Here is a 143,617-nt window from a genome sequence, read left to right as displayed (position 1 = left end):
TCGTTTAACAGCTGCCACTTTCTCAAATATTCTTAAAAGGGATATGGAAGATAACAGAAGTGCACTGAAGCGAATCTTTTCGAGTATACGATACTTGTGCTTGCAAGGCTTAGCAATTCGAGGCAAAACAGAAGAGACATCTAATCTTCGCCAACTACTTATCGAGAGATCTTTGGATTATCTTCCATTGCAAAAATGGTTGGAAAGGCCAGAAAAATTCAAATGGCTTTCACCCGAAATTTGTAATGAAATCATCACGGATTTTTCTCTTGCAACCCAAAGGGACATTGTTGCAACTTTGCAAAGTAGAGTTTACTTTGGTCTGATGCTTGATGAATCGTCAGATATATCAGCTAAGGAACAGGTACGAATTAATAGTAAATTTGAACTTAGAAAATTTTAATAAAAATGAAATATTTCAATGAATAGGTTTCCATATGCTTTCGAACAGTCGATGACGACTTTGAAATCTATGAAGATTTTTTAGGATTTTATGAAACGGCCACAACCAAAAACGCGGATCTCTTTAATATTGTGATGGACACCCTGAAAAGGTTTAACATTTCAATCAATAACTGTCGCAGTCAATGTTACGATGGCGCTAGTGCTATGGCTGGCGATATTTCGGGTTTAAAGACTCGTATCATGCAAACAGAACATCGTGCGCATTTTTGTTCATTGTAGATCTCATTCATTGAATCTTGTCGTGCAGGCTGAGGTTTCCAGGAATACCAATATTGCCAACACCATGTCTCTTGTGCAGAATTTCATTGCATTTGCCAGAGGATCTCCAAAGCGCTTAGCTTGGTTCCATAACTTCCAGGATCAAAATGATAATGCAGATGCCAATGGAACATCGTTTCGTCCCTTTTGTCCAACTCGGTTTATTATGCGCAAGATATCAATCATATCCATCACTAGTAATTATTCTTCCCTCATTGAATGGCTACAAGACCTTGAAACAAATGAAGATTTCGTCAAATGTAAAGCCGAAGCTGCAGGATTTTTAGCATCGTTCCAGAGATTTGACACATCTTTTAAACTCGAAATGCTGCGACAAATTTTTACAACGTTGGAGGATGCAAACACCCAGTTACAAGGAGCCCAGTTAAATTTCCAGCGAGCAGAAGCCGTTATTGAAGCATTGAAAAAGGTTTTCATAGATGCTAGATCCGAAGAACGTTTTGATGTCCTGTGGACGTCGGCTGAAGCTTCAGCAAAATTTTATGATTTGGATGAGCCGGAATTGCCCCGTCAAAGAAGACCTCCGGCGAGACGCACTGGATCGGCAGCAGCTTATTTCCCCTCTACGCCGAAAGAAATGTATCGCAAGATTTACTTCGCTGCTTACGACGGAGTCATTGTTGGGCTTTCGGACCGTTTCGAACCAAGTTCGACTACGACTCATTTGAAGAAAGTTGAAGAATTTCTCATTGGGAAAACTGGAGTTGAATATTTAGAGGAATTCTATCAGAATGATTTTGAAGATTATCAGCGACTCCTACTTCATCGAAATATTGCACTGGATGCAGCCAAGAGTGAAAAAAAGAGATTAAAGATTTTCAGGACTTTCTCGACTTCCTCAAGATGGATCATCATATGGGGTATTCGCTCTTTAGCATCCGAAGTTGTCAAGCTAGTCAAGATCGTTCTTACTATGGCAGTCACGACTTGCACCGCTGAGCGTTCATATTCCGGTTTAAGGCGACTCAAAAGTTACCTACGCTCAACAATGACTCAGAAAAGATTGAACGCCGTCGCTCTACTAAACACTCACCGTGATATCGTTAAAACTTTTGATTTGGACGTGCGTTTAGATAATTTCATTGCCAAAGTTCACTTGCGTATGCGAACATTTTCTATGTCAAATGCCACAAACGGCAAGTCAAATGTAAAGCCAATTGACTCTTAGGAATTAATGATTTTGTTAAGCTTAAGCAGGTGCAATATTCAATATTATTTATTAATCCAGTTATCTAAAATCCAGAACACTTCATTCCTTGAATCCTTGTCCTCCTCCTTATGAATCAATGCACCATGCGCTTGTTGTTTCAATACAGTTTCACTTTCAACAGTTTGAAAGTTGGTTGAAATTTTTTAATATCCTACGGGCAAATTTTTGGGGCCCTGGAGGGGGATGGTGAATTTTGTTTGGCCCCCGCCCCACCCGGGATTTAGAGAACTCTACGCCTATGTTCTAGCCTTGGCATATTTTCTAGTCTTGAACTTACGAAAATATCTTATAAATTTTTCTTACTCAAATTAGAAAATATTGTAAGTTCAATATTTCCGAAGAACCGAATTCCAGCATTTTTTTTCTTGTTTTTTTTTTTAACTTAAGCCAAGTTAAAAATATACGATCACATTTTTAAAGCATAGAATTTTTTTGTTCTAGGAGGGTGTAGCTTATCTCAACCAATAAGAATATTCATTTGATCACATTTTGTCATGAATAGTAATACTATTACTATAATACTATATATACTATATAATACTATATATACTATATAATACTAAATACTATTACAGAATTGGGCGGAGCGCGCTCTGAGCGAGAGCGAAAAAAGAGCTCGCTCGCGTTTTTCACTGAGCGACGAGCGAGAGCCGCTCAATTAGAAAAATTGCGAGCTTGAGCTTGAGCGAAGACCAACTGAGCGACTCGCTCGAACCCTAACGCCATCTATCAGTCAACAATAGAACCATTTGATTCAAACTTAACACGCAATCTATGAACAAAAAGTTTATTCAAAAACTATAGAAATGCGAAATGCGCAGACGTCCAGACGACACAGAAAATTTCGATTCACGTGGTTGCTGCATGTGAACGTCTGTTCAGCATTCCTGGACTCATTTTTGTTCCAAAACATTCGAATTTATCGGACAGTAATTTTGACAAACTTGTTTTCTTAAAACAGAATGGAATTTTGTCTCGAAACTGGCAACTTTGCCCATCAAAAACTTGCGTTTAACTTAAGAACAAGAAAATACAAGTTTTTGATCCAGATTTTTTTTTAGCAAAGAGCGAGAGCGAAAATTGAGCTAGAGGGCGCTCAATTATTTTTTTGGCGAGCTAGAGCGGAAATCCGCTCATTTTGAGGCACTGAGCGTAAAGCTCAGGGCACGCTCGTGTTTCATTGAGCTATGCCCTACTCGGAGTAATAGATACTGTTTAGTTTATTGCTAGAAAAATATACAAGGAATCTACTTGAATTGTTTGTTCAAGTTACAAGACTTTTTGAATCTGTACAAGTTATTATTGTAATTTTAATCTGTATTTGTATTTCATTGTTCTAGTCAACAAGTAACGTGAATATAATGGCCCCAGCAGCAGTTCAAGACAAAGCGTGGTACGCCCTTCAAAAAAACTTTAGATGATTAAGATATTGCAAGAAAGATATTTTTTCATAGTTATTGCAATGCACCTGACGTGCTTGCAGGCGCGTTGCAGAGAAAGATAAAAGAATTTACTTGGGGGGGGATTTAAGCACACTGTATTTTCTTGTGAGAAAAACGGGGGGACAAAACGTAGAAGACAAAACGTACGGACGAACTTTCTTTAAGACAGGGCAGGGAAAAATCAAAACGTAAAAATTGAATGGACGGACGAGGTAACTTGGTTACAAAAAAGACAAGACAAGACTGCCAAAAACAAAACGAAAAAACCCGACGACGACTTAGAAGGCCCTTGCCTCCCACAGCCCTGCCCGTTGAGGGCAGCACGGTAGGTGACAGCGGGCCCACCTGTCCACAGGTACAGAATACAACAAAAACGACGAAAAAAAATAGAAAATTAAAAGGAGGGAATCTTCTCCCGGCAGCTCGCATCTTTGTGACCTGTCTTTATTAGAAAATTTTTGCATTTATATAATTATAATAGTTGTTTTTTTTCTTCAATAATTTGCAAGCTAAAATAGTTGATAAAATTTTTGAACATTTGCCAACGTTCACGTGTCTTATTGGGGCAGCAGCTCTAGGTAAGTGTCACGAGGGCCGTACAGCAGCTGGTGATGTTTCCATGAGTTGAAAATCACACAATACCGGAGATGCTTGCAGTCTCTTAACTTGGAATGACCGGCTACCGCCACCGGCAAAAGAGCAGCCGTAACACAGGCGTTGTTTGAAGAACACCTTCAGCTGCATTGCATTTGAGAGACCCATGAATTCCCTACATTCCGATGCAAAAAGACCGCAACTGGATGATCCAAATTTCCCTAAATCGTGAGGCAGGAAACACTTCACCGATGGGGTGAACCTGGGTACCACGATCGGTGGTAAATCCATGTTGATAGGCTGACCGACGGGAATTCCATTCTCTTTTTTTTTCTTTTCACGTAAGAGCGACCCCACAAACTTATGCAATAAGGTTTCTCTTTCTTTCGAATAGTGTACGTGTAAGTTGACGAGATCTTGACCCACGTTGTCGATTTCCTACTCAAGACTCACTATCATCCTCTGATGGCGGTACACATGTTTTATGGCCTCTTCCCTGGCCCTCACGAGCAAATGTTGTTTGTCACGAAGGTTCTTCGTACACTCACTTTCCATGTCACTGGGTTCTTTAAGAGAAGCCTTCACTGATGGCACAGATAATGGGGAACACTGTTCAGATGAGGTGAAGGTTCACGTGTGAGTCGTGTGGTTCGTGGAAACTGTAATGCCGATCGTCTGCTAGCCTTGTGAGCGCTAAACGGTATCTGCGCAATTTAGCAGTAATTAATGGAAATTGCACAACCTGGCGGACGATTTACGCAATATTGTATGAAACTCAATATAGGTGACGACGAAAGTTTCCACACTACCTTTATCAACTCGAACAGCTGTTTTACCTAGACAATTGTTTGTAACATGTATAAAGTTAACGTTTCTCTACAAGTAAGTGACTTTTACACTATTTAATGATCAGTACAATCCATTTTAACGTTTACCCCTTTCTTTTTGGCCGTAGCTAAAACACAGAGCTTTGTCACAGGGCGTATAAACGAGGTTTTGTGGTTAACAAGCTTCACTTTAACCACTCTAACAACGTTGTCAGCGGCACTGGGCATTATTTCTATCCCTTTGCCTAATGGCCACTGCCCACGTAAGGTATTTGATTCAATAAAAAGCACTATATCCCCAACAGTAACATTTTGCCGACTTTCGGCCCACTTTCTTCTTTCAGTCAGCTGAGGAACGTATTCACGTAGCCATCGATTCTAAAAATGTTGAATGATGGCCTGGCTTTGCAGAAATTGCTTTGCGGTTACGTCTACGTTTTCTTTATCTGATAATTTTAGCGGTGTATAATGCAAAATTTAATCCGTCACGTCTTAAACCTGACGGATTTAACTGCTAAAGACAAACAAAGAAACAATTGTACAATGGGTGGTAACCAACGATCTGTCAACCAGTCACGTCGGCTGCACGGATGTGAAGTGAACGGGTTGTAGAAAAGGAATGAAGGATAGGTTGGAGAAGTACTTACGATTGAGTTGGCTCCATTCTGATACCAGGTGATTCGGTTTGAAGACGGCTTCACGGTGGGTATTCTGACGTTGGACGAAAGAAAAGGACGTAACGATGGAAGGGTGTGAATCGTTTATTCAACTCGTCCTCAACACTACTAAGTCGGTCACACAGCTACAAGAGAACTAATACACACACTAGCTCGGAGGAAACTGGCCAAAAGAAATCGTGTTTTTGGTTTTATGCCACTAGTTGGCTTGGGGACGCTAAGGTTGGCGTGGGGCAATAAAAGAAAACATAAGCAACCAGTTCATGAAGAAATGTGAACTGGTGCGAAAAAGGAAACAAGGTTGAGAGATAAGGGGAGGGCATTGACACCTTGGTCAGCGGAAGGGGGCAATAAAATATTAAAAGAGATAGCGTAAAAAGGAGGTTAAGGGTGGGGGGAGGAATATAAGGTTGCACACACTTAAACTAAATGCAGTTAACTTAATTCCAATTAAAGTCTTAACTCTAGTGGGAGTCCTTACAATAAGGACGTGCCCCACCGTGTAGAAAGTGATTCGGTGTAAGGGGATCAGGATCGTCAGGATCCATGCTGAGATGAGTTAGTGGTCTTGAATTGAGCAAGGCGGCTACCTCGGCAACGACGGTTCTTAGGACACGATCAGTGACGAGGCGAGTCCCAACACGGATTTTTATCGCACGTTTGCACGATTGAACCAATCTTTCCCATACTCCCCCGAAATGGGGCCCATTCGGAGGAGAAAAATTCCATTCTATCTGCTGACAGGACATCATGGTCTGGAGTTCGTTGCGTCTTTCGACGCGTTCTTCCAGAGCCTGGCGAAGTTCTTGCTTTGCTGCAACAAGGTTTGTTCCGTTGTCGCTGTAAATTACCTCCGGTTTTCCATACACACTGACGAACCGGGTGAAGCACAGCAAGAATTCTTCCAGACTGAGTCCATCTGAAGTTTCTAGATGAACAGCCCTGGTTGTTAGACACGTGAAAAGACTGATCCATCACTTTTCGTGCCTTACACCTCTTCCACCAACATGTACAGTAAGAGGACCGAAGTAATAGATCCCCGTGAAGGCAAAAGCAGGGCGATACGGGGTAAGCCGATCTAGTGGAAGCGATGCGGCATTGGCTTCGACGATCGGCGTTTACAGGGCCAGAAATTATTCAGGCCTGATTTGATGACTTTCCGACCAGAAAGTATCCAGTAACGTGAACGGATACTTGCTAACAGCGTCTCAGCTTTCACATGCAAATTTTTCACGTGATGATCCTACACTATCCGTTGTGTCAACAAGTGATCTCCTGGTAGCAGAATGGGATTTTTTGCTGAGTAGTCTACCGGGGCGTGGTGGATACGTCAGCCTACTCGTAACTGTCCGACGTCATCTAAAAATGGCTTGAAAGGACGAAGTTTAGACGTAATTGGTAGTTCCAGGTTTTTTCTCAAGGCATAGATTTCTTCATTGAAAGCTAACACTTGAGCACGTTTGACGCAAATCACTAACGACGTTGACATTTCTAACGCCGTTAACTCCCAACAGTCAGTTTGTCCCCACGTTATCTGGATTGTGTGTTTCTCACGAATCTCAAACACCAGGCTAGACTTCTCTGAATTCTAAGCAAACTCGAACAGTTTATACGCACTGATCTACGTGATGGTTCTCATTTTCTGTTTTTACTACCAAGATGCGAATCACATTCACGTCACTCTCTTCCGGCTCACCAATGTCAACACAATTGTTCCATTCAGATGGATTGAGTTGCAAGAACTGCGGTTCTTGATGAAACTGGAACAACTCGTTTACGTTCTGTGGGTCAATACCACGACTGCACAGGTCAGCAGAATTATCAACTCCAGCTACACGACGCCACTGCCGACGATTGGTGTTTCTTACCTGGCTTTCACCCAGGAGGCTCGGGTTCGATTCCCGGTATGGGAAAAGTTAGAATTGTTCATTGTTACAATGTCATATTTTTGTTGCTTGGTTGAATCAAAAATAGAAAAATTCTCTGTTTTGGAAAGTTATTGATAATCAGTCATCGGTGTACAGTCTTAGACGGAGATTTGACGAAGAATTGCGGTCACTGTTTGAGTTTTAGTTTGAGAACACTTTTGCGGCTTTGTTGCAGCCATAAGCCATAACTATTTAAATAGTTCACTAATAGGTGACCAACTTGAATGGTTGAAACGGCTGGGGATGCAGGGTATCGATCCCCATACTTCTCGCATGCTAAGCGAGCGCTCTACTACCATGTGAGCTACATCCCCGAGTACAATTCTCACTGTGGGCTCATCGAGGAATTGAACCCGGGAGCTCTCGCACCCTAAGCGAGAATCATACTACTAGACCAATGAGCCTTATTAGTGGTTAGTTTAATAAACATGTATGCGGTAGGTGCATTTTAAAATATTACTAAAATAACATAAATAAAATAAATAGGAAATAGTCTACTAATCTTCTGTGTAGGGAGTTCCTACGTGAAGAGGGGGGATATCCTCAGGTTTGGGGTTTGGTGCACCATGATGGAAATGGGCACACACCATATCCATTGATCCCCGGATCGCTGCCAATCGGGCCCTGATTCGGAAGGCAACCCAGGATCTTCCATTGATTCCAAGAATCGAACGGATTTCGTCGTTCCTGGGGTACCATGATCCAAGAGACCCGACAACCAGGGGGAGAATCCTCTCATGCGAAGAATATTTATCATATTTCCGCTGGTAGGCATTCTCCATACTCCCTGGCTGGTCATAGCAGACCACGACGTCGACCATCACCCGGGAACCGGAAAGTTAGAATGCAACATCCGGTCTTAACCTCTGCCCGGGGATGGCATTGTTGATCGTGACGTCGTGTCCTTGCTTGACTAGCAGCGACTCCAAGAGATCTTGGATGGTGTTGTGCCTCTTGGTGGCGAACTGGAGCCCTACTGGCACACGACATCCAAGTGACGTCCCATGTACGTACCGCGGGATGTATTTTTCTTCATACAAACGGTATGACCCATGTACATTCTTGGGATGAACAGACTTGGATAAAAATTCGAATATTTTTTTCATCCAAAATGTATATACTAAGGATGTACGAGATTTATACATTTTGTACATTCCCAGTATGTACGAAAGAGTTGTTTCTAGTATGTACGTATGTGTATATTACCAGTAAATGTTGGTTTAAAAGCTCCATTCATACTTGTATTATATTATATTTTGTTTAATTACTTTTTTACCATTATTATTTCTCCGTTTAGAACTTAACTTTCTTAAATATACGCTACAAATTAAAACATATACATATCGTTCAGGAAAACAACACAGGACAACACACAAATAAAAAATTAAATTTCAGTGTTTATTTTTACTCACAAATTAGTTTACTTTTAAGTTTAACAGACGAGAGACAAAAAACGTTCCTATTTCTGGGAAACTGGTTGGGATTCTGATACATTTATACCGGATAACATCAAATGGGTATAATTCCAATTCAGATAAACAAGACACAACAGCTTCAAACAGAATTGTTGACGACAGAGGATACGCAAACATAGATCCAACCTTGAGATACCTTTTACCAATAACATATGGCACGCCAGCTATATCAACGAAGTTCTCAATTAGGAAATATTGCAGCGTTTAATCCTGAATAATGACACAGCTATCACGCAAACAATTTGAAATAACCGAGTTTCCAAATATCAATTTGTTGTACTGTTTTGCATTACCTACCACAGGCAATGTAGGACCATTTGTGTGATTACCAACTAAAAACACAGCATTTTTCTACGCGCAATTTATCTGCATATACAGAGTCCTCTTTGCAGGAATTAATTTCTAATAGAAGTCTAATGGCAACATGGAGCAACATGATGTGGTGATAACGAGTTTTGCTCATAAATTTCTTGTAAATAACTGGGCACAGATATAGGAGATCAAGTCGTAGTTCAGCTGCTTTCCAGCGATTCAAATATTTTGCTTCTCTAGGCTTCCTTGCGAAATCGCTAGGAATGAATTTTTGAACATACACGCGAAACACTGAAATTTCTTCCAAAATTGCCGCACCTAGTCTAATGGTATCGAACGGATGGGAGAAATAGCAAGTCAAAACCTTCTTGTATGAGCCTATGCATACTAGGTGAATATAATCTAGTTGAACATCACAAATCGTGTCTTCTCTTACTGATTATCTCTTGACTTATCTCTTACCAGACTCATTTTGTTGATTGCCCAACACAATAGTTTCTTCCTCAACAAAGTCCTCCTCGTCAGTTTCTATTCTTAATGAGTCATTATCGTCAAAGTAATAATCACTATCTGGTTCACTGTCTAGTTGATTCACTTCATTGTGTTGTTCACTGTCGTAGTCTCTGACTGGTTCCCTTTCGTGGTCTGTGACTGATGGTTCTACTTGATTGACACTAACTTTTAGAAAATAAAGATACCATCAAGGAAATAGCTATAATTACCTTCCCCCGCTGACTCATTTGGAGAACTTTGGTGTGTGACTTGTCTCTGTGAGCAGCCCAGATGTTCATTACAGGTTTCAGGAATGTCATCAACATTCCTTATCTTCTCTTTACATGGCATATCTCTAGAAAGATAGAACAGAGAGTTTAAATTATTCTAAGACATCATCATGAAAGTAAATATAGTTACACTAAGTTTGACATATCTTCCTTTTCAACTTCTGCATAATATTCCTGTAATCTTGCATTCACCCGATTCCTCATTTGTCTAGGACCAACAAAAGACTTTTGTCGTCTTTTTCTTAACATTTTATATATATTTTGCTTTTTACTGTGATTACTGAAGTGTATAGTTCTAAAAAGTAAAAACCACAAAACCGACGAAATTTAGAAAAAACGGTAAACTAGGCTATACTCTTGGACTACTAAATCAAAATGGTCTCCGTGCTAAACTTCTCCCACGTCAGAGAGTTGTCCAACGTTGTCCCACTAGCTATTTGAACTTGGCAGACCAATACTTTTTAAAATTTCTGTTATGCTCCTAAATTAAGATTGAAATGACAAAAAAAAATTAATTTTAATTTACGGAATTTGATCACTTACCTAATTAAATAAACTGAACTCTTAGAAGTCTTAATTACAATAAAAATTATTTATTTTCTGTACTTTGAACTTGGCAACATACCACGCTGTCGGAAATCGTTCAAGTCTCCTGCTATCCTGTATGGTTGTGTCGAACTGTTTCGAAACTCGAAAACCACGCTTCCTTAAAACAGAGTTAATTTTTTTCAGAACTATTAACTCGCAAATTAAAATGTTTCAAGAACAAGATGGTTGCTACTGTAATACATCCCTTTGGGGATTGTAGTATTACAAAGAATTAAATGTTGTTTCGAATTGGAATTTAAGTGAACTCGGAGGCGAATTACCCACAATGATAGACATGTATTTTACTTGACTAAGGCCATAAGAATTACACGGGAAAGGACATACAATATGACAAGAAAGGGGATGTATAGACGGGAGCGCACGCTGGTAAAACGATAGGAAGCGGAGAAATTAACACTCAGCAATTCGACTACTAAATGTTTCAGAACTGTGAGAAGACTCTAGCAAATTCAAGAATTTGCACCGACATAGTTTCCGCGTCTAAACGTTGTGGAAGTTGCCGAACGACTCTGTTTGTCGGAAATGTGGGTTCATCACGAAACCTCGCATTTCGGGAGTGGTCACAGACGCTGATGGCCTGTCGCAACTCGGCACGAGCAACCAATCAAGGTGTTTTATTAATTGATTGATTTGTAAGCAACCAATCAATTGATTGTTTATTTATTGTGCGATATGCGCATCAGTTGCAGGTGTTCATCGAGGTCAGCTAAAAGCGTTGATGACTTCATCTCCGGATTGACAAACAACGTTTCAAGGAAGTAAACAGGAAATACGATACGAATTGTAAACGTTAACATAAGGAAAAAGGTGGATATCATAAGTGAAAAAGGGAGTAACATAAGATCATAAAATGTGGGCATGTTGAGTAAATATATGTGTAGGCCTTCGTTACATCGCTCCGGGCTGCGTAAGATTACGTCCCGTAATCAGACTTCATGTTTGTGATAAGAAGTTTTAACTTCTTTAATTGGAGGACAGCAAACACCGAAGAGGCCAAGACAGCAGAAAATGCGTAAGACGATGAGGACAAGGATGAAAATGACGGTGGCAACCAAGGAGATTAGGATGACCTCCCACCAGCTGGTATATCTCTCGACTCCTGCTGCTGTCCCGGATCGGGTTTAATACCGTCCGTTGAGATAACATGACCTAGATAATTTACTGAACGCTTAGCGAATTGACATTTATTAAGTTTTAGTTTTAAATTGGCTGCTTTCAAAAGGTTAAAAATTTCTCGAATGTCGTTTAAATGACTCTCAAATGTATCTGAAAAAATAATGACGTCATCCAGATAAACTAACGCTTTACTTCCTAAGACGTCTCTCAGTACATAATTCATTAGCCTTTGGAACGTGGCAGGTGCATTGCACAAACCAAACGCCATTCTCTCGAATTCATAAAGATTATTTTCTACAACAAAAGCCGTTTTCTCGATATCTGGATCATGAACTTGAATTTGCCAATAACCGGAAGCTAAATCAAGGGTTGTAAAGAACTTCTTTCCATATAATTTGTCTAAAGTTTCATCGATGCGTGGCATGGGAAAAGAGTCTTTCTTTGTAATGCTGTTTAATTTCCTATAATCTACGCAAAATCTTAATTCTCCATTCTTTTTCTCTACAAGCACCACGGGTGAAGCCCATGGAGATTGCGAGTATCTGATGACCTTTGCATCTAGCATCTCCTGCACTTTATCTTCCAATAATTTCCTTTGATTATTAGTAACTCTATATGGGGGTTGTCGAATGGGGCCTCTTCCTTCTGTATCAATGGTATGTTTAATGAGATTGGTATTCCCTAGTTCTGAATCTTTTGAAGCAAACAAGTCGTGAAAGTCATTTAATAATTGAGAGAGCGGTGCTTGAAATTGCGGGTCGACTTCCGAAATTACAATAGGCTCACGTGATTCTATGGGCTTAATTTCTGATGTATTTAACGCTACTTTTCCGATAATCTACTGTGCGATTTCAATAACGCCTAACTTGGTGTTTCGTGGAATTGTGACTTGCTGTAACGAATGATTCTCGACTATAATGTTATATGCTCCATCTCCCGATACCTTTCCTATAAATTCTTCAATATAAATTCCATCTGGCAAATTCCCACATGGTGTGAAGATAAATGCCGAATTCGGAGGTACATACGGAAATGAACCCTTCAATTGGCCTACAGTTACTAGCGACGTCTGACGAGGTAACGTCGTCTTTTTGACTGCTGTAACTGCCATTTCCGGCACCCTAAAAATAGAAGAGGGGCCTTGCCCATCTCTAGCTAAGTAAATACTCTTTGTTTCTCCATCAAGCTGAAAACCATGCTTCTGGATTGCGTCCCATCCAAGGATACAATCTTCAGAAACACCGTTTGTAACAATAAATTCTTGCTGTAAAATTGTCTCCCCGTATCCAACGGGCAGAGTCACTTTTCCCAGCGTATGTAACTTATTTTCTCCTACATCATATAAATCGAAGTCAAGCTGGCTGCAGATCGCCTGACCTCTAGAGGGTAACTTCTTAAATAAACGTTCATGTATAATGCTTTTAGACGCGCCTGTATCGAATAATGCTTGGAACGGGACCTGGAAAATCTTTAACGGAATTCTTGGAGTCGATTCATTCGTAATTGTTGTTAATTTTGCGACTTGTCGGGATTTGCGGGGAGGCTCTTCATCAACTGACCCGAAGCTACAGTTGATTCCTACTGGTTTTCCTGATGTTGAGGAGAACCGGGAATGTTAGGTCTATTATTGTTTCTGAACTTAGGACAATTGTTAGATCTATGCCCGATGTCACGGCAAGAATAACAAATAGGCGGCTGAGCTTTTTTTAGTCCTTGACGTTGATAACGGCGACAATCTGCCTGAATGTGACCTCGGTAACCACAAAAATTGCAAATAACCGACGACTGTAAAGGTCGATTATTGAAATAATTCGGAGGTCTGGGGGCTGGCGGACTACTGTTTTTAGAACTATTTTGGGAGTTTACAAATTGTCTATTTCCATTATTGTTATTAAAGCGCTGCGGTGGTGCTCTCACGTTACAAACTTGCTGATTAGCTAAAGTCGGTTGAAACGAGACCTGTTTCCTATACTGTGTGTTTGAAGGATATGAGACGTCTTTCCTATTGAGATGGAGTTTCTTTACGCTCTGCACGAGTTCACTAAGAACGTCCCTAATCTGCTCACTTTCAGTTTTCTTTTCCACAACAGGCTTGTCTTCATGGTGAACGTTAGCCACTGCCTACATCATCATTTCTTTCTGATCTACTATCATTTGTTTAAGCTCTGTCAATTCTGCGCTATTGGTGCCATGTGTGCCATCACTAGACCGAATAAACTTCTGCCTTTCACGATCTGTTTCTAACGCTTCTAGTCTACTAGCATACTTCCGTGTTGAAGTAACTAGTTCGCCAAAATCCTTAAAGTCCTTATATTTAACTTTTGTCTGTAGTTTGGGATCTAAGCCTTCAATAAATTTCTGCATTAAAATGATTGCAAAAGACTTCTCAGAGTGAGCTACAGGATATGCACGCTTGAAAATTTCCTGAAGTCGAAGGGCATAATCAACGATCTTTTCTCCTGGCTTACGCTTAGCTTTGTTAAATTTCTTAAGATATAAATCAACATTTTCGTCGCCGTGAAAATGATCGAGCAAAGCTTCTTTGACCGAATCATAATCATGCGGAAGATCTTTCAAAATGGCCTGAATGACGGAAAAAGCTCTGTCTGTTAACTTAGCACGAAGCATTTGGACAATTTTCTCTCCTGACCATCCTGATGTGTCTACTATAGCTTCGAAAGATTCTAGCCAAGAGTCGAAACGCGTAAGTGGACTTCCGGAAAACGAAGGAAGTAACTGCAAACGGGAAAAGGTATGCTGATTATTCTGGAGATCATCAAGATCTCTAGCTGTAGCTGCTCTACTAGGGGAAGGACATTGAGCCATGTTCTTAGGATTTGTTTCTTGCGCTCTTAAGCTCTCCTGTCTTGAATTGTGAGATTGTGTTGAAATGCTGCTCGTAGATGATCGAGATTCGCTGTAACGTCTGCGACGCTCCTGGGTGGCGTAATCAGTATGCGTGGGCGTCGGGTCGAACATCGACGACGGGAGAAGTGAATAGGGCGGTGGTCGGCGAATCGCACCTGTCGTGGACGGCGAACGGTCCTCTCCTCTTGATGGTGTGCTGGTTGTTGGGCCGCAGGTTGTTGAGGTACGTCCTCCGCCGTATGGGATGGTAGGAACCGTTGCAATCGGACCTTGATTTGGGAGAGTGTTTGTTTGATCTCCTCCGCCAACTGCACGTTGTTCGGGTTGACCGCTCCCGGGAAGTTGTCCAATTTCCTCAGCAACGAGTTGATTTCCGGAATTAGCGGTTCCAGCGGAGTCAGCAGGCGTAGCTCCCGCAGGTACAAGATTAGGTTGCGGATGTCTATCAGGAACGACTGTTGATGGGTCAGTAGCTGCACTTCCAAGTGGGAGGATAACTCTCTCACTTCGTTCGTTAGATGTAGGTAGCGTTCTTCTCGGTGTCTGATGGAAGTTCCAAAATTCTGAAACGAGGCTAAGATTGTCTCGTGTTTATGTGGTGTCACGCCTTGCAGTTCCGTGATGCAGTGAATTTGACTCAGCAGAAATATCAGGAATTGTCTCGCATGTGATATGAAGATCGATGTCAGCACGGACGCTTGGGCTTCCGATTGGGTTGTTTTCTTCGCCTGTGCGTGTAGTTTCACCTGTAGGATCGACGTCAGATGTCTCAGCAGAATCGTTGGTTCTGTCCACACCGTCGTTGGATTCGTTTCGGGTAAATAGTGGTTCGATAGACGGATGTCTTGAATCAACCAAATTAGCTGTACCCAGGTCTTCGGATCGGTCGACTGAAAGTCCGCTTCTCTCTCCTTCAGGCTCTTGATCGCAAGGATAAGGTACGGAAGCTGGCTCGTTTTGGGCTGGAATATCTTCTGTTGATTGTTCTTGATTTTGTTGAATAGATGTCGTAGGCTCAGGTTCAGTTGATTTTCCATTCGGGGAGTTCCTCGTGAAAAACCCTAACACAGTTTTTGCTACTGAACTAGACTTAGGGGAAACTTTTGGAGGAGACTTAGCTGGGGAAATACGCGCAGCAATTCTAGCAAAAATAGAGGGTGAACGCTTCTCTGAAACGGTTCCAGAGGCAAAACTACCTCTGGGTTTCCGTCTGGAAACAAGATCAAGACGAGCTACGGCTTCGTACGCACCGTTAGACCTAAGCTTACTTAACTGAGAACTAACTCTAGATGGTTGTGTACTTACAACGGAAGAAGCGGGTTTACTAGCCGGTTCAGAAATTGGTTTGGGAGTGGTACAAGCTGGACATGTATCAGGTGCAGTTTGGGGTTCAACATGCAACTTATCAAAATTAAGCGATCTAGCAACAGTTGGCTCACTGGGCAGGGGAACATTAATTTGGGGCACACTGGGTTGTATGGGAGTTCGTGGAATTCTAGACCCGCCAGTAATAACATCATCATTCATTGTGGTTGAGTTCAAAAAGCGCTGCCACCATTATGTAATACATCCCTTTGGGGATTGTAGTATTACAAAGAATTAAATGTTGTTTCGAATTGGAATTTAAGTGAACTCGGAGGCGAATTGCCCACAATGATAGACATGTATTTTACTTGACTAAGGCCATAAGAATTACACGGGAAAGGACATACAATATGACAAGAAAGGGGATAACGAGCCAAACCATAATGACCAACGAAATAAGGACAATTTGGAAGCTTACCGATGTAGCGCGAGCGTTACGGGAGCGCACGCTGGTAAAACGATAGGAAGCGGAGAAATTAACACTCAGCAATTCGACTACTAAACGTTTCAGAACTGTGAGAAGACTCTAGCAAATTCAAGAATTTGCACCGACAGAGTTTCCGCGTCTAAACGTTGTGGAAGTTGCCGAACGACTCTGTTTGTCGGAAATGTGGGTTCATCACGAAACCTCGCATTTCGGGAGTGGTCACAGACGCTGATGGCCTGTCGCAACTCGGCACGAGCAACCAATCAATTGATTGTTTATTTATTGTGCGATATGCGCATCAGTTGCAGGTGTTCATCGAGGTCAGCTAAAAGCGTTGATGACTTCATCTCCGGATTGACAAACAACGTTTCAAGGAAGTAAACAGGAAATACGATACGAATTGTAAACGTTAACATAAGGAAAAAGGTGGATATCATAAGTGAAAAAGGGAGTAACATAAGATCATAAAATGTGGGCATGTTGAGTAAATATATGTGTAGGCCTTCGTTACACTACGAAGATGTGAGTATCAAATGTTCTGTCATTTCCGATGTTTTTGAGAATTTTATGACTAACGTTTATGTCCATCTAAAATTAAGCATGGTACTTTCGCCATCGTTGATTTGCACTGTGATGGAACTTTACAAGTCGCGATTGTACCCGATTTCTGGTTGTTTGGTGACGAAGTGGAATTGTATTCTTCTTACCCACCTGGTAAGAGTACAATAACTCCAATAAAAATGAGGCATGATCCCGATACAGAAATTTGGCAAAGTTTCAGAGCAGATTTCAGGAAGTCTTACAGTACGTTTTGCACGTGTCTTTTTACCAATAGCATTATTTTGTATAACTAATATTGGTTTTGCTTGTTTGTTTAAGGTTCTTATGAATTGGCTAGGAAAAGTCTGTCTAGTGCTGTGCAGTATACTGACCTTTCAGAAGATGAAGACCTCGAACAACATTTAGAGACAAATGGACCTAATCTACGTAGATCTATGAGAAGAAAGAAAAAACCTTTTTCGTCAGATTATGAATTTGATGTTGACTTGCACGACAAACCATCACTTCCTTTTGGTAAGCATTAGAGTTATCTCATTATTGTGATATTTTGTAACAGCAACCAATATTATATATCTGTGGTTTACTATTATTTTATGAGGTTTGTGCTCACCAAAAGAATGTGATAAAGGTATTAAACTTGCAATTGTACTTTTACTTTGTTAATCTATCTAATCTAATTGTTCTATTAATCTAGGGAATGTGCCAAGTTCTGACGACGATCTACCAAACGATGACGATGAAGAACATGGACAGAGTCTAACTAAATATTTAAAGAGGAATAAGAGAATGCCTTTATCAGCTGATACAAGTAGTGATGGTAGTGATTTACTAGAAATGGAAGAAATAATACCTTCACTTCCTCTTTCTGTTGGCGAGAAGAGTTATTATCACTCAAATATTTTTTTTGTGTATTTTTCATATTATTGGTTAAATTTTGGGTAATTATATTATTTTCGTCAGGAGGATTCTATACATCCACACAAAAGGAACCAGGTGCGATACGTTTAAATTTAATCCGTTTTGAACTGAACTAAAGACAATTTTTATTCTAGGCCTGCCAAGTCCGGTTAAAGTAAATACACCTTTGCAATCAGAAGACGAGAGCAATAGTGGTACATTAAACCAATCTGCTAATGGTGAAAGCCAAAGTTATCAAGATGCTGTTCGCAATCGCCCGAAAAACAGTTATTTCAATCAAGCACCAATAGTCAACCATGTTAGTCGGCGTGTTTCTGTTGAAAAACCCAGCAGCGATGGTAACCGTTCGCACGGACAAATTGATTCTGCTCTTCTTGGCGGCAACTCATTTCGGCGGGCTCCTGTTGAACATTCTCCTGCAATTGGGAGACGTGTACGAGAAAACTCTATTCCCCTAGGTCAACCCGATGGTAAACGGCAAAATGCAGAACCCGTTGCAAGTGGAAGTCGTTATCGAGAAGATTCTTGGGATCAAGTTCTACCTGGCTGCAGCACAAATAAACATACCCCAGCCCCTTCTGCTAACGGAAATCGTTCTCGTCCGATTCATAAAGCATTTCATGGCAGACGTTCTACTGAACATTCAACCGATATCAAAAGGACTGCAAGTAAAGGTCATCCTCATCAACAAACCCCTGACGCCAATTCTAATCGACAAGCTCCGAGTAACAACCTGCTGCTAGCGGGAATAGCCACACTCCAAAAGTTAACGTCAACACAGCCTCTCCTCGTTATCCTGGTGTTCTTGTTACTGCCAAACAACCTATTTCAAGTGTTAATTATGCTAAAGAAGTTAGAAGAAAGGAAGCTCCACCAGTCGGCGAACCTCTTCGACGTCCTTCTGTTTCACAACTTATTCCTAATGGTAATCGACGTGCTGCAGTTGATCCCGCCACTACTCCTGTACGACGTGTCTCCACAGGATTAAATAATCATCCCTCCTCTGGTGTAAACGATTGTCGCCGTGAGGTACCTGCTGACGCTGTACTGCGGGCTGTTTACCAAATGAACGAAAATGTGAACAACATTCAACGTCAAGTTTCTCAAATTGCTGGCCTTTGATACGTATCGCCCTGAAGTAAGAGAAAATTTGGATCCTTTGAATGAGTTGCCCCTTAGCACATTCGAAGATTTAGTGGCATTCCAAAATGCGCTCACTGTCGACGAAAGGAAGCGTGAAGCGTTGGTAAATTGCCATAATTATCCATTTCGAAATCTACTTATGGATTTAATTGTTTATATTCTTTAGGCTCGTTTCGTGAAAAACATTGGTGGAGCAACGGAGTCCGAGAGTGTCAAGAAAGCATGGAAAGAAGTGGTTTCCGTTAATGTTCGGGCGCTATGCAACTGTTGCGGGGTGAAGAGAGGAACAATACAAAAACATAAACTGAAAAAATCCCCAATTGTGTTAGCTGTATGGGGTAAAGTTTTAATTTCTTAATTTACTTTAATTAACTTATTTTCATCTTTGTTTTGAATGTCAGATGGGCTTCGCAGAAACACGGCTTGAAGCCACTCCAACGATTCGGCATTGCAATGTGAAACAATCAAAGCATTTTCAAGATCAGCTGAAGAAACCACAAGAAACGCAGCGCGAGCAGCCGCTCTTACTAAAAGGGAAAACGCAGAAAACATAGAAGATAACTAGTATCTTTTATTGCCCTGTGATCATAACAATTAATTGATTTATCCGTTTGATCGCTCCAATACCATTATTGGAAAAACAATGCTTCTGCTGTGTTATTACTTTTCCTTTTAATGTTAAGCTTTGCGTTTTAAAAAAGAAAATTCTTCTGCGCTGGTACCAATAAATTTTATTCCGTATCTGTACCGATTAGGACAGATTTTGAATGTAATTGGTATATACTTAGCAGGACATACAGACGATATACCATATGCGACGTCCATGGGAAGGTAATTAGGAAGTTTCCAGTACATCCATTGTATGTACAAATGGGATATACTACATCCCAAAATGTACATACCATGGATATACCATGGACGTACATGTTCTAGTAGGGAGACCTTCTTCACAGGGGTTAAGCACATGAAACCCCGGTCTCATTTTTCTTTCCGCATCGGTGGCTAACTCGTATCTTGCTCCTGTGAGCAAAACCACGATTGCCCCCAAAGAGGAAGGATGTCGAGCCGGGCCCTGTGAAGATATCTCCAGTCTCGGAAGGAGAGGGGCGTACGGCAGGATACCAGGCGAGCCATGTCTTTCGACTTGTCTTCCAGGGAGAAGCCAGTGGCAACTACTCCCTGGTGGCTCTTGTCGGAAATTAGGTCCCTGGTATAGCGCTGCCGAGCTACTTTCCGAAGTCCGCAGACTGCCTTCACTGGGCTTAGGGAGACGTCATCGGCGACAATTTTTAGATTTTCGTCACCGGATACATCAATCCGCACTCCCAGTCGTTTGGCAGCTTAGCGGGCAAGAGTCCAAAGATTGGACCCTGCCTTCGCGTACCTCAGTCTGTAGAGCCCCCCATCCACGGATCCCGAAAGATATTCCCCAACTAGCAACACTCCTGGATGCTCGTTTCTGAACCCTCGCCGGATGGTGTCATGGAGCTGCTCTCGGCATATGTTCCTCACTGTAAAGTCTCTACAAGTGAGGAGCTGAGCAGCCCTGGCGATGGTCCAGATATCGGCATCATCAGTGAGGCGGCATGTTCCTACGCCCCCAACCCGCCGGTCCGCGTAGAAAAACGGGACCGTTGCGTGATTGGGAAGGTTGCAAATAAGACCTAGAAACTTCCTACACTCAGTGTCCTGTTGGGTAAGGCAGTCTTTTAGGACCCGACCCGAAGCGAGGTGATGGGAAAGGGAGGGAAGAAGGTGGCTACGGAAGATTTCAAGTTTTTCCATGGTGCGAGGTGGGAGGCGGCAATCTTGTCTAGGTTAGGGATAAGGTCAGTTGGTGGTCGGAACCGCAATTTTCCGCCGATCGGTGTACCAAGATATGTTTCTTGGTCGTCTGGACCAAAGCACCGAATTAATTGATCACCAATTCGGCTCTGGGCGTCAGACGGCTTGCCTTTGTCGAAGGCCAGGCAAGCACACTTCCCGGCATTAAATTGCAGCCCCAAGGTGTTTGCGGTGAGGGTAAAAGCGTTTAAAATGTTTTCGGAGCTCGGAGGGAGAATTTGTAACCACGGCAATGTCGTCAGCATATGCCGTTGTTTTCACGTGCGAGCCAAATAATAAAAATCCGGGGTTAATATTGGACTTTCCGGCCCTGTCGAGGGGATCGGAAGCCAGGTTAAAAATAGGGGAACTAAGAGCGTCACCCTGGCGAACACCTGCTGTCGGTAAAATGCGGATAGATTCTTTCCCAACGGCAAAATCCATCCGATTTCCCGAATATATGTCAACCAGGATGCGCCGGAGGTCCTCTGGTATTGGAAGTGATGTGAACAGCTCATTCAGAACGGCGTGAGACACAGATCCAAACGCGTTGCATATGTCCAGCCATGCTATAGACATTTCCTTTCGTTTGGTCTTTGTCTCCTTGACAACCGTCTGTAAGAGCTGTGTATGTTCCTGAATACCATGGACCCCCGAGAGGAAACCCTTTTGCTCGGGAGATAACCAGGCAAGATCGGAAGCGACTTCCGTTATTCTCTGGCTGATCACTCCCGAGAACAGTTTGTAAATGGTAGGAAGAAGGGATATTGGTCTAAAGTTGGAGGAGTCGCTAGTGTCCCCATTCTTGAAAATGGGGACAGTTCGCGATGTCTTCCAACAATTAGGAAACCCTAGCTTCCAAACCATTTTACAAACTGTTTCCAGCAGAATGCAGTTGGTGTCGATGGCTCTAAGATGACGGTATTCTAGGCCATCAACCCCTGGTGATGTGTTGGTAGTCCGGCGAAGATTAGCTTCAAGCTCTTGTTGGGTTGGCGCACGATTAAGGAAGTTCATCTGGTCCTCTGAAGGTTGGGACCAGTCGCAGGTGTCGTAGAGTTCCCTCGCCCTTTGGCACTGCTGCGGAGAAGGTCTCAATCGGTTGTAAGTCCTCTTGAGATATTCCTCCGCAGCTTGTACAGTACCATCGTAGGAGGGTGAACGGTCTTCGAGCACCTCTCGAACGGCTCTTCTTGGGTAAGTGTTGAAGAGCCGATGAATCTTCCTCGCCTCGTACGCCATTTGCTTGATATGTCGCCGAGCCTTCTGCATCTGCCGGTTTTGGTTTCTTTTTCTTTTGTCAGGGTTTCCTCGGGGTTGTTCAGGGCTAGGGTCTTGTAAAATTTGTGCTTTAGGGAGCCAGTCAGCTGTGCAACGTCCGAGGACGTCGTCCAGGTCATGTAAAGTCTCACAACTCAAGAAGGCAGGGACCCAGAGACTGACAAAATCGTCGTCTCTTTGGCTCTGCTTTTGTGAGAAATTGTGACTACGTCCTCGATTGCTTTGCTGACTGGGGATAAAGGTTAAGGTCTCGGGGTTAGGTGAAGGGTCTAAAATCTCTTGTGATAAAATTGTGGGGCTAGTATTTTCTTGTGGGGGGAGTTCATAAAGCCAACTAAAATTTTGTGTATTACAAGAGGAGGCGAACTCCCTCCCAAGATCTAAAATAGGGCTAGCGGTAAAAATTGCTGGATATCCCAGCAAATCGGATGGAGGGTGATGGGTTGTGATTTGAATGTAACCTTTGGTAATTTACTTTTAGTGTAGGGCCAACTCAAGCAAATCCACACACTCCGCATTTCCTATATTTAACTAGTCGGAGTGTGTTGGCTGTCTCTAGGTGTCTGTGGATACTACCCATGGCTCTGGTGTTAGTTGCCAAGGTAGTCCTCTCACACCTAGGACACTTCGTGGGTTTCCCAGGGTATTTTTAAATTATTTTGTCCCCTTCTATTCTGGAAGGGGAAAATGAGGTGAGAGTAGAGTGAGCGGGAATAGGAGACCCCTGCGAACCATCCATTGCAGATGCAATGGTAAGTTCGAGGGATTGGCGGAGAATACTGGAGGAAAGGGACTCAGTACAAGGTCTTGCATGTCTGCCGGTTGAAATAAATGAATTAAATTCATTTTTACAGCCAAGGCAGACATACTGGGTGGTGTACTGAACCCCTCTCCTAGAATGTATTTCTTTTATGTGTGTCTCCGCCAATTGTCTCTTGCGATCCCCAGACCAGGGACCGCTACCCGCTCACTTTGACAGGTTTTCTCCCCACATTTTAAAATGTTTGGCAGAGGAACTGGGATTTTAATGATTGTCCTATGGAGTCTTACTCTAGTGGCATTTCTACTAGATGCTCCTAACTCTGCCATTGCTACCCTGGGCCCACTTACATATGAAAGAATAAAACAGTAATTCTTATTGACTAAAAACAAACAAGTAAAGAAAAAATCGGTAAATTAAGGTTAGAAAAATAAAAAAAAAACATTAAAAATCTGAAGAGAAAATTCTAAATAAATATAGAAAGAAAGGATTTTTAAAAATTTAAGAAAGAAAAAAAATAGCAAAATTTATGTTTTTAGTACTAAAAATTAAAAATAAAATTATTTTGCGAAGAATAAAAAAAAAATAATAAAAATCGATGAAATTGTGGAATAAAAAAAATTTAGTGAAGACTAAAAAAAATTTTAAAACCGAAGAAATTGTGGAATAAAAAAAATTAGTGAAGAATAAAAAAAAATTTAAAAACCGAAGAAAGTGTTGAATCAAATGAAAAAAAATCAAGGATAAAAAGAATAAATAAATAAATTCTATGGAGTATTAAAATTAAAGAAATGTATGCATTAAAATTCAGTATTTGTTTTGGTTAAAGCATAAGAATTTTTTTCAAAGGGTTTTTTGGATGTCAATGGATAAAATGTAAAAATAATACAAGGAGCTAAAATACTTCATCAATGAAAACCGGAGCTCTTTAAAAACACGTCTGCTCTCCACGAAGTCTAGATGATAGATGAATGATACCTGGCTTTCACCCAGGAGGCTCAAGTTCGATTCCAGGTATGGGAACAGTTAGAATTGTTCATTGTTACGATGTCATATTTTTGTTGCTTGGTTGAATCAAAAATAGAAAATTCTCTGTTTTGGCAAGTTATTGATAATCAGTCATCGGTGTACAGTCTTAGACGGAGATTTGACGAAGGATTGCGGTCACTGTTTGAGTTTCAGTTTGAGAACACTTTTGCGGCTTTGTTGCAGCTATAAGCCATAACTATTTAAAAAGTTCACTAATGGATGCCCAACTTGAGTGGGTAAAACGGCTGCGCGGCAGCGTCTCGATCCACGTACTTCTCGCATGCTAAGCGAGCGCTCTACCATCTGAGCTACATCCCCGAGTACAACGCTCACTGTGGGCTCATCCGGGAATTGAAACCGGAACCTCTCGCACCCTAAGCGAGAATCATACTACTACACCAATGAGCCGCACACAAACCTACCACTTTAACAAATTGGAAGAAGAAAACCCCCCCGCTTGATGGATGTTCAAACTTTGTAAACTATGCTGAGGTAGTGAAGGGTCAGTCACTGCTACCGAGTGTACACAAAGCCTACCCATGCTGGAGGAAATAGATTAAAGAAAGGAGTGTGACAACAAAGACAATTATTTGACAGCTGTAAACGAGTGTAAAGAATCGAGATCTCTGACAACAGAAAAACGATGGCCTTCGACTTTCTAGAAAGTCGCCCCTCTGGCGCCCCAAGCAATACGGGAAGTTGACCGTTGCGGAAAAAGCCACCTTGTTTTCGAACAAAGAAGAAGGTCAAGTTGACCGTTGGAAAGGACGCTATCGCGACTTCCACGCCAACCAAGGAAAAAATGCTTCTACAAGAACTAATAAATAGAACTAGAATTAGCTGGCCCCTTCAGTCTTCTGTTAGCATTCTCGCTAGTTGTTCCTGCCTGTCCCGGCTGTCCCAGCCCTACTGTGCCTACAAATACAACAGGTGGGAAAGTCCAACAACGATTCTTTTTTACTTTAAAATCTTGTTATAGTTTACACGTTCCACGCGCGTGTAAACCATTACATTGGTGGCAGCGATCTATCGTACTCGTGTGTCTTATCCTTCAATTGCTGCATGAATTATTTTGGCTCCAGGACCCCCATGTGGTCATTTCCGGATGAGTTTTACATTATACGTTTAACGTCATTCCGAAGCGGCTGTCGAAAGATTTAGCGATCGTATGTACACGGCGTGGATCTTGTCAGTCGGGTTAGGGATTGATTCTTAGTATATTGCTTGCTTTCAGTGATATACGCGAGAGTAAATCAAACACTTTCTTAATGGCTATGCCGGCAAGAAAGCAACTTTCACCACCCTCCAATCGTGAAAAGGGGTATTATTCGCCACACACACACGTTGTATAGCAGTTCTGTTGGTCTTCAGCTAACTCTGCCATTTTTTGTATAACTTGTATAGCAGTTCTGTTGGTCTTCAGCCAACTCTGCCATTTTTTGTATAACTTATATAGCAGTTTTGTTGGTCTTCAGCTAACTCTATTTTTTTTTCTCCATCCATTTTTTTCTTTCTCTGAGAAGCATCGCCGCAATTATTTTTTTTTGTGATGCGCTTTACGACAACCGAAAACCCCTCGTCAACGAATGACCAATGCAAAGCCAGTAATTCTAAGGCGAAATCAGACAAGCCGGGAATTCTTTTTTTTCAACTCACCGAGAAGGTCTATTTAAAATTGTTCTCCAAAATCAGTTGGCTCGGCCAATTGTTAGGTCGAGTTTGATTTCCTCCTTACGTTAACTGTTTTTTTCCCCATCCATTTTTTTCTCTCTCTGCAAAGCATCGCCACCATTTTCTTTTTTCGGTGATGCGCTTTACTACCACCGAAAACCCCTCGTCAACGAATGACCAATGCAAAGCCAGTAATTCTAAAGCGAAATCAGACAATCCGGTAATTCTTTTTTTTTCAACTCACCGAGAAGGTCTATTTTAATTTGTTCTCCCAAAACAGTTGGCTCTACCAATTGTTAGGTCGAGTTTGATTCCGCCTCACGTTAACTGACTTTTTCCTCCATCCACATTTTTTTTCCACCACCGTTCTCTTTTTACGGTGATGCGATGCCAATGCAGCGTCAGTAACTTTAAACCGAAATCAGACAAGCCGGTTTCTTTCTGAAACCCAATTGAATTTTCCCCCCAAATCAGCTGGCCCCGCCAATTGTTAGTGCACAGTTTCATTACCTTCTGATCTTATCGTCACCCCACAGTTTTACAGCCTTGTTTCAGTATCACGGTCATTTTTTCCCTTTACGATATTTTTTGGGGTGATACAATTTGCACCATCTGGATCGAATGCGTGCACCGTCCCGACCGCAGACAACCACTTGTCAACGAACGGCCCAGGCAACGCCAGTAGCCCCTAAAGCAAAAATTAGGCAAGCCTAGCTTTTTTAACACACTCGGGAAGTCTATTTTGACCACTTTCTCTCCGAAATCAGCGGAACGACGCCAGCCCGCCGTTGACGACGACTGTTACTCAGTCGACGCCTATTACGAAGACGAGAACGACTACCTTGTCGAGCCTAAACCTCTGCCCGGAAATCCCTCGTTCGAAGAAGACCGTGCAGCATTTTTAAGTAAAGGAAAAGGTTTACATGGCACGTCCAATCCAATTCAAAACTTGATCGGGGAAACGTCCAGCCAGCGTCAAGACGATTGGGCCCACGCCGTCAGCAAATCCCTACCTAGGACACCTGTCACCCATACTCGCCTTTATCCCGAATTAAACGCTGACGTGGAAGACGTTGAACTTCGCACCGAAGAGGCACCTGAGCAGTCGGGTCCGGGTCTAACGGTGCGGAAAAATTGCAACAACCGAGTAAGTGCCACCGACCCGAGTCAGTGAACGTAATCGAAACAAAGCTTTCCAGCTCTTGTGCCAGAAACGATTAAACCTGTCGAGTCCACTCTGATTAACGACATCTATCTCAAACTCGAAAGCGATCCTCAGTCAGCAGATGAGAACGACGATTTCAGCAGCGTGAAGTCTCATAACGATTTAGAGGTCGAGCAAGACCTTGAACGCACCAGAGAACGTGTTGAGGCGGATTTAAGAGGGAAAGAGAAAGTAGAAACGCCGGCCGACGACCAGTCACTTCCACCCCTCAAATATTCTTCGACGCCCATTAGCAGATATCAGAATTTTTATACAGACCAATCACAACAAACGACAGAGAAACTAGCTCCTACTAATCAAGTAGGGACACAGACGACCTCCTCTTCAACCCGATTGGTGGAAACGCTGACGCCTAACCCGTGCACTCAACAAGAAAAACTCAAACGACCCTTCCCCCCTTCGAAAAACCCCAGCCGTCCTCGTCAAAACAAATAGAAACAAAGTTCACACCGTACAAAAGCGTAAATTTTAAATCGACCACTTCTCAGCAAACGGTCGACACGAACCCAGACCAACGATGGCGCATCCAAACCCATATGAGACTTTGTACAAATGTCTGCGGGAGACAGGGGCGTCAAGAGAAGATGCCGCAGCAGGAGCGAAAGCCGCCTTGGCGTTGACAAAAACAGCTTGTGGTGCGAGCGAGTTCCGCGCGGTAGATATAGTCGAAAAAGAGTTCAACTGCTCCACTGCTACGAACCAGAGCTATTATAATAGTCAAAAGTTATTGCAGAACCAGCAACAACAAACGATAGCGTTATTAGCTCAGGTACCCGCTTTCAATGGAATGGGGTCAACCAAATTTGAGGACTGGATACAACATTTTGAAAGGGTAGTCGACACCGCTGATTTTGAAGAAGGGAGAAAAATATAACTTTTAGGCTCAAAGCTTTTTGGGTCTGCAGGGGACTGTATTACAACTTTCCAGCTAAATTATCCAAGGGAAGAAAAAATCATTCGTTAAGGTTAAACAGAATCTCCATGAACACTTCCACGGAGGGGATAACAGAAAACTGTACTTTACAGAGTTTAAAAATTGCATCCGTAATTCTGGGGAATCTATCAGTGACTATGTTTGCCGGTTACAGAAGCTTTCTCGTTTGCCTACCCAATGAAGTAGGAAAGACAATTGATGCAGATGTCCTAAAATTAAGAGAGACTATGTTAATGGATGGCTTTCTGGGAGGGTTAAAACCCAACCTACGCGAAAGAATGAGTTTTAAAGACTATAGGAACTTAAATGACCTAGTAAAAGCAACAGAAAAATGTGCAGCTATCTTAAATGAAGCGAAACTAGAGAAACGGAGCGTCGAATTTGTCAACGCCGTTTCGGCAAATGCTAATGCCCAGGAATTGAGGGAAACAAAAAACGAGATTTCAGAACTAAAATCAGTCATTGAGCAGCTTTCGCAGAAAATGAGAGCCACCCAACTTGCAGATAAGAGTCACGAGTCAATCAATGCCGTCGCCACGAGCCATAACACCCAATTAGCGGAAAGCAAACAGGAAATAGAGGAATTGAAAAACCTTTTGAAAGCTAGTAATAAGAGTTATAGCGATATGATGAAACAGTCCAGAGACTCAGAGAAAATGATGAGAAATCTACAGCTTCAGGTCACCGGTATGAGCCAAGCGATCCCCCAGGCTCAACCAATGAGACAGTATCAACAAAATTACAGTGGTCTGGTTACAGACAATAGTACTCGGTTTCCTCATCAACCGCCAGTACATCGTAATCCACCACCATCTTACAAGGATAATCACAATAATCCGGTTAATAGACCCCCTCAGAGACGAGAGCGTTATTGTGCTTATTGCGCAAATAACGGCAGGAACCCAACAACTCACAACACTGACAAGCGTGGGTGGGGACCGAACGGGCCAACCTGCTTCAAATGCCGTCAAGGTGGGCACATTGCGCGTGATTGCCCATCCGCACCACTTCGTTCCGACGCCCAATATGCGTCGCCAGCTCAGAATCCTGGTCAGCTCAACCCCTGGAATCAGGAAAACTAGAAGCCACCAATTGTAACGTGATGGGGCAAAACGGTAGGCCTTGTCCTAAACCCCGGCAGATTATTAATCAAGTAATAGAAACCAGAAAAAATAAAATACCGCGGCTTCCCATCCAAGTTGGAAATGAGAAATTCAAGGGCCTTTTAGATAGTGGGGCGGGTAGAAGTTTAATTAAGACAGAAGTTTTTAACAGATTGAAGGAAGGTGTAATGAAGTTTATTGCTGACGTTCCGGTCGATTTATACGGTGTAGAGAACACCAGACTAGTTACAAGAGGGCTAGTGACCCTACAAGTTCAAGTTTTTGGCGATAATCTTCTGCAGGATTTTATCGTCGTTGATAGCATCAGCAAGGAGTGCATCTGAGGTTTAGATGCATTGTACGAGCACAAGTTCATCATTGATGGTAGCGAAAGGAGAATTTACCGAGTCAAACAAACCTTGAAACCGGACTCCTCGCCCACCATCGTAGCAAGAGGAGTAGATAGAACCAGCATTACAAATTTTTTAATCGTTAGAAAATCAATATTTGCATCCACTACAGGAGAATTATGGAAAACGGGGCTAGTAAAGCATCACATTAATACGGAAGGACAAAGATCCATTAGATTATGCCCCTATTGGATAGACCAAAACGTAAAACCAGAGCTTGGCAGTATTTTGCAGGAATTATTAGTTAACAAGATAATAAGGCCGTCCGTATCTCCATGGGCGGCCCCCGTAGTATTAGTAAAAAAGAAAAACGGAGGAATCCGACTCTGTATGGATTATAGAAAACTCAATGGTATAACAAAAAAAGATTCCTTTCCCTTGCCTAGAATAGACGATGTTCTAGACTTTCTCCACGGGCAAAAGTATTTCACTACCTTAGAATTAGCTTCAGGCTATTGGCAGATAGAAATGGACGACAGCTCCAAAGGAAAGACAGCGTTCATAGTGGACAACAATCTGTACGAATGGAAAAGGTTGTCGTTCGGGTTGACTAATGCGACTGGCACATTTCAACGTTTAATGAATTATATTTTACGTTCCGTCATCGGGAAAATATGTTTAGTTTATCTCGATGACATTATATGTCTTCTCAAAATCGAAAGAAGAACATTTAGTAAATTTATGACGCATCTTCAACCTCTTAGAAGAAGTCGATTTAAAACTTGGCGTCTCAAAATAAAAATTCATTTGTGAATCAGTGCAATACCTAGGGCATGGGATTTCAGCCAGTGGAATCGCTCCGGACCCAGAGAAAATTACAATGTTTAAAAATTATAAAAAGGCCGACAACAATTGTAGAAATTCAATCGTTCTTAGGGCTCGCATCCTACTATCGGTGTTTTATCAAAAATTTCGCGGATATCGCGCATCCGTTAATAGAATTGACCAAAAAGAAAAAGGACAGGGATAATCACAACAAGAAAGTTAAGAAAATTTTAAGAGAACAAGATGCTGGGGACGCCACCTTCACATGGAGAGAGGCCGAACAAAAGGCTTTCGAAACGTGGCACGAATGTCTCATTACGCCACCTGTCGTCGCCTTCCCTGATTTCGATAAAGAGTTCCTTATTTTCACCGACGCTAGTAACTATGGAATCGGCGCGGTGCTCAGTCAAATTCAGGATGGGAAGGAAGTCGTGATTGCGTATTCGAGTAGACACTTGAATGCGGCGGAACGTAACTACTCAGCTATAGAGCGCGAAGCTTTAGCCATCGTTTATGGAATAAAAAGATACCGTCACTATTTACAGGACGACCAATTTGAAATCATTAGCGATCATAGACCACTCCAGTGGTTGGAAACCCACAAGGATGAGAAAAGCAGAATAGGTAGATGGGCGATTGAATTGTCGGCAGTCAAGTATAAAATTACTCACAAACCAGGAAAGGAGCACGCAAATGCAGACTTCTTTTTCTCGTATTCGTGTCGTAACTGCCGAGGAATGAACGGATTTCACTGACAATATTATCGAGGAGCAACGAAAAGATGAAAGTTGTTCAAAAATCATTCGTTATCTCAACGAATGTACATTGTCCGAACAAGACGAATTGGAAAACCCAGACTGGATAAAGGAGATTGAGCTGTTCCACATTAAACAAGGGGTTTTGAGGAGGGATTTTCTCCTACCATCGAAAAAAAGAAGGCAATTCATTCAAGAGCAAACGGTCGTGCCGTATTCATTAAGGAAAAGTATTATTAAAGAATATCACGCTTCGCTATTAGCAGGGCACCTCGCCTTTTTACGAACGCATCTCCGGTTACGGGATAAATGCTATTGGCCTCACATTTTGCGTGATATTAAGGATTATTGTAAGTCGTGCGAAGCTTGTGCGTTGCAAAGAAGGGTAGTAACGAGAGCGTTCTTACACCCGTTAGAGATCGCGACGGCTCCATTCGAAGTTATAGGCATGGATTTTCTAGGGCTTATTAAACCCGAATCCTCTAAAGGAAATAAATATGTACTCGTCATGACTGATGCTTTCTCTAAATGGACCGAGGTCGTAGCCTTGTCCTAACAAACGGCAGAAACGACCTGCCGGGTGCTCATGGACAAAATCTTTTTGTATCATGGGCCCCCAAAAATTATCATAACAGATAGGGGGACGAATTTCACATCTCAATTATTCAACAGTTTATGTCAAGAGCTCAGGACTAAACATAAGACAACGATTGCGTATCATCCTCAATCGAATGGGATGACAGAACGCTTTAATAAAACAGTGGTGGACATGGTGCGAAAATATATTGCTAACGGCTTCGAGCAATGGGAACAAGTCCTCGGCCCAATGGCCTCGGCATATAGAAACTCAGTACACTCTTCCACGATGGAGAGTCTGTATTTTTTAATTACAGCTAGGGACCCAAACATGGTTGTCGACAGGTTTTTAAGACCGGAACCGGAGTTAATCACCCCTCGTGATTACAAAAGCCAAACGATGCAACGTTTAAGAGAAGGTTTTGCGCTAGCCAGAGAAAACCTATTAGAAGCTAGAAGGCAGCAGAAGATCCAGTATGATAAGAGAGCCAAGGAAGAGAACTGTGAAGTAGGTGATCGCGTCCTCCTGGACGTAAGTGTCACTCAATTAGGAACGAGCAAGAAATTAAACTCTCGATATCAAGCCCCCTTTCGAGTTGCAAAAGTCTTCCCTAACCATACGGTAGAAATCCGTGCGTACAATGGAAATGGTACCCAGCTTACGCACGTCAACCGCCTGAAGGTGTTGACAGCATGCATGATTTGGAGAGATGGGGAATGTGTCAATTTCGACGATTTACGAGAGTCTAAACTAAGAGCAATTCGGCTAAGAAAAGAGGACTCCGACAACGAAGAGGATTTTGCCTACGGAGAAGCAGGAGATAAATTCAATACCCCGGATCACGAAGGTGACAGGGAACTGATCGATTTGGACGCGCAGAATGATGAAAGAGACGCATACTTAATTGATTTCGACCCTCTCATCCACTTGAACCAGACGGCCACAGAAAAAACCAACGGCGCCAGATCGAACCAAATCTGGGTCATGAGCCAAGTCGAGATGACTGGTCAAACCTCCCCCCTCCGCTAACCCCCGTTAGAGTACCTCCAGCACCCCTGGAAGGTAACACGATTGTACGAAGTAACACAATTGCACACCCAAAAAGAGCTACTCGTCCTCCGGACAGGTTCCGAGGCTTCCTATTAGATTAGCTATAAACACCCAGCCCCACTTCCATCTTCCTCTACCGTTGTATACTAGTCTTGTTCCTTAAATTTTATTGTTGTTGTTTGCCCATTCAACATGTTAGTTCGGTATATCAGATTCAATTTGTCTTCTTCTCTAGTTATTTCGTGTTAGTTCTCCTCGCCAGTCTACACACGACAGGGGCCATCATGACCACTGTATGTTACTGTAGTAACGAGAGAAAGGATGGGTTCATCGCCTTCGACGATGAAGACTGCCTCCTTGGATCGGAAGATCCTGCCTCCCCCCCAAAAAAATGTTACGTACAGCCTGTACTCCCATTTAACAGAAGTTAAACGATTCCTAGCACGTTTGTCGCATGTGGGCGGTCACTCGATCTATGTTTACCGACTTCTTCGGTTGGCATTACACTACTGAAAGTAAATGGGCCGTTCCAGTATCCACTTCCGACTGTGAAGAGATGCGGGATCTAAGGAAATGCAAAAACGAGACAATGTACGCGAAAGGCAGTCACAAGTACACCTATGACGTGATGCCCTCGTTACAGCCAGTTTGGATGACAAAACGTTGGGCCGTCACATTCCATTGTAAAATCGCGGAGGTTTCGCTGAAAAGTGAGTGCGACAATTGCACTATCAACACTCCGTCGGTACAATCGAATTCCCCTATAACGGTTCCGTAACCAGAAACCCTCAAACGCTTATTTGGGAAGACGCGTACAAAGAAAAAAAACCCTGTGATCTCAAAGTTGCAGGCGAATCGGTAAACGACGGCCTGTTGTACAAGACTCACGATCCAAAAATGCGGCCCTTACAGGACCGGATCAGTCAAACAGACTACCTCGTTAATGTTACGAAGGAATTAGAACGGTGTGGCAAATCCGCCTTGTTCAGCATTATTGGAATGGAAAAAATCCGGATTATCATTAACATACCGACGCCGGAACTGTATACCTCATATGCCTCGGGTTTTACGAACGCTACAGAACCACTAGCCCCTCCGTTGTTAGTCGAAGTGCACACAAACGGGTCTTACGACAGCATCGATTCCCAGAATACCACAGAGCGTAAGATTCCTGCGTCATTAGCAGCAGAGATCAAGCAGGCGGTTCATCCTCAATATACCAGGTATCTGGCACTAGACCAAGTAAATCGACTGGCGAATGAAATTAGACGCCTCCTGCGAGAACCGAAAAGCAACACGCAATAGTATCCTCTTGAGTGCTAAGAACGACGGGTGGTACGTGGCTACCCAACTTCAACTGCCCAGTTGTTCAAGAGATACGGTGTATGGAGCGCAGGTTGAGGTAGCACGTTGCGCACCTTTTAATGTATCCTTCGGGGCCGAGCGGACGAAATGTGGAAATCAGCCCCATTTTATGAACTTCACAATAGCCCATAACGGATAGCAACTTGTTCCATACCACCCATGTTATTGGCGTGAACCTAACTACGTCAACTTTAATGGGAAAACTTACATCTACGCGGATGGTGGGTGGGATCGGTTTATCACAACAGTTCCAACAAACGGCAGACCCCTGGTCGGATTGGCAACGTATGAAGCTGATAATTCTCTACAAAATTTTTTGCAAATGAATCCCGCGATGCAAAACGGGCCGTTGAGTCACGCGTCGGTGATGGCCGACATCTTGGCTTCTATTCATGACCATTACGCAGAAGATAACTCACGCCAATTATTGACATAAAACGTACTCATTCATCACGGCGACGCACGATGAATTGAAGACATTGATTTCGTCGCTAAGATCGGTGGATGGGTAAAGAATTTCAGAGCAGTCTCGGGATTTGGTGCGTTGTCAGTATTGGCCGTGAGATTTTGCGGAATCGGTTCGCTACTACATTGCCGGTCCAGTTATAGAACCGCCTAGCTATGGAACCGGCTCGGTTATCGAAGCGATTTTTCTTTGCCGTGTTTCAGCGCCACCGTTGGCCGTATTATGAACTATATCGATTTTCTATGGCGGGAATGAATGGGTTTTGCCTTTTAAAACATGCAAAAAAATATTACTGTAATGGGTTTTATCTTTTGGCAATGTTGTACATCGGTTCAATGACCCAACTAATAATAATAGGCGTTAAAGTTATTCATACCAAATACAATAATAATAGGCGGTAAAGTTATTCATATCAAATACAATAAAATACAATAGCTTCTTTTATTCATTCTTATCTTGAAGCACCTTGTTCCATTACAGTCCTTCTACCAACTCTAATTTCTTTTGCCTGCTGGTATGACAACAGTTCTTCTATTTCATCAAACCACTTCCTCTGTGGATGGTCCCCCACCAATGAAGATACACTAGTATCTCACCATTCATAGCCATAGACTATATTACACATATATTAAAACCTTTTTAAGTTAATCATAGCAGCGGTTCGAACACGGGACTCTAGATCCATAGCGAACTGCATTACCACTCTGCTATGTGCCCTTACATCCTAAGACCGTCAAAGTTTAAGGGATGAAAGAACCGACGATAGTTGGCACTAAGATTGGGTGCTTGGTTATAGAACCATTCAGTTATAGAACCGCGCACAGGCCGATTTTATAACTGGACCGGCACTGTACTCAAGGCTTTCCCCCTCCTTTCCAAAATCCTCCAAATGACTTGTTCCAAAAAGCCTCCATTGGCCATCACCGTTGCAGATCTGTTGTTCATGTGTTGTCCGATCAGATCCGCTGTTTCATTTCCCTCCACTTATTCTACGTATAATTTAGTCACAGTGTGCCTTATTAATTCTTATCGTAATGCTTTTCACCCTCACTCTTCCAGCAGTAATCATCGCTCTTTTCCGTTTTTTTCTTATTTATAGTGTTTCCATTGTTTGCGCTATTCATTTTTTACATAATTTTGCCATAATGTCTTTTCTATGTGCGCGTTTGCTGTCTCTACTTCCGTATCCATAAAATTGCCAGAGTTACTTCGCTGTTACTTTCTATTTTTCATTCTTATAGTGCCTCCTCCTGTTCTATCTTGCTCTTCCGTCGCATTCCCTTGCTATTTGCGTTCAGAAGGTGAGAATGATTGTTCCGGGGCGCAACAATTGAGGAGGGGGCTCGATGTAAAGAATCGAGATCTCTGACAGCAGAGAAACGATGGCCTTCGACTTTCTAAAAAGTCACCCCTCTGGCACCCCAAGCAATACGGGGAGTTGACCGTTGCGGAAAAAGCCACCTTGTTTTCGAACAAAGAAGGTCAAGTTGACCGTTGGAAAGGACGCTACCGCGACTCCCACGCCAACCAAGGAAAAAATGCTTCCTCAAGAACTAATAAATAGAACTAGAAATTGCTTGCCCCTTCAGTCTTCTGTTAGCATTCTCACTAGTTGTTCCTGTCTGTCCCGGCTGTCCCAGCCCTACTGTGCCTACAAATACCACATGCGGTAAAGTCAAACAACGATTCTTTTTTACTTTAAAATCTTGTGATAGTTTACACGATCCACGCGCGTGTAAACCATTACACGAGCGAAAAGAACAAAGTTATGACACAAAAACAACAAGCCCGAGGCATGGTGATTTGCAAAAATGGGTGGGAGCTACGGAAAAACACATGTCAGCAAGAATCACAGTACTAGACCAATAAGGTTACAAAAATCCAACATCAACTAACCTAGAGTAACAACAACCAGTCCTGGAAAGACTTGGTTGATGTTTGCAAGTTTCTAAACTAAGCCGAAATGATGGTTATTGGAATCAGGTGTGACAAGAACTGTATCATTTTGCTGGATTCCACACGGCCTGAGTGTTAACGTAATATGCCGAAATAGCTCAGTTGGGAGAACGTTAGACTAAAGATCTAAAGGTCCCTGGTTCGATCCCAGGTTACGGCAACCAACGGCTGGTAACATCCCATATGATCTAGTGGCAAGTTGATGGAGGGTTTTCCGGAAGGGGAATAAACATTTATGGAGTAGGTGCATTTAAAAATATTACTAAAATTACGTAAATAAAATAAATAGGAGAGGGTCTACTATTCTGCTGGGGATGGAGTTTCTACGGGAAGAGGGGGGATATCCTCATCTTCGGGGTTTGGTTCACCATGATGGAAATGGGTACACACCATATCCATTGATTCCTGGATCGCTGCCAATTGGACCTTGAATCGGAAGGCACCCCAGGGTCTTCCGTTGATTCCAAGAATCGAACGGATTTCGTCGTTCCTGGGGTACCATGATAAAAGACACCCGACAACCAGGGGAAAAATCCTCCCATGCGAAGAACATTTCCGCTGGTAGGCATTCTCCATACTCCCTGGCTGGTCATAGCAGACCACGACGTCAACCATCACCCGGAAACCGGATAGTTTCTTGGTCGTCTGGACCCAAGCACTGAATTAATTGATCACCAATTCGGCACTAGGCGTCAGACGGCTTGGCTTTGTCGAAGACCAGACGAGCACACTTCCCGGCGTTAAATTGCAGCCCCAAAGTGTTTGCGGTGAGGGTAAAAACGTTTAAAATATTTTGGAGCTCGGGAGGAGAATTTGTAATCACGGCAATGTCGTCTATTGGAATCGGGACATTCAGCCATCTAGCGGTCAACATGACAACTTCATCCTAATATGAAAGGAGGATTCTGTGTAGCCTCGCCTGCCTCTCCCTCTACGTAGCGTCTAGCTGTCTAGAAATAACCACGTTGAAAGTAATTCGCCTCATTTGTACTTACTGAAATATTTAGGTAAATGTCAAGGAGTTTATCACTTATTCATTAATTGTATGTAACGTTCATGTACACAAATACAGACCTCTGTGTGAGGAATCAGAAACCCCAAGTAATTTTGTCATATTCACTCTAACATCGTCAGCATATACCGTGGTTTTCACGAGCAAGCCAAATAATAAAAATCCGGGGTTAATATTGGACTTTCCGGCCCTGACGAGGGGCTCGGAAGCCAGGTTAAAATTAGGGGAACTAAGAGCGTCACCCTGGCGAACACCTGCTGTCGGGAAAATGCGAATGGATTCTTTTCCAACGGCAAAATCCATCCGATTTCCCGAATATATGTCCACCAGGATGCGCCAGAGGTTCTCTGGTATTGGCAGTGATGTGAACAGCTCATTCAGAACGGCGTGAGGCACAGATCCAAACGCGTTGCACATGTCCAGCCATGCTATAGACATGTGCTTTCGTTTGGTCTTTGTCTCCTCGACAACCGTCTGTAAGAGCTGTGTATGTTCCTGAATACCATGTAACCCCGGGAGGAAACCCTTTTGCTCGGGAGATGACCAGCCAAGGTCTGAAGCGACTTCCGTTATTCTCTAGCTTATCACTCCCGAGAACAGTTTGTAAATGGTAGGAAGAAGGGATATTGGTCTAAAGTTGGAATAGTCGCTAGTGTCCCCTTTCTTGAAAATGGGGACAGTTCGCGATGTCTTCCAACAATTAGGAATCCCTAGCTTCCAAACTATTTTACAAACTGTTTCCAACAGAATGCAATTGGGGTCGATGGCTCTAAGATGACGGTATTCTAGGCCATCAACCCCTGGTGATGTGTTGGTAGCCCGGCGAAGCTTAGCTTCAAGCTCTTGTTGGGTTGGCGCACGATTAAGGAAGTTTATCTGGTCCTCTGAAGGTTGGGACCAGTCGCAGGTGTCGTAGAGTTCCCTCGCACTTTGGCAATGCTGAGGAGATAGTCTCAATCGGTTGTAAGTCCTCTTGAGATATTCCTCCGCAGCTTGTACAGTACCATCGTAGGAGGGTGAACGGTCTTCGAGCACCTCCTGAACGGCTCTTCTTGGGTAAATGTTTAAGAGCCTCGTACGGCTTTTGCTTGATCTGTCGCCGGGCTTTCTGCATCTGTCGGTTTTGGTTTCTTTTTCTTTTTTCAGGGTTTCCTCGGGGCTTTTCAGGGCTAGGGTATTGTAAAATGTGTGCTTTAGGGAGCCAGTCAGCTGTGCAACGTGCGAGGACGTCGTCTAGGTCATGTAGAGTCTCACAGCTCAAGAGGGCAGGAACCCAGAGACTGACAAAGTCGTCGTTTCTTTGGCTCAGCTCTTCTGAGCTGTTGTGACTACGTCCTCGATTGCTTTGCTGACTGGGGATAAAGGTTAAGGTCTGTGGGGTTAGTATTTTCTTGTGGGGGGAGTTCATAAAGCCAACTAAAATTTTGTGTATTAAAAAAGGAGGCGAACTCCCTCTCAAGATCTAAAATAGGGCTAGCGGTAAAATTTGCTGGAGAAAGGACATTACCATGGGATTCCTCGATCGCTGGGATTTCCACCAAAGATAGCTAATCACACTCGTCTTCTGTTGCAGCAACCTCCTCTAGAGAGATTACTGCAGCAGAAGAGTCACGGTTGGAGCCATCCATAAAGAATATCCCAGTAAATCGGATAGAGGGCGATGGACCGTGATTGGAATGTAACTTTTGGAAATTTCTTTTTAGTGTAGGGCCATCTCCAGCATATCAAAACACTCCGCATTCCCAATATTTAACTAGTCGGAGTGTGTGGGCTGTCTCTAGGTGTCTGTGGATACTACCCAGGGCTCTGGTGTTAGTTGCCAGGGTAGTCCACTCACACCTAGGACACTTCGTGGGTTTCCCAGGGTATTTTAAAATTATTTTGTCCCCTTCTATTCTGGAAGGGGAAAACGTGGGGAGAGTAGAGTGAGCGAGATTAGGAGACCCCTGCGAACCATCCATTGCAGATTCAATGGTGAGTTCGAGGGATTGGCAGAGAATAATGGAGGAAAGGGACTCAGTACACGGTCTTGCATGTCTGCCGGCTGAAATAAATGAATTAAATTCCTTTTTACAGCCAAGGCTGACATACTGGGTGGTGTACTGAACCCCTGTCCTAGAATGTCTTTGTTTTATGTGTGTCTTCGCCAATTGTCTCTTGCGATCCCCAGACCAGGGACCGCTACCCCGCTCACCTTGACAGGTTTTCTCCCCACATTTTAAAATGTTTGACAGAGGAACTGGGATTTTAATGATTGTCCCATGGAGTCTTACTCTAGTAGCATTTCTACTAGATGCTCCTACCTCTGCCATTGCTACCCTGGGCCCACTTACATATGAAAGAATAAAGCAGTAATTCTTATTGACTAAAAACAAACAAGTAAAGAAAAAATTGGTAAAATATAGTTAGAAAAATTAAAAAAAACCATTAAAAATCTGAAGAGAAAATTCTAAATAAATATATAGAAAGACAGGATTTTTAAAAATTTTAGAAAAAAAATTTAAATAGCAAAATTGATGTTTTAAGTACTAAAAGTTAAAAATAAAATAATTTTGTGAAGAATAAAAAAAAATTAAAAAACGAAGCACAAATTTTACAAGATCTTAGCCCTGAACAACCCCGAGGAAACCCTGACAAAAGAAAAAGAAACCAAAACCGACAGATGTAGAAGGCCCGGTGACAGATCAAGTAAAAGGCTTACGAGGCGAGGAAGATTCAGCGGCTCTTCAATATTTACCCAAGAAGAGGCGTTCGAGAGGTACTCGAAGACCGTTCTCCCTCCTACGATGGTACTGTACAAGCTGCGGAGGAATACAATCATATATCTCACACATACACGATGCGGGCCATCGGATGTCCGACAGATGTCGGGATCGAATATTTAGTACATCTTTTTGATATCCTCCGGACAGCCCGATATCCGATTTGGATGTTCTATGGATGTAGTTTTTTTTTGGTTTTGACTGCCCTCAACAGCGCCGTCGGACATTCTAAGGAAATCCGAACGGGCTTTCATTTGGCTATAAATATGACATGCATTTGACCTCTAATCTTGAAAAAATAATAGGATATATCAGGATTCGAACTCGGGTCTCCCGCACCATAGTCGAATATTATTCCACTGCGCCAACTCAGTAAATTTAGATAATATTTTTGAACAATCAAATCGAATTGTTGTAAAACACTTGAGTTTTTTAAAATAACAAATCACCAACAGGATTTTTAAGAAGTCAAGATGATGTCGAACTTAGGTTAAAACAGAAGTGTATAAATTGCAATTAAAAAATTTATGCGAAATATTTTTTAAATTTCAAACTTCAGCATGATATATTAAGTTTAAAGTAGTTTTTTATTATTTGAAATTAAAATTCCATCATAAGTATACATGCTTTGAATATTATTAAATGCCGAATAATATTTATTTCCTGTAAGTTAATTTCCAATGGCTTGGTTCCCGTAAACTAAACGGCAAGTCTGTACAAACAAATTCACAACTTACATATTGTCACACGAGTTGTCTTTGAACAAGATCAAACGAATACAACAAGTGATGACTTAAAGTCTAAACAATGGTTTAACTCAGACAAAAGGGATAACCATTACCAAAAGTTGGAGAAGCGTCTGAAGAACTCTTGGGAAACCAGGGATCTCCTCTTACGGAGCCCAGCTCCGGGATCTCACCCGATGGAGACTCATCTAACGCAGATTCGGGGCACCATTTTATACCGTCGCGCGAATTACTCCTCTTCCGGACTGCATATCTGCGTATCTTTCTTAGAGCGGACTTCTCCCGATAATGTCTTCACCACGATCGCAGCGTTGTCCAAGGAGCGGATGACTCATCTCTGTGAAGAGATAACCAATCTCCCTTTTCACCCGCGACAGGTCCCCCTTCTTCAAGACAGGCGACCCGACTGTACTAATCTTCTTCGATCCACGAAGGTTGATGAGACTAAAAAAAATCAGCTTGCGTCCTCTTGGCAAATAAGGGACTTTTACTCCTTCGTTTTTCTTCTTTCCGGTTGCGCTTACTTGTTTAAATGTTTCTTGTATTTCCCGGATAGTCTTAAGGATTTTCCTTTTTTTTTTTTTTTTATTTTAACCGCTTGCCTTCGGCCACGGAAAAGCCGCTGCAATCGCATATCTTCCGGCCGTTTGAGATTTACCATTTACTCGTTCGGGAGCCTTGCACAATTGAACCAGTTTCTTGCAGTATCGTCCAAGTACATATTGAAATTATTATGTTTTTCGGCGTCACCCCATCCATTATGGGAGGAAATTGTCTCGTAACGCTCCATCCATTGGCGCGCATCTTCATCCGGACTACCTCGAAAGATAGGCGGGCTAATAAATTTTCTGACAGCTGCCATAGCTTGTCTTTGTGGCTGCACAATATGCCCTGATGGCACTATAAATTGTTGTCCACTGACTGGAACAACTGGACTTGCAGTTCTCAAAACGACCTCGGTTTCTGAATCCGAGTCTGAATCTCTTGCAGTCTCGACTGATTCACCCTGACTGTCAGCTTCTTCGGTCAAATGGTCCTTTGGAATAGGACCTTCAAAATTTAGGGCTTCACCAACAAAGGAAGTTTTACTCTCCAACGATGAGGCTGGGGTAGGTGAAGTTTCTACCGGAACGCTTGACAGTTCTCGAAGCGGATGTAATCGTCGGCTGGTGTCTCTTGGGCAACTAGGTAGCCGTGGGTTTGTCCTCTTCGGCATCGGCTAACAATGACTGCAGCACGACTTCGTTTACTCTCAGGCAACGAGCTGCGTCTTCAACAATTGCCACACCGCAGCAAAAATTCGTTACTTACTGGTAACGAGCTGCGTCTCAAAAATTAAAACTCTGCAGCACTAATTCGTCATTTACGGGTAACGAGCTGCGTCTCCACCAATTGTCACACGAGTTGTATTTGGACAAGAACAAACGAATACAACAAGTGATGACTTAAATTCTAAACAATGGTTTAACTCAAACAAAAGGGATAACCATTACCAAAAATTGGAGAAGCGTCTGAAGACCTCTTGGGAAACCAGGGATCTCCTCTTACGGAGCCCAGCTCCGGGATCTCAGCCGATGGAGACTCATCTAACGCAGATTCGGGGCAGCATTTTATACCGTCGCGTGAATTACTCCCCTTCCGGACTGCATATCTGCGTATCTTTCTTAGAGCGGACTTCTCCCGATAATTTCTTCCCCATGATCGCAGCGTTGTCCAAGGAGCGGATGACTCATCTCTGTGAAGAGATAACCAATCTCCCTTTTCACCCGCGACAATATATTTTATTCATTTTTTGTAATAAATTTAAAAATAAACTGTTACTCACGTTCACGTGCAATGGAACGTGATAAAAGAGATGAGGGATGGAGGGTGAAATAATGACGATGAAGAAAATGACTTAAAGGGAAAAACGAACGGCTTAATTCTCCGTTAAAAAAGGGGGGAACAAAAGAGAGAGAGAGAGAACTGGGGACGTGAAATATACTTGATAAGGGGGGAGGTAAACGAGATGTCCTCGTTCACGACTATAACAAAATACACTCTGAGCTGAAAAGGGGCAAGGGCCACTTCCAACGTAAACACAAAAAGAAGGAACTTGCCACCTACAATCCTGCCCGTGAGGGCAGCACTGTAAGTGACAGCGGGCCCACCTGTCCACAGGTACTAAAACCAACAAAACCAAACAAGAAACAGACAAAAAACCAGACCGAAAAGGCACAACACAAAACAGAAAAGAAGGCAAACTGAATCATCGCCACTGGCAAAGGCCCACGTCCACTTCTACTCCGAAATGACTTCTTGATAGGCCCGTCGGGGTGCACATAGGATCTTGTGGTGATCCGGGAAGTCGCAGATTGTGCAATGCCGCGGATGGGGACAATCAATAAGTTTTAAGTGCCCAGCCACCGACAACGGCAGGAAGCATCCGAAGCAACGGTGTTGGGCAAACAGCAACTCCAGTCGCTCCCGGCTGGTCCTCAACATAAAATCGTCTCATTCTGAGATTTTACGACCGCACCCCCACATACCAGACTTTCCAATGTGGGTTCTCAGAAAGCAGAAGATGGACGGGGTATGCTGGGGCGCGATGAACCGTGGGGCGTCCGGCTGGGAAACGGGTTTGGAAGCTGCCTTCTCGCGTTCCTTAAGTAAGAGGGAACCAACGTAACTGCTAAGCAGGGTTTCATGCTCAGATTGGAAGTGATCGTGCACGTTTTTCAGATTCTTTGCGTTTTCCTCCAGCTCGTCGTCGAGTTTGACAACGGCCTTTTGGTGGGTTAGAACCACGTCGATGGCCTCCGTTCATGCCTTCAAAAGATTTTGACGAAGTAGCTGAAGGTTACTAACACACTCAACTTCACGTTCACGGGACTTCTTCAGCTTTTCTTTCACCGATGCAGCAGATGGAGGCGGATACTCGGCCATGATACACGTTGAGAAAGAGAGGTCACTTAAACGTGTTGTTAGCATAAGAGTCAAAGGGTATCTGTCGTCTACTGTTCTTAAGGGACTAAACAGCTTCCCTAAGCGGTCAAAGGCTAAACAGTAGGCGACCTGATTTTTGCCTTTGCCCTTTTAACTGGATACAGATGGCGTTGCTGTCGGAAAATTTTACACCTTTCTTGCAGTGACCTTTACGATGTTTGCATTGGGATTACATATTTTTACAGTTTTACATATGACTTTATACTAATGTTACGTTTTACGATTTCGACATTTTACAATTTTTGACAACTTATACCTCAATTCACATTTTATACAGAGAATTTTTCCTTTTTTAAAAGAATTTACTATTTACACTACATTTTTAAAATTTCACGACACCGATTTTTACTCTGACCACCCAATATCTTCATTTTTTGCGTAAACGTCCTGCTCTTTGGCCGTAGTCATAACACAGAGTTTAAGACACTGGACGAATACAGGGGTTTTTGTGGTTGCTGATCTGGACTTTTACCACTCTAACAACGTTATCCGATTCACTGGGAAGAACTTAAATCACTTTTGCTAACGGCCACTGCCCACGTATGGTATTCGGTTCGATGACGAGTACCAGTTTCCCGACGGTAACGTTAGGCTGATTTTCAGTTCATTTTCTTCTTTCCGTCAGGTGTTGAACGTATTCACGTTACCACCTGTTCCAAAAATGTTGGAGGATGGCCTGACTTCGAAGGAACTGCTTTGATGTGACGTCCAAGTACTCAGCATCTCCCAGTTTTAACGGAACGTACGACCGGGCTCCTCCATGTAGAAAGTGATTCGGTGTTAACGGATCGAGATCTTCGGGATCCATCCTGAGGTGCGTTAGTGGCCTAGCGTTTAAGAGGGCTGCTACTTCTGCGATTACCGTTCGTAGGACCCGATCGGTAACTAAGCAATTTCCCACGCTGACTTTCATGGCCCGTTTGCACGATTGCACAATTCTCTCCCAAACTCCACCAAAATGTGGTCCGTGAGGGGGAGAGAAATGCCACTCGATTTGTTGACACGCCATCTTTGACTGCAGCTCTTGGTTTTGATTCACCAGTTCTGTTAGAGCTTGGCGAAGTTCCTGTTCTCCAGCGACAAGATTGGTAACATTATCACTGTAAACAACTTTCGGCTTTCCACGTAGACTTGAAAATCGGGTAAAACAAAGAAGAAATTCTTCGAGACTGAGGCCATCGGAGACTTCTAGGTGAACGGCTTTCGTTGTTGAGACAAGTAAACAAACACACCCAGCGTTTTTCGTGTCTACATCCTCTTCCACCGACTCGTACCGTTAGAGGACCGAAGTAATCGATTCCCGTATATGCGAGGGAGTAAGCCTGTGAACTGGTAACGATGCCATGAGTTGCGGAATGGGTTTCGATGATCTCCGCTTGCAAGGCCAGCAGGTGTGGACAACCGATTTGATGACGTTACGTCCAGAGATTATCCTGTAACGTGTACGTAAATCCGCCAGCAATCTTTCAGATTTAACGTGGAGATTCTGCGTTTGATGATCCCATACAATCCGCTGCGTCATGAGTTGATCGGCTGGAAGTAGGATGGGATGCTTTGTGGAATAATCAACTGGAGCCTGAAGTATACGTCCGCCTACACGTAGCTGTCCTGTTTCATCCAAGAAAGGGCTGAATATGCGTAGTTTCGACTTAAGAGGCAACTCCAAGCTCTTTCTCAAGGCGTAAATTTCTTCCGCAAATGCCAGTTCTTGGGTACGTTTAACACAGAGTGTGAGGGCCGTGAACATTTCTTCGGCCGTCAACTCTTCCACGGTTGGCTTATAAATTCTATTCTTAGCTCTTGCGTAGGTCACGAACCTTCTGCACCAAGCGATAACTCTTTGGATCTTCAGTAAGCTAGAATACCTTCTTACACAGTCATCAATCGGGTGATTCTCGTCCTCCGTTTTGACAGTGAAGACTCGAATTACGTTAACGTCACTTTCCTCCCGCTCTGCGATCTCTTCCCAAATATCCCACTCCGACGGATTGAGTTTCAAGAACGATGGACATTCGTGGAATTTCACCAACTCGTCGACGTTATTCGGGTCGATGCCACGACTACACAGTTCCGCTGGATTGTTAATTCCGGAAACGTGGCGCCATTGTCTTTGATTCGTGTTCCGGAGGATCTTGCAAATCCGATTGTTCACGAAAGTTTCAAATCGGCAAGTGCGGGAATGGATCCAACGTAAGACGGTTTGAGAGTCGGTGTGGAAAGTAACTTCATGTAAATCATATTCGAGCTCTCGACAGATTACTAGGGCAATATTTAAGCCTTCTACAGCAGCCTGCAACTCCAATCTTGGGATCCTGTGTCCTTTTACTGGTGTTACGTGAGTTTTAGCCATGACGAAGGATACGTTGATCGACTGGTCCTCGAAGATGAAACGGAAATACGCCACAGCTCCAAATCCTTTTGTGCTTGCATCCGTGAATACATGCAGGTGCTGTTGCGTCCAACGTCCACGTTGATGTCGAAAACATCTTGGCACCGTCAGCAACTCCAGGTTCTCAAGATGTTCGTACCAGCAATGGAAGCTTTGACCCAATTCTTCGGGTTAGGGTCATCCCAGCCGATTCTTTTCTCGTACGTCCAGATGTCTTGCAGAAGTGACTTCATTAGGAAAACAACAGGAGTGACGAGTCCCAACGGGTCGTAGACACTGGATATAATACTAAGGAAGTTCCTTTTGGTGAGAACGTCATGGCTGGGCTGCTTCCGTATCTTGAACGTCAGCAAATCCGTTTCCCCGTTCCACATTAATCCAAGTGTTCGCTCGATGGGTAGTTTTTCCAAATCAAAGTCAAGTGTTGGTGAGGCAAGACCGAACTCACGTAGAGCCGATATCACCTTCCTTGATGAGGACGTCCACTTTGTTAGGTTGAAACCGCAGAGTTGTAAGAGTTTCTTCATTTGGCGGGCCCGTTTTACTGCCCCGTCTTCGGAATCGAAGGAGTCGAGGTAGTTGTCAACGTAGAAGTTTCTTCGGACGATATCTGCTGCCTCTGGGTACTGGTCGCGATGATCGTCGGCAGTCCGGTTGAGGGGAAGATACAGGTCGTTGGGGAAGATATTGATCCAAAGACGTGGACTGTCATTTGGTACGTTAACGGTGCTTGATTATTACTGCAAGGCGTCCGGTAGACAAAACGATAGGCCGCCTGATCTTCTACTGGGACCTTGACTTGGTGAAACATCTTCTCGATGTCTGCGTCGACCGGTACTAGGTTCCTTCGGAAGCGTAGTAGGACACAGAGCAGGCTAACGAGAAGATTAGGTCCGCGTAACAGGTTTTGGTTGATAGACGTTCCTCCATACTCGGCGGCTCCGTCGATTACAATTCGAACTTTGGTTGTAGAGCTGGATGGGCTTACAACCCCGTGGTGCGGTAAATACCACGTTCTACTTGATTCCTTCCGCAACTCTTCGGTCGTGAGGAGTGTGGCGTGATCCAGGCCGATGTACTCCTTAACAACTACATCATACTTCTGGGCGAAGTCTCCATCTCGTTGAAATCGGCTCTCCAGAGAATGAAGTCTCTTCAATGCATTTGCCCGATTGTCCGAAAGGTTTACGTTGTCGGTCTTCCACATTAGGCCGACTTGATACCAATTGCCAACATTTTTTACTGTTAACTCGATGATACGTTTTCCACGTAGATCGTCTTCGGAGAGAACAGGCTGCTAAATATCTACGTCTTTCACCTCCAGCTGCCAGAACCTTTTGACTATCTCGTTGAGGTCTTCGGAACGTTCCTCTGATACTATGTGGGCGATGAACGGACGTCAATCTTGTGGCGGGCCCGTTTTACCACCCAGGCACCATCCAAACGGTGTTTTGAAAGCGATAGGACCAATTGTTCCAGCCGGCGGCTTGACGGAATCCATGTGGTTGTGGGCTTCTGCTACGTCGATTCCAATCAATACACCAACGTCTTCGGGTTGCACATTCGGGACATCAAGACCGCGTAGGTGTGTCCAGGACTCCATTTGACGAGGGTTGATTGGATGGTTCGGCGTCACCTTCAAATTTTCGACGGAGTAGGAGTGTTTAACTTCAAACCGGCTTGTCCCGTCGACGGACGAGAGGGAGAAATCCACAACGGCAGCTTGGACGTTTGAAGTGGCTCCATCATAGGAGACAACGTTGATGCGTTTAGGCTGGCTAACGAGTCCCAACTTCTTTACTATATCTCTCCTGATCAGTGCGGTGTCGCTTCCGGTATCCAAGAATCCGAAAGTGTCGACCCATCTTGCACCGACGCTAATACGAACAGGCACGATCTTAAAACGTACACGTCGCTTTACCGTTTCCTTCTGGGATAGTGTCCCAAGAAATGCAGTCGATGTAGACGCTGATGGAGGTGGTTGATTCGTTTGTTTCCTCAGTGGGATGAATTCGGATCCGTGAAGCAGGGGATGGTGTCTTGATCCAACACATCTACCACTGGTACATTTGATGTCTCTGGAACACTCCCTGGGTTCGTGCTTGCCGGTGAGGCATAGTAGACACCTTCCGGACTTAAATACAACTTCAGCCCGTTTCGTGGGCGTGAAAGCCATAAACACGTTACAGCTGGTCAAGTTGTGAGTCCTGAAGTTACAAGCCAGGCACCTCCACCGGTCCGTCCTTTTGGCTGATTTCTCCTCCGTCTTCGGTCGTCTTCCCATGGGAGCAGCGAGTGGAGGTGAGGATGCCGTTAAGACTGACCAGTGGAGGTCTTTAGAGCCTTTCTCTGTCGAAACGTGTCCAATGGTTGACGTGTGAGAAACGTTCGGTTTCTTGACTGGCTTCTTCTCATCAAACCGTACTGATTTGGACGTCGACGTGTTCAGAAACTCAAATACTTTTTTACCATGTTGTTTACTCATGGATTTTACTGTTATTCAGTTGTCCAGGTCTAGAACGTTCAATTCTGCACCTGCCTTTTTTCTCTTCTCGTTCCACTTCTCCTGCAGGTATGTTGTCAGCTTTGCTTCTATGGCCATCAGGGTAGTACGGCTGTGAAGTTCATGCACATATCTCGACTGTGAAAGGGTCACCATTGCTTCGTGCAACCGGTTAGCGAAGGTCTTGAGGCTCGCAGCATCTTGGCTCTTCAAAGGTGGAATCTGCAGCAGGTCGTCGAGATAGTTCTGGTCCAAGACTTCGGTGCGGCCGTAGACTGCGTCGAGACGATCCCACACAACGGAGTACATTGTTCCATCAGCAAGGCACTCGCTGATCACGTTCCGTACTTCTTTCGACAGCAGCTCTTCAAACATGAACAGGAGGGCAGGAGAACCATCTTATTCATTTTCGTATAAGGCTCGAAATTTGGCCTTAAACCGAGAGTAATTCTTCGGATTTCCATCGAACGGCTGGATCGTGAAGTTCGGGGTACGTGAGCGACTACAGCAGCCACCATGAGGATGGTTGGAGCTGCCATTAGCAGGCTGGTGCTCAGAGGACGTGTCCGGAGACGAGTCGTCCCCAATAGAAGGGCCGCAGGCTGGATGCATGAAAGGCAGTGGTCTTGAAGGCTGCTCTCGTGAAGAAGTGTCGGCGTCAAGCAAAGTTCTGCGATGCAGTACCGTGGCTTCGAGTGACTTCAAGGTAGACCGAGCGGAACCGTCTTGTCTAGCTGATAGAGTCTGTGGTCGGCTAGGTTTGTGTGCTCCTTGGTCGATGCTCCTGAATCGTTCTCAGGTGCACCTTGCTGACGCCATTCTCCTTTCGAAGGCCCTCGATCTGCGCGTTTAAGTCTAACTTAACCGTTTCGATCTTCTGATCCATGTCTTGCAACGTCTTACGTGAGTCTTCAACCAACTGAGTGTTGGCGGCGAATTCAGTGGACGTTACATGGGAGCTGTCTATGAGCTTTCCTAGTTGCTCACCCATACCCTTTAAAGCCTTACTCAACGTTTTTGTAACCGACGTTGCGTTGGCTTCCATCTGGGACCTTGACTGTTCAAATTTGACTTCCAGCTCCAACATTCGCTTCTGGATGTGCGGGTCAAGCTGGCTGGTTTGTCTGGGAAGATCGGTTGGCGCAAACCGAGTAGACTTCTTCTGCGGTAACGTTGTGCTAATCATGACGTCTGAAGCTGACGTCCCAATAGAACTGACTGAGTGACGAGACGACGTGGCATACCTAATGACGAAGTTGAGGATTTCCACGTGGTCGGTGTCAAATTGAACCCCCCATTTTTCACAAGCTTGACGTTGTGGATCCGTAATATCGGGCACACTGTCCATATACTTGTGATGAAGATCTTTGACGTCTTCGTAGATACGAATTAATCCGTCTCGCCATGCTGCAACTTGTAACTTCTTGAGTCTGATGGCTCCCATCTTGTGATCTGCTTTTCTGAGCTGATTCGTTAACTTCGTATGGGCCGCCTTTCTTTTCCCACGTTTCTGCTTGAGATCGTTGTCTGGGAGGACGGGGCCTTCATTCTTCACTGCTTCTGGCTTCATTTCGTCTTCTATAGAGATATTTCCGCCCGACTTAATACTCTCGGCTTTTGCTACGGCTTCACTCATGACGTAGAAACGTTCAAAGACAAGGAAGTAATCACACGTAAACGGATGTCGATGATTCACGTAGATACAGCGACGATACAGTCAGATACAAAACGCGTGGTAGACCGGGCTCTGCCTTCAGGCTGGCGTAAACTTATGCCAAAGTCTTGCGAATACCCGTGTTGGAAATACCCGACAATTTTACTGAATCTTAACACGTTTTACTAGGGATGACAAGAGAAATGCACGTGTTCATTAAATCCCGGGTTTCGGCACCATTTGTTACTCACGTTCACGTGCAATGGAACGTGATAACAGAGATGAGGGATGGAGGGTGAAATAATGACGATGAAGAAAGTGACTTAAAGGGAAAAACGAACGGCTTTATTCTCCGTTAAAAAAGGGGGAAACAAAAGAGAGAGAGAGAGAACTGGGGACGTGATATATACTTGATTACAGGGGAGGTAAACGAGATGTCCTCGTTCACGACTATAACAAAATATACTCTGAACTGAAAAGGGGCAAGGGCCACTTCCAACGTAAACACAAAAAGAAGGCCCTTGCCACCTACAATCCTGCCCATGAGGGAAGTACTGTGACATAAACCATCCGGCAAATAGATAATTATTCCCTTTTTATTCGTATATTATGCCGGACTTAAAATAAAAATACATTCAAGGGAAAAATTTTAAAACGGTTAAGTTCTCCACTTTTGGAAACAAAGAAATTTTGACAATTAATAATGAAATTTAGCGATCGTCCCCAATTAGTTCTAATCGAGTTAACTAGCCACTAGACTTTATGGGATGTTACCAGCCGTTGGTTGCCGAAACCTGGGATCGAATCCAGCAAAATGATTATCGCTCGTTTACCGCTGTCAAATAATTGTCTTTGTTGTCACACCCCTTTCTTTAATCTATTTCCTTCAGCATGGGTAGGCTTTGTGTACACTCGATGACAGTGACCGACCCTTCACTACCTCAGCATAGTTTACAAAGTTTATAACATCCATCAAGCCTCATCAGGACTGGGGGTTTTCTTCTTCCAATTTGTTAAAGTGGTAGGTTTGTGTGCGGCTCATTGGTCTAGTAGTATGATTCTCGCTTAGGGTGCGATAGGTCCCGGGTTCAATTCCCGGATGAGCCCACAGTGAGCGTTGTACTCGGGGATGTAGCTCAGATGGAAGAGCGCCCGCTTAGCATGCGAGAAGTACGGTGATCGATACCCTGCATCTTCAGCCGTTTCACCCACTTAAGTTGGTCACCCATTAGTGAACTATTTAACAAGCAATCCACCACTCAAGTGCACCAAATTCATGGATCCCGTTTTTTTTCTTATTGCGCTATGGGATGTAAAATTCTAAAAAAAATACAGGGCTATTTATTTTTTTACTCCGGATTTGCCTGTTTTTTCAGAATTCTAAAATTTCCTGCCGTTCGGGAGATATTTCATGTTAAAGTTAGGGTTTTTTCAAATTTTTGAAATTTGGGGGGGGGGTTTGGTATCGCTTTTTGGGAAAAAGAGAAGCGTTTAAAAAAAATTAATTTTACCAAAAGTTTGCTTGGCCATCCTTTAATGCAAATCCGAAAGGAAATCTTTTTCCGGATTTGATTGGCCAAGTTATTCGTAATCTAGTAAAGGGCTCATTTGGCCAGTTTCCCACCCAGCCTAGCAGCAATTTTTTAACACCTCCCTCGCGCTCCTGGCGGATTACTACCGAAGCTACGATTTCTCTGCACCTCGGGCTTCAAGTATGATAGTAATCGATAACTGACAGTTGGATATGGATTGCGAACGTTTTCGTGATGCATAATTTAATTTCGTCTGCAGTTGACGTTTGGGACCGTGCGAACACAGTAAACACCGAAATGCATTGGGAACCTATTGAGGAAACATCAAACGGCATTTTGTACAGCGAAACGCTGAACGACTATTTTATAGACGAGAAAGATGAAAGAAGTCCTGTTGAAATCAGTGCCGTAATTCACCACCATATGGCTATTAAGTTTCCATTTCAGCTATGGAAGTTGATGCTGAACTACAGAGGATGGAGGATTTGGAAATGAATTCGCCAGGTAAATATTGTGTTTGTTATATTGTTTACACGTTGCTCTATTCATGTAATCAGTAGCTAATCCCATATGTCGATTTCCTGTAATAGAATACATCAACAGCATCAGTGGCCGTTGGGCTGTGACAACTAAGAAGAACACATTTTAAATGAATTCGGCAGGTAAATATTATTGTTGAGACTTCTATTCATCCACGTCTAACCATTAGCTAATGCTTTATTTCCACTACATCTATAATAGATGAAATCAACGGAAGCAGTGGCTGTTGGGCTGTGACAACTAACAAGAACACATTTTAAATGAATTCGGCAGGTAAATATTATTGTTGAGACTTCTATTCATCCACGTCTAACCATTAGCTCATGCTTTATTTCCACTACATCTATAATAGATGAAATCAACGGAAGCAGTGGCTGTTGGGCTGTGACAACTAACAAGAACACGTTTTAAATGAATTCGGCAGGTAAATATTATTGTTGAGACTTCTATTCATCCACGTCTAACCATTAGCTAATGCGTTATTTCCAATACATCTATAATAGATGAAATCAACAGAAGCAGTGGCTGTTACGCTGTCAACTGAGAAGAACACATTTTGAGTTCAAACGAAAATTTATGTCAAGAAGATCTCTAGCAAGAGCAATCATTTTTACCTCCAAAGCGACTGCATCCGCAATTTGGATAGTCGGGGACCTTCACAACATACGGGTTGAAAAAGTTGAATGTGCTGTGGAGGGGGGGGGAGAGAAAAAGCTTTTTTACTTTTGAAAAATAGTTATTCATAATCCCTTATGTCACGTTGATTAAATTTAATGTCAACAATTAACTTGGTTTTGAAACGTATTTCCCATGTAGAAAAGATGCAGAAGCTTCAGTACACTACTTTGATAAATCTCGCTAACATGTCTATGTGCCGGTGTCGCGTAAAGTCATGTTCCACATGCAACCGTTGTTCGAGGTGCCAGTGTAACCACGATGGGCGATCTATTGAAGAAAAAATTAGTCGTAAAAGAGGCCGATACAGTAGTAAGGATGGCAGCTCCGATCCGCCAAGAAAAAAAAATACGAATTTTATCGCCAAATAGAGTTCCGCGCCGCCAACAGCCCGTTTTGCTGTCCGGCAAAGAAGGAAGTGAAGTGGATTACATAAATGATGCGGATACAGCTAGCTCAATGAGAGCAATAACTTCCCTAGTTGATTTATTTGCTGCTTTTGAACTCAAAAAGAGTTCGTCCTTGAGAAAGTTGTTATCGGCAGCCGATGTTAGATCTAACATAAGTAACTGGGAAGAAGAGTCAAAAGCAAATCATGTCATGCAAATTAGTGTTGCCAAGATATACAAATCCTTCATTTCAAAAATAGCTGTTCTTCTGTGTGGACCAGCAGCACAAGTGTCGATTACTAAATCAATGGCAAAGTTAATTGACCAATCGCGACATGTCCTCACCCTTCCACTGATTCACACAATTGCCCGTTCTAAAAAGGCAAAGACGGAGCAGCGTACGGCCAGGGCGTATCTTTGCGGCTCACACCGAAGAGAAGACGTCGTGCAACTAAAAGATTTGGACGGTGACTTCACACTGGCCACTCATACATTTCAAAAGGGATTGAAAGACTTTAAGACAGTGACAAGTGGGCAGTGCCTTCCACGAATTAATTGGAGCATTGGGCGTTTCAATCACACGACTGCTGATTCGGCTATTTAGTTCATTTTGAGCCCAGACAACGTGTGCTACACGTCCTGGGGAACGAAGACTATTATTGTTGATGGTGTCGCACGTGGATTTCCTTTAGTTATGCGAAAAATGTCTCACACACATATGTACGAAAATTATGTGAAAAGTGCTACGGTTGAAATTCCAAAAGACAAACAGCTGAAAAGATCAAGTTTTTTTAACTTAGTGTCTGCTTTGACGCACTGCGATGCAAAACTGCATAAGGCAGTAGACTACATTACTGGTTTTTTTATTAACGACAACTTCGCCGTTATTTCTAGATTAATCGACGCATATTGTGACCCCGGCGAAGAAAAGAGGAAATTATTACGTGAGGTTGACGCTGCACACCGGTATCTGAAATATGGTTTTCACGGAGACAAAGATGACTGCATCGCCCATAGGGTGTCCTTTGCGCTCGGTGGCGAAGATGCACCAGTTGATGCAACTGCAACGTACAGTAATTGTCGACATCTGTTTTACATATTCCAATTTCTGAATGAATATATCATCAAATCGACTGCCCCTCAACACTCAGCATTAACAGCCCTAGATGGCTGTCTAAAGAAAGTTCAGTTATTTATGGGTCACCGGCTTCGAGTTCTGAATCAACAAACAGCTTTACGTCAAATGCACACCGAAATGGAGCGTAATTGTTTACGCAATGGATTTTCTAACGAGTGCGTTCTTTTGATTGATTAGAAAATGAAGTTTGAGCCGGTATACTTCCGCGAGAAAACTGTAGATCATTACGGTAAAAGAGGAATAAGCTGGCATGGTTCAATGATTACATTTTATACATGTGTTTGCGTCGATGGTGTACAAACCGCCGTTCCCAACAAATTCTACATGGACCATGTAGTTGAAAATGAAAGCAAGCAAGATGTGACGTCAGTGATATCTTTTCTCGAAGCAGTGATTATAGCGATTAAGAAACTATTTCCGCACATAACTACTATATTTCTACAGTCGGATAACGCTAGTTGCTATCAAAATACTGTATTGTTGATGCTCATTCCATACCTAGGTTTTGCCCATTCCTTATGCATCCGAAAAAACCGAAAGATGCTCTCACAATGACGTTGCAACAGTTCCCCAGGAAAGAAAATCCTAACCTGCCGTCTGATTCTAAGATTAGGAGTAAATTTTCTTACCAAAAACTGTGTGCAAAAAAACCGAATCAACAAATAAAGTGATTTCATATTGTCTCCTGTATTGTAATTATTTTTTTTTCAAGAAGTTGTTGAAATACAAAAACAATGATGTTCGCAAATCACCAAGCCTACAGTGATAAAATATGTATTTATAGGTTTGCAAATCCTTCTCCTGCTAATACGTCCTATAAATGATTACGCCCAGCATAGCCAAAACGTAGCCCATAACTTTAAACACACCTTTTTTGGATTGCCATTATCGCTGTAGTAGGGCGAAACCTAATTCTTTTCATCCTTGTAGAGGTGCTCCTACTTCTTCCATAGCTGGAACTTCAAATCGCGGCTAAAAGTACTTGGCACAGGACGTACAAACAATGACTACTTCTTCCTTGTAATTGTATGTGCTGTGTGTGGTGTGGTCCATAACCAAGGAGCGTCACAATAAAAAAAGAAATGAATGCCAATGACAGTATGACACACAATAACCATAAGAAATGTAGCCTTACACAATATCACGAAACCAGCATCAACTGTATTTCTATCACTCAAATGAACGACGCCAAAGGTGAAGTATAATCGAAACTGAAAATCACAAGAAATATGACTTGGATCGCTGTGACGACTCAGCGTCCATCTTTCACAAATAAATAACAAACATGATGATCGAGTTATTAGGACAGAACATATCGATTGTTTAATCGCAATGATAAATATGGGCCGTTAGACTATATGAGAGGGCCTAAAGCATGTCCCTCGGTCTAAAGTGAAGGCCAAGAAATCGTAGCTTCGGTACTAATCCACCAGGAGCGAAAGGGAGGTTTTAAAAAAATGGCTGCTAGGCTGGGTGGGAAACTGGCCAAATGAGCCATTTACTAGATTGCGAATAACTCGGCCAATCAAATCCGGAAAAAGATTTCCTTTCGGATTTGCATTAAGGGATGGCCAAGCAAACTTTTGGTACAATTAATTTTTTTTAAACGCTTCTTTTTTTCCCAAAAAGCGATACCAACCCCCCAAATTTCAAAAATTTGAAAAAACCCTAATTTTAACATGAAATATCTCCCGAACGGCAGGGAATTTTAGAATTCTGAAAAAAGAGGCAAATCCTGAGTAAAGAAATGGATAGGCCTGTATTTTTTTAAATTTTACATCCCATAGCGGAATAAAAAAAAAAACGGGGTCCATGAATTTGGTGCACTTGAGTGGTGGATTGCTTGTTAAATAGTTATGGCTGCAACAAAGCCGCAAAAAGGTTCTCAAACTGAAACTCAAACAGTTACCGCAATTTTTCGTCGAATCTCCGTCTAAGACTGTGCACCCAATGACTGATTATCGATAACTTGCCAAAACAGAGAATTTTTCTATTTTTGATTCAACCAAGCAACAAAAATATAACATTGTAACAATGAACAATTCTAACTGTTCCCATCCCGGGAATCGAACCCGAGCCTCCTGGGTGAAAGCCAGGTATCTTCAAAGGTCTTGTGCTAGACTTCGTGGAGCGTAGACGTGTTTTTAAAGAGTTTCGGTTTTTATTGATTAAGTGTTTTGGCTCCTGGTATTATTTTTACATTTTATCCATTGACATCCAAAAAACCCTTAAAAAATTCTTATGCTTTAATTAAAACAAATATTGAATTTTAATGCATATATTTCTTTAATTTTAATACTCCATTGAATTCATTTATTTATTCTTTTTATCCTTGAATTTTTTGTTCATTTGATTCCACACTTTCTTCGGTTTTTAAATTTTTTTTTATTCTTAACAAATTTTTTTATTCCACAATTTCTTCGGTTTAATTTTTTTTATTCTTCACAAAATTATTTTATTTTTAATTTTTAGTACTTAAAACATCAATTTTGCTATTTTTTTTTCTTTCTTAAATTTTTAAAAATCCTTTCTTTCTATATTTATTTAGAATTTTCTCTTCAGATTTTAATGGTTTATTTTTTATTTTTCTAACAATATTTTACCGATTTTTGCTTTACTTGTTTGTTTTTAGTCAATAAGAATTACTGTTTTATTCTTTCATATGTAATTGGGCCCAGGGTAGCAATGGCAGAGGTAACAGCATCTAGTAGAAATGCTACTAGAGTAAGACTCCATGGGACAATCATTAAAATCCCAGTTCCTCTGCCAAACATTTTAAAATGTGGGGAGAAATCCTGTGAAGGTGGGCGAGGTAGCGGTCCCTGGTCTGGGGATCGCAAGAGACAATTGACGGAGACACACATAAAAGAAAGACATTTTAGGAGATCGGTTCAGTACACCACCCAGTATGTCTGCCTTGGCTATAAAAAGGAATTTAATTCGTTTATTTTAGCCGGCAGACATGCAATACCTTGTACTGAGTCCCTTTCCCCCAGTATTCTTCGCCAATCCCTCGAACTAACCATTGCATCTGCAATTGATGGTTCGCAGGGTTCTCCTAATCCCGCTCACTCTTCTCTCCCCACGTTTTCCCCTTCCAGAATTGAAGGGGACAAAATCATTTTAAAATACCCTGGGAAACCACCGAAATGTCCTAGGTGTGAGTGGACTACCTTGGCAACTAACACCAGAACCATGGGTAGTATCCACAGACACCTAAAGACAGCCTACACACTCCGACTAGTTAAATATTGGGAATGCGGAGTGTGTGGATTTGCTGGAGATGGCCCTACACTAAAAGGACATTACCAAAGGTTACATTCCAATCACAACCCATCACCCTCCATCCGATTTGCTGGGACATCCAGTATGGATGGCTCCAACCGTGACTCTTCTGCTGCAGTGATCTCTCTAGAGGATGTTTTTCCACCAGAAGACGAGCGTGATGAGCTATCCGTGGTGGAAATCCCAGCGATCGAGGAATCCCCTGGTAATGTCCTATCCCCAGCAAATTTTACCGCTAGCCCTATTTTAGATCTTGGGAGGGAGTTCGCCTCCTCTTTTAATACACAAAATTTTAGTTGGCTTTATGAACTCCCCCCACAAGAAAATACTAGCCCCACAATTTTATCACAAGAGATTTTAGACCCTTCACCTAACCCCGAGACCTTAACCTTTGTCCCCAGTCAGCAAAGTAATCGAGGACGTAGTCACAACAGCTCAGAAGAGCAGACCCAAAAAGACAACGATTTTGTCAGTCTCTGGGTTCCTGCCTTCTTGAGCTGTGAGACTCTACATGACCTAGACGACGTCCTCGAACGTTGCACAGCTGACTGACTTCGCTCGTTTACCGCTGTCAAATAATTGCCTTTGTTGTCACACCCCTTTCTTTAATCTATTTCCTCCAGCATGGGTAGGCTTTGTGTACACTCGATGGCAGTGACCGACCCTTCACTACCTCAGCATAGTTTACAAAGTTTGAAACATCCATCAAGCCTCATCAGGACTGGGAGTTTTCTTCTTACAATTTGTTAAAGTGGTAGATTTGTGTGCGTGTGAGATTGTTCCCCACAGGATAAATAAGAAAAATAATAAAATTATAATTCTCACCAATTGCTGTATTTCTCTGATAAAAGGGGAACACAAAAGTCGTAGTATTTTACACCAGAAAAACCAAAAAAGGGAAAAACGATTCTAAGGAGACCAAAAGGTACGCCCCCCACGCTCTCTTGTAGCATACCGTTACTGTCGGTTGGTCGCCCTGGCAACCAAAAATCATAAAAGGGTTCAGCAACTTGCAACGGTCGTGACATCCCGGCCCCGTTCAACTAAGTGGAAACGTCTGGGGTCTGAGATGACTCCTGAAAAACAAAAAGCTTAATGGCGGGTCTGACATACTCTCCGTACTGCGTTTGGACTATGGCGGTCCTGACGACTCCATCCTGGCCGGGCATTACTTTGGTTATCCGACCTACTGGCCACGTTCCCCGTGTGCTCTTCTTGTCGGCTACCAGCACTAGATCTCCCACCATGAGTCCGTGCGTCTGTTTGGTCCATTTTTCCTCTCAGTCAGGGTTGGCAGATATTCGCGGAGCCAACGTCGCCAGAAATGCTCGACGATTTGCTGTGCCCGCCCCTAGCTCTTGCTGTTTAGACGTTCCGTCGGGCTAATGACTGCAACTGGCAAATTCGGGTAGTGGCTGCCTAGTAAGAAATGGTTTGGCGTCAGCGGGAAAGGATCCTTCGGGTCTATGCTCACATGTGTCAGTGGCCGGCCGTTAAGTAGAAGTTTTATCTCGGTGAGAGCAGTGTAGAGTATTTCGTCGGAGGCCACTTGGTTCTGTAGGACGTGCCTCAGCGTTATTTTGCATGACTTTACTAGACGCTCCCACGCTCCACCAAAGTGTTGGGCCGACGGAGGAGAAAAGTGCCACTCAATTCCTTTTAGCTGGAAGTTCTGTTCTGCATGGACGTTGAATCTCTCGATTGCCTCTCTCATTTCTTTCTCCCCGGACACTAGGTTAGTGCCATTGTCGCTGTAGACGATGGCAGGACTCCCTCTACGGTTGGCGAAGCGACGGAAAGCGGCGACAAAGTAATCCGTTGTGAGACTGTGTGCCATCTCCAGGTGAATCGCTCGAGTAACCAGGCAGGTAAAGAGAACACCGTATCGTTTCTCATGTCGCCTACCTACCACCACTTCGAATGGTCCGAAGTAGTCGGTACCTACATTCGTGAACGCCGGAAGATAAGGCTGCAACCGGTGTTTGGGTAGCGGGGCCATGAACGGCAGCGTCGCCTTCGCCCCTTCCTTCTTGCAGACAATAGAGTTGCGGACGATTTTACTCACCATGGCGAGCCCTTTGGTTATCCAATATCTGCCCCTCGTTTCACTGAGAGTCCGGATTTTCTCTCCGTGACGTACCGATTCATGGGCATCTAGTATGATTGGATCAGCTAAGGGGTGCGTGTGGGGAATGATGGTCGGAAAACGGGTTTCTTCTTCTAGCTCAGCGTGCTCCAATCTCCCGCCAACGCGGATGATTCCGTTTCCATCGATGAAGGGATTCGGACTCCTTAACCTTGTATTTTTCGGTAATTTCTTTGACTGTGACAGGCTTCTAACGTCTTCTTCGTAACAATGTCTCTGCGCCACTTGTATGCACCTGATCATTGCAGCCGCGTAGTCACGAGTGTTTGGTTTCGCACTTTTTGATTCGTCGGAATCTTTTCCCAGTAGTATCATTTGGGCCACTTTTAGCTTGAGCTCGTCCAACGATGTTGCTTCGTTTATAAGTATTTGGATGGTGCAAGGCGGTTCCAGTGACACGGCGTAAACGTCGGTAATCTTTGAATCTTGTTGTGTGCGCCATGTGGTCTGACTGGGCCATTGCTCGTCCGTCTTCAACAAAAATTCAGAGCCGGCGAACCAACGATGATTTTGACTGAGGTTCGTCGCTTTGACTCCCCGGCTACAATCGTCGGCAGGGTTCTCAGCTCTAGGGACGTGGTTCCATTCAATCGCTTCGGAATAATTGAGTATGTGAGTCACTCAATTAGCTACGAATTCTTCTAGTCGGGAGCGGTAGGTATTCACCCAGCGAAGAACAGTCGTGGAGTCGGTCCAAAAATACCTCCGCCCGGTTATCATGCTCAACTCCTTCTGCACAATTCGTGCCAATTCGACTGCTGTCCAAGCGCCATTCAGCTCTAATTTAGGTATTGTCAGTTTTCGGACGGGAGCCATACGAGATTTTCCCATGACGAAGGCCACATGAATCCGTCCTTCACATGAGTAGCGCAAATATGCGACTGCTCCGTACCCGTCCTTTGAAGCGTCAGAAAAAACATGTAATTGCACGTCGCATTGGTCGGCCACAAAGTTAATACGGCGAAAGCATCGAGGGATTCGCAGGTTGGTTGCTCTGCCGAGTTCAAAACACCAGTCGCCCCATTCTTGCAAGATGTCTCCTGGCAGCTGCTCGTTCCAGCTGATTTCCCTTCTTCAGATCTCTTGCATTAGAATTTTGACTGAAATGATGACGAGGCAGATGCACCCCAGAGGGCCAAAAATAGAGGCTGCGGCGGCGAACATTTCCCGTTTGGTTTTGACTTGTGGTGGAGGTTTGAAATTGAACTGGAATTCGTCAAGCTCGCAATCCCAGAACATTCCGAGCGTTCGTTCAATAGGCAGCCGATCCAGATCGATGTCCAAGCTTGAATGGGCTCGCTCGGTAGCTGGTATGGAAGTCAAAACGGTTCTTGAGGAGCTCAACCACTGGTTCAAACGGAACCCTTTACTTTTCAGCATTGAAATCATCCGATGTGACCACTCCATGGCGTCCTCTTCCCGGTCGAAGGAATCCAAATAGTTATCGACGTAGAATTTCTTGACTATCTTGGAGAGCAGATTGAATTCTGGTTGCTCTATTGCTGCCTTCCGGAGGGCTCAAGTGCAGCACGCTGGAGACGATGTAGCTCCAAATACGTGTACGCACATTTGGTACGTACTAGGCGCCTCTTTACTGTTTGGTGTCCTCCATAAGAAACGTTGAGCAGACTGATCCGCCTCAGGTACCTTCACTTGTAGAAACATCTTTTCAATGTCGGCTGATACACCAATGGCAGAGACACGGAAACGCAGGAGTACTCCGATTAGACTGGTGAGAAAATCCGGCCTCGGTAGTAGTAAATCGTTTAATGAATTTCCTTTGAATTGAAGCGCTGCATTAAACACTACTCTTAACTTGTCTGGTTTATTCGGGTTGGTTACACCAAAATGGACGAGGTAGTTGGTTTTTCCTTCAGGCCCGGCTAATTCAGTTGGGTGGAGAGGTCTTGCAAACCCAAGGTCAATGTATTCATTAATGATTTTGCTGTATCTCACCGCATACGCTGGATCCCTAGCGAAACGCTGTTCGTTCGCAAAGGGGCGCTGCAGCGCGAGGGGGCGGTTGTTAGGAATGGAGAAGTTGTCTGTCGCCCATAACAAACCGACTTCGTATCTTCCTCCCAGATCTTTTGTTGTGGTTTCCAACAGCTTCATCGCCCGTTTGTCCGACCGACATACGAATTTTCCGTCTTCTTTCGCCGGGAGTGCTCGCGTGTCTACCTCAAAGAGGGATTTCAGCAGGCTGTCTAGTGCTACGGCGTTGCATGAGGTGTGACTCTCTCTAGTCGAGTCGTTTACCACGAGATATGAGGGTCGGCTTCCAAAAACGGTCCAACCGAGAACGGTCCGCATCGCGTACGGTCCCTTTGTGTCAGTTTTCGGACGTCGGACCTCCACGGGAAGGTGGGCTTCTGTGACATCCATGCCCAATAACATCAGTATCGGCCGGTCGTCCATTTGTGGGAGGTCTAAGTCGGCGAGTTGATCCCATATGGCTTTTTCCACTTGCCAATCCACGTTGCTTCGAGTTAAATTTAAATGTGGAACTGCGAGAGCGTTTGCCACAGCGCACGTCCAATCTCCATCTTCGGATTCCAATGTGAAACAGATGTTAGTAGCGATTAAATCAGGATCTCGTCCGTGGAAGGTTGAGAGCCGAATTTTCTCTATTTCTCCGGTGAGTCCTAGTTCGTTCACGACATCGGCTCTTACAAGCGTGACTTGACTTCCGCTGTCCAGCAACGCTAGGATTCTTTTGCTATTAATTTCTGCCCGAATCACCAATGAGACGATGGGTAGGATAATATCCGGCCCCCTTTTCTTGGATGTATTTGTAGCTAGACACAGAGCGTTTGCGCCAGTAAGTGGAAGTGCGGCATCTCGCGGTTGAATTTGAGCTAAACCCTTGGGAAGTTCCGCTCCATGCAGCAATGGGTGATGTTTGCGGTTGCAATTTTGTATAGAGCACGTTATGGTTTTCCTACATTGGGAACTTAGATGTTTTCTTCCGAGGCACCTAAAACAGTTGCCCTCGGTCATCACCATACGGATTCGTGCGTCGGGGGTTGCGGCTATGAAGACACTGCATTCATAAAGTGGATGTCTTTGCTGTTTACAAAACTGGCAGTTACCCGAAGGTTTACTGGACGGACCTTCCCTCGCCGTCGTGTCTCTTGGCAGTTGTCTTTTGGCGGCAAAAAGGACCGTGGGATATTCGCGTCGACTTGTTGGCCCAGCTCTCGTTTCTTGATGGTTCCTTGTCTGCTTTTCTCTTTCTCCGGTCGATCGCTTATGGATCGGGGTATTCCATATATCACTGTTTATTCTCTCTTGCAACCATCTGTCGAGATCCATTAGCGTCATTACGGCAGGCCTTCTTCTATAAAGATAAATTCCCCATTAACTTCTGAGATCGCTGGGTAGCTTGTCGGTGAATAACTCAAGAGCGGGACCAGAGAAGATGTCGGACGCATTCTCGTCCTGAAGCCCGGAGGTAACGTCGTGTATTTGGGCGGCCAAGTCGCGCAGTGCGTGCCCGTCGCCGTCTCTGCAGTTCCTAATACGTTGTAGGCTGTGCAGGTAGGCCCGTTCAATCAGGTACGGATCTCCATATCGGCTATGCAGCTCGTTAAGGACTCTTTTGTAGCTGTTGGGGTTTCTCAGCATAGTCTCGAATCTTTGTCGCACGTCTGGTGTCAACATGTTTTTTAGCGCTACGATTCGCTGGGCGTCAGACGGCAAAACTTCGTGAACGAGCTCTTTAAAGGATCTTGAAAAAGAGCGCCACAGACGCGGGTCTCCGTTAAAGAGCGTTATCTCGATCCTGGGTAGCATGGTTGATAACCAGTTGAACCCGCTACTGCCGGAATAGTCTGCTGACCGTGGTGGTGGATTTGGTAAAGTGGCCCCGGGAGGGTTGTCGAACGGTGTTGAGCGGTTTAATGGTCGCGGTGGCGGATCCGGAAAGATGGTCTCGGGACGGTTGTCAAACGACATAGAGTTGTCATCAGGCCCGCTCGTGTCTTTTGGATTTGTAATTTCCAGGGACGATTCTAAAGCTCTCTGACGATTAATTTCGCCCTGTAGCTCGACTCGCTAAGCATGTGAGTTGCGTCGGATTTCTTCAATTTTCTTATTAGTTTCTTCCTCAGTAATCTTGAGCGCTTCTTCTGCTGCCATTCGCTTCTTCTTGGCTTCTGCGAGAACGACCGATGAGTCACCTTTATCGTTCGCCGGCCTTTTCACCCCGCCGTTGGGCGTCTCGTCAGACTGGATAGTGTTGAGGTAATCGTCGATAAGTTTGAACGCGTCGTGTGCAGCAGTGTCAGTCCTGATCGCCCACTGTTCCTCCGTATTAAGCGAGTCGCCTGTTGGAGCTATTGCTGATAAGTATCTTGAATGATGGTACAGACATTGGTTCATCAGTTCTTGTATATTCTCCTTTAGCAGCGTCATGCCCGGGTAGGAAACAATACTGACCATTCTTAATCCGATGTTGATTTTAGGTCGGTTCACGTCGTAAATGCGTTATAAGTTACATGAGATTGGTCCATGGTTGGAAAAATATTGGAATGTGGTTTTTCAAAAACCAACTCAATTCCATCCTGGGCCATTCTTAGAAAGTTGAGTTTTAACGATGCATGTATCCCGCTACTAAACCAATGTCGATACAATTTCGAACCTTTGCTGTTGTTCAATATCGACTAGCCAATAATAATCCAATGTCCGAAACCCAAATTTCAACGATGTATATATCCCAATATTTATCCAATGTCAATACAATTTCGAATTTTTGATGCTGTTCGAAAACGAAATGCCAATGGTGCCCCAAAGTCAGAAATTCAAGTTTAAACGATATATCTATCCATATACTAATCCAATGTTGGTACAATTTAAAAATTTTGCTTTTGTTCAATATCGAAATGCCAATAGTACCCCAAAGTCAGAAATCCAAGTTTAAACGTATATATATCCATGTACAAATCCAATGTTGGTATAATTTCAAATTTTTGCTCTTGTTCGATATTGAAATGCCAATAGTACCCCAAAGTTAGAAACCCAAGTTTAAACAATATATAAATCCATATACAAATCCAATGTTGGTACAATTTCAAATTTTTGCTCTTGTTCGATATCGAAAGGTCAATAGTATTTCAAAGTAAAAACCCAAGTTTAAACGATTAATATATCAATATACTAATCCAATGTTGGTACAATTTCAAATTTTTGCTTTTGTTCGATATCGAAATGCCAATAGTATCCCAAAGTCAGAAACCGAAGTTTAAACGATTTATATATCCATATACTAATCCAATTTTGGTATAATTTCAATTTGTTTCTCTTGATCGATATCGATTAGCCAATTATAAGCCAATATTAGACAAACAAGATTAAACGATCTTTATACCACGATACCAACCCAATGTCGATGCGATACGAATTTTTGTTGTTGTTTAACGATAATATTATTGGTATGTATGTATATATGTATAGTTTTGGGGTAGAAGTCGGGGAACGGTAAAACCCTGTTTTTGGAATTGGTTTTTGGAACCGGGTTTAATTTTAGCGAGGAATTTTTAACATAGGTCCTACGATGTTACCTAGTCTCGTCATTCGATAACTGATATAAGTGCAGAATTCCATCATTTGCCGAGCATTGGCTTGCCAATAGAAAGCTTGTATTTTTGTGCATCAATCCAAGCCTATACGAACATCGAATTAATTTTGGCGAATGTTGTTTCCTGCCCCGGTATACATCGAACAATAACATAAATTCGAAATTGTATCGACATTGGATTAGTATCGGAATATATAGATCATTTAATCTGTTTTTCCTAATTTTGGTTTACTATTGTCAAATTGATATCGATCAACAGCAAAAATTCGAAATTGTTTTAACATTAGATTAGTATCGGGAGATAAACATCGATTTCTGACATTGGTTTACTGTTGGCTAATCAATATCGAACAAGAGCAAAAATTTGAAATTGTACCAAAATTGGATTAGTATATGGATATATAAATATCGTTTAAACTTGGGTTTCTGACTTTGGGGTACTATTGGCATTTCGATATCGAACAAGAGTAAAAATTTGAAATTGTACCAACATTGGATTTGTACATGGATATATATATCGTTTAAACTTGGGTTTCTGACTTTGGGGTACTATTGGCATTTCGATATCGAAAAAGAGCAAAAATTTGAAATTGTACCAACATTGGATTTGTACATGGATATATATATCGTTTGAACTTGGGTTTTTGACTTTGGGGTACTATTGGCATTTCGATATCGAACAGCAGCTAAAATTTGGAATTGTACCAACCTTGGATTAGTATATGGATATATATATCGTTTAAACTTGAATTTCTGACTTATGGGTACTATTGGCATTTCGATATCGAACAGCATCAAAAATTCGAAATTGTATTGACATTGGATAAATATTGGGATATATAAATCGTTGAAATTTGGGTTTTGGACATTGGATTATTATTGGCTAGTCGATATCGAACAACAGCAAAAGTTCGAAATTGTATCGACATTGGTTTAGTAGCGGAATACATGCATCGTTAAAACTCAACTTTCTAAGAATGGCCCAGGATGGAATTGATTTGGTTTTGGAAAACCACATTCCAATATTTTTCCAACCATGGACCAATCTCATGTAACTGATAACGCATTTACGATGTGAACCGACCTAAAATCAACATCGGATGAAGAAAACAGAATGGTCAGTATTGTTTCCTACCCGGGTGTGCTTTTTAAATTTGTTATTTTTAATTACATTTTTTGTTGTATTTTTGAAATTTTTGGTCTAAATTAACGATTAAACATGAAAATGAAATGATTGTTGTGTAAATTAGTATCTATAATCAGTAAAAATAATAGAACTGTAACCACGTACTAAATTTAAACTAACTTTGGTTTTCACTGGGAAATTTTTTCTAAGTTTTTAACCAAATTCCGGAACTACTCCGGAAAACATATTACTTGATATGTATAGAAATAGCTAAGTGGATAAAGCGTCTGAAAGATGAAGTTGTTGTACAGTGGTCTAGGGTTCAAATCCGGGAAATCCGGCTAGGTTTGTCTTTACTTTATATTACGATGAATAAAGCTATCCTTTTGTTTTAGGCTACTATTTAATTTTTGATGTTGGAATGTTGAATGTTGGTCCAATGTTGTTTTGCGCAATTATTGGCTGCATATCGAAATCGCACATCGGCCCGGGTCATTTCCAACTTGAGTCGCCAAACCTTGTCCATTTCTGTTATGCCACTACTGATAAAATTATCCCGGATCAACACTGCTCACCAATGTTCTTCCAAAATACATTTATAACATTGGTTAGGTGTTCAATTTTTAAAATTGATACAATGTTGTTTTTCGCTGTTATTGGCTGAAGATCAGAATCGCACATCGGCCCGGGTAATTTACAACTTGAATTTTCAAACCTTGTCCATTTCTGTTATGCCAATATTGATAAATTAATCCCGGATCAACACTGCTTGCCGGTGTTCTACCAAAATACATGTGTAATATTGGCATAGCAGAAATGGACAAGGTTTGGCGACTCAAGTTGGAAATGACCCGGGCCGATGTGCGATTCTGATCCTGAACCAATGGTCGATTCTGTATCGGCAACAACATTGGACCTAGATAAAATTCCTACCCGGGATGGTATCTCTGCTAGCCTCCGAAATGATTTTCTGCTCCACAGAATTCACGGTCCGCGTGAATAACCTTTTAGTAGTGGATCGCCTCGTTTTGTAGACCTCCGGGTCTCTTGGTTTCTTAGTTGCCTCGCCCCCTGAGGCTTCCGCATCGTCGGTGTCCATACCTTAACAATTTATCATTAGCTGTCAAGCACGTTTGGGATGTTACACAATCTTAGTTACCAATTACTTGGTCCGTTGCCTTATGGCTTTCCAAATGCTCTTATGGCGAGGTGCGGTTATTTTCCGATTTCAACCTCTCCGTTTTTTTTACGAAACTCCTTAGAATAATTTATAATTAGTAAACGAGCGTTTCGGTATGGCGTAGTATTATTTACCAAGTACTTGGTCCGTTGCCTTATTGCTTTCTGAAACGTTCTTGTAGCGTGGTACAGCCCTGATTGTTCCAATTCATTCCCTTCAATTGCCTTATGGCTTCCACTCGTCTTAAGAGCAGAACAAGGAAGAGTTGGTATGCAGTTCCCTTGCCCCGATGATACTAGGATGGATATGCAATGATACTATAATGGGCTGGTACTTGCATGGAACCTCTGCGGCTTCAAGTGTCAGAGTGAGCTTTGGCCTTTGTAGGCTTCCAGGGAATCGGTGGGTGACTTTCTTTGTCCAAATGAACTAATATTTGATAGGACCTCTGCGGGTTGTAATAGCAGGGTGCACCTTGGCCTTTGTAGGCTTTCAATTTCCACTGCATGTACAGAGAACCAATTGTTAGCACAAAAGAATGTCGTAAAAGTAAATTTAAACATGAGGTGGGTATGTAAAATCTTGATTCATGAGACATTTAGCCATGCCTAGTATTTCGTTCCCGGGTTTCGGCACCTATTGTGAGATTGTTCCCCACAGGATAAATAAGACAAATAATAAAATTATAATTCAAACCAATTGTTGTATTTCTCTGATAAAATGGGAACACAAAAGTCGTAGTATTTCACAAAAAAAAAAAAAAAAAGGGAAAAACGATTCTAAGGAGACCAAAAGGTACGCCTCCCACGCTCTCTTGTAGCAGACCATTACTGTCGGTTGGTCACCCTGGCAACGAAAAATCATAAAAGGGTTCTGCAACTTGCAACGGTCGTGACATGTGCGTCTCATTGGTCTAGTAGTATGATTCTCGCTTAGGGTGTGAGAGGTCCCGGGTTCAATTCCCAGATGAGCCCACAGTGAGCGTTGTACTCGGGGATGTAGCTCAGAGGGTAGAGCGCTCGCTTAGCATGCGAGAAGTACGGGGATCGATACCCTGCATCTCGAGCCGTTTCACCCACTCAAGTTGGTTACCCATTAGTGAACTATTTAAATAGTTATGGCTTATGGCTGCAACAAATTCGAAAAAGTGTTCTCAAACTCAAACTCAAACAGTGACGGCAATTTCCCCCCCCCCCAAGACTGTACACCGATGACTGATTATCGATAACTTGCCAAAACAGAGAATTTTTCTATTTTTGATTCAACCAAGCAACAAAAATATGACATTGTAACAATAAACAATTCTAACTATTCCCATACCGGGAATCGAACCTGAGCCCCCTGGGTGAAAGCCAGGTATCCTAGCCACTAGATCATATGGGATGTTATCAGCCGTTGGTTGTTCGACAGGTGCTCGAAGACCGTTCACCCTCCTACGATGGTACTGTACAAGCTGCGGAGGAATATCTCAAGAGGACTTACAACCGATTGAGACCATCTCCGCAGCAGTGCCAAAGTGCGAGGGAACTCTACGACACCTGCGACTGGTCCCAACCTTCAGAGGACCAGATGAACTTCCTTAATCGTGCGCCAACCCAACAAGAGCTTGAGGCTAAGCTTCGCCGGGCTACCAACACATCACCAGGGGTTGATGGCCTAGAATACCGTCATCTTAGAGCCATCGACACCAACTGCATTCTGCTGGAAACAGTTTGTAAAATGGTTTGGAAGCTAGGGGTTCGTAATTGTTTGAAGACATCGCGAACTGTCCCCATTTTCAAGAAAGGGAACACAGCTAACTACGAACTACATACACAGCTCTTACAGACGGTTGTCGAGGAGACAAAGACCAAACGAAAGCACATGTCTATTGCATGGTTGGACATGTGCAACGCGTTTGGATCTGTGGCTCATGCCGTTCTGAATGAGCTGTTCACATCACTTCCAATACCAGAGGACCTCCGACGCATCCTGGTGGACATATATTCGGGAAATCGGATGAATTTTGCCTTTAGGAAAGAATCCATCCGCATTTTCCCGACAGCAAGTATTCGCCAGGGTGACGCTCTTAGTTCCCCTATTTTTAACCTGGCTTCCAAACCCCTCGTCAGGGCCGGAAAGTCCAATATTAACCCCGGATTTTTAATATTTGGCTCGCTCGTGAAAACAACGGCATTTGCTGACGACATTGCCGTGGTTACAAATTCTCCCTCCGGGCTGCAAATAATTTAAAACGTTTTTACCCTCACCGCAAACACCTTGGGGATGCAATTTAATGCCGGGAAGTGTGCTTGCCTGGTCTTCGACAAAGGCAAGCCGTCTGACGCCCTGTGCCGAATTGGTGATCATTAATTCGGTGCTTGGCTCCAGACGACCAAGAAACATATCTTGGTACACCGATCGGAGGAAAATTACGGTTCCGACCACCAACTGACCTTATCCCTAACCTCGACAAGATTGCCGCCTCCCACCTCGCACCATGGAAAAAACTTGAAATCTTCCGTAGCCACCTTCTCCCCTCCCTTTCCCATCACCTTGCTTCGGGTCGGGTCCTGAAAGACTGCCTTACCCAACTGGACACTGAGTGTAGGAAGTTTCTAGGCCTTATTCGCAACCTTCCCAATCACGCAACGGTCCCGTTTTTCTACGCGGACCGGCGGGTTGGGGGCCTATGAACATGCCGCCTCACTGATGATGCCGATATCTGGACCATCGCCAGGGCTGCTCAGCTCCTCACTTGTAGAGACCCTACAGTGAGGAACATATGCCGAGAGCAGCTCCATTACACCATACGGCGAGGGTTCAGAAACGAGCATCCAGGAGTGTTGCCAGTTGGGGAATATCTTTCGGGATCCGTGGATGCAGGGCTCTACAGACTGAGGTACGCGGAGGCAGGGTCCAATCTTTGGACTCTTGCCCGCCAAGCTGCCAAACGACTGGGAGTGCGGATTGATGTATCCGGCGATGAAAATCTGAGAATTGTCACCGATGACGTCTCCGTAAGCCCAGTCAAGGCAGTCCGCGGACTTCGGAAAGTAGCTCGGCAGCGCTATACCAGAGACCTAATTTCCGATAAGAGCCACCAGGGAGTAGTTGCCACTTGCCTCTTCCTGGAAAACAAGTCAAAAGACTTGGCTCGCCTGGTATCCTGCCGTACGCCCCTCTCCTTCGGCGACTGGAGATATCTTCACAGGGCCCGGCTCGACAGCCTTCCTCTTCGGGGGCACTCGTGGTTTTGCTCATAGGAGCAAGATACGAGTTGCCGCCGATGCGGAAAGGAAAACGAGACCGGGTTTCATGTGCTTAACCACTTTGAAGAAGGTCTCCAGCTCGCCACCAAGAGGCACAACATCATCCAAGATCTCTTGGAGTCGCTGCTAGTCAAGCAGGGACACGACGTCACGATCAACAATGCCATCCCCAGGCAAAGGTTAAGACCGGGTGTTGAATTTCAACTATCCGGTTCCCGGGTGATGGTCGACGTCGTGGTCTGCTATGACCAACCAGGGAGTATGGAGAATGCCTACCAGCGGAAATATGATAAATATTTTTCGCATGCGAGGATTCTCCCCCTGGTTGTCGGGTCTCTTGGATCATGGTACCCCAGGAACGACGAAATCCGTTCGATTCTCGGAATCAACGGAAGATCCTGGGGTTCTTTTCGATTAAAGGCCCGATTGGCAGCGATCCAGGGATCAATGGAAATGGTATGTGCCCATTTCCATCATGGTGCACCAAACCCCGAAGCTGAGGATAACCCACTCTTCCCGTAGGAATTCCATACCCAGTAGATTAGTAGACTCTTCCGTATTTATTTTATTTATGTAATTTTAGTAATATTTTTTAATGCCTCCACCCCATAAATGTTTATTCCCCTTCCGGAAACCCCTCCATAAACTAGCCACTAGACCATATGGGATGTTATCAGCCGTTGGTTGCCGAAACCCGGGATCGAACCAGGGACTTTTAGATCTACAGTCTAACGCTCTCCCAACTGAGCTATTTCGGCATATTACGTTAACACTCAGGCCGTGTGGAATCCAGCAAATTGATAAAGTTCTTGTCACACCTGATTCCAATAACCATTGTAAGATTTAGTTCAGCCCGTGACTGAACTTACCTTAGTAAAGATGAAAATGTAAAGATGAAAGAAAGAAAACACGGGAGCACTGGCTGTTGTCTTGACGGTGTGAGGTATATTCAGTAACTAACTGCCCCTTGCCCTGTACATTTTCCGGTCGGTAGGCCGAGGGGGGGGGCTACACAAAATAAATTGTAACATGGTGGCCTCCTAGCGAGGGCCACCCAAATCATATGAAATAAAACGTGATTGAAGTCGCGTCCGTCTTCCAGCTCGTGTTGTCGGATGTTGGGAACGAGGTATATTCCCAACACACACCCCACCAGAGCCCGTGGTCCACGGCTCTTCCTGCTCGACTGGATCTGCGGCGGCCATGGGTGGAGTTGCTTCTTCTGGTTGCAATTCCAGCTCTGGCGTAGGTGAAATTTTGACGTCGTCCGCCTGATCCTCACGTAGCTCTAAGGGGTGTAACGATTGAATGGCGTGGTTGATAAGGTTCCCGTTCGGCGTCTTGACCATAACCATACGGATCAACCCGTCTCTGCTAGTGATTAGCTTCTTCACTACTCCTATCGTCCACATAAGGCGCTTGGTGTTGTCATCGTGAATGATGACAACTTCTCCTACCCTGATCTTGCGGCCGGATCCTCCTTTACAGTGGAATTTGTCGATTTGGAGAAAGTAGTCCGTCACAAATCGTTCACAGATATCGCTGACATACTCCCTACGTTGACGATCCATTTCCAGCAGTTTCAAATTGGTTGCGTCGGGAGCTATGAGGTTTTCGGCTGGCTCCGGCGGAGTGCAGTTCGAACACCTATTGTTGAGAAACTGTTTCGGGGTGATGGGGAGCGGGTCGTTGCTCCCTTCTGCCACGTAGGTGAGTGGCCGTGCATTCACCACGCTCTCGGTTTCAATGAGACTAACCTCTAGCTCGTCGTATTCCAAACATGCACGACCATTGGAGCGCCTCAACAAATCCTTCATCGTCCGCACCATGCGCTCCCAGAACCCTCCCCACCACGGGGCCAGGCTGGCCGAGAAAATCCATTCGGTTTTCCGCATTGCCAGAAGGTCGTGGATCGCTGGGTCGGATCTTAAGACTTTTAAATGTTTCGAGACGCATCTTAATGTTTGGGCATTGTCCGAATACATGATTGAGACGCTACCCCTCCTGGCGGAAAATCTTCGAAATGCGAGGAGGAAGTCGCGCGCGGACATCGATTTTGTTAGCTCCAGATGGACGGCCCTCGTTACAGCACAAGTAAATAGGCAGGCATAGCTCTTTGGCTGTTTAATTGTGGCCTTCTTTTTGGCTGAGGATTCATCCAATTGGAGGTTTTCTTCGTTTTCCTCCGTTGGTTCTGTGGTTGGAGGTTCTTCAATGGGCTCCATCGCTGGAGGCTCTACCGTAGGCTCCAAAGACGAACCATCCGTTGACGAGGGATCCGTGGAGGATGTAGGATCCGTTTGCTTGCGTTTCTTACGCAATGTTGGGTGTTTGTAATACAGCGGCCCTGCGAAATCAACACCCGTGATTTCGAAGGCTTTCGCTTGTTTCAGTCGATTAATCGGTAGAGGTGCAGCTATTTCTCTGAATGGCGGTGAAGATAGCCGTTGGCACTTGACGCAGGCGTGCCAGACTGATTTGGTCTGTTGGCGTCCTTTGATGATCCAAAAACGTTCTCTTAGATCCGATAGGGTGGTTTTAACTCCAGCGTGTTTTAGCGAGACGTGTCGATCTTGGATGATTAGTTTGACGACTGGATGTTGAGCGGGAAGCAAGATGGCGGGTTCAATCTCCCTGTCTCTTAGCGCTAGCTCTACTCTTCCTGTTATTCTAATCAACTTGTCTCTTGCGTCCCACACGGGTCGGAGTGCGGCAATTTTCTCCTTATGGTGCGGTTGCCGCCCTTCTTGCAGATCCTGAAACGTCTTGGGAAAAGCTTCTTTTTGGAGCTGCCTATAAATAAGTAGCTCCGCCTTCGTCAGTTCCTCTACTTTTAGATGTTCTACCGTTATCTGTTTTCCGTCTCCTGTCTTGATTGGAGTCTTCACTTGTGTGGCGTTTGTGGAGCGGTTTTTGGAGGCGAATCTTAGTATCCAAGCAGTTCTTCTGAGTAGTCGGTTCCAAGACGGAATTCGATCCAGATGCCATTCCACTGGAGTGGCTGGCTCCACGGAAGCAACCGACATGGTGACGGTTTTCGATTTTGCTTCCGCTTCGATTCTTTCATGGACACTGGGTTCTTCTACCTCGGGCGTTGAATCCGGCAATTTTGTTTTGTCTTCTTTCAGCCATGATGGTCCGTTCTACCATATCGGAGTGTACCAGCGTTACGGCTGGCGCTCCCCGCGAGGCGAGATCCGCAGGATTTTGGACTCCTGGACAGTGCCGCCACCAATTTGGGCCAGGAAGTTTCTTAATAGCTTCGACTTGGTTCCTGACGAATGGTTTCCACCTGTTGGTGTCTCCTCGGATCCAGCCAAGTGCCACTAGAGAGTCAGCCCAGAATATTGTTCGCCACGATTCTATGTGGAGAAAGTTATTGAGTTTTTCTCCCAATCGTGCTGCCAGAAGTGAGCTTAATAGCTCCAATCTTGGTAAGGCGACCTTTTTCTTTGGGAGAGGCGCCACTTTTGTCTTGCTAGCAAGAAAATGGATGGCTGTGTCGCCGTTTTTGGTTTGTAGCCTTGCGTTGGCAACGGCTCCATAAGCGGCCTCGGATGCGTCGCCGAAGACATGAATTTCTGCATTTTGTATGACCCTTTTCGAGTAGCCTATCCAACGTGGGATTTTTAAGTTGGCAAACTCGTTCAACCCAGTCATGGCTGCTATCCATGTCTTCCGTATTTCAGGAGGCGGTTCCACATCCCAGTCAATTTCGGCTTCCCAAAGTTTCTGGTAGATTATTTTCAGCAGGAGCGTTGTGGGTGCTAAAAACCCAATGGGATCGAATACTCTTGCCGATATTCTTAAAATATTTCTTTTAGTCACTAGTTCTTCCAATTCCGTCGCAGCTTCGATGATAGGTGCGGAATCGAATTGGAAGGTGTCGGATTCGGTATCCCATCGAATCCCTAGGACCTAAGGCTGACCTTCTTCCAGTTTCTGAGTGATAATTTTCACTATGGGGTTGATGAGCCCCTTTTCACCTAGAAATTGCGAACTGTTTTGTCATTGGTGACCCAACTTCGCATGTTGAGTTTTGCCTCCTGGAAGATGGATTTTGTCTCCTGTATCCTGGTATTAGCTGTAGAGATGTTGTCGGCGCCTCCAAGGTAGTCGTCAACATAAATTTGTTCCTTTAGCTGTCTTACTGTGGTGGAGTAGATCGATTCCATGCCGTATAGGTGCTTGTTTAGGGTAGCTCGCAGCAAAAATGGGCTGGTGCTGAGCCCAAATGGGACTCGTTTCCACTTGTATGCCACTAGAGGCGAATTTGGCGTTTCTGGTTCCGTGATCCACAGAAATCTGACAGCTTCGGCGTCTTCAGGATGCAGGGCGATGTTTAAAAAAGCTTTTTCGATGTCTGCTATCCACGCGATTTTGTTCAAACGGAATCGCATTAAGACAGCTAGCAGATCGGGGTTTAGGTTCGGGCCGGTTTCCAAGACATCGTTGAGGCTTGGGCCATACTTCGATTTTGCCGCCCCATCGAATACCGGTCGAATCTTCGTGGATTTTTTGTCCTGTCGGATGACAGGATGGTGTGGCAGATAAGTGTGGAGTCCTTCGTAGTTCTGGTCTGCCTCCTCTACGAAGTTTTGGACGCGAAGCTGGTCTATTTCCTTATGGTAGGCTGATAGAAGCTCGGGTGTTCTTTTGAGTCTTTTCAATAGACTCTCCAGTCTTCTTTTTTCCATCAGGAAATTCTTTTCTAGCCTCCATTTGTCCGTCTTCCACGGGATTGGGGTGCAGTATCGCCCATCTTTTTGACGGGTGATTTTGTCGCCAAAGGAGCTGAGAGTATCGTCTGGCTCCACTGCATCACAATCGTCTAAAATGGCAAAGTGTTCCAGCTTCCAGAACAGAGATAAGTCAAAGTCCGTTTGCCGCTTCAATTTTTCTTTTACGATTTTCCGTTTTTCCTTTTTGTTTTTGGAGGTATGGTTGAGCTCCTGGCTGGAAATTTCTTCCATAGGCCTCGGCTGGGCGGGCGAAAATTCTTTGGCCTTCTTGCCGGCTCCCATTACGTCCATATCTTCGGAGGAATTCGTAAAATAAAATTCTGAATCGAGACATCTGGCTGCGTACGATGATACTGTCTGATGATTGGAAAAGCTACTGCATTGTTGCATTTGCTGGATTATCGCCTTTTCTTTTTTCGATCTTTTTTCCTTCGAAGGTCCAGCTATCATGCGACCTAGTTTTGTGTTGTATGCTCTAAGGCCGCACGGACTTTGGATATTCGGTTCGTTAGGAATGATCTCAAACATTTGATCGACTCCGATTAAAATGCAGACTTCTTTTTCTTGGCTGTCGGTTTCAAACCTGTCGTCAGCCATTTTTTCGTCTTCCAACCACAGGTGTCTTGCGAATGCCGTGTGGGAGTAGGGTCCAAGTGTCTCCGATGTAGTCCGTTTCCAGGGCTGTTATTTTGACGAGAGGGGCTCCTTTCCAGGTGCCCCGAACTGTCAATTCCACTGCGTTGATTTGCTCTACTGGATTGGGTTTTCTTTGTTTGAAGACTCTCGTCCCGATATTTTCCACGGCCACTATCTTCAAATTCAGCGATTTCGAAATAGATCTGGTGACCCAGGATCTATGACTGCCATCCTCAATGAATAATATTGCCCTGGTTTCTTTACCATTGGGGCCTACCACCATCACCGTTGCCGTTTTTAACACGAGATCGCCGTAGGTGTTTGCACTGGAGACAGATGCCATGACGTTCGTTGGGGCATTGTTTCCGGTGTGTGCAAATCTTGTCACCTTTTTTGTCACAGAGGGCGGTGTGGTGTGTCGCCTGGCAGTGTTTGCATAAGTAGTTGGTGGGGCAGTTCAAAGTTTCGTGATTAGGGCTGGAACATCTGACGCACCTTTTCTGCCTGGCGATGGCCTTTTTGTCCTTGAGGTTTACTGGACAAACCGTGGGGTAGTGCATTTCCCCACAGAAAATGCACGGTCTTGTGCATTGTCGGACGGTGAAGTTGTCTTGTCGTCCTGGTGGTGTATTTGATGGCTGTGTGCTTTGTTTTGAATATTTTCTGGTTTGTGGAGCTAGTTGGGATCTAGCTCCAATCGCCAGCTGAAAGGCTGTAGCAGCTGGTGGCTTTTTTGCCGGTGTTAAATTCTTGGAAAGAATTTAATAATTAGTGGGTCTTATGACCGCCAAGTGGCGTACACCTTCAACATAAAAGAAAATATCACAATTTCTGAAGTGTACAAAAGAAGTTGTAATTTTGAACGCTATGTGGCGTAGACGTTCGTTTCTTAGAAAGAAAGAAAATTTTGATTTTGAGATTACCAACAAAAAGAGGAAAGAGTTTCGAATCTGAGCGCTAGATGGCGTAAGACGTTCAGCTCTGAAGAAAATGTTTGAAAATTTAAAAAAGGAAAAGGTTGCTATTCTGAGCGCCAGATGGCGAAGGCGTTCAGTAGATAAAGAAAAATGTTTTAATTTTTTGAAAAGGAAAAAAGACTGCTATACTAAGCGCCAGATGGCGTAGGCGTTCAGTAGATGAGGAAAAGAAAAGAAAAAATTTTGAATTTGAGAAGGAAAGAAAAAATTGAGTGATAGGTTTGTAAATTTGAACGCCAGATGGTGTTTGCGTTCAGTTAGAATGAATTTTTGAAAGTTTTTGAAAATTGGAGAAAATTTGGAATTTCGAGCGCTAGATGGCGTTCGCTGCCTCGAAATTTAGATAAATAGAGATTGGCGTTGCCTATTTCTAAATATGTGAGAAAGTTTTTTCGTTTAGGGAGTGTAACTATTGAATTACTCTCCAGTTGAGAAAAAGAGAAGGAAATGGCAACAATGGATTTTGAGTTTTGTTTATTACAGAAGAACAATCACAATTCGTGGTAGATGGGTCAACTTCAAGGATTATGATGTCTTCTTCTTCTTGTTCTATTTCTTCTCCTTCTTTCTTTTTCTCTTCTTTCTTTTTCTCTTGTTTCTTTCCTTCTATCTCGTTGATAGTGATGGGTTTGATCACGGGGGTCAGGTCGCGGTGCGGTTTGTCCAGTATGCTTTTGGGGCGGAATTTTTTTCGGGTATCCGGTGGAATGTAAGGCGTTGGGTCGAGGTGTGGAAGGTTTAGTGGGTGTCCGCGTCCACCGTTGATTTTAGAGCCATACTTGAATATATTATATTCAATATAATTTGGTGGTGGGAGGGGCTCCGGTTCTTCCTCTGGGGACAGTTCAATCAGGTCGTTATCCGGGGCTTCTGCTGTTGAAGGCCTGGGATCTCGTTCGGGTTGCCCGATTGTTGTTGATGATGCTGTCGTCCCTTCCTCTATCTTCGGTTTGTACCGGATGTCTCCAGAATACTTTGGAGTGATGGCCTCCTTCAACTCCGCGAATGGCATGTACCGCACAATAATTGGGAGAAGAGACTCCAGGGGCGAGGTGGTTGTCGTTTGGGCATCCGGATTGGTTGCAGCGGTTGCTTCCACGTGGTGGTTGTAGGCTGCAATTTGGCGCAGACCTTCCGGGGTGTTGTGGAATCTTCTCGGAAATGTGGGCCCTGTCCACGGCCTTTCCAGACCCGCCTTAAGCCTCTGTTCCCTTTTTATTTTTTCTGAGTCCCTAAATTTTTAGGCTTGTTTGGAGACCCGAGGTGCTCCGCTATGGCGGAGGACAAACGAGAAGAAGGGAAATTAATGGAGGAAACTCCAACAAAACCAAGAAAAAAAATTTTTGAAACAAAAGAGTGAAGGATTTAAGCCAATATGGCCGCCACTGACCACGTGAGGGAGAGGCAAAAAAAGTAAACTCAAACTCTTTGGCTCGAAATAGAGAAGACAAAGAAAATAGCAAACGAGAAAAGGAAAGAAAAATAAAAATGTTTCAACGAACAAAAAGAAAATTTACAAGGAGGTAACCTTCGTGGAGGTTTCTCCAAAAAATCCCTAGCTTGAGCTAGGTTGAGCCCACCGTAATGGCCGCCACTGACCACGCGGTGGAAAAAGAAAAAGAAAAGAAAAAAAAATTTTTTTTTACAAGACAATTATTTATTCTGTCTACAAGAACGTCGCAGTTACTACGACGTAAGTAGCAAAAAATGAAAAAGGGAAAAATTTGCCCTGCGGCTAACACGTGGTGTTCACCGAAGAAGAAAAAAAAGAATACATTTAGGGGTGAGTTACGTCTCTCCACAGTTCATTGACATTTTTTTAATGAATTTGAATTTCAAAATTTTTTAGTAAAGTTTAAATTACTTAACTAGTTCGAAGGACTAGGCTATACCAAAGACCTAATTTCCGACGCCGTGGTAATGGTCGACGTCGTGGTCTGCTATGACCAACCAGGGAGTATGAAGAATGCCTACCAGCGGAAATATGATAAATATTCTTCGCATGGGAGGATTCTCTCCCTGGTTGTCGGGTCTCTTGGATCATGGTACCCCAGGGACGACGAAATCCGTTCGATTCTCGGAATCAACGGAAGATCCTGGGGTGCCTTCCGATTCAAGGCCCGATTGGCAGCGATCCAGGGATCAATGGATATGGTGTGTGCCCATTTACATCATGGTGCACCAAACCCCGAAACTGAGGATTTTCCCCCTTTTCCCGTAGAAACTCCCTACCCAGAAGATTAGTAGATTCTATCCCACATATTTTATTTATGTAATTTTATTAATATTTTAAAATGCACCTACCTCATACATGTTTATTCCCCTTCCGGAAACCCCTCAATAAACTAGCCACTAAACCATATGGGATGTTATCAGCCGTTGGTTGCAGAAACCCGGGATTGAACCCGGGATTGACCTTTAGATCTTCAGTCTAACGCTCTCCCAACTGAGCTATTTCGGCATATTACGTTAACACTCAGGCCGTGTGGAATCCAGCAAAATGATAAAGTTCTTGTCATACCTGATTACAATAACCATCACTTCGGCTTAGTTTAGAAACTTATTCAGTTTTCTGACTCCGTCCGAAGCAGACCTGTTTTAATGAGCTCCCGATTTTCTCGTTTGTTTACATGAGCAGACGATCTTTTATCCTTATTTTTCGCGAAACCTTTTTGATACCTTTTTTAAAACAATAGCCAATATATTTATCGTTTTTATCATTTTCTTTCCTTTTTTATGTAATTTCTCTGCTCTTTTCTTTTAACTTCTTTTTATTCCTTTATTCCTTTCTTCCTTTTCATCTTTTATGAAAGTGGTCCCAGAGTTAGAATGGCAGAGGAAGGAGCATCTAGTAGAAGGGAATGCTATTAAAATCCCAGTTCCTCTGCCAAACATACTAAGATGTGGGGAACGAGCTTGCCAGGGTGAGCGGGGTAACGGACCCTGGTCAGGGGAACGCAAGAGACAGTTGGCGGAGAAAAACATCAAAGATCGACACTCGAAGAGAGGGGTTCAGTTCATGACCCAGAATGTCTGCATTGGCTGCAAAAAGGAGTTTAATTCCTTTATTTCAGCCGGCAGGCATGCAAGGCCCTGCACTGAGTCCCTTTCTTCCAGTATTCTCCGCCAATCCCTCGAACTCACTGTTTCTTCTGAAATTGGTGGTTCGCAGGGGTCCCCAAATCCCGCTCACTCGCCTCTCCTCACTTTTCCCCCTTGTAGAATCGAGGGGGACAAAATAATTTTAAGATACCCTGGAGGACCCACTAAATGTCCTAGGTGTGAATGGACTACCCGAACGAACACCAGAGCCATGGGTAGTATTCATCGACACCTAGAGACAGCTCACACACTCCGACTTTTGAAATACTGGGAATGCGGAGTGTGTGGATTTGCTGGAGAGGGCCCTACACTAAAAGGGCATTACCAGAGATTGCACTCAGCACCACAGCAATCACCCTCCATCCGGTCGCCACGGTTTTTAAACGCGGATACCTCTGTTCGGGATTCTTCTGTGGTAGCGACCTTCCAAGAGGAGATCGCTGTCACAGAAGATGAGCGTCAAGAGTTATCCGTGATGGGAATGTCGACGATTGAAGAGGGGGGCCTGGTAATGCCCAATCTCCAGCAAATTTTACCCAAAGCCCCATTTTAATTCTTGAGAGGAGAGTTCGCCGCATCTTTTAATACACAAAATTTTAGTTGGCTCTACGAACTCCCTCTACAAGAAATTTCTTATCCACCACCTGTAGCTCCGGAAGGGCCACAACCCGATCCCCTTCAAGAGACCCAACCCTTTTCCCCCAGTCAGCAAAATGTTCGAGGATGCAGCCAAGACAGCTCAGAAGAGCAAAGCCAAAGAGGCGGCGATTTCGCTTGTCTCTGGGTACCTGCTTTTCTGAGCTGCGAGACTCTTCTTGATCTCGAAGGCGTCCTCGAACCTTGCACGGCTGACTGGCTCCCCAAAGCACAGATTTTAGAAGACCCTAGCCCTGAAAAACCCCGAGGAAACCCTAATGGTAGAAAAAGAAACCAAAACCGGCAGATGCAGAAAGCCCGGCAACAGATCAAGCTCAAGGCCTACGAAGCGAGGAAGATTCAACGGCTCTTCAATATCTACTCAAGAAGAGCCGTTCAAGAGGTGCTCGGAGATCGTTCACCCTCGTACGATGGCACTGTTGAAGCTGCGGAGGAATACCTCGAGAGGACTTACCACCGCTCGAGTCTACCTTCGCAGCAGTGCCAGAGTGCGAGGGTACTCTAAGACACCTGCGACTGGTCCCATCCATCAAGGGACCAGATGGATTTCCTCAATCGTGCGCCTAGCCAAAAAGAGCTTGAGGCTAAACTTCGCCGGGCTACAAATGCATCAGCAGGGGTCGATGGCCTAGAATATCGACATATAAGAGCCCTCGACCCCGACTGCATCTTGCTGGAAACAGTTTGTAGAATAGTTTGGAAGATTGGAATTCCTAACTGTTGGAAAATATCGCGAACAGTCCCCATCTTTAAGAAAGGGGACACTAGCTATTATTCCAACTTTAGGCCAATTTCCCTTCTTCCGACCATCTACAAACTGTTCTCGGGAGTAATCAGCCAGAGACTCACAGAGGTCTCCTCAGATCTTGGCTGGTTATCTCCCGAGCAAAAGGGTTTCCTCCCGGGTGTCCATGGTATCCAGGAGCACACACAGCTCTTGCAGACCGTTGTCGAGGAGACAAGGACCAAACGTAGGCATGTGTCTATAGCATGGCTAGACATGTGCAATGCATTTGGTTCTGTGCCTCACGCCGTTCTTGGAGATGTAATAGTTTCTAGACTGTGTATTTGCCAGTAAACTAACTCTACTTAAGACGATACAACCATGCGCTTATATACCAAAAGATTGAAGGTTAAGAAGGGAGGGGTTTACAATAACTTTTACTTTTATCATAAACTATTATCCGCAGGGAAGGTTGCATTCCTAACGACCTTCTTGCTGGGTGGGGCTGCTGTTGCTGGGAGGAGTTGCTGCGGTCTATTACATTCCTTTCCCCCTTCGGCAAGAAGAAATTGGTCCTCCAATTTTCCTCTTCTTCTTCTGATTTTTCTTCTTCTCCTTACTTCTCTTTGGCATGTGGCGTGGCAATGGTTAGGTGAAAACTTGTTTTTACCCGTCACCTACTTTCTTTCCTTCACCGTTATTCTTGTTTGTTTGGCTACAGTATGAGGCACAAAATACAAGATATGTTTCCCGTACCGTTATTCATTGTCTTTAGGCTAATAAAGTGTTAGTTAATAATTGATGGTCTACGTTCCTTTTTACTGGAATGCTACTACAGATTTCAATCATTCATCAATCATCTTTCTTGTATGCTTTTCTTCTCTTTTCTTCCTTTAGTTTTTTCTTGGCGTTCTTTTACGTCGGTTCTTGGTTTTCTGTCGTTCGTTTTCGTTTCGTGTCGTTTGTTTTTTATTTTAAAATGGAGGTTGACTCTTTACAATTTTTGTTGCGCCATCGGGGCAATTTTGATGATGTTTTGCATCTGATGGGGGCGTTGTTGTTTTCTTCGCCGTCTTGTTTCTTTGCTCGATTTCGACCCGAGGATAAGGAATTGGTAGTGCAGTTGTTGTTGTTTTCACTACTCAACAATCCCTGTGCTCCTTCCTCTGCTTGCGATTTCAGCTTTCGGACTCGTAAGTAATGTATATTGTTGCATCCTTTTGTACGATTTTTCCATCTTCCTTGATTATCTTTGGTCTTCTATGTGCCAATCTTAGAGTTCCCCAGGCGTATGAAATACTGTAGAGGCGAATCCCAAGTTGTTCGTCTTCGACTTGGGTGTTGAAGAGAAAGTGAACTTCTTGAAGAAGAGAACGTTGTGGTCTGGATTTGTACAACTCTCTGTAGTCTTCACACACAGGTGTGGCAAGGTTGGTATTTTTAAGGCATGTTGCGATTGTGTTCTTAAACATTTCATACAAAATTTTTGTTGTTTCTGCAGGAAACGTCAAGTACGTTAGGGGGATTCCAACCACTTTATATCCTATTGGTACGATGTCCTTATCTGGTTTGTTAAGAAAAGATATTTCAATCTATCGACTGGTGTCGTAAAGGCGGCTGGAGTTATCCGACTCCGGTTCTCGAGGAATTTCCAGGTATCCTTTCCCTTTTAGTAACGTCTGAGTGTATGAACTGTTGGTTGTTCTTTCTCCCCACACGATTGTATTTTGATTTTGGATGAATTGTCCTTCCTGTTGGGTGGTGTTTAGTAATCCGAAAGGGCTTTCGATTGGACTATCTGGTTTCTCCTGACGTAGCGTGATCTGTTCCGCTATACAGTTGAGTGTTTGGTATTCCTTGATGGAGTACCATTTACCTTCTCCTGTAGGAGTGGCTGTGAAACTGAGTCCCGTCGGTCCGGTTTGCATGTTATTGTCGCCACATTTTTTATCGTTGACCATCCGCCAGCATTCCAAAGGGGTGATTAGTATTGTTTCTTGGGAGTAAACTGTGTCGAAGGATCTGATGCAGAACGATCCGGTTATTTTCTTTGTTTTAGTCCACTGTCGACAAGTCCATCCTTTCCAAGTGACTGCTGGTTTTTGCTTGGTTACTAAGGTGTAAGTAGTTGGTATCCTTGGTAAGTGTTGTGTTTCTGGTTTTTCATTGTCACAGTAGTAAGGCAATTCGAAGTCTAGGATTCCTCGTATTTTCATGTTGTTGCAATCGCAGACGGATGCGTAGATAGGGTAAGTAGGGTTAAGTGAATGAGAGAGGCAAAGAAGGAAGAGTAATGTCTGCATCTGTGAAAAATGAAAATGTTTAGTAATCCGGTCCTTGATATCGTCTTCTTAAGTGGTATTGGTGATTCGTTATAGGATCGTTTCGGTTTTGGTTACGGTAAAGGTTAGGTATTGTATGGTTTGTTTGTTCTTTTGGTTCTCCTTCGTTCCTGCGTGGTTTGATGTTCATCTTCACTGGATGTATCAGCTGCTGCTTCCTTGGTCGGCCTGGTCGGCGTTGGTGAATTGTTGGTCGTCGTTGGGCTTCTGGTAGGTTTTGTAGTATTTCTTCTTCCTTAGTTGTTTCTTGCTTTCGTGGTATGTAAAGTTTGAGACGGTTGGTATGTACGATAGATTTAAGTTTTTTGTTTTCAGTGTGCTGGATCTCGTAGTTGATATCCGAGAAGCCTCTTGAAATTTGAAATGGTCCGTTCCATCGATTTATGAATTTTTCTGCTGCTGGTGGCGCCTTCAGTAATACGTCGGTAGCACGGTTACGTCGTAGTATTTTTTCTGTCTTGCTTGGGATTTGAAGAGATGTTCTCTTGCCAGTTTTTGAGCTTTTTCCCATTGCTGTGAATACACAATACTAGTATCTTCATAGGTCTCGCATCTTCTGTTAATCTTGATATTGTAACACGGAGGTATAACGCTGAGACTCAAGTAGCGATTAAGATTGTATTCACTGTCGATGCGCTCACACACACAGTACTAACAAACAGTTACAACTAGACTGGGGGGCACAGCAAGGGAAACGTACGAGTATTTATGCACTTATGTGGACAGCAGCTACCGGGGAAAATATCCGCTGACAAGACTGCCGGACATCTCGGGTAGAGTTGCGGTCAATAGCCGATACAGAAGCGCCGGACGTGACAACTAGTCCATGGGGCCTCAAATAACCGCGACATCTCCCTCTCTAGATAGCGAGTCGTCCCGACCGCTATTACTTTCCTATAAAACTCTATATCCCAAAAACTCAACATACCATGGAAAACATTTGAACCCTCTTCACTCTACAAAGACAACACCCTGCCAAACATCAACTGAGAGAGAGAGAGAAAAAAAAAAAGTACATGAGTTCATAAAATAACATAAGTTGGGGGATTTTTCCACTTTCAGCAAGTCAACCGCTCCCGCCATCGAAGAATTTCCATGCAGTGTCGCTCTTCTCTACCAATTGGGTCTTCAGCTTGGCCAAGTCCTCCCCTCTGCTTCTCCTTCTCTGTCTCCGGCTGCTTTCACGCCGCTCTTTTTCTTCTCTACATTAATTCCTCCAACATTCTCTCGATCTTTTCCAACCTCGTTTCTACCGTTGCATCTTGCTGCGATGGGTCATACGTGGGTTTTTCCTCCCTTCCCATAACTCCCAGCATTCTCTCGATTTTTCCCAACCTCGTTTCTACCGTTGCATCTTGCTGCGATTGGTCATGCGGGGGTCTTTCCCCCTTCCCATAACTCCCATAGCCCACTCGTATTGCTTCCCTCGATCGGTCATCTCCTGGAAGCGCTTTACTTCCTGGAGGAACTCATCGCAGTTAGTGGGCTTTAAGCTCCATAATTGTTCTAGTACACTGGGTCTCAACCCCTGCCAGAGATACGCTAGCTTCGTGGCTTCGGCCATACGCGCGTTTACCCTCCTGCACAGATCAAGCACGTCGTAGTAGTACTCCAGGGTCGATTCCTCAATTCCCTGCTTCCTCGCACGCAATTTGGCCTCGTTATGTCGCACATAGTTTACGGGCGTAAACTGTGTCAACAGTGTCGATTTAATTCCCCTGACCACCGGGGGCCCTTGTACGTCCGACCACGCATTGGGAAGATTGCCCGTTGCCTCCATGCACGCATACCATTTGCCCGCAGCCCCCTCTAATGACAGCTCAATGTGATCCCGTAACTCGTTTTCACCCCATCGGTTGTATCTACCCACCTTTTCGTAGCGATGGATCCAACTCACTACGTCTTCCCCATCCCGACCGGTGAATGTGGGTGGAGTCTGGAATTTGATTTGGGCTGCCATCCCTACGGTATTGAGGGGGGCGACTGCCGCGGACACAACAGAATTCCTCGCTAACCTGCCGCGTAACAATCGAGCGCTTGCAACCGAAGATCTCCGTTGAAAAGCGCCAAAATCCCACTTTACTCCCTCTTCACTGTCTTCAGAATCAGAGCTGTCCTCGCCGTCCGCCCACGCTAGAGTTTCCTCCTCGCTAATACTAGCTTGATGTTGCCCCAAATTACTTACTCTCGTTATTACCCGTGTACGGTCTTCCCACTCGGATAATCCTCCTGGCTCACCTACACAGTCGTCCACTCGACTCCCGTTCCTTCGCACAAGGTTACTCGGGTTTAGGGTTTCGACGATACCACCTACAATTGCTTGATCAACCCTTGGCGCAAATCGCCCAAACTCGTCGCGAGGGCGTTGTCTTCCCCTGGCTCTACCAGCACCCCCACTCATCTACTGCCTTCTGACTATTTGTCTAAAGCCCGATCCTCAGATCGCCCACAACGGTAACCTACCGCCTCCCGACGAATGACTCTTCGTCTAAATCCGATCTTCCGATCGCTCACAACGGTAACCTACCGCCTCCCGACGAACGACCCTTCGTCTAAATCCCGATTTTTCAATCGTTACCGGCGGTGATCTACCGCCTTGCAGCGCACCACTGTCCGCCTCTACGCCCCCTTAATCACCACTAGGTCCCACCTACCTCCCCAGAAATTCTTATGGCCGTCCCCGCGCTATCGCACCCTAATCGCCCGTCACACGGCCGGTGCTGTGGCTTCGTACCCCAACAGTTTAAGGCTCATAGGCCAGTTGGGTCGACGACTCTCGGAAGCCCCTAACAGCCTCCGCCTCCGCACAACTAGAGCACAATAGAATGAAACAGCGCAAAGACTTACCACAAGTTCTGCATCTCCACCATGTAACACGGAGGTATAACTCTGAGACTCAAGTAGCGATTAAGATTGTATTCACTGTCGATGCGCTCACACATACAGTACTAACAAACAGTTACAACTAGACTGGGGGGCACAGCAAGGGAAACGTACGAGTATTTATGCACTTATGTGGACAGCAGCTACCGGGGAAAATATCCGCTGACAAGACTGCCGGACATCTCGGGTAGAGTTGCGGTCAATAGCCGATACAGAAGCGCCGGACGTGACAACTAGTCCATGGGGCCTCAAATAACCGCGACAATATCATTGGGCATTATTGGTTCTCGTCCGAAGAATAGAAAGAATGGTTTATCTTGAGTTGAAGCTTGTTTTGCTGTGTTGTAAGCAAAAGTAACGAACGGATGGTATTTGTCCCAGTTAGCAGGTTGGTCTGAGACATAACAAGCTAGCATGTCACAGAGAGTTCGATTGAACCTCTCAACTAATCCATCAGTTTGTGGATGATAGGCCGTAGTCCTTATTTGTTTAACTTTGAATAGTTTACACACCTCTTGTATCAGACTGGATAGTAAGTTAGTACCTTGGTCTGTTAGAACTACTTCTGGAGATCCATATTTAGTAAATATTTTATTAACTAAAATCTTCGCAATTGTTTGGGCAGTTTGATTTCTCATTGGAACTGTAAAAACAAACCTACTGTCATATTCTGATATAACTAATATATATCTGTATCCCTTAGCGCTTTCTTGAATTGGGCCCACTATATCCATTGCAATCCTCTCCCATACTCCTTCAACTAAAGGCAAAGGGTATAATGGTGCTTTACTTCCACCTACCGCTTTTCTTTTATTGCACATCAAACAACTTTTAACGTATTCTATTACGGAGGTACGCATGCATGGCCATGTGTACCGTCTTTGAAGTCTAGCCAACGTTTTTCCTACTCCTAAATGTCCTGCCAATATGTGATCGTGATTTTCCTTTAAAATTTGTGGCACCAGTCTTACTGGCGTTACAATTCTTCTTCTGGTATCTACAAATAGTCCTTTGTCATTTATTTTAAATTTATTTTTAACGTCCTTACTTGGATTGGCCTTTGCCATTTCTTTTAATATTGTTCTGCAATACTCATCTTTGTGTTGGAGTTCTATCCATTTTTCCGTGTCCTTGGACTGATTACTTTCCGTTTCAAAAATTACTTGTTTTGTTCTAGTTTCCTTGGTTTCGTTTTTTACTTCTGGTTTCTCTTTTGTACCTGTTGACCTTGTTTCTACTTTCGCTAGCGGCACTATTGGGGTGCGACTAAGTGTGTCAGCATTTTGGTGTGACTTTCCTGGTCGGTACCCAATAATGATATCAAATTCTTGGATCTTAAGAGCCCATCGAGCTAATCTTCCTGCTGGTTCTGTCTTACTCATTAACCATTCTAAAGGTCTATGATCTGTAAATACGGTAAACTTACGCCCGTATAGGTACGTCCTAAACACGTCGATGGCGTGGATTATTGCGTATGCTTCTTTCTCTGTGGTTGACCACTTGGCCTCGCGGTCGTTCAGATGTTTAGAGGTATAGGCTATGAAGACTTTTACGCCGTCTGATTTACGAAGGTCCTGTCCGTCGGACTCCGCTAAATCCGCTGATTGAGGTGGAGGTTGTATTTGAGCCAAGACTGCTCCTATTCCATATCCTGAAGCATCCGTGTAGATGATAAATTCTCGAGAAAAATCCGGATAACCTAGAACAGGTCTAGTGATAAGACAGTTCTTAATACATTCAAAGGCGTCCCTTTGTTCCTCCCCCCATTTCCATTCCGCTGACTTTCTAGTGAGCGCAGTTAGTAGATGAGCTTTATCAGCAAAAGCCCTAATAAATTTTCTGTAGTAGCTGGCTAGACCTAAAAATGAGCTCAATTCTTTTACGTTTTTGGGAGTGGGATATTTAATAATCGCGTCTAATTTCTTTGTACTTGGTGTTATTCCTTTCCCGGATACGATGTAACCTAAATAATCTAATTCTTCTTTTAAAAATTCGCACTTCTTCCTTTTCAACTTTAAACCCGCTTGTTTAAGGAGTCTAAAAACTGCTTCCAAGTGTTTCACATGATCAATAATTGAATTACTGAACACTATGATGTCATCTAGGTAAACCAATGCGAATTTGTACAATACCGTTTTCAAGATGTTATTCATTGCTCTTTGAAAAGTGCTGGGAGCATTTGTCAAACCAAATAGCATTCGATTAAATTCGTATTGGCCAAATTCACAAATGAAAGCTGTTTTGTGTTTATCACTTTCTTCTATTTCTATCTGCCAGTAGCCGCTCAGTAAGTCCAATGTTGAAAAATGAACTGATCCGCACAACGCGTCAATTGTGTCATCTATCCTAGGTAGAGGGTACTTATCCTTAACAGTAATTTTGTTCAAAGCTCTGTAGTCGATGCACATTCGCATCTCTCCATCTTTTTTAGGTACCATTACTATGGCTGCAGCAAAAGGACTGTGGCTTTCTCTTATTATTTTGTTACTTAGCATTACCTCTATTTTAGTCTTAACAACAAGTTTTAGGGATTCGGGTGTTCTTCGTTGTCTTTGATTAATGGGAGCGTTATGGCCTATGTTGATGTGATGTTTCACTTGTGTAGCTAGACCCAAGTCGGATTCTTGGTCTGCGAAAAGATCTTCGTGTTTCTTTAGTAAAATTTCAATTTTAGTTTGTATGTCGTCTGATACATTGAGTGCTTGTTCTTCTTTTTCAGCAATCTTAGCTATCTGCTTAGTTTTATTATTAAAGTCTAATTGATTGAAGGATTCTAAATTACGATAATCTTGTTGTGTAAGATCTTCGTCTTCTCTATCAATCGGGATTAGTGGTATATGGATGCCTGCTTTGCTAAATGTTACGCTATAAATGGGCATGGTATTACTTCCAAAATTATGTTCTACTCCAAAGTGATCATAACATATTTGACGATTTCTAGTGTTAATCTTCACATTATTGTTAGATAAGAAATCTAATCCTAAGATGCATTGTTCATTTAAGTTTTTCATAACATAAAAGTGATGGTTAATAATATGATTATCATTGATAATAACTGAAAATTCAAATTTCCCTATCGATTTAAGTTCTTGTCCCGACACCGTTCTAAAAATAGGATGATTCGCATTTTCTACTTGTTTTAAGTTCTCATTACATTCTAGAGTATCTAATATTTTACTGGATACTAAACTAGCTGCTGCGCCTGTGTCCACTAAAGTTATGATTTCCTTATTAAAAATTCTAACGGGAATACGTATCAGTTTTGGAATTTCTACTTCTACATCTGATCCTAAATTGTATGTTAGTTGGGAGTTACTGATTGGTTTTATGGGGTTTATCGGGGACCTTGGTTGTTGGTACGTGCCATATCTGTCCAACATTCTCTTGCAATATGTCCTCTTCAGTTACACTTGTAGCAGGTTATTTCTCGATTTTCAGTAGTTCGAGGATTGTTGCTAGTGTGCTGTTGTTGCTGTAGATGTTGGTTGCTGTTATAACGTGCTTGTGGTCTGTAGTTGTTTGGTCCGTTGTAGTTTCCTTGCCGGTTGGGGTAGTCGTTCCGATATGGGGGACGTTGGTGAGATGGAAATCTGGTTTGCCTGTATCCTGAAGGATTATAATTTCTTCGTCCTGACGAATTGTAATCTCTGCGGTAGGGACTGTTGTCTCTGTTTCTACTTAGACTTCTTTCTCGACTTGATTCTCGTCTGTTATGATTGTCAGCAAATCGCACTCACGAATCACGTGATCTTGAGTAACGTTCACTTGGACGTGGTCTTCTGTTTTCGTATTGGTCAGTTGCAGCTATGGTAACGTCGTTTTCCAGTGAGGATCCACGTTTCGTATTAGTACATTTTAATCTGATAATTTTTGCTCAAGTATTTGGATTTTATCGTCTTGTTGTTTTTCGTGATGTGTTATCTCTGCTATAACAACTGACATCTCCTTGTCGTCTGTAGCTTCTTTTGTGTGTAGAATTTTTTCAGAAAAGAAAAGTTGTTTACATAATGCGTCAAAGTCTTCTGTGTTTTCCGGCATTCGTAGGTAAAGTTCTGCTTTATACTTAGGTAGTAATCCTTGTAGTAGGATTTTGCTTTTTCTGTGATCCCTCATCTTTTTCACTTTGTTTAGTAATTGTCCTTCAATAATAGTTTGTTTATGATCAGCCCTTTCTTCTTTACCAGTGATGGTATCGTAAAGGTTATTTAACCTTGACACAAAAGCTCTGCAGTTTTCTTCCGGTTTTTGAGTTAATTTTGAACGTTTTTTCTCCAGTGTAGCTAAGTCGTAGGTGTCTTGAAATCTTGTTATTAGTGCTTCTTTCCAATCCTGGTAATTTAGATCATCGCCTTCTTCCTCAGCGTAGTTTTCATGCCATTCGAAGACTTCGCCTTTCAATCGATCAGAAAAGAAACGTATCTTTTGATTGTCGTCCCATTCATTGTTTCGTGCTACGTGTTCGGCGCCGCGTAGCCATTCTGATATTAGTTTATCAGTGCTTTTTCCTTTAAAGATTGGAATTACCTTTTTGTCTTCTCTGGAGAATAGCTCTCCTAAGGCCTTCACTATTGGCTGAGTGAAGTACCTGTTCACTTTCTTTGCGTCTTCGTCGTCCTGCTCAGTTGCTGGAATATCATCATCCTTGTGATTTTTCTTGCGGGTATTCGCAAACGTTTTTTCCGAAGTGTCCTCGTCGTCGTGTGTTACGCCCATGTCGACCTTCTTTTTTAGCTGTTGATTTTCTTGCTCCAAATAGATGATTGTTTTGTTTAAGTGTTCTATTTGCGTTTTAAGGTTTTCTATTGTTTGTTCAAAATCTTTTGCTTGTTCTATTTCCAGCTCGTAGTGGAGTGACTTGTCTCCACTGTCTGTCGGCAAGGTCAGTTCGTTTATATCTCCCACTAGTTTGGTTATTTCTCCTGGTTCGTCCTCGTCTAGCCTTGAGTCGTTGGAGTCTTCAGTCTCGATGAATTTAACTTGAAGTTTTTTGTATTCTTTCACCCGGTTTTCTAGAATTATTATTTGATTTTCTTGTCCTCGTACCCGATCTTGTAGTTGTTGAAGGTCTTTTTCAAGGTTCTTGTTCTTCGAAGTAAAATCTAGCAAGTTTTTCTTTAAATTGATTTTCTCTGTTGAAGCCGTGTCGAGTCTGTCTGCCAAAACTTTTATCTCTTTCTGGAGCTGCTCTGCTGTTTCTGATACTTGTTTTATCTGGTTTTCCGCACTGCTGAGTTTCTGGATCAGTCTGGTCTTCTCACCTTCAAGTTTGTTAATTATTTCTTGCCCTTCGCTCTCGACAGCTGCGTTGTTTTCCTCTTTTCTTTTGAGAAGATTCTGCAATTGGCTCTCGGTTGCTAAGGTGGCTTCAAGGTTTTGTTCTAGGTCGGCGATTCGGGAATTGGCTTTTTCAAGGGTGTGTTTCAGAGCCTCGTTGTTTTCTTGAAGTTGCTCTAACGAACTGCCTAAAGTGTATTTGGAACTCTTTGCCTTCTTTTTGTTACTCTCCAATTGTTTTTGCGCGTTTGAAAGTTCAAATTTTAGCGTAGATATCTGCTTTTTATCTTCAATTAGTGCAATTACTGACTCTTTCTGCAATACACTGATGGTTCCGAACAAAAATTCTTTTTCTTTTCCGTGCAATGGGTGTAGCTGTTGGAGTAAACTATCGAGTGTTCCAGTGTTCCCACCTTGTGCGACTATATCGTCTTTGAGTGTTTTAGTAGCATTAGCAATGGTTTCTGCTGTTACACCATCTGTTACTTTTAAAGTTTGTTCTAGAAGGTAATAAGTGTAAAAATGCAGCGAATTTTGCGTCGCCTGACTTGCTTCTTGTTTCTGTGTTTGTAACTGTTGGATATTTTCAGTTGTTGAGGTTGTCTAGTATGATTTACTTCTTTCTAAGTCTTGCTTAAACTCTAAGTCTATTAAGGTCTTCCAATGGTCCAAAAATTGTTCTCGATGGTGACTTAGGTTTGGGTCTTCGTCGGTTAAATCAGATTCTTTTAGTACGGGGTATAAAGGTAGTAGTGTGTTCTCGTTGAGAGCAGTCTTTTGTACAGGCGAATCAAATGGCATTCGCTTACCTGGATGATGTTCCGATGTCGGTTGCTTGAAGACTTGGTGATAGAAGCGTTGAATACTTGCAGCTAGCAAATGAAGCACAGATCAGAAACTTTTCTTCCACAGTCTCGTTGTTATTCTTGCTGTCTCGTTGGGACCTCCAAATGTAATAGTTTCTAGACTGTGTATTTGCCAGTAAACTAACTCTACTTAAGACGATACAACCATGCGCTTATATACCAAAAGATTGAAGGTTAAGAAGGGAGGGGTTTACAATAACTTTTTCTTTTATCATAAACTATTATCCGCAGGGAAGGTTGCATTCGTAACGACCTTCTTGCTGGGTGGGGCTGCTGTTTCTGGGAGGAGTTGCTGCAGTCTAATACAGAGAGCTGTTTGCTTCTCTTCCGATACCAGACGACCTCCGGCGCATCCTGGCGGACATTTACTCGGGGAATCGGATGGATTTTGCCGTTCAGAAAGAATCTGTTCGTATTTCCCCAACAGCAGGTGTTCGTCAGGGTGACGCTCTTAGCGCCCCTATTTTTAATCTGGCTTCCGAGCCCTTCGTCAGGGCCAGAAAGTCCAATATCAACCCCAGATTTTTATTATTTGGCTCGCTCGTCAAGACCACGGCATATGCTGACGACATTGCCGTGGTTACAAATACTCCTGACGAGCTCCAAAATATTTTAGACATTTTATCCCTCACCGCTGACACCTTAGGGCTGCAGTTCAACGCCGGGAAGTGTGCTTGCTTGGTCATTGACAAAGGCAAGCCGTCTGAGGCTCTGTGCCAAATCGGTACTCAACCCATTCGGTGCTTGGGACCAGACGACCAAGAGACATATCTTGGTACACCGATCGGCGGGAAATTGCTGTTTCGTCCTCCCACTGACCTAATCCCTAACCTTGACAAGATTGCCGCCTCCCACCTCGTACCATGGCAAAAATTGAGATTTTCCGTAGCCACCTTCTACCTTCCCTTTCCCATCACCTCGCTTCGGGTCGGGTCCTAAAAGACTGCCTCACCCAACTGGACACTGAGTGTAGGAAGTTCTTAGGCCTTATTTGCAATCTTCCCAATCACGCAACGGCCCACTTTTTCTACGCGGACCGGCGGGTTGGGGGCCTAGGAACATGCCGCCTCACTGATGATGCCGATATCTGGACCATCGCCAGGGCTGCTCAGCTCCACACTTGTAGAGACACTACAGTGAGTAACATATGCCGAGAGCAGCTCCATGACACCATCCGGCGAGGGTTCAGAAACGAGCATCCAGGAGTGTTACCAGTTGGGGAATATCTTTCGGTATCCGTGGATGGGGGGCTCTACAGACTGAGGTACGCGGAGGCAGGGTCCAATCTTTTGACTCTTGCCCGGCAAGCTGCCAAACGACTGGGAGTGCGGATTGATGTATCCGGCAACGAAAATCTAAGAATTGTCGCCGATGACGTCTCCGTAAGCCCAGTCAAGGCAGTCCGCGGACTTCGGAAAGTAGCTCGGCAGCGCTATACCAGGGACCTAATTTCCGACAAAAGCCACCAGGGAGTAGTTGCCACTGGCCTCTCCCTGGAAGACAAGTCGAAAGACATGGCTCGCCTGGTATCCTGCCGTACGCCCCTCTCCTTCCGCGACTGGAGATATCTTCACAGGGCCCGGCTCGACATCCTTCCTCTTCGGGGGCACTCGTGGTTTTCCTCACAGGAGCAAGATACGAGTTGCCGCCGATGCGGAAAGGAAAACGAGACCGGGTTTCATGTGCTTAACCACTGTAAAGAAGGTCTCCAGCTCGCCACCAACAGGCACAATACTATCCAAGATCTCTTGGAGTCGCTGCTAGTCAAGCAGGGACACGACGTCACGATCAACTTACCATCCCCGGGCAAAGGTTAAGACCAGATGTTGAATTTCAACTATCCGGTTCCCGGGTGATGGTCGACGTCGTGGTCTGCTATGACCAACCAGGGAGTATGGAGAATGCCTACCAGCGGAAATATGATAAATATTCTTCGCATGGGAGGATTCTCCCCCTGGTTGTCGGGTCACTTGGATCATGGTACCCCAGGAACGACGAAATCCGTTCGATTCTCGGAATCAACGGAAGATCCTGGGCTGCCTTCCGATTCAAGGCCCGATTGGCAGCGATCCAGGGATCAATGGAAATGGTGTGTGCCCATTTCCATCATGGTGCACCAAACCCCGAAGCTGAGGATATCCCCCCTTTTCCCGTAGAAACTCCCTACCCAGTAGATTAGTAGATTCTTTCATATATATTTTATGTATGTAATTTTAGTAATATTTAAAAATGCACCCACCTCATACATGTTTATTCCCCTTCCGGAAAACCCTCCATAATCTAGCCACTAGACCATATGGGATGTTATCAGCCGTTGGTTGCCGAAACCCGGAATCGAACCAGGGACCTTTAAATCTTCAGTCTAACGCTCTCCCAACTGAGCCATTTCGGCGCATTACGTTAACACTCAGGCCGTGTGGATTCCAGCAAAATGATAAAGTTCTTGTCACACCTGATTCCAATAACCATCACTTCGGCTTAGTTTAGAAACTTGCAAACATCAACCAAGTCTTTCCAGGACCTGCGATTGTCACTCTAGGTTAGTTGATGTTAAATTTTTGTAACCTTATTGGTCTAGTAGTGCGACTCTTGCTGACATGTGTTTTTCCGGAGCTCCAAACCATTTTTGCAAATCACCATGCCTCGGGCTTGTTGTTTTTGTGTCATAACTTTGTTCTTTTCGCTCGTTTACCGCTGTCAAATAATTGTCTTTGTTGTCACACCCCTTTCTTTAATCTATTTCCTCCAGCATGGGTAGGTTTTGTGTACACTCGATGGCAGTGACCGACCCTTCACTCACTACCTCAGCATAGTTTACAAAGTTTGAAACATTCATCAAGCCTCATCAGGACTGGGGGTTTTCATCTTCCAATTTGTTAAAGTGGTAGGTTTGTGTGCGGCTCATTGGTCTAGTAGTATGATTCTCGCTTAGGGTGCGAGAGGGCCCGGGTTCAATTCCCGGATGAGCCCACAGTGAGCATTATACTCGGGGATGTAGCTCAGATGGTAGAGCGCTCGGATAGCATGCGAGAAATACGGGGATCGATACCCTGCATCTCCAGCCGTTTCACCACTTGATCACCCATTAGTGAACTATTTAAATAGTTATGGCTTATGGCTGCAACAAAGCCGCAAAAGTGTTCTCAAACTGAAACTCAAACAGTGACGGCAATTTTTCGTCAAATCTCCGTCTAAGACTGTACACCAATGACTGATTATCGATAACTTGCCAAAACAGAGAATTTTTCTATATTTGATTCAACCAAGCAACAAAAATATGACATTGTAACAATGAACAATTCTAACTGTTCCCCTACAGGGAATCGAACCCGAGCCTCCTGGGTGAAAGCCAGGTATCCAAGCTTCACATCCCATCTACTACATACTATCACATCCTAGATACCTGGCTTTCACCCAGGAGGCTCGGGTTCGAATCCCGGTATGGGAACAATTAGAATTATTCATTGTTACAATGTCATATTTTTGTTGCTCATCCGGGAATTGAACCCGGGACCTCTCGCACCCTAAGCGAGAATCATACTACTAGACCAATGAGCCGCACACAATCCTACCACTTTAACAAATTGGAAGAAGAAAACCCCCAGTCCTGATGAGGCTTGATGAATGTTTCAAACTTTGTAAACTATGCTGAGGTAGTGAGTGAAGGGTCGGTCACTGCCATCGAGTGTACACAAAACCTACCCATGCTGGAGGAAATAGATTAAAGAAAGGGGTGTGACAACAAAGACAATTATTTGACAGCGGTAAACGAGCAAAAAGAACAAAGTTATTACACAGAAACAACAAGCCCGAGGCATGGTGATTTGCAAAAATGATTGGGAGCTCCGGAAAAACACATGTCAGCAAGAATCGCACTACTAGACCAATAAGGTTACAAAAATTTTACATCAACTAACCTAGCGATGCCTCAAATACAAACGGCTCTTTAAAAAATAAAGGTCGCTTTAAGCATTTATCTTCTTATTCGACATATCAAGCAAAAGGCGTACGAGGCGAAGAAGATTCAGCGGCTCTTCAACATTTACCCAAGAAGAGCCGTTCGAGAGGTGCTCGAAGACCGTTCACCCTCCTACGATGGTACTGTACAAGCTGCGGAGGAATATCTCAAGAGGACTTACAACCGATTGAGACCATCTCCGCAGCAGTGCCAAAGTGCGAGGGAACTCTACGACACCTGCGACTGGTCCCAACCATCAGAGGACCAGATGAACTTCCTTAATCGTGCGCCAACCCAACAAGAGCTTAAAGCTAAGCTTCGCCGGGCTACCAACACATCACCAGGGGTTGATGGCCTAGAATACCGTCATCTTAGAGCCATCGACCCCAACTGCATTCTGCTGGAAACAGTTTGTAATATGGTTTGGAAGCTAGGGATTCCTAATTGTTGGAAGACATCGCGAACTGTCCCCATTTTCAAGAAAGGGGACACTAGCGACTATTCCAACTCTAGACCAATATCCCTTCTTCCTACCTTTTACAAATTGTTCTCGGGAGTGATCAGCCAGAGAATAACGGAAGTCGCTTCAGACCTTGGCTGGTTATCTCCCGAGCAAAAGGGTTTCCTCCCGGGGGTTCATGGTATCCAGGAGCACACACAGCTCTTGCAGACCGTTGTCGAGGAGACAAGGACCAAACGTAGGCATGTGTCTATAGCATGGCTAGACATGTGCAATGCGTTTGGTTCTGTTCCTCACGCCGTTCTTGGAGAGCTGTTTGCTTCTCTTCCGATACCAGACGACCTCCGGCGCATCCTGGCGGACATTTACTCGGGGAATCGGATGGATTTTGCCGTTCAGAAAGAATCTGTTCGTATTTCCCCAACAGCAGGTGTTCGTCAGGGTGACGCTCTTAGCGCCCCTATTTTTAATCTGGCTTCCGAGCCCCTCGTCAGGGCCGGAAAGTCCAATATCAACCCCGGATTTTTATTATTTGGCTCGCTCGTCAAGACCACGGTTACAAATTCTCCTGACGAGCTCCAAAATATTTTAGACATTTTATCCCTCACCGCTGACACCTTAGGGCTGCAATTCAACGCCGGGAAGTGTGCTTGCTTGGTCATTGACAAAGGCAAGCCGTCTGACGCCCAGGGCCGAATTGGTGATCAATTAATTCGGTGCCTGGGTCCAGACGACCAAGAAACATATCTTGGTACATCGATCGTAGGAAAATTGCGGTTCCGACCACCAACTGACCTTAGAACAGACCTTCCGTAGAAGGTGGCTACGGAAAATCTCAAGTTTTTGCCATGGTGCGAGGTGGGAGGCGGCAATCTTGTCAAGGTTAGGGATACCTAGTTTATTTATTATAGTTTGCGGTGAGGGTAAAAACGTTTAAAATGTTTTGGAGCTCGGAGGGAGAATTTGTAACCACGGCAATTTCGTCAGCATATGCCGTGGTTTTCACGAGCGAGCCAAACATTAAAAATCCGGGGTTAATATTGGACTTTCCGGCCCTGACGAGGGGTTCGGAAGCCAGGTTAAAAATAGGGGAACTAAGAGCGTCACCCTGGCGAACACCTGCTGTGGGGAAAATGCGGATGGATTCTTTCCCAACGGCAAAATCCATCCGATTTCCCGAATATATGTCCACCAGGATGCGCCGGAGGTCCTTTTTGTGAAGTGATGTGAACAGCTCATTCAGAAAGGCGTGAGGCACAGATCCAAACGCGTTGCACATGTCCAGCCATGCAATAGAAATGTGCTTTCGTTTGGTCTTTATCTCCTCGACAACCGTCTGTAAGAGCTGTGTATGTTCCTGAATACCATGGACCCCCGGGAGGAAACCCTTTTGCTCGGGAGATAACCAGCCAAGGACTGAAGCGACTTGCGTTATTCTCTGGCTGATCACTCCCGAGAACAGTTTGTAAATGGTAGGAAGAAGGGATATTGGTCTAAAGTTGGAATAGTCGCTAGTGTCCCCTTTCTTGAAAATGGGGACAGTTCGCGATGTCTTCCAACAATTAGGAACCCCTAGCTTCCAAACCATTTTACAAACTGTTTCCAGCAGAATGCAGTTGGGGTCGATGGCTCTAAGATGACGGTATTCTAGGCCATCAACCCCTGGTGATGTGTTGGTAGCCCGGCGAGTTAGCTTCAAGCTCTTGTTGGGTTGGCGCACGATTAAGGAAGTTCATCTGGTCCTCTGAAGGTTGGGACCAGTCGCAGGTGTCGTAGAGTTCCCTCGCACTTTGGCACTGCTGCGGAGATGGTCTCAATCGGTTGTAAGTCCTCTTGAGATATTCCTCCGCAGCTTGTACAGTACCATCGTAGGAGGGTGAACGGTCTTCGAGCACCTGTCGAACGGCTCTTCTTGGGTAAATGTTGAAGAGCCGCTGAATCTTCCTCGCCTCGTACGCCTTTTTTTGCTAGGTCTGTCGCCGGGCCTTCTGCATCTGCCGGTTTTGGTTTCTTTCCTTTTGTCAGGGTTTCCTCGGGGTTGTTCAGGGCTAGGGTCTTGTAAAATTTGTGCTTTAGGGAGCCAGTCAGCTGTGCAACGTTCGAGGACATCGTCTAGGTCATGTAGAGTCTCACAGCTCAAGAAGGCAGGATCCCAGAGACTGACAAAATCGTCGTCTCTTTGGCTCTGCTCTTCTGAGCTGTGGTGACTACGTCCTCGATTGCTGTGCTGACTGGGGACAAAGTATAAGGTCTCAGGGTTAGGTGAAGGGTCTAAAATCTCTTGTGATAAAATTGTGGGGCTAGTATTTTCTTGTTGGGGGAGTTCATAAAGCCAACTAAAATTTTGTGTATTAAAAGAGGAGGCGAACTCCCTCCCAAGATCTAAAATAGGGCTAGCGGTAAAATTTGCTGGAGATTGGACATTACCAGGGGATTCCTCGATCGCTGGGATTTCCACCACGGATAGCTCATCACGCTCGTCTTCTGTTGCAGTAACATCCTCTAGAGAGATCACTGCAGCAGAAGAGTCACGGTTGGAGCCATCCATACTGGATATCCCAGCAAATCGGATGGAGGGTAACCGATTGGAATGTAACCTTTGGTAATGTCCTTTCAGTGTAGGGCCATCTCCAGCAAATCCACACACTCCGCATTCCCAATATTTGACTAGTCGGAGTGTGTGGGCTGTCTCTAGGTGTCTGTGGATACTACCCATGGCTCTGGTGTTAGTTGCCAAGGTAGTCCACTCACACCTAGGACACTTCGTGGGTTTCCCAGGGTATTTTAAAATTATTTTGTCCCCTTCAATTCTGGAAGGGGAAAACGTGGGGAGAGAAGAGTGAGCGGGATTAGGAGACCCCTGCGAACCATCCATTGCAGATGCAATGGTTAGTTCGAGGGATTGGCGGAGAATACTGGAGGAAAGGGACTCAGTACAAGGTCTTGCATGTCTGCCGGCTGAAATAAACGAATTAAATTCCTTTTTACAGCCAAGGCAGACATACTGGGTGGTGTACTGAACCCCTCTCCTAGAATGTCTTTCTTTTATGTGTGTCTCCGCCAATTGTCTCTTGCGATCTCCAGACCAGGTACCGCTACCTCGCTCACCTTGACAGGATTTCTCCCCGCATCTTAAAATTTTTGGCAGAGGAACTGGGATTTTAATGATTGTCCCATGAAGTCTTACTCTAGTAGAATTTCTACTAGATGCTCCTTCCTCTGCCATTGCTACCCTTGGCCCACTTACATATGAAACAATAAAATAGTAATCCTTATTGAAAAAAAATTTAGTGAAGAATAAAGAAAAAATTTTAAAAACGAAGAAATTGTGGAATAAAAAAATTAGTGAAGAATAAAAAAAATTTAAAAACCGAAGAGTGGAATCAAATGGAAAAAAAATTCAAAGATAAAAAGAATAAATAAATAAATTCTATAGAGTACTAAAATTAAACAAATATATGCATTAAAAATCAATATTTGTTTTGGTTAAAGCATAAGAAATTTTTTTAAAGGGTTTTTTGGATGTCAATGGATAAAATGTAAAAATAATACAAGGAGCTAAAACACTTCATCAATGAAAACGGGAGCTCTTTAAAAACGCGTCTGCTCTCCACGAAGTCTAGCAGAGGACTGATAACATCCCATATGGTCTAGTGGCTAGTTAATGGAGTGGTTTCCGGAAGGGGAATAATCATGTATGAGGTAGGTGCATTTTAAAATATTACTTAAATTACATAAATAAAATATGTGGGAAAGAATCTACTAATCTACTGGGTAGGGAGTTTCTACGGGAAAAGGGGGGATATCCTCAGCTTCGGGGTTTGGTGCACCATGATATAAATGGGCACACACCATTTCCATTGATCCCTGGATCGCTGCCAATCGGGCCTCGAATCGGAAGGCACCCCAGGATCTTCCGTTGATTCCGAGAATCGAACGGATTTCGTCGTTCCTGGGGTACCATGATCCAAGTGACCCGACAACCAGGGGGAGAATCCTCCCATGCGAAGAATATTTATCATATTTCCGCTGGTAGGCATTCTCCATACTCCCTGGTTGGTCATAGCAGAGCACGACGTCGACCATCACCCGGGAACCGGATAGTTGAAATTCAACATCCGGTCTTAACCTTTGCCCGGGGATGGCATTGTTGATCGTGACGTCGTGTCCCTGCTTGACTAGCAGCGACTCCAAGAGATCTTGGATGGTGTTGTGCCTCTTGGTGGCGAGCTGGAGACCTTCTTCACAGTGGTTAAGCACATGAAACCCGGTCTCGTTTTCCTTTCCGCATCGGCGGCAACTCGTATCTTGCTCCTGTGAGCAAAACCACGAGTGCCCCCGAAGAGGAAGGATGTCAAGCCGGGCTCTGTGAAGATATCTCCAGTCGCGGAAGGAGAGGGGCGTACGGCAGGATACCAGGCGAGCCATGTCTTTCGACTTGTCTTCCGGGGAGAGGCCAGTGGCAACTACTCCCTGGTGGCTCTTGTCGGAAATTAGGTCTCTGGTATAGCGCTGCTGAGCTACTTTCCGAAGTCCGCGGACTGCCTTGACTGGGCTTACGGAGACGTCATCGGCGACAATTCTTAGATTTTCGTCGCCGGATACATCAATCCGCACTCCCAGTCGTTTGGCAGCTTGGCGGGCAAGAGTCGAAAGATTGGACCCTGCCTCCGCGTACCTCAGTCTGTAGAGCCCCCCATCCATGGATCCCGAAAGATATTCCCCAACTGGCAACACTCCTGGATCTTTAAAAAATAAAGGTCGCTTTAAGCATTTTTTTTCAAATTTTTGGCTAGGATACCTGGCTTTCACCCAGGAGGCTCGGGTTCGATTCCCGGTATGGGAACAGTTAGAATTGCTCATTTTTACAATGTCATATTTTTGTTGCTTGGTTGAATCAAAAATAGAAAAATTCTCTGTTTTGGAATGTTATCGATAATCAGTCATCGGTGTACAGTCTTAGACGGAGATTAGACGAAAAATTGCCGTCACTGTTCGAGTTTCAGTTTGAGAACACTTTTGCGGCTTTGTTGCAGCCATAAGCCATAACTATTTAAATAGTTCACTAATGGCTGCCCAACATGAGTGGGTGAAACGGCTGGAGATGCAGGGTATCGATCCCCGTACTTCTCACATGCTAAGCGAGCGCTCTACCATCTGGGCTACATCCCCGAGTACAACACTCACTGTGGGCTCATCCGGGAATTGAATCCGGGACCACTCGCACCCTAAGCGAGAATCATACTACTAGACCAATGAGCCGCACAAAAACCTACCACTTTAACAAATTGGAAGAAGAAAACCCCCATTCCTGATGAGGCTTGATGAAGGTTTCAAACTTTGTAAACTATGCTGAGGTAGTGAGTGAAGGGTCGGTCACTGCCATCGAGTGTACACAAAACCTACCCATGCTGGAGGAAATAGATTAAAGAAAGGGGTGTGACAACAAAGACAATTATTTGACAGCGGTAAACGAGCGAAAAGAACAAAGTTATGACACAAAAACAACAAGCCCGAGGCATGGTGATTTGCAAAAATGGTTGGGAGCTCCGGAAAAACACATGTCAGCAAGAATCGCAGTACTAGACCAATAAGGTTACAAAAATTTAACATCAACTAACCTAGAGTGACAACCGCCAGTCCTGGAAAGACTTGGTTGATGTTTGCAAGTTTCTAAACTAAGCCGAAGTGATGGTTATTGGAATCAGGTGTGACAAGAACTTTATCATTTTGCTGGATTCCACACGGCCTGAGTGTTAACGTAATGTGCCGAAATAGCTCAGTTGGGAGAGCGTTAGACTGAAGATCTAAAGGTCCCTGGTTCGATCCCGGGTTTCGGCAACCAACGGCTGATAACATCCCATATGATCTAGTGGCTTGGATACCTGGCTTTCACTCAGGAGGCTCGGGTTCGATTCCCGGTATGGGAACAGTTAGAATTGTTCATTGTTACAATTTCAAATTTTTTTGCTTGGTTGAATCAAAAATAGAAAAATTCTCTGTTTTGGCAAGTTATCGATAATCAGTCATCGTTGTACAGTATGTTGCAGAAACACATGTCTCGTAACATGGACTACTTTATATTAAGGACTGGACACTTCGATGATTCCTATGTCTCCCATGTAATTTTTTTTACGTCGATATAAGACAAAGAATTAAAAAATGATTGCTGAGTTAATAAATGTTCCTATACCTAAATTGAATTGTTTAAAAGATATTTCCGTTTTACTTTCAAGAGAACGGGTGAAAGTCGACTTGACTCATTCGCCATCTACCTGCCAAACGGCCTAAGCTCCTGCTACTTGGCGTCGGCAAGCGGCAGATTTGAAATCAGCTTTTCTTTGTTTTGTGTATGATCAGCTCATTAGCATAATTTTCGACTTTTGGCTTAAATAAAGATAAAACTACCTGTTTCTAAATTTTTCTTTTTTCCTGATTTCGATTTGCGGCCCTACCCTGAAATAAGCAGGACTCGAAACAATAAAGAAAAAGATGAAAAAAAGGAATACCATTTCTTCAGTTGTAATTATGGCTCCAAAGTGTATAGTCAACGGCTGTGACTCTGTGTCCAGAAAAGGTGATCCCAAACATGCTTCTTTTTACGGGATGCCGTCGGACGAAAGACGAATGAAGTTATGGTTGTCTGTAATCGATAGCCATTCCGGGTTACGGCCAATTAGAAAACATTGTAAATTACAAATGCGGTGGTATGCGGAATGCATTTCGGCGACGAAAGTTTTCGTAGCCATTCAGTGTCCGAAAACCCGAAACTGCTATCTAATGCGGTGCCATCAATTTTTGTTGGTGTCTTTGATGCACCAAATAATAGTGGTACTCCTCCATTAGAAGAAGAGTTATTGGAACCACTAACGAAAAAATTCGATTGTCTTATGTAGTAACGCACGAATTTGACGGTAATAAATTACACAGCTAAAAATTTAACAGTCCGATTCCTTAATTTTAATTGTTAAATGGTGTTATAGGTGACTTACCCGTTTCAGAAGACGCTGTTGTCGGCGTGCAAGAAATACATAATCCTCCCAATCATATTGCTGTTAACGGTTCCGGTGATGAAGAAAGGATAGCGCTAATGACAGCGGTCCCGTCCGTGACATAAGCGCGTCAAAGTTGTCCGAAAGTGAAGGAGATTTCATATATCATCGCATCACTCCGATTCCGGCTGCCATTATAGTTCTTCCACAAGCTTTAATTCTGACTCTGAGTGCGAATGGAGTGCGTCCAATAGCTGTGATTCTGATTCCGAGTGCGCTTGGAGTTCGTCAAATAGTTCTGATACTAATTCCGATTGGGAACTCAGTTCGCAGGAAGACTGTGATACTGATTCTGACTTCCAAGAAAATGAATTGGACCATTTGGAAACACCGGACTCTGACAATGATGCACTTCTGCGACCGAAACCAGCTTCTTCGACGGAAAATGATCTGAAACTACAAAAAGGTTAGGCGCTTGCAAAAACAAATTGTCCGGCTGAAAAAAATAGGGGCAAGCTAGAAAACAGAATAAGTGATTTGGAGAATACCATTTCAGGCCTCACTTGCCCCGAGATGAATCTCATTAAATCAATGAAAAAGAAAGTACAGAAGGAGACCCATGGAGCTGTTTCATGATGGATCAAATGAAAAATAAAACGAAGAAATCGAAAAATGGTTACAGATGGAACCAAGAGGTGATCCCGCAATGCATAATTCTACAAGCTAGAAGTCCGGGAGCTTACGAATGCCTTCGCAAATCCGGGATGGTCATCCTTCCTTCCCTAAAACACTTCGAAGCTACCTCGGCTCATCGACAATGGATGTTGGTGTTACAGACATCGTCAGGAAGCAATGAAAGCCAAAATTGAAGAGCTGGGAGGCGGACTTGGGATACATGTGAACATCGCCTTGGATGAAGTGGCAATTAAACCAAATGAGACCTACGTTAAACATGCCGACAAGCTTGTGGGCCACGTCGACATGGCCGGCATCGTTGAAGCTAAGGATAAAGAGAAGCTAGCTAATAAATTGCTTACGTTTGCAATTAATGGCCTTGCCAACTCTTTCTGTATCATCGTTGGATATTTTCTAGTCAACAAGATGACAGCAGAAGAGCTGAGCAGTTGACGCTACACGTAATAGAAGAGGTTGAGTGGATTGGGTTTGTTGTGGTAGGCGCAGTGGCGGACAACGCATCGACAAACACAAAAATGTTCAAAATGATCAATCCAGACAGAATTCTTTCGCATGTTATCCCACATCCGAATGATGCAAACCGGAAACTTTTCTTAAGTTTTGATTCGTCGCATATTATAAAAAATGTGCGAAATCAGTTCATCGATCGCCCTCTGAAAAGAAAGGGAAACCAATAAGGTTTGAGTTCATCAAAAGATTACACTTCAAACAGAAACTCATGGTGCTGAAATTCGTGAAGAAACTAAGTAAAGACACCTAGAGCCAACTACAATTGAACGTCAAAACGTTCAAAGGGCATTGGACATATTCAGCAGGCCTATGGTAGCTGCGCTGAAGCGCTACGCAGAAGACATACATCCGGATTTATGGGCTCGGAGGAAACTATTTCGTTCATGTGCAAGATGATAAAATGGTTCGAAATACACGACATCTCGAACCTAACACAAGGGAAATATCAAAGGCTTCCAAATAAAGGCCTTTTTATTCTAGCGCAGACGCGAGAGTCAAATGGCTACAAGACTTTTTGCAATGGCTAATCGACTGGAAAAATCTGTCATCGACAAAGAACATTTCCTCACTGCAGAAACATTTGCAGCGATTGAAATTACAACGAAATCAACGATAGCAAAAATTTCCTATTTGCTGGATACTGCCGGATTTAAATTCGTCCTGACTCGGAAATTCAATAGCGATAACCTTGAGAGAATGTTTAGCGCTTTGCGTCAGGCAAACGGAGGAAACTACAACATGGAAGCGAAAGCGGCCATTTACGGGGTAGAGAAATTGCTGAGAACGGGAATAACGTACTGTGCAATTAATTGCAACGTGTCCCTAACACGAGAAAAGCAGCAAAGAGCCAACAAAAATTCCTACGTGCAACTTCCGTGAAAGTCCCTAAGAAGAGAGCTCTCGACGTCCTCCTCCAACTTGAAGCCGAACAGCTTGCTGTGCTAGATGAGTTGAAACGTCCAGCAGGTACTTCAGTTTTCCCATAAACCTTACATCTGAATTTATTAAAAAGTTATTAACGTGATCAATTTTAATAATTTATTTTAGTTTACGGGACAGATAGAGAATGCGACGATAAATTGTCGACTGCAGTGACCGCTGGATTTCTTCTACTAGTTCTTGAGGAACGCGAAATATGCGTAGAATGCAAGGAAGGTCTTAGGCACACCAACATCAACGACCCGGAAGCAGACGCTGTCAACACTTTGAATGAGTGCCTAGGTATAAAAAAATTGCAATTACGTTGATTATCGTATTAAATGTAAGTGTAATACTAGATCGTGGCGGACTGAATATACCTTCAAAGGAATTTGTGGAAAGGATGTGGACCATTTACAGATTTGTTGAAGGTTCCATGACAAAATTACTCAACACAAAAAGATTCGTGAAGATCTTGTCACTTTTCTTGTGCACACGTTTCTGGCTGTGCGACGTTTTGCTGTAAGCGTGGACAACAACTGCCTCCTTCACATAAACATAATGGACGACTTGCAATTCTGGTGTTGTGGAAGTTCATAACTCCTATGCTAAATGCTTACGCAGCCACAGCAACAGATTGTCAAACGAAGGCTCCCACTGTGTCAAAAATAAGATTAACAACAGGAAATACAATACGCTAACAACATAAATGTAGAATTGTTGATACCTTATTTGTTTATCTCTAACCCACTATGAGGTTGACAATGTTCCTTTGTTCACCTGCGTGGGGTAATATGGCATTACCATTGTCGGATCTTGAATATTCCTGTCAAGGAATACAACTGCAGTCACCTAATAGGTTACCTTTAAATAACCGTAGGTGTGTTTGGAATTACATACACAATTGCAGCACATAAAGAAACTTCCGTAATTCTTCAGCTTTCAGTTTCACGAATCGACACTTCTCGCAGCAAATGCCAATACACGTCCACCAACATTTATATATCAATACAATGATGACCAATGGAAACATATAATTAAAAAACACGGAATTGCGAATGTCTAAGTCACTTTGTTTACAATATTTAACTTCACTTCCAGCCTTCAAACACACTCACAACACTAAGTAAAAACTTAGGCCGTTTGGCGGGTAGATGGCGTATGAGTCAAGTCGACTTTCTTCCCTACTCCGATAAAATAAACGTTAATATCTTTTTTCCCTAAGTTTACATTAAAAATTACAATGTAGCTGAATTCGTCTTTAAAACTCAATATAATGGTATTTTTAATTATTTGGCTGTAAAAAAGCCTACCGGACAGGCATTAACACGGCGAGATTGGACTGAGTCCAGTCCTTAATATAAAGTAGTCCATGCTCGTAAGGCCCAAGGTTTTTTTTTATGTTATTTTTTTCTGTATTGGCGCTAGGTGGCTTGCAAGACTTACTTTTACAGTTATGCTTTCCGCAAGACACTATTCTGCATATTCCTACACCCCATAGCAGAAGCAGAGTAGCAGACAGTTAAATCGGTATGTTGAAAGGTTGATGTTGATACTTGAAACGTCAAACATAAAAAATCTATAAAGTTAAACGTATATTTGTTAAAGGAAATTGCAATTTCATTGTGCAAGGTAAAGGTGTTGCAATTTAAAATTTTTATTTAATATAATTTCTTTTCATTTCATAGGACCTATAGAAAACAAGAAATTTTAAATCACAACTAAAGCAGCCTATTTTTGTAATGTATTTGATGGTAACTCAATAAAAGGAGATATCTATCGATGATTGAATATTAATTTTTCTATTTTCCCTAAGAGTGTTAAGGTATACATGTTACAAGTTTAAATAATCCAATTACAGTTTATACAGACTAAGGCTATACCCGCACTGATGCAACAATATGCATAAAACTTCATACGGAGGAAAGCTTTAATATAACCACAACCTTGTGTAATACAATGTGGTAGAGGGAAAAGTTCAGGTGCTAATTATTTTTGTTATAGGAATTTTGTTTCGTTGTTTGTATAAGCAGTATAAAGCGTTTAATGTTTCACTTCTACAGGATTGTGGTCTATTGCGATTTATTCTTCTGATAGACACAATCAACATGATTTCTTTTTTAAACCTTTCATTTAAGTTGATGGTGCAATACAGGATTCTACTGCATAATTGTGTAGGAATTTAATGCAAATACATCCATTTGATTCCAACAGTTCGAATTTATTGTTTCTTCAACAAGTTACAAATCTAATACTTCGTCCAGTCGCCATCAACAGCTATGATGAGTCGCAAACGGGATGTCATGGACTTTGCGAGAGTTTGCCAGTAAGATGGTTGTTGACTAAGATGGTGCCAGGTATTGTTAACAGCATTCCAAAGTTCGTCGGGATTTTTAGCGTGATGGGTATCCATTTCACGCACCATTTCACTCCATACATTCTCGATGGGGTTTAAATCTGCCCCTTTTGGTGGCCACGGCAGAAGCTGAAAGGAGACACCTTCATCTTCAAACCAATCTCGAACTAGGTAAGTTCTGTGAATTGGGGAAAGATCCTGAACAAATGGAATGAGTTCATCTGTTCCAAACCTAGCCCATGCAGACGGTAAGAGATCGTTCTCTAATATTTCTATATATTTCTGAGCCGTTAGACGGCCGCTGATGTGACGCATTTCCCCGGCGCCATCAGATAAAAACCAGGCCCAAACTGGAATTGATTGTCTCCCGCTCCGTTTAATCATCTGAGTATGGTTAGGGTTGAACCTAGTTTTATTCGTTCGAAAGACGAAGGAACGACCACATTCATGGGAACTATAAAACGAATGTAAAGTAATGAAAGCAAAATTAAGAAAAATAAGCCGAATAAATGTTTTACCCGAAAGTTTTTTCATCACTAAAAATAAATTTTGCCCACCAATCTGCACCTTTATTGACGAATTCCGTTGCGAATGCTAATCTTGTATTTTTGTGGGCTTCTGTAAGGAATTCTTTTTTGGCGGCAATTCTTCCGTAAATCCTATGCATTTTTAGCCTTCGAGAAATTGTTCCTCGATCAATGGGCAACTCACAAATATCTATGGATGTTTTATATATTTTTGAGGCTTTTAAATAATACACGACGTAAAAATTTTGATCTTTCTGTTACCTTTTAGTTCCTGCAGGGTTGTGATAGGTTTTGCTCTGACGGCCTGCTACAACATGGCATCTTGCGCTGGCGTCGTTTTGCAGGCTTGTCCGGATCCTATTTTGCGCTTAACATCAAAAGTTTCTTCATATCGGTGGATCCACTTTTTAACCGTATTAGGATGGCATTGAATTATATCCGCAATTTCAGGTATGGTAGTCTCTTCATGAAAAAGCGCAACTATAGTGCCTCTATCTTGAAGACTTAAATGTTTTCCTTGCTCACGTAGAAACATAGCGCTACAGGAAATTTTGAGATGCGACAGACCTTATTCAATAATGTTTCAGTACTGAACCTAACCTCTTAGGTAAAAAAAACTATCAGGTGCCAAAATGTATACTTTTTTTTGCAGCTGACGCAGTTCGACCTAGGTCAAGGCTAAATCCCGCAACGCGCAACGTATGGCTAGAGACTTCCTGTCCAACTCCAGCCTAGGTGATTTTTTCTTACCCTATCCCTAAATTCTTTAACGCGGACAAAAGTAATGGTCTCGTGTTTCATTTTTCTCAATTTTCTCGAAGTGTAGGCCACAAATTTCACTCTCAGCATGGCATCATTATTTCGCCCGAAAACAAGTGATCCTGCAGCCCAGCATAATGGAAATCAACGGGAAAATACTATTTTTATCGACACCGCTACTTTTAAGTTAGTCATTTTATTTATGTTTTAATTTGTCATGGAAAAGGAACGCATTTTAACAATTTTGATTTTTTTTGTATCCATCAAGCTGGATACGTATACTTTGGCAATTCCACATGTAAGGTTAACAAGAACAAGCATTCCCTTCACGTGTGGGCTTGGTTCTCAACGACTGGCGGAATAGGATCCATTTGTCGAGTGGACAGCTTTCCTAGCAAGATCATTGAAGTCTTCAACGATGAATTTAGTCCTGAACAGCTTACTGACTTCAAGATTAACAGTGTTACCTTCATGGACGAAAAAGCATCACACATCACGGACGCAATGCAGGAGTGGATCAGCGGAAAGGATAAGATTGCGGCAGATCCGTGGCCGGAAAATTTCAAAGAATCTTGGCCATTTCGAAAGGTCTGGTTGGATCTCGAACAAAGTATTGGTCTTCATCTGAAACAGCCAGGAAATAAAAAAGATCTATGGGTCCTTATCGAAAGATTTTAGGAAGCAAAATCTAATTCTGACCACTATTGGAGAGGCCTTTAAGTTCTTTTGAAACATAAGTGAACTCCAATTTGAAAAATGAAGAAATTTTTTTTTATGTTGCCATCTTTTTGCTCATATTTCTGTTTTTGTCCTCTTTTATTATGTTTCATTTAAGAACGCTTCAAATCAAGAACGATGACCTTTCAGTTGTATTTTTCTTTTTACTCACCGAACTAGGTTCGTGCTATCAAACGACAATACATATTTTGGTAACTTAATCTACATTTCAAAGCAATAAAAAATTTAGTTTACATCAAATGGTTTCATGTTTTTTAAACATTTTATTTCATCAATAGTAAGTCATACACAATAAGTTGGTTAAACAAAACATTCTACAACTACACAAGCACAAATGAAATTTAAAAAATGAAATTTAATGTAGACGATTGTTAACTTGGAGTGTACAAAGCTTCAAAGATATGTTCAGGATGTGTGAAAGCTGCCGCTGCATACAAACATCTGTATTTCCATCTCAGCAGGCATGTCTCACCTTTGATAAAATACAATTATTCATCAAAATAAGTAAGAAAGAATACCTTTTTATATAGTTTTAATTCAATCGACTAGTCCTTTTCTGTTAAGTAACATCCTCACACTGCTGTGTTTACATCACAGCTACCCTCCGCATGAAGTTTTCATACATGAATCCTACTGCGGGGCTAGCCATGGCCTGGAAAAATTGAAATAAGATTGTAAAAACATTTAAGATGTGTAATTGCATACCTTAAAACTGGTGGGGGGAATAAAAAATTTAATTTTAACTCGTAAATAGATATTTCCTCTCATCGGGTTACCACAAAACAAAGACTTAAATGTGAAATTTTGGACATTTGCTGTTCTCTACAGGTGCTATGAAAAAAAGACAATTAGATTACATATAATTTTAGAGTTTAACACCTTCAACAGCTGCACAATGTATTGACATCCTATATTGTCATTTAACAAATACTTTTTCACTTCAAAGATTTTTGACGTTTGACGTTTCCAGTTTCAACTTACCGGTACAGTTGTCTGCTAGTGCGGCTCTGCTCTGCTATCATTATGAGATGTGGCAATCTGCGGAAGACTGCGGAAAGCATCAATTTCAAAATAAGCCTTGCAAGCCACCTAGCGCCAATACAGAGGAAAAAAACATAAAAAAAACTTTGGGCCTTACGAAACACGTTTTTCTGAAACATACTGTACAGTCTTAGACGGAGATTTGACGAAAAATTGCCGTCACTGCTTGAGTTTCAGTTTGAGAACACTTTTGCGGCTTTGTTGCAGCCATAAGCCATAACTATTTAAATAGTTCACTAATGGGTGACCAACTTGAGTGGGTGAAACGGCTGGAGATGCAGGGTATCTGTTTTTTTTTATTAAAATTATTTTTTATTGGCTCATGGTATCAGTTATTTAGGACATTAAAACAAAATAAAGCAAAACAATTAGGCTGTCGGATGCAGACGTTGGAAAGGGGTAATAATCGAAATCTGGCAATGGTGGGGATCATAATATTAACAAACAAAAACAAAAACAAACAAATGCAATTTACGGTGGTGGGATAATTCAAGAAAAATAAACAAAAGAAAAACAAAGCAGAAGACAATGGTGGTGTGAAATATAAACAACAACAACAACACAAAAAAAACCATTAACAAAGGCCAATAAAACTGGGAATGGGAAATTCAAAACAAACAAAAATAAACAAAATGTACTAAAATTTATGATTTAACTTACATATAAGAGTGTAAAACAGAAATTCTTAGGAAGTAAAAACCAAAAATGAAATAAAATTCGGAAAAATATAGGGAGAAAAATTTAAAGACCAATTTAAAAAATGAAGAAAAATATATATTTTTTAAAGGATTTGATAGGATTAAAAAAAAAATAAATAATAAGGGAAATGGGAAAAAAAATTTTAAAGAACGGAAAATGAGATGGTTGACTATATGATTTTGATGTAAAATGAGATTAAAAAGTAGTGAATTTTTAAAAATTTTAAAAATTTTCTGGGAACTTAGATTAAGATAAATAAAGATACCAAAATAAAAGTGCAAACTAGATGTTTGAAATTAGAAAATCTGAAAATAAAATAATTTTTTTTTAAATAATAAAATTTTAATCCGAAGAAAAGAAAATTGGCGATCAATAAAGTGATTTTAATTTGAAAAAAAAGATAAATAAATTTAAAAATAAAAATAAATAAATAAGTAGAATGGAATATTAAAATTAAAGAAAAAATAGTATTGAATAAAAGCAAAATATTTGTTTTTGTAAAAACAGAAGAGTTTCTCGGATGAAGTTACATAAAAAAGAAGAACAATATAACGAGCTAAAACATAACATCAATAAAAACCAAGAGCTCTTTGAAAACACGTCTGCTCTCGACAAAGTCTAGCAGAGGAATGATACCTGGCTTTCACCCAGGAGGCTCGGGTTCGATTCCCGGTATGGGAACAGTTAGAATTGTTCATTGTTACAATGTCATATTTTTGTTGCTTGGTTGAATCAAAAATCGAAAAATTCTCTGTTTTGGCAAGTTATCGATAATCAGTCATCGGTGTACAGTCTTAGACGGAGATTTGACGAAAAATTGCCGTCACTGTTTGAGTTTCAGTTTGAGAACACTTTTGCGACTTTGTTGCAGCCATAAGCCATAACTATTTAAATAGTTCACTAATGGGTGACCAACTCGAGTGTGTGAAACGGCTGGAGATGCAGGGTATCGATCCCCCTACTTCTCGCATGCTAAGCGAGCGCTCTACCATCTGAGCTACATCCCCGAGTACAACGCTCACTGTGGGCTCATCCGGGAATTGAACCCGGGACCTCTCGCACCCTAAGCGAGAATCATACTGTCGCGGGGAACAACAGCAGATGTCCCTATCTGTTCCTAGAAGCGTCAAACTCAAACGCTATAGTTACGAATGTTTTACTATCTGTTATGTTATCAGACATTTCTCCCTAAATAAGTAGAAGTTCCAGAATAGCTTTAGAATGTGCAGTAAAATCTATTAACCTTAGGGAGAGGGCGTAATTTCAAAGCTAGTATAAAACCCACTGTTTTTCCATTATTAGTCGCTCTCTCTTCCACTAAACTAGACGCTTAGTAAAAGGAAGGTTTCAATTCATTATTCATGTAATCATTGTATTCCCTTTTTGTGTGTTAAGAATAATACAAACGTTTTCAAGTCAAGTGTGACAAATGGTGGAGATGCAGCTCGTTACCCCTAGTTAACGAATTTTGTGCTGCTTTAAAAAATTAGTCGATGCAGAAAAAATCTAATCCAAGATTACCTAGTTGCCCTCGCGATCCAAGTAAACGATTGCATCCAGAACAATCACCCGAATTGTCAGGTGGTGAAAGTGCAACAACAGGCCCGACACAAGATCCAGAAATCTCAACTTCTATTGAAAATCTAGTTACCTCAGGTGAAGTAAAATTTAAGCAGAGCGATTTCAGAAACCCTGAAAATCAGTCAGATTCAAGATCCGACTCCGAAGCAGATTTACAACCTGACTCCGAAGCAGATTCAAGATCCTACTCCGAAGCAGAATTAAGTCTGCCCACACATCTGGTTGTTCCTGTGATAGGACAACACCCTTTGGTACCTCCAAGACATCAGCAGCAATTTCAAGGTACAGCTATGGCAGCTGTTAGAGAATTTATAAGCCCACCTGTTTTTCGGGGGAGTCCAACGGAAGACGCTCGTCAATGGTTAGAGCGCTACGAAACAATCTCTACCCACAACGGTTGGAGAGATGCTGACAAAAGAAATAATATCAGTATGTACTTGGATGATACTGCAAGAAATTGGTTCCTGTGCGCAAGACTCCCGAATTACTGGGAAGACACAGCAGCACAGGCAGCTGCTGCAGGAAATGCGGCTGTGGCCGCAGTACCCGGTCTACGTTCGGTGTTTTTGAAAGAATTTCAACCAGATAATTACGGTCTTTTTCAAGAGACCAGACTCAGAAGTAGGACCCAAGGAGTGGACGAGCCAACCATTAGGTACTACTACGAAATTCTCAATCTTTGCAGACTGGTTGACCCGAATATGTCAGAAACGCACCGATTGGAGCATCTTTTAGAGGACTTCGCCCAACACTTTTCAGAAAAATTTATCCGCTGAAGCCCAAGACATGCGAAGAATTTTTGGCACTAGCAAAATCCTATACAGAAGCATCACTCATGTCAGACACACGAGGATGGAAGGAAACGACAGCTGAGGCGCAGAAGCCTCAGGAGCAGTTACCAAACCTGTCAGTGGTCTACCCAGACCAGCAAGCAGATTTGATGAAGACGATGAGAGAATTAATTCAAGAGACTTGCGAAAAGTTAATTTCAAAAGAGAAAAACGAGCAAGTAAATTCAAGAGGACCTTTTAAACCAAAAGGTCGCACTCTAACAGGAAGGCCGCAATGTTTTTTTTGTAAGAGGTCAGGACACATTGCTCGCAACTGCTTCAAGAACCCTGAATCAGAACAATACAGAGGTCCGCCTAAAGATGCAGCCGCAGGGGCGACGGCAAAGGGAAATCTTTCCATCAACCTAACCGTTCCAGATACGTTGGAAGAAAAAATGGCTGACCCAGAAATGATCGTGTTCAACTTGAATCCTGCAAGACTAATAAAGGAGGCAGTAAGGTGTGGAGAAATAACTGCAACAGCACTGATTAATACAGGAGCTGCAGTCACAGTAATCTCACCCGAATTACTAGAGAAAACGGAATTTGTCAAAAAACCTCTAGTCGGACCAAAGATCCGTCTAGTAAATGGTCAAACCCTGTCACCACAGAGTACGGCAGACATAGTAGTAACCCACAGAGGCAAAACTATAAAAGATAACGCAATAGTTATGCCAATGTCGGGTTTTAAACTACTGTTAGGAAATGACTTCCTACAAAAATTTCGAGCTATCCACATTGACTACGAGTCAGAAGAGTCATCATTCACGACAGGGAAATCACCGCTTCCAGAAATCACTGCTCTCCAAGTAGAACAGTCACAAGAAAGTCGGCTGATTTCAAAAGATAGTCAAGAAATACCAGCATACACGGTAAAGCAAATTCCAACATCTATCTCTCACAGAATGGAAGGTTCGTGCATCGTGACACCATCAGCTTCACTGTTAGCAACATCAAGTCTGTCTACCGGTCACGCGCTCGTACAAACGGATTTGAAAGATATTCCAGTCGCCAACCTGTCTCCAAAAACAGTGTGGCTAGAAAAAGGAGTGACACTGGGAACCCTAGAGAAACACCCTGAAGCTGAAGAAATGGAAGAAATTCAAGAAATTCTAACACTAGATGCTTCGGGGAAGAACCAAGATGCAGATGCAGAGAAAGAAGAATTGTTGAAACATCTCGAAGGAAGAATTGGGGAAAATCTAACAAAAGAAGAGAAAGAAGAGACAGTAAAAATCCTCAAGCAATTTGCTCATTGCTTTGCACTAAACGAGGATGATTTGGGATACTGTTCAGTCGTCAAACATGACATCAATACCGCTAATGCGCGCCCAATCCATCAACTTCCTTACAAGAGTGCCTGGAAAGAACGAGCTGTTATTCAAGATCAAGTGGAAGGAATGCTGCGTAGAAGGGTCATAGAACCTTCTGACAGCCCTTGGTCTTCCCCAGTGGTTTTAGTCAAGAAAAAAGATGGTACTTGGCGCTTCTGCGTTGACTATCGCAAACTTAACGCAGTAACGGTAAAAGACTCATACCCCTTACCACGTATTGCCGACACTTTGAGTCGGCTGGAAGGCGCCATATTTTTCTCAAGCATGGATCTTCAATCAGGATACCATCAAGTTCCAGTTATCGACGGTGACAGACCGAAAACAGCCTTCATCACTGCAGACGGATTGTACCAGTTCCGTACTCTTCCGTTCGGTTTAACAAACGCCCCTGGTACTTTTCAGAGGGCCATGGACATCATCTTAGCTGGACTTCGTTGGACGACGTGCCTGATATACTTCGATGACGTCATAATCTACTCAGCAACCTTCGAACAGCATTTGCAAAGACTTCGTCTAGTGCTGAGTTGCCTTTCTCAAGCTGGGTTGAAGTTGAAATGGTCAAAATGCTCATTCATGGAGCACGCACTGAAAGTGTTGGGACACCTCATCTCAAAAGAAGGTGTGGCACCAGATCCTGAAAAACTGGAGGCAGTGCAAAGTTTCCCATCACCCAATGAAGGCCATTCAACAGCAAACAAGGTGAAACGAGTACAAAGCTTTCTTGGTCTGTGCTCGTATTATCGACGTAACATCCAAGGTTTTGCATCAATTGCACGCCCGCTTACTACACTGACGAAGAAAGAAATTCTCTTCACGTGGGGAGAAGATCAAAGTAGCAGCTTCAATGCTTTGAAACTAGCACTTACTTCGGCACCAGTATTGGCGCATCCCAGCTATGATCTACCAATGGAAATCTTTCCCGATGCCTGTGGTTATGGCAAAGGAGGCGTTCTTGCTCAACACATTGAAGAAGCAGAACGTCCTATAGCATACGCCAGCCGCCTTCTAACAAAATCAGAAGTGAACTACTCAATCACCGAAAAAGAGTGTCTTGCACTAGTGTGGTGTCTTTCCAAGTTTCGATGTTTTGTGTGGGGTTGCAAAGTGAAAGTGGTGACCGATCATCAGGCTCTTTGCTGGTTAATGAGCAAAAGAGACCTTGCAGGCCGTTTGGCCCGATGGAGCTTGTCGCTTCAAGAATACGACATAACTATTGTATACCGTAGTGGGAAAACGCATGACAATGCAAACTGTCTTTCAAGAAATCCACTACCAGTTGCAGAAGAGCTAGAAGATGATCGCTGTTTCATCGTGGGAGCAATCACTTTCCCTGGCCTTTCCGAAGACGAAGACGATTCATTGGCCGAAAAGCAGAAAGCTTGTCGCAATTGGAATCAGCTAATTGTGAAACTCCAGAACGGAAAATCAAGAGTCAAAAATTTTGTAATTCACAGCGAAAAGCTGTACAAGGAAACTTTTAAAAATGGAAAGAACTACAGAAGACTGTGCGTACCGGTCGATTACCGTGAAAGAATTCTACAGGCATACCACGACGACGTTGTGTCAGGTCACCTTGGCATCAAGCGTACTCTACACAAGATTTGTGATCGTTTCTTCTGGCCGAAGATGGCACTCGACATAACTCGTCACGTACAGAGCTGCGTACATTGTCAAAGCAGAAAAGGAGTCCCAGACAAACCTGCAGGACTCTTACAATGCATCAAAGTAGAGAGACCATTTCAAAAAGTAGGCATTGATCTACTAGGTCCATTCCCACTATTTACCAGAGGAAACAAGATGATTATCGTGGCAGTGGACTATTTAACCAAATGGGTTGAACTGAAAGCCATGCCGACTGGAAAAGCAGATGACGTCGCAGAATTTTTTGTTAATGAAATTCTTCTACGTCACGGAGCTCCAGAACAAATCATAACGGATCGAGGAAAATGCTTTACCTCAGATCTAACACAAGCTGTTGTCAAGAAATTGCACACAAACCACAAGACAACTTCAAGTTACCACCCTCAGGCAAATGAAGTGGTGGAAAGGATGAATCATACATTGGCAGCTATGCTCTCAATAGACGTCAGCAGTGACCAACGTGATTGGGATCGTACTCTACAATACGTATGCTTTGCATACAACACAGCAAGACAAGAGTCGACGGGGTATTCATCATTTTTTCTGCTCTATGGACGTGAACCCAGACTTCCCATTGATTTGGAATTGGACGCTGATCCCAACCCATTGTTGACAGAAGAAGACGCTGCCATGAGTTATGCAGATCGACTACAAGCTGATCTGACTGAACCAAAAGAAATTGTAAAAACTAGAATGCAGAGAGTTAAATAAAAACAAAAAGAAACCTACGATGCTCGCCATAGAGAGTTATCTTTTCAAACAGGAGATCTAGTCCTGATCTACAAGCCATTTCGCAAAGTAGGAAGAGCAGAAAAACTTCTTCACCGCTGGTTGGGACCATTCAAGGTATTGAGAAAAACTACACCAGTAAACTACGAAGTAATCTCCGCAACCGGACGGGGAAAATCAGATATTGTTCACGTCACTCGGATGAAGTCATTTCACGAAGCCACTTTGGAATGGGAGTCACCGCAGACATCCATCCCAGATAACACTGAGAGAGCCACAGAAAAAGACAAACAGAACGATGGAGAACAACAAGAAGAAGCACAAGACCTACCTGATGCAGTTCACTCACAACCTCTGTCCGAAGAGGAAGTAACAGTACCTGAGGAAATTAACGTGTCACCCGACATAAGTGGTAGTGAAGTGATCACCTCTTCTCCAGACAAAGTACCTTCAGATGCATCACGAAGACCAATACGAAATAGAAGACCTCCGGCTAGGTATCTCACCTTTTTAGTGCCGTTCTTCATTTTCTTGCTGGCCCCCTCCACAAGCAGTTCACTAATCCTGAGAGAAAACGCCATTTTCAAACAACAAGCTGACGTTGCGTTTAGTGAATCATCTTGGACAATAGTGACTGATCTTGATTTTGGATTACCTGATACGGCCACGGCGTACCTTAAAGAGAAAATTCTGTAACAGCAGGAAGTAGCAGAAAGATGGAAGAATCAAGGTACCAGACCTCAAAAAATAGCAGCCAAAAGAATTACCAGCAGAATGCAGTCTTTCCTGAAAGGAATGGAGAACGCAGCAGATCGATTATCGAATATAAAAAAAGCCTTGAATACAAACCAAAGAAATCGTCGAAGTCTCGTCGACGGGGGAGGAACAATCCTTAAATGGCTTTTTGGAGTGTCGACACAAAAAGATTTGGAAGAGCTGAACAATCAAATTCAAAATCTCTGCCAAAATCAGCGAGAAATAATCCACATTGTCGACAAGCAAGCAACAGTCTTAAATGAATCACTGTGGGAAACAAGAACAAACGCAAAGTTAATAAAAGAGCTACGAGGCCAATACTTAATACTGAGAAACGCCACTATCAACATAATGGAAAAAATAACTGACATGGAAGACTTAGAACTGAGCCACTTCGAATATTTTTTCCAACTGGATGAAACATTTGAAGCAATGAATCAGATCTTGCAGTGGCTACAACAACTGGCTGATAGCCTCGACGTCGGTTTTAGTCTTCTAGCCAACGGGCATTTGACCCCTCAAATCATCTCTCCAGCTAAATTCAACAAAGTCATCAAAACCATCAATGGTCAATTACCACGAGGATGGTCTATTTCTAGCAACGAACTTTGGGTCGCTTACCGGGAGTCTACTGTCTCAGTTGCAGCCATGGAAAATTCCTTTCGCCTCTTCATACATGTTCCTATTTTTGAGCACTCCCAGCAGTACAAGCTCTTCCAGATTATCAACCTACCAGGATCAACAGATAATGGAACACATGGCGTCTTGTTCGGAAATTTACCAGATTACCTTGCCGTATCAGCAGATCTCGAAACATTTTTGGAACTTTCTAAAGATGATGTTCAAGATTGTAGCAAGATAGGACGCCCTCTTTGTAAATTCCACACCGGCATCAGTAAAAGAACTGCTAGAAAATCCTGCGCAATAGCTGTGTTCCTGAATGATACACCAAGAATTAATACACAATGCAAAAAGAAATTTACGGAATGGCGCGGACCAGAAGTAATTTACCTTGGAACAAACCAATGGGTTTATTCAGCAACCAAGCCGCATGAAATTGTGTTTTCATGTCCACCTGGTGGCGAGCAGCCACCACTAAGAACAGCAACATTGCCTCCAGTAGGAATGTTTGAAATACCTTTGGGATGCACCGCTCGTACAGAAGAATGGGTATTCCCAGCTAGCATGGAAGGAAACGTAATGGCACCGAAATTACAAGCAGTTGTCCTACCTTCGGTAAAAATCTTCTCCCAAGATGTAAACGTCATGCCTACAAAGAAACATCCCTTTGTGGAACTGCCGCGAGAAAACACGTCATCAGTTGACATTATCAGTCAACTGTTACAACGCAATGCTCAAGCCAGCCTTTCAACAGAAATGACCGGAGAGCAGATTCATAATCTCATCGCTGAAACTAGAAAACAGAAAGAAGCATATTCCATACGTTACCCTTACGAATTGGTAATGGCAATTTTACTGCTCACCCTAGGGATAATCGCCCTAGCCTACAAGCAGTACACCCTTACTGTACGACTAGCCTTACATGAACAGTACGACAACCCTCCACCCGGAGACTGCGGGAGGGATGAGGTACAAACGCAAGATGTGTAACGAGCTACTAGTAGAAGAAAAGAAAAAGACTATTCAAGATTAAAAAAAAAGAAGTGTATTTTTTTCAAAAATCGCCAAAGAAGAAGTTACATTATTCTTCGTTTAATTGATCCTCGACGTAGTCGAGGAGAGAAGTTAAACTATGTGAGAAATCCCGTAATAGACGAAAATCTTCTTGCCCGGGGTTTTCCATATCGAACGACGCTAAAACGTCGTTCCACGTTGAACGCGCGGCGAGTCGGTTGTCCATCTCAGCCTGCGTTATCTCCGTGTAAAATTCTGAAGAGTGCGGAGTCGGGTGAAAAATGTCTTCATCTGACTCCAACCACCAGATAAGACGCGAGTGAGTCAGTGAAAACAGTTCGCGGTATTTGGCATAACCGGAATATTTACTAAAACAAAAGGAAAAAAGAAAAGTTTAATTAAAGAAAAATTTTTCTTAATTAAAGTAATAGTCTCCAAACCAAACGGTACTCACGGATGGTGAAAAAGTTAGGCGAGCACCAGTCTGATAAACTTCTGAAAGCACTGAAAAGAAAAACACTCGGTCGCTGGAGTACAACCGGCTGGAGCGGCTCCGCTGGTTGTTGAATGTTGCGTCAACAAACCGCACTAACGCGCACTCAAACGCACGAAGATTCTCTAAAACGTTGGAATAAGTAAACATTCTGCCGTGGAAGCTGAAAGAACACTGAATTTGCAATCTGGAATAGTCATCTTACTTTCATTCTATTGTCATTCCTTTTTTCCGATAATGTCTTATCAATGTTTGGTTACGACCTTCGTCATGACCTTGTTTCATCTCGCGCTATTACCTCTCTTTGGCTATGAAGATGATTCACTTTAGAAAACTCTTCCAATTCTTTTGTTTTTTCCCACTTTTTACCACATTGTTCCGCATTCAATGCTATTTTGTAGTACAGTCTGGTCGCCTGTCTTAAAGAAGGGGGACCTGTCGCGGGGAACAACAGCAGATGTCCCTATCTGTTCCTAGAAGCGTCAAACTCAAACGCTATAGTTACGAATGTTTTACTATCTGTTATGTTATCAGACATTTCTCCCTAAATAAGTAGAAGTTCCAGAATAGCTTTAGAATGTGCAGTAAAATCTATTAACCTTAGGGAGAGGGCGTAATTTCAAAGCTAGTATAAAACCCACTGTTTTTCCATTATTAGTCGCTCTCTCTTCCACTAAACTAGACGCTTAGTAAAAGTAAGGTTTCAATTCATTATTCATGTAATCATTGTATTCCCTTTTTCTGTGTTAAGAATAATACAAACGTTTTCAAGTCAAGTGTGACAATACTACTAGACCAATGAGCCGCACACAAACCTACAACTTTAACAAATTGGAAGAAGAAAACCCCCAGTCCTGATGAGGCTTGATGAATGTTTCAATTTTTGTAAACTATGCTGAGGTAGTGAGTGAAGGGTCGGTCACTGCCATCGAGTGTACACAAAACCTACCCATGCTGGAGGAAATAGATTAAAGAAAGGGGGTGTGACAACAAAGACAATTATTTGACAGCGGTAAACGAGCGAAAAGAACAAAGTTATGACACAAAAACAACAAGCCCGAGGCATGGTGATTTGCAAAAGTGGTTGGGAGCTCCGGAAAAACACATGTCAGCAAGAATCGCACTACTAGACCAATAAGGTTACAAAAATTTAACATCAACTAACCTAGAGTAACAACCGCCAGTCCTGGAAAGACTTGGTTGATGTTTGCAAGTATCTAAACTAAGCCGAAGTGATGGTTATTGGAATCAGGTGTGACAAGAACTTTATCATTTTGCTGGATTCCACACGGCCTGAGTGTTAACGTAATGTGCCGAAATAGCTCAGTTGGGAGAGCGTTACACTGAAGATCTAAAGGTCCCTGGTTCGATCCCGGGTTTCGGCAATCAACGGCTGATAACATACCATATGGTCTAGTGGCTAGTTTAATTAGGGGTTTCCGGAAGGGGAATAAACATGTATGGGGTAAGTGCATTTTAAAATATTACTAAAATTACATAAATAAAATAAATGGGAAAGAGTCTACTAATCTACTGGGTAGGGAGTTTCTACGGAAGAGGCGGGATATCCTCAGCTTCGGGGTTTGGTGCACCATGATGGAAATGGGCACACACCATTTCCATTGATCCCTGGATCGCTGCCAATCGTGCCCTGAATCGGAAGGCACCCCAGGATCTTCCGTTGATTCCAAGAATCGAACGGATTTCGTCGTTCCTGGGGTACCATGATCCAAGAGACCCGACCACCAGGGGGAGAATCCTCCCATGCGAAGAATATTTATCATATTTCCGCTGGTAGGCATTCTCCATACTCCCTGGTTGGTCATAGCAGACCACGACGTCGACCATCACCCGGGAACCGGATAGTTGAAATTCAACATCCGGTCTTAACCTTTGCCCGGGGATGGCATTGTTGATAGTGACGTCGTGTCCCTGCTTGACTAGCAGCGACTCCAAGAGATCTTGGATGGTGTTGTGCCTCTTGGTGGCGAGCTGGAGACCTTCTTCACAGTGGTTAAGCACATGAAACCCGGTCTCGTTTTCCTTTCCGCATCGGCGGCAACTCGTATCTTGCTCCTGTGAGCAAAACCACGAGTGCCCCCGAAGAGGAAGGATGTCGAACCGGGACCTGTGAAGATATCTCCAGTCTCGGAAGGAGAGAAGCGTACGGCAGGATACCAGGCGAGCCATGTCTTTCGACTTGTCCTCCAGGGAGAGGCCAGTGGCAACTACTCCCTGGTGGCTTTTGTCGGAAATTGGGTCCCTGGTATAGCGCTGCCGAGCTACTTTCCGAAGTCCGCGGACTGCCTTGACTGGGCTTACGGAGACGTCATCGGCGACAATTCTTAGATTTTCGTCGCCGGATACATCAATCCGCACTCCCAGTCGTTTCGCAGCTTGGCGGGCAAGAGTCCAAAGATTGGACCCTGCCTCCGCGTACCTCAGTCTGTAGAGCCCCCCATCCACGGATCCCGAAAGATATTCCCCAACTGGCAACACTCCTGGATGCTCGTTTCTGAACCCTCGCCGGATGGTGTCATGGAGCTGCTCTCGGCATATGTTCCTCACTGTAGGGTCTCTACAAGTGAGGAGCTGAGCTGCCCTGGCGATGGTCCAGATATCGGCATCATCAGTGAGGCGGCATGTTACTAGGCCCCCAACCCGCCGGTCCGCGTAGAAAAACGGGACCGTTGCGTGATTGGGAAGGTTGCAAATAAGGCCTAGAAACTTCCTGCACTCAGTGTCCAGTTGGGTAAGGCAGTCTTTCAGGACCCGACCCGAAGCGAGGTGATGGGAAAGGGAGGGAAGAAGGTGAATACGGAAGATTTCAAGTTTTTGCCATGGTGCGAGGTGGGAGGCGGCAATCTTGTCGAGATTAGGGATAAGGTCAGTTGGTGGTCGGAACCGCAATTTTCCTCCGATCGGTGTACCAAGATATGTTTCTTGGTCGTCTGGACCCAAGCACCGAATTAATTGATCACCAATTCGGCACTGGGCGTCAGACGTCTTGTGTCACCTACGGTGCTGCCCTCTCGGGCAGGATTGTAGGTGGCAAGGGCCCTTTAAATTTATGTTAACTTTAAGAAGCCCTTGCCCCCTTTTTTAGTTAGTGTAAATCAAGTATCGAGGTAAAAAAGTACCCCTAGTCTCGCTCTCTCTCTGTACCACGTCGGTGAAAATTGTCTCCCCCACCGCATCTACAAAGAAATAAAGTGTTCTTTCCCTCCAGTCATATATTTCATTATTTTTTCATCTGCCATCCCTCATTCTCTGTTACAACGTCTCCACTGCACGTGAGCGTTAGTAACAAATGGTGCCGAAACCCGGGATTTAACGAACACGTGCATTTCTCTTGTTATCCCTAGTAAAACTTGTTAGATTCAGTAAAATTGTCGGGTATTTCCCTTTGTAAGACTTTGACACACGTCCACGCCATCCTGAAGGCAAAACCCGGTCTACCACGCCTTTACGTATCTGACTGTATCGTCACTGTATCTACGTGAATCATCGACATCCGTTTACGTGTGACTACTTCCTTGTCTTTGAACGTTTCTACGTCATGAGTGAAGCCGTAGCAAAAGCCGAGAGTATTGAGTCGGGCGGCAATATCTCTATAGAAGACAAAATGAAACCAGAAGCAATGAAGAATGAAGGCCCCCTCCTCCCAGACAACGATCTCAAGCAGAAACGTGGGAGAAGAAAGGCGGCCCACACGAAGTTAACGAATCAGCTCAGAAAAGCAGTGGCAGATCACAAGATGGGAGCCATCAGACTCAAGAAGTTGCAAGTTGCAGCATGGCGAGACGAATTAATTCGTATCTACGAAAACGTCAAAGATCTTCACCACACGTATATGGAGAGCTTGCCCGATATTACGGATCCACAACGTCAAGCATGTGAAAAATGGGAGGTACAATTCGACACCGACCACGTGAAAATCCTCAACTTCGCCATTAGGTATGCCACGTCGTCACGTCACTCAGCCAGCTCTATTGGTACGACAGCTTCAGACGTCACAGTTAGCACCACGCTATCACAAAAGAGGTCTACCCGTTCAGCGTCAAATGTTTCCCTTGGTCAACCCAGCCAGCGTGATCTGTGCATCCAGAAACAGATATTGGAACTGGAAGTCAAGATGGAGCGTGCAAGAATCCAGATGGAAGCGAGCACCACGTCGGCTACGAAAACGTTAAGCAAGGCGCTGAAAGGCATGGGTGAGCACTTGAGCAAACTCATTGACAGCGCGGAAAAGACGTCATCGGAAATCGCCGCTAACACCAACTTGGTGAAAGATTCACGTCAGAGTCTACGTGAAATGGATCAGAAGATCAAAGAGGTTAACTTGGATCTAAGTGCTCAGATTAAAGGTCTAAAAACAACGATGGAAGTCAACAAGATCCATCTGAGAACGATACAAGAGCAAGTTCTGGACCAAGAGACACGCCTTCCAAAACATCCACAGCCATTCGCTGTTACACAAGACATCCCTGCTCGGGCGTCCTTAAAGTCAATTGAGGCCACAGTAATGCACCGTAGAGACTTGTGTTAAACATACGTGTCCAACGCCATCTGTGTGCATAATGTGCAACCATGTACAGCCATTGTACGTGGCTCTCTTGCCTTTTTGTACTGCTACCGTAAACATGTTTTCTCTCTCTCTCTGCATCTCTCTATCAAACTAGTGATCTCCAACTATTCATTCAGGTACTTAATAAAAGATCATAAGTGTGTTTCTCAATTGTGTTATAGCTAATTCAAACAGGTTATGGGCCCAGGTTAACCGATATTTTTTTTTCTCAGTAAGTTAAAAAAAAAAAAAAACCACCAAACTCAACCACGTTGAACAACTCAGTGGCACAATTGTTCTTCTGCCTCCCATTGTGGAATCGAAATAGTAGAGGTACTTCACACATAATTACTTGCCAATATGTGATCGATTGCCCACTAATCATTTATATGCACAGACTTAAGGGACGTTACTACTATGACTGAATCAAAAATTCCCAAACTTAGCCATATCGAGCAGTTCAATGGCACAAACTTTCAATTGTGGAAGTACAATTGCTAGCTCGTTCTTGACCAAAGTGATTTACTTGATATAGTAGAGGTATTTCACACATAATTATTTGACAATATGTGATCGATTGCCCACTAAACTTTAACAATACTTACTGTTCTCAGGGGAGGTCCAAGTTACCCCAACCAATTGTTAACGAAGACGGGGTTACCACTAATAGCACCCTTATCAAAGAATGGAAGAAGTGTGACACAACTGCTCGAGTTATTCTTATGGCAACTATCACCCCAAAAGAACAACAGGCGTTCGTTAATTGCAAGTCACCATTTGCCATTTGGGAGAAACTTGCAGCACAGTACTTGCAAAATGCTTCTGCAAGCACACATGTGCTACAAGCAAGTTTCTTCAACTACCAATATGTCAGTGAGCATAGTATGATGACTCACATCACGGCAATAGAAAATCTTGCTCAACAGTTGGAAGACCTAGGGCAACCAATGTCTGAATCCCAAATTATGACCAAGATCGTGTCTACACTGCCGTACAAATTCAGAGGTTTCATGACCGTACGGGACAATCTTTCTGCAAAAGAGAAGACGAAGCCCCGACTTATTACCAAATTGATGAATGAACAACATAGAAACACTTGCTCATCCCCTCTCTTAGAGAAGTCTTCTATGAAAGCCCCAAATGCTGAAGCCTTTACAGCTACTAAATGGTATAATTTCAGGAACAATCAACATCAAGACACGACAAGAAACTATAAGAAACAAAAAGTTCTATGTGAATATGGCGGAAAGGCTGGCCACACGGAAGCAGAATGTCGAAGACGCATAAACGAAGAAAATGGAACCCCAGACGTAATATGTTCATACTGTAAATGCTATGATCACACTGAATCAATATGTCAAAAGAAAATCAGACACGAAAGGAATCATTCTAAAAGAAAGACAAGCAATGCTAAACTCTCCCTATCTAATAACCTACCTTTTGCGCTTGGAGCAAGTACCAGACAACTTACAAAAGGAGAATGGTATGCCGATTCAGGAGCCACACATCACATGTGTGAGGAAGAGTCCATCATGCACAACTACATTCCCACCACATCGACTTCGTGGACTGTAAATGGAATTGGTGGAATCCAACTGATTGTTCGCGGACAAGGAAGTGTACATATCACTACTACAGTATGTGATACGATGCACGCGGCCATACTGCATGACGTGTTGCATGTGCCTGGCCTAGATACAAATTTGTTGTCGATCGCATCAGTCACTGATCGTGGAATTGATGTTCATTTTAAAAACCAAAATGTAACTTTCGTACGCGAAGGAACAATTGTAATGACGGGGAAGCGCACTGGAAGAAATTTGTATTTTCTCAACATCACAACAAGAAAAATCACCGAAGACCCTGAGGGCTCTCCACTAAGAAAAACTTCGCTATCATCGCGCACACTGCCACAGCAAGTAAGGATTCACTCTTCAAGTGGCACCAACGTCTCTCCCATACCAACTACCGAACGATTATCAAAATGGTGGATGAAGAATTAGTCGACGGAATCAACTTGCAGGACCGCATTACTCCCCTCAATGTTTGCCCTGGTTGTGCCTATGGCAAAATGCATCGCCTCCCTTTTAAATCCGGGCGGAATCGAGTCAAACAAGTTGGAGAACTTATCCATTCGGATGTATGTGGCCCCATGCAACAACCATCACCAACCGGCTCTAGGTACTACGTCACCTTTAAAGATGACTTCAGTGGGTATCGAGTAATATACTTCCTTCAACTTAAATCTGGAGTTTTCCAGTCCTTCAAGCTTTTCGTGTGTCGTTTGCGGAGTGAAACGAAGAAACTTGTACACACACTCCGAACAGACGGAGGCGGGGAATTTACAAGTAATGATTTTTGCGCATGGCTCACTAGAAAAACTATCCGGCATGAGATTAGCCAAGCACATACGCCGCAACACAATGGCGTCTCTGAACGAGACCATCGCACAATTGGAGAAGCTGAACGCAGTTCAATGCACATGAAGGGTGTTCTACTTGAACTCTGGGCGGAGTCTTACAGCTGCGCCATCTACACACTCAACCGCACACTATCCAGCTGTGCCCAACTTACACCCTATCAATTATGGTTCGGCAGAAAACCAAATATTTCACATTTAAGAATATTTGGCACTGAGGCCTATGTCCTCATCCCTGACTGTGAACGTCGCAAGCTGGAGCCAAAGAGTATCAGATACATATTTGTAGGCTACTGTGACAATACAAAAGCATACCGTGTTTGGGATCCGACAAGTCGGCGAATAAAAATCAGCAGAGATGCGCTGTTTAATGAAGAAAATGTTCTGGTCTCCTCTAATTCATCAGCTGAACCTGGATTGCCTCCTTCTGACACACCAAACACCATTGAGACTACTCTATCCGACACCACACCACATGACCAGCCAATATCTGAATCTGTCTCAATCAACGTGTCCTTTGTCATACTGGACCCAGTCGTTTCAGTCCCTAAATTCGTTCAACCAAGAGAACTTCGTCGATCGGCCAGAGGTCATCAACCAAGGCGAGAGTGGGCGGAGATTGCGACCCAGAATGAAGACACTCAGCCAGATGGTGACACACTCAATGAGCCAACTAACTACAATTCAGCCATCTCCGGTGCAGACTCACTTAAATGGAAGAAGGCTATGGAAGAGGAATATAGCTCTCTTATGAGTAACAAAACTTGGTCACTGGTACCACTCCCCTATGGTCGGACTGCTATCGGAGGTAGATGGATCTACAAACTTAAACTAGGATCTGATGGAACTGTACAACGATACAAAGAAAGCTTTGTTGCAAAGGGGTACACCCAGCGCCCCGGTTTAGACTACGTCGAAACCTATGCACCAGTGGTCAAACTTGACTCACTTCGAAACATCTTATCCATTGCTGCCCACCGTGACCTTGACATGATCCAGCTAGATGTCTGCACGGCTTTTCTCTATGGAGACGTTGAGGAGGAACTTTACGTTCGGCAACCCGAAGGCTTCATTTCTCCCAACAATGCCTCACTCGTCTGCCGTCTCCACAAAGGGCTTTACGGACTCAAACAGGCCTCACGCTTGTGGAACTCAAAATTCGATGTTTTCCTTACTAAGTTTGGATTCATCAGCAGCCAAGCTGATCCATGTGTATATTTGCGAAAAACTAATTCTGAATTTACAATCTTAGCCATCTGGGTAGATGACGGAATCGTTTGCAGCAACAGCACGCAAACAAACGAGAACATCCTCATGTACCTCAAATCTCATTTTTCCATGTCTTCAGGTCCAGCTGATTTCTTCATAGGATTACAGATAACACGTGATCGCCCTCAACGTAGGCTATTCCTGTCTCAACCCCAATATATTCATCGAGTCATTCAAAGGTTCAAAATGATCGACTGTCATCCAGTCAGCACCCCTGCTGACTTTAATTCTCGCCTTAGTGCAGCTATTTCTCCAACGACACCCGAAGAAATTACAGCCATGTCAGACACACCATACAGTGAGGCCATAGGATGTTTGACTTACGCTGCAATTTGTACACGGCCTGACATATCATTCGCCGTCGGTCAAGCAGCCCGCTTTAGCAAAAACCCTGGTAAACCACACTGGACAGCAGTTAAGAGAATTATTGCCTATCTCGAAGGAACGAAAAACTACGGACTCCTTTTTTGTGGAAAAGGACGTGCTGAATTCTTAGGCTATACTGATTCAGATTATGCAGGTGATTTAGACTCCCGGAAATTTACATCTGGCACGTTGTTTGTCCATCTTGGATGTGCTATTTCATGGAATAGTCGAAGGCAAACGTGCACAGCACTCTCGACCACGGAAGCAGAGTATGTAGCCGCTAGTAACACCACTAAAGATGCAATTTGGCTTCAACGCCTCATTCAACAGATTGGTAGCATTCCACCCGGTCCTGTGCGCATAATGTGTGACAATCAGAGCGCCATAAGCCTTATCCATAATCCTGCTTATCACCAGCGCACAAAACACATTGATGTCAGGTATCATTTCATTAGAGAGAAACAACTTGCTGGTATTGTTGACGTTGTTTACATTAGTACAACCTATCAGTTAGCTGATATCTTTACTAAACCTCTTGAGGCCTCGCGTTTCTCCTTCATTCGCTCACGCATTGTTCTCGCCCCGTCTCTTTCCGGAAATTAAAAAGAAAACAAAAATAAAAAAAAAAAAACAAACAAAAACATCTTATGTATCTGCATTCCGTTATTCATGTATGTACTGTTTGAAAGGGGATGTTAAACATACGTGTCCAACGCCATCTGTGTGCATAATGTGCAACCATATACAGCCATTGTACGTGGCTCTCTTGCCTTTTTGTACTGCTACCGTACACATGTTTTCTCTCTCTCTCTGCATCTCTCTATCAAAGTAGTGATCTCCAACTATTCATTCAGGTACTTAATAAAAGATCATAAGTGTGTTTCTCAATTGTGTTATAGCTAATTCAAACAACTTGTCCAATCGTTACGTTCCAGCCGGTACCTCTGCACAGGATCCTACCCAAAGACCCTTGCCCATCATGCCTTCAACCTGCAATCCATGCCCACCCCCTGGGGACGATACGTCTTCGGACACGACCCTTGAACCTCCACCTGCCGCTGGCCCTTCCAACCATCCTCATGGCGGCTGCTGTAGTCGTCCACGTACTCCGACCTTCACGATCCAGCCGTTTGATGGAAATCCGAAGAACTACGCCCGGTTTAAGGCTAAATTTCGAGCCTTATACGAACAAGAATACAACGGTTCTCCTGCCCTACTATTCATGTTGGAAGAGCTGCTGTCGAAGGAGGTCCGGAATGAGATCGGCGAGTGCCTCGCCGATGAGGCTATGTACTCCGTGGTGTGGGAACGACTCGATGCAGTTTACGGCCGCACCGAAGTCATGGATCAAACGTACTTCGACGACCTGCTGCAGATTCCACCTTTGAAGAGCCAAGATGCGGCGAGCCTCAAGACTTTTGCAAACCGGTTGCATGGAGCAGTGGTGACGCTCTTACAATCAAGATATGCCCATGAGCTTCATAGCCGTACTACTCTGATGGCCATGGAAGCAAAGCTGACGACGTACCTTAAAGAGAAGTGGAATGAAAAACGAAAGAGAACCGGTGCAGAGCTGAACGTTCTGGACCTGGACGACTGGGTAACCGTAAAATCCATGAGCAAGCAACATGGTAAAAACGTATTTGAGTCCTTGCCTACGTCGACGTCCAAAGTACGGTTTGATGAGAAGAAGCCTGTCAAGAAACAAAACGCTGCTCACACGTCGACCATTGGACACGTTTCGACAGAAGAAGGCTCTAAATCAACGGCGTCGTCACCTTCGGAGGCTGCTCCCAAGGGAAAACAACCGAAGACGGAGGAGAAAGCGGCCGAAAAGATTGACCAATGGAGGTGCCTAGCTTGTAACGGCAGTGCTCACAACTTGGCCAGCTGTAACCTGTTTATGTCTTTCACGCCCACGAAAAGGGCTGAAGTCGTATTTAAGTCCGGGAGGTGTTTACTATGCCTAACCGGCAAACATGAACGCAAGGAGTGTCCCAGGGACATCAAATGTACCATGGGTCGATGCACTGGATCAAGACACCATCTCTTGCTTCACGGGTCCGAGTTCATCCCACGGAGGAAACTATCGGATCCAACGTCTCCATCAGCGTCTACATCGACTGCATTCCTCGGGACTCTAACCCAGAAGGAACCGGTAAAGCGACGTGTACGTTTCAAGATTGTACCCGTTCGTATTAGCGTCGGTACAAGATGGGTCGACACTTTCGAATTCCTGGATACTGGAAGTGACACCACACTGATCAGGAGAGATTTAGTAAAAAGGTTGGGACTCGTTGGTCAGCATAAACGCATCAACCTTGTCTCTTATGATGGAGCCACATCAAACGTCCAAGCTGCCGTTGTGGATTTCTCCCTCTCGTCCGTTGACGGAACAAGCCGGTTTGAAGTTAAACACGCCTACGCCGTCGACAATTTGAAGGTGACGCCAAATCCTCCAATCAACCCTCGTCAAATGGAGTCCTGGACACACCTACGCGGTCTTGATGTCCCGAACATACAACCCGAAGACGTTGGAGTATTAATTGGAATTGACGTAGCAGAAGCCCACGATCACGTAGATTCCGTCAAGCCGCCGGCTGGAACAATTGGGCCTATCGCCTTCAAAACACCGTTTGGTTGGTGCCTGGGTGGTCAAACGGGCCCGCCACAAGATGGGCGTCCGTTCATCGCCCATATAGTAGCAGAGGAACGTCCCGAAGACCTCAACGAGTTAGTTAAGAAATTCTGGCAGCTGGAGGCGAAAGACGTAGACATGGAGCAGCCTGTTCTCTCCGAAGACGATCTACGTGGGCAACGTATCCTCGAGTCAAAAGTAAAGAATGTTGGTAACCGGTATCAAGTCGGCCTTATGTGGAAAACCGACAACGTAAACCTTCCGGAAAATCGGGCAACTGCATAAAAAAAAATTTATTCTCTGGAGGGGAAAAAAAAAAAAAAAAAAAACCCCCCCAAAAAAAAAAAAAAAAATAAAAAAAAAAAAAAACCCAAAAAAAAAAAAAAACAAAAAGAGTTGCGGAAGGAGTCAAGTAGAACGTGGTATTTAACGCACCACGGCGTCGTAAGCCCATCCAGCTCTACGACCAAAGTTCGAGTTGTATTCGACGGAGCTGCCGAGTATGGAGGAACGTCGATCAACCAGAACCTGTTACGTGGACCCAATCTTCTCGTTAGCCTACTCGGTGTCCTACTACGCTTCCGAAGGAACCTGGTACCAGTTGGCGCAGATATCGAGAATATGTTTCACCAAGTGAAGGTCCCAGTAGAAGACCAGGTGGCCTATCGGTTTGTCTATCGAACGCCTGGCAGTAATCAAGCACCGTTAACGTACCAAATGACAGTCCACGTCTTTGGATCGGTATCTTCCCCGACGACCTGTATTTTCGCCCTAAATCGGACTGCAGACGATCATCGCGACCAGTATCCGGAGGCAGCAGAGAGCGTTCGAAGAAACTTTTACGTTGACAACTACCTCGATTCCTTTGATTCCGAAGACGGGGCAGTAAAACGGGCCCGTCAGATGAAGAAACTCTTACAACTAGGCGGTTTCAATCTAACGAAGTGGACGTCCTCATCAAGGAAGGTTATATCGGCTCTACGTGAGTTCGGTTTGGCTTCACCAACACTGGACCTTGATTTGGAGAAGTTGCCCATCGAGCGAACACTTGGAGTGATGTGGAACGGAGAAACGGATATGCTGACGTTCAAGATACGGAAGCAGCCTAGCCATGACGTTCTCACCAAAAGGAATTTCCTCAGTATAATCTCCAGTGTCTACGACCCGTTGGGACTCGTCGCTCCTGTTGTTTTCTTAATGAAGTCACTTCTGCAAGATATATGGACGTACGAGAAAAGGATCGGCTGGGATGACCCTATCCCCGAAGAATTAGGCCAACGCATTCACTACTGGTACGAGCATCTGGATAACCTGGAGTTGTTAACAGTACCAAGATGTTTCCGGCATCAACTTGGACGTTGGACGCAGCAGCACCTGCATGTATTTACGGATGCAAGCACAAAAGGATTTGGAGCTGTGGCGTACTTCCGTTTCATCTTCGAAGACCAGTCGATCAACGTATCTTTTGTCATGGCTAAAACCCACGTAACACCAGTAAAAGGACTCACGATCCCAAGATTAGAGTTGCAGGCTGCTGTAGAAGGCTTAAATATCGCCCTAGTAATCTGTCGGGAGCTCGAAATCGATTTACGTGAAGTTACCTTCCACACCGACTCTCAAACCGTCTTACGTTGGATCCATTCTCGCACTTGCCGATTTGAAACCTTCGTGAACAATCGGATTGGCAGAATCCTCCGGAACACGAATCGAAGATAATGGCGTCACGTTTCCGAAATTAACAATCCAGCGGACCTGTGTAGTCGTGACATTGACCCGAAGAACGTCGAGGAGTTGATGAAATTCCACGAGGGTCCATCGTTCCTGAAACTCGATCCGTCGGAGTGGGATATTTGGGAAGAGATCGCAGAGCCGGAGGAAAGGGACGTTAACGTAATTCGAGTCTTCACAGTCAAAACGGAGGACGAAAATCACCCGACTGATGGCTGTGTAAGAAGGTATTCCAGTTTACTCAAGATCCAAAGAGTTATCGCTTGGTGCAGAAGGTTCACGACTAACGCCAGAGCTAAGATGGGAATTTACAAGCCAACCGTGGGGGAGTTGACGGCCGAAGAAATGATGACGGCCCTCACGCTTTGTGTCAAACGTACCCAAGGACTGGCATTTGCGGAAGAAATCTACGCCTTGAAAAAGAACTTGGAGTTGCCTCTGAAGTCAAAACTACGCACGTTTAGCCCTTTCCTGGATGAAACAGGACAGCTACGTGTAGGCGGACGTATACTTCAGGCTCCAGTTGATTATTCCACAAAGCATCCCATCCTGCTTCCAGCCGATCAACTCCTGACGCGGCGGATTGTATGGGATCATCACAAACGGAATTTCCACATTAAATCTGAAAGATTGCTGGCGGACTTACGTACACGTTACTGGATAATCTCTGGACGTAACGTCATCAAATCGGTTGTCAACACCTGCTGGCCTTGCAAGCGGAGATCATCAAAACCCATTCCACAACTCATGGCATCGTTACCAGTTCACAGGCTTACTCCCTATCTTCCACCTTTCGCATATACGGGAATCGATTACTTCGGCCCTCTAACGGTACGAGTCGGTGGAAGAGGATGTAGACACGAGAAACGTTGGGTATGCCTGTTTACGTGCCTAACAACTAGAGCCGTTCATCTAGAAGTCTCCGACGGCCTCAGTCTCGAAGAATTCATGCTATGTTTCACTCGGTTCGTGAGTTTACGTGGAAAGCCGAACGTTGTTTACAGTGACAACGGAACTAATCTCATCGCTGGGGAACAAGAACTCCGACAAGCTCTAACGGAGTTAGTCAAACAACACCAGGAGTTGCAGTCGAAGATGGCATGCCAACAAATAGAGTGGCATTTTTCTCCTCCTCACGGACCACATTTCGGTGGCGTTTGGGAAAGGCTCGTGCAATCGTGCAAGCGAACCATGAAAGTCAGCGTCGGAAATCGCTTGGTCACCGACCGGGTCCTAAGAACAGTGATCGCAGAAGTAGCAGCCCTTTTGAACGCTCGGCCACTAACCCACCTCAGCATGGATCCAGAAGATACCGACCCGTTAACGCCGAATCACTTTCTTCATGGAGGAGCCCGTCCCTACGTGCCGCTAAAGTTGGGAGATGCTGAGAACATGGACGTCACAGCAAAACAATTTCTCCAAAGCCAGGCCATCATACAACATTTTTGGAATAGATGGCTTCGTGAATACGTTCCACACCTGACGGAAAGGAGAAAATGGTCGGAAATTCGGCCAAACGTTACCGTCGGAGACCTAGTACTCGTCATTGAGCCGAATACTCTACGTGGACAGTGGCCGTTGGGAAAAGTGATAGAGGTTCTCCCCAGTGACTCTGATACCGTTGTACGAGTGGTAAAAGCGCAAATCAGCAACCACAAAAACCCCTGTATTCGTCCAGTGACTAAGCTCTGTGTTATGGCTACGGCCAAAGAGCAGGACGTTTACGTAGAAAGTGAAAAAATTGGGTCATCTGAGTTAAAATCGAGATCGTTAGGTCAAAATGTAATGTAAATAGTCAATTCTTGTATAAAAGTAAAAAAAAGGGGTATAAATTGTAAAATGGTAAAATTGTAAAATTGTAGAATGTCTAATGTCAAAATGTAAAATGTAAAACTGGTTTATATAGTCATATGTAACAATGTAAAAAGTGTGAACCCCAAAACCGCATTGTAAAATTTCCGACGGCAACGCCACCTATACTTAGTTCAAAGGGCAAAGGCAAAATTAGGTCGCCTACTGTTTAACCCTTGACCGCTTAGGGAAACTGTTTAGTCCCTTACGAACAGCAGGCGACAGTTTACCCTTTGACTTGGTGTGCGCTACACGTTAATCCTCTCTCACCGTCAACGTTCACTATGGCCCAAAATCCAGCCGAATCCGCCGCATCCATCAAAACAAATTGAAGGAGTTCCGTGAAAAGGAAGAGGAGTGCGTGCGGAATCTAAAGGAAAACCAACTTCAGTTGGTTCAAGCCCGAAAGGAAGCCGTAGACGTCATTTACGCCCATCAGCACGTGGTGCAGCACCCCGACCATCCGCTGTTTCTTGGCCGAGCATCTGGAGAAGCCGGGATCTTATCGCTGCACCTTGAAGATTGCGGAATGTGAGGAGTTCATGACTCTCACCAACCAAGAGCGACTGGAGCTTCTTTTCTCGCAACATCGATGCTTCGGGTGTTTTTTGCCCGTCTCCGTTGCAGGTCACAACACCCTGCCCGATTGCCCGCATCCTCGTTGCTGTAATCTATGCAGATCTGGAGACCATCACCAGATCCTCTGTGACCCTCGGAGCTCTTACAAGAGGCTCCTGCCGAAAGAAAACTGAACGTCGACGTAACATTCTTTGGGGGTGGTAATTTGTCTTCATGAAAACTGTTTTGTGTTTTGTTTTTTTTGTTCCCTTTTTTCTGTTACCAGAAATGGCATCTACTTTGTTTTTTTTGTTTTCTTTAACGTTGTTTGTACCTGTGGACAGGTGGGCCCGCTGTCACCTACGGTGCTGCCCTCTCGGGCAGGATTGTAGGTGGCAAGGGCCCTTTAAATTTATGTTAACTTTAAGAAGCCCTTGCCTCCTTTTTTAGTTAGTGTAAATCAAGTATTGAGGTAACAAAGTACCCCTAGTCTCGCTCTCTCTCTGTACCACGTCGGTGAAAATTGTCTCCCCAACCGCATCTACAAAGAAAAAAAGTGTTCTTTCCCTCCAGTCATATTTTTTCATTATTTTTTCATCTGTCATCCCTCATTCTCTGTTACAACGTCTCCACTGCACGTGAGCGTTAGTAACAGCTTGCCTTTGTCGAACACCAGGCAAGCACACTTCCCGGCATTAAATTGCAGCCCCAAGGTGTTTGCGGTGAGGGTAAAAACGTTTAAAATGTTTTGGAGCTCAAAGGGAGAATTTGTAACCACGGCAATGTCGTCAGCATATGCCGTTGTTTTCACGAGCGAGCCAAATAATAAAAATCCGGGGTTAATATTGGACTTTCCGGCCCTGACGAGGGGCTCGGAAGGGCCCCTCGTCAGGGTTTGAATAGGGTTAAAAATAGGGGAGCTAAGAGCGTCACCCTGGCGAACACCTGCTGTCGGGAAAATGCGGATGGATTCTTTCCCAACGGCAAAATCCATCCGATTTCCCGAATATATGTCCACCAGGATGCGCCGGAGGTCCTCTGGTACTGGAAGTGATGTGAACAAATCATTCAGAACGGCGTGAGGCACAGATCCAAACGCGTTGCACATGTCCAGCCATGCAATAGACATGTGCTTTCGTTTGGTCTTTGTCTCCTCGACAACCGTAAGGTCAGTGGGAGGACGAAACCGCAATTTCCCGCCGATCGCTGTACCAAGATATGTCTCTTGGTCGTCTGGTCCCAAGCACCGAATGGGTTGAGTACCGATTCGGCACAGAGCCTCAGACGGCTTGCCTTTGTCAATGACCAAGCAAGCACACTTCCCGGCGTTGAATTGCAGCCCTAAGGTGTCAGCGGTGAGGGATAAAATGTCTAAAATATTTTGGAGTTCGTCAGGAGAATTTGTAACCACGGCAATGTCGTCAGCATATTGTAGCGCCAATGTACTTTGTCGCTTAGCGCCGGATGCTAAGAGATGCAAATGTGCGATGTCAATGGACTTTGCCACTCTGGCCGGATGTCAGAGGACTCAAAAGCCCGTCTATGACCGGCCAGAGGGGCAGTACAATGTAGTGATTCAGTCTAGTGGTTAAGCACATGAAACACGACAAAATCGGTAAAATACTGTTAGAAAAATTAAAAATAAACCATTAAAAATCTGAAGAGAAAATTCTAAATAAATATAGAAAGAAAGGATTTTTAGAAATTAAAAAAAAAAAAAAAACGAAATTGATGTTTTAAGTACTAAAAATTAAAAATAAAATAATTTTGTGAAGAATACAAAAAAAAATTAAAAACCGAAGAAATTCCGCAATAATAAAAAAAAATTAGTGAATAATAAACAAAAAAAAATTAAACCGAAGAAATTGTGGAATAAAAATAAATTTGTGAAGAATAAAAAAAAATTAAAAACCGAAGAAAGTGTGGAATGAAATGAAAAAAGAAATTCAAGGATAAAAGAATAAATAAATAAATTCTATGGAGTAATGAAATTAAAGAAATATATGCATTAAAATTCAATATTTGTTTTGGTTAAAGCATAAGAATTTTTTAAGGGTTTTTTGGATGTCAATGGATAAAATGTAAAAATAATACAAGGAGCTGAGACACTTCATCAATAAAAACCGGAGCTCTTTAAAAACACGTCTGCTCTCCACGAAGTCTAGCAGAAGAGATCACGTCTCGCAAACTGGGTGCCGCGCGACTTAAGTGTCCGCGATGCCTCAAATACAAACGGCTCTTTAAAAAATAAAGGTCGCTTTAAGCATTTTTTTTCTGCAATGAAATTAAAAAAGGATACCTGGCTTTCACCCAGGAGGCTCGGGTTCGATTCCCGGTATGGGAACAGTTAGAATTGTTCATTCTTACAATGTCATATTTTTGTTGCTTGGTTGAATCAAAAATAGAAAAATTCTCTGTTTTGGCAAGTTATCGATAATCAGTCATTGGTGTACAGTCTTAGACGGAGATTTGACGAAAAATTGCCGTCACTGTTTGAGTTTCAGTTTGAGAACACTATTGCGGCTTTGTTGCAGCCATAAGCCATAACTATTTAAATAGTTCACTAATGGGTGACCAACTTGAGTGGGTGAAACAGCTGGAGATGCAGGGTATCGATCCCCGTACTTCTCGCATGCTAAACAAGCGCTCTACCACCTGAGCTACATCCCCGAGTACAACGCTCACTGTGGGCTCATCCGGGAATTGAACCCGGGACCTTTCGCACCGTAAGCGAGAATCATACTACTAGACCAATGAGCCGCACACAAACCTACAACTTTAGCAAATTGGAAGAAGAAAACCCCCAGTCCTGATGAGGCTTGATGAAAGTTTCAAACTTCATAAACTATGCTGAGGAAGTGAGTGAAGGGTCGGTCACTGCCATCGAGTGTACACAAAACCTAACCCCATGCTGGAGGAAATAGATTAAAGAAAGTGGTGTGACAACAAAGACAATTATTTGACAGCGGTAAACGAGCGAAAAGAACAAAGTTATGACACAAAAACAACAAGCCCGAGGCATGGTGATTTGCAAAAATGGTTGGGAGCTCCGGAAAAACACATGTCAGCAAGAATCGCACTACTAGACCAATAAGGTTACAAAAATTTAACATCAACTAACCTAGAGTGACAACCGCCAGTCCTGGAAAGACTTGGTTGATGTTTGCAAGTTTCTAAACTAAGCTGAAGTGATGGTTATTGGAATCAGGTGTGACAAGAACTTTATCATTTTGCTGGATTCCACACGGCCTGAGTGTTAACGTAATGTGCCGAAATAGCTCAGTTGGGAGAGCGTTAGACTGAAGATCTAAAGGTCCCTGGTTCGATCCCGGGTTTCGGCAACCAACGGCTGATAACATCCCATATGGTCTAGTGGCTAGTGGTTAGTTAATGGAGGGGTTTCCGGAAGGGGAATAAACATGTATGAGGTAGGTGCATTTTAAAATATTACTAAAATTACATAAATAAAATATGTGGGAAAGTATTTACTAATCTACTGGGTAGGGAGTTTCTACGGGAAAAGGGGGGATATCCTCAGCTTCGGGGTTTCGTGCACCATGATGGAAATGGGCACACACGATTTCCATTTGTTGAGGTAGCATTCTACAACCTGACTAACAAAACGGCGCACTGGTTGCGTAAACCGAGGGTTGCTAAGCAACCGTTTGAGAGACACGGGAGTTCGTCTGCTGGAGGGGTGCATAGCCGAGTCACATCGAGACGGGCACACGAGGAAAATCCTAGTGGCCTCACACCCAAAACTATATCTGTCATCCATTGTGTAAGTAAATTTACCGATCTGTATTACCAATGGTTGAGTCTGGATTTGTTAAATAAAATTCGATTGCGAAACCTCTGAATGTGTTCTAACAGGTTATGGGCCCAGGCCACGCTAAGCTTTGAACACATTCCAGAATGGCTCAGAATTTTTTAGCGAAAAATTCGATGTGATCAATCACACTAGAAAGTTTGATGGAAAAGAATTTACTACTTGGAAACACAACATGGAGATGTTCTTCACACTGAAGAACGTGAAACTCATTGTTGACGTAAGTTACCCAACTCTTTTAACGTTGGATGAGAATTAGCATATTCTAATACTGGACAATCGCTTTCAAAAACTTACAGGGTGAACTTACTGAACCTGAAAGAGAATTCGATGATGAAGATCCACCTATTTTGTTAAACGGTGATGATGTTGAACAATGGAAAATGAGAGATTGCTATGCAAGGTACCTCATATTTAATAGCTGCGATGAGATCAGAAAGCAAGCTTTACTCAACAGCAGAACTAGCCATGAAATGTGGACTAGATTGGAGACTCAATATTTACAACGTGCTGCAGACAACAAGCACTTGCTGCACAGAGATTTCCTCAATCTACAGCCTAAACCTAGTGAAGACATTATGATACACATAACAGCCCTAGAGTCTATGGCGACTGAACTTAACGACCTAGGAGTAAACGTGACGGAGCACGATCTGATTACAACTATCATGTGTAGTTTACCAAGTAGATTTGGATTCCTATCCTCTTCTTGGGACAATGTGCCAGACAACGAACGATCAATGGATGCTCTTCGGGCAAGAATCGTGTCTGAACAACGGCGAATTGATCTCCGAAAAACTGAAGAGGAAGGTTCAAAGCCTTTAACGAACACTTCAGATATAACTGCTCTGCAAGCGTATGGTGGACAAAAAGGACATTTTCCTCGCGTCTTTCGAGGAGGTCGTGGCAGAGGTGGTTCCTCACGAGACACCATAAACCGTGACACAGCAAAATGCACCTACTGCGGGAAAGCACGCCACTACGAATTCAAATGCAGGCTTCCTATTGCTAATGAAGGAGACAAACAAACAACCCCGTTCAAAAGACCCAATCGTGAGAGTGAAGGCAGTTGTCCCCCACGGAAAGTGGATTTCTCCTTCATCTCTGTATGCTACCTCACTACAACGGACCCTGATGCTCTTTATCTTGACTCTGGAGCCACTCGACACATGAGTGGAGTACACGCCTATTTCCAAGAGCTGAGAAACATACCACCCGACAGCTGGCCTATCAATGGAATCGGCGGAACGGTCCTACATGCAAAAGGTGTCGGAACTATCAAATTGTCTACCCTTGTACACGGTGAGATCATCCATGGAAACCTGAGGGATGTGCTGTACGTCCCTGGATTAGGAGTAAACCTCATATCGGTTGTGTGTCTATGTGTCAATGGGTATACAGTATCCTTCGACTGTGTACATGCAAGCGTTAAACGGAACAACACTGTGATCATGACAGCATCACGGTCAGGTGAAACCCTTTACAAAGTCAATGCGGTCGTCTCAACCCATTCGACCATGTGCCTTGCAGCCGCCACCGCTCAAACAACACTCAACACCTGGCACGAACGTTTGGGACATGTGAACCGTCGAGCTGTCCTACGCATGGCATCAGGCATCGGTGTCACTGGGATGGACATTACTCCTGGATCTACCACCCTGGACGAATGTTGTCATGGCTGTGAAGTTGGAAAGATGCACAAGCTTCCGTTCCACAAGAGCCAATCCTTGGTCACAACCATTGGTGAATGCATCGTCTCCGATCTAGTCGGTCCATTACAAGTGGAATCCATTGGGGGTGCACGCTATTACGTCATATTCAAAGACGTTTTCAGCAAGTACAAGACTGTCTATTTCCTCAAGCAAAAGTCAGAGACAGCCGATTGTTTTCTTGCATACGTCAAAAAGGTGTTCACTGACACTAGCCAGCGTGTCAAAATGCTTCGCTGTGACGGAGGTACGGAGTACATCAACCGTTATTTAAAAACCTCTCTTGAAAATCTTGGTATCAAACTTCAAACAAGTGCGCCGTATACACCGGAGCAAAACGGGATTGCTGAAAGAGATCATCGGACAACTGTAGAATCTGCTCGCAGCCAAATTCATGCCCGTGGCATTCCGCTCAAGCTATGGGCTGAAGCTATCAACTATTGAGTCTATGTCTTGAACAGGACCCTATCGAATACCAAAACCATTACCCCGTTTGAGCATTGGTATGGAGTGCAACCCGATATCTCCAATCTCCGTGTTTTTGGTTCGGTCAGCTATTTTTTAGTCCCCGATGATCTACGTCAAAAACTGGATCCCAAAGCTACGAAAGGTGCTTACGTTGGTGAAAGTGAAGTACAAAAGGCTAGTCGGGTGTTTGTGGAAACAACCGGACGGACCCACATCACGCGACATGTCAGAGTTTACGGAAATCTCCCGTTTTGGTCACCGGTAATCGAGTCCGACTCAAGTGTCGCACAACCACCGCA

At 43.6% G+C, this 143,617-nt stretch overlaps 7 protein-coding genes, 14 non-coding genes and 2 pseudogenes across 22 annotated transcripts in view; 12 read left to right on the top strand and 11 right to left on the bottom strand.

Annotated features, from left to right (window-relative positions):
• Positions 1–2,077, top strand: part of LOC116932436 (zinc finger MYM-type protein 1-like) — a 2,910-nt gene extending 833 nt beyond the window's left edge. For both annotated transcript variants that reach the window (XM_045179900.1, XM_045179901.1), the window contains 3 exons: positions 12–364; positions 430–554; positions 713–2,077. In XM_045179900.1, coding sequence (XP_045035835.1) covers positions 749–1,912 — 1,164 coding nt within the window. In that variant the 5' untranslated portion in view covers positions 12–364; positions 430–554; positions 713–748 and the 3' untranslated portion in view covers positions 1,913–2,077. The remainder of the gene's footprint in view (positions 1–11; positions 365–429; positions 555–712) is intronic.
• Positions 2,078–13,837: 11,760 nt separating this feature from the next.
• Positions 13,838–14,948, bottom strand: LOC116923921 (paraneoplastic antigen-like protein 5). The gene has a single exon (XM_045179954.1). The coding sequence runs from the start codon at positions 14,693–14,695 to the stop codon at positions 13,838–13,840; it is 858 nt and encodes a 285-aa protein (XP_045035889.1). The 5' UTR covers positions 14,696–14,948.
• A 12,594-nt stretch (positions 14,949–27,542) lies between these two features.
• On the top strand, positions 27,543–28,804 carry LOC116931773. Its single transcript, XM_045179953.1, has 2 exons — positions 27,543–27,669; positions 27,927–28,804. The coding sequence occupies exon 2, from the start codon at positions 27,950–27,952 to the stop codon at positions 28,802–28,804; it is 855 nt and encodes a 284-aa protein (XP_045035888.1). The 5' UTR covers positions 27,543–27,669; positions 27,927–27,949.
• A 3,224-nt stretch (positions 28,805–32,028) lies between these two features.
• On the top strand, positions 32,029–35,582 carry LOC116932427 (annotated as a pseudogene).
• A 674-nt stretch (positions 35,583–36,256) lies between these two features.
• Trnaf-aaa lies at positions 36,257–36,329 on the top strand. Its single transcript has one exon. It is a non-coding gene; the product is annotated as a tRNA-Phe (tRNA).
• Positions 36,330–51,255: 14,926 nt separating this feature from the next.
• On the top strand, positions 51,256–51,327 carry Trnap-agg. Its single transcript has one exon. It is a non-coding gene; the product is annotated as a tRNA-Pro (tRNA).
• Positions 51,328–63,285: 11,958 nt separating this feature from the next.
• LOC116932426 lies at positions 63,286–63,882 on the bottom strand. The gene has a single exon (XM_032940216.1). The coding sequence runs from the start codon at positions 63,880–63,882 to the stop codon at positions 63,286–63,288; it is 597 nt and encodes a 198-aa protein (XP_032796107.1).
• A 4,282-nt stretch (positions 63,883–68,164) lies between these two features.
• On the bottom strand, positions 68,165–73,045 carry LOC123476939. Its single transcript, XM_045179952.1, has 3 exons — positions 72,209–73,045; positions 68,371–68,445; positions 68,165–68,311 (listed from the first exon to the last, which is right to left on the bottom strand). Exons 1-3 carry the CDS (start codon positions 73,043–73,045, stop codon positions 68,165–68,167), a joined length of 1,059 nt encoding a protein of 352 aa, XP_045035887.1.
• On the bottom strand, positions 69,121–69,192 carry Trnae-uuc. Its single transcript has one exon. It is a non-coding gene; the product is annotated as a tRNA-Glu (tRNA).
• Trnay-gua lies at positions 71,746–71,818 on the bottom strand. Its single transcript has one exon. It is a non-coding gene; the product is annotated as a tRNA-Tyr (tRNA).
• A 6,754-nt stretch (positions 73,046–79,799) lies between the features above and the next one.
• Positions 79,800–79,876, bottom strand: Trnaf-gaa. Its single transcript has one exon. It is a non-coding gene; the product is annotated as a tRNA-Phe (tRNA).
• Positions 79,877–85,582: 5,706 nt separating this feature from the next.
• On the bottom strand, positions 85,583–86,778 carry LOC123476938. The gene has a single exon (XM_045179951.1). It carries the CDS (start codon positions 86,639–86,641, stop codon positions 85,583–85,585), a length of 1,059 nt encoding a protein of 352 aa, XP_045035886.1. The 5' UTR covers positions 86,642–86,778.
• Positions 86,779–95,582: 8,804 nt separating this feature from the next.
• On the bottom strand, positions 95,583–95,655 carry Trnaf-gaa. Its single transcript has one exon. It is a non-coding gene; the product is annotated as a tRNA-Phe (tRNA).
• Positions 95,656–96,161: 506 nt separating this feature from the next.
• On the top strand, positions 96,162–96,233 carry Trnap-agg. The gene has a single exon. It is a non-coding gene; the product is annotated as a tRNA-Pro (tRNA).
• Positions 96,234–96,747: 514 nt separating this feature from the next.
• Trnap-agg lies at positions 96,748–96,821 on the bottom strand. The gene has a single exon. It is a non-coding gene; the product is annotated as a tRNA-Pro (tRNA).
• A 6,050-nt stretch (positions 96,822–102,871) lies between these two features.
• Positions 102,872–102,943, bottom strand: Trnap-agg. The gene has a single exon. It is a non-coding gene; the product is annotated as a tRNA-Pro (tRNA).
• A 506-nt stretch (positions 102,944–103,449) lies between these two features.
• On the top strand, positions 103,450–103,522 carry Trnaf-gaa. Its single transcript has one exon. It is a non-coding gene; the product is annotated as a tRNA-Phe (tRNA).
• Positions 103,523–103,539: 17 nt separating this feature from the next.
• Positions 103,540–103,611, top strand: Trnae-uuc. The gene has a single exon. It is a non-coding gene; the product is annotated as a tRNA-Glu (tRNA).
• Positions 103,612–104,209: 598 nt separating this feature from the next.
• LOC123476937 (clumping factor A-like) lies at positions 104,210–105,144 on the top strand. Its single transcript, XM_045179949.1, is given in 4 exon segments — positions 104,210–104,258; positions 104,665–104,754; positions 104,757–104,825; positions 104,828–105,144. Coding segments are annotated over 4 exon segments (525 nt in total).
• A 1,473-nt stretch (positions 105,145–106,617) lies between these two features.
• LOC123476936 lies at positions 106,618–107,323 on the top strand (annotated as a pseudogene).
• Positions 107,324–123,228: 15,905 nt separating this feature from the next.
• On the top strand, positions 123,229–123,301 carry Trnaf-gaa. Its single transcript has one exon. It is a non-coding gene; the product is annotated as a tRNA-Phe (tRNA).
• A 16,699-nt stretch (positions 123,302–140,000) lies between these two features.
• On the bottom strand, positions 140,001–140,072 carry Trnar-acg. Its single transcript has one exon. It is a non-coding gene; the product is annotated as a tRNA-Arg (tRNA).
• Positions 140,073–140,580: 508 nt separating this feature from the next.
• On the top strand, positions 140,581–140,653 carry Trnaf-gaa. The gene has a single exon. It is a non-coding gene; the product is annotated as a tRNA-Phe (tRNA).
• The last annotated feature ends 2,964 nt before the right edge of the window (positions 140,654–143,617 follow it).

The sequence above is a fragment of the Daphnia magna genome, linkage group LG10 (genome assembly GCF_020631705.1).
Source record: "Daphnia magna isolate NIES linkage group LG10, ASM2063170v1.1, whole genome shotgun sequence".
Lineage (NCBI taxonomy): Eukaryota > Metazoa > Arthropoda > Branchiopoda > Diplostraca > Daphniidae > Daphnia > Daphnia magna.
The sequence above is the reverse complement of the archived record's forward strand: the minus strand, read 5'-3'. Positions and strand labels throughout refer to the sequence as shown.

What these genes read in the sequence shown, in the direction of transcription:
- LOC116923921 (XM_045179954.1), bottom strand. Translation starts at nt 14,695, where the DNA reads ATGTTCGACCCGACGCCCACGCATACTGATTACGCCACCCAGGAGCGT.
- LOC116931773 (XM_045179953.1), top strand. Translation starts at nt 27,950, where the DNA reads ATGTTAATGGATGGCTTTCTGGGAGGGTTAAAACCCAACCTACGCGAA.
- LOC116932426 (XM_032940216.1), bottom strand. Translation starts at nt 63,882, where the DNA reads ATGTCGTTTGACAACCGTCCCGAGACCATCTTTCCGGATCCGCCACCG.
- LOC123476939 (XM_045179952.1), bottom strand. Translation starts at nt 73,045, where the DNA reads ATGTATTCGGACAATGCCCAAACATTAAGATGCGTCTCGAAACATTTA. An exon ending in GGACCACGGGCTCTGGTGGG is followed by an intron (nt 68,446 to 72,208) that starts GTGTGTGTTGGG and finishes ATCTCACAATAG; the next exon opens with GTGCCGAAACCCGGGAACGA. An exon ending in ATTTTACATACCCACCTCAT is followed by an intron (nt 68,312 to 68,370) that starts GTTTAAATTTAC and finishes CTGTACATGCAG; the next exon opens with TGGAAATTGAAAGCCTACAA.
- LOC123476938 (XM_045179951.1), bottom strand. Translation starts at nt 86,641, where the DNA reads ATGAGTGGGGGTGCTGGTAGAGCCAGGGGAAGACAACGCCCTCGCGAC.